A 144,179-nucleotide genomic window follows, 5' to 3' on the forward strand; every position below is an offset into this window, starting at 1 on the left:
ATATATATATGACCATCGTGACAGGGAGGCAAGAACTACGGTAGAGTGAGTATACTTTCGCACGAACGAATGGCTGGCTGTGGACATATTGCACAATAAAAGAAACCGCAGTAATTCGAGTGCACGGCCCATTGATACAGATTAGAGTCTCAGCTTTTCTTCCGTTACCACGGTGAGTTCTCAATAACAGGCCTTGCTTTTTCTTAACAGTTGCGCCGAGCACGGAACAACCCGGCGGTGAGTGCCTACTTCCCAATGCTACATGCCCTACCCCAAACGCTTCGCTTTACGAGCGCAACAGGGTGGTTGGTAATTTAAATGTTCTCAATGTGTCTGCTTCGATTCAATTGAACATGTCTTATTTGCTAGAACAACGGCGTTTCCAAATTTTTCTTCTTTTGTTATAAGGTAACGAAGTTCGAAAAAAGCTATGCCGTGTTTCTTTTCCACCGCATAACCTATAATAAGTCAGGAAGGGTGACGGAGCGTCTTTATAAGCGCACAAAAAAAAGAAAAAAAAAACATGAGGTGTTCGACTAAACAAACTGATACATTACTGTACTTTTTGCCGTGAAATCCCCTTCTCGAATTACACCCGGCTACTGATTCGTTTGTTTCGTGTCTTATTTGGATTTGGGCCATTTCCACTGGATAAGGAACCCCTTCACTTTTTTTCTCCTGAATAATGATTCAGCATTTGGGGTTGCCAATTTCAATAATAATAAAGGCGGGCTGCTGCGTCATCCAATAAAAAAGGGGTGACAAGGAATGCCATAGGAACAGAATCAAATCTTTGATTATCGTAACCTTGGACACTCTCCACAAGTTGGTCCTAATATTTCAGCAATTAACGTTCACAGTACAGTCATCGGAAAGAATTGATTCCCTGGTTATAACAAATAGGTGTCCGCATGCTCAAATTTAATGCTGTCAATCAAAGACGTACGAAATGCTCATTCCTTGTTCAGCGTTTTTCTACTGGTGTGCGACAAATTCAGATCACAGTCATTCCAACAGCATGGGTGACTCCAGATGTAGGAGATAACGATCCAGCCAGGGAAAACATTAAATCTGAAGCTGCGAATTGCTGCTTGTCCAAGCTGAAAGCAAGTTTTATTGATAGATGCTTTCTATCATAGGGCTAACATTGGTCGTATATAATTGCATATGTGTTTACTACCTTCGGTTGCGCCCAAAGCGCAATTATGTTTTTGCGCGCAATGGTAGAACAAACGTAAGTACACATATACGCAATAAATATATTACCACAAAGCGCGACATTATCTCGCCCTGAACGTGGAAAGATGCGGAAGTATACTGATGCGTGCAGGGTAGTGGTCGTAGTTTGCCACTTATTCTATGAAATGTACATTTTCTAAACATGTTCATACGTAAACCTGCAACGCCAGACTATGAGTTGAGTTGAATAGTAGGAAACGCAAGCTAGTGGATAAAATAGAAAAAAAGATAGTGCAGTAGTCAATGGCCATTATTTTCTCTCTGTGCACTGAAGAAACTTTTTTTTTTTTCGGAATTTATACAGCTGGCGAAAGTACGTAAGTATGCACCACATTTCCTTGCCACTTTGTCACTTCTGCTGGATCTTCTGCGCTGTTTAGAACGGCAAGAAAGCGCGAATAGCAGATTTGACAGACGACTGCAATAGGTCACGGTACGTGCTTAGCTCTTTCCAACAATTACGGAAATCACCGTACCGCATGAACAATGGTGCAACACATATTGCTTTTATTGATATGAACTTGGTGAGAAACTGAGGCATTCGCTACAAACTCCAGTGCGTGTGGACTAGGAATATTCAATTATTATCCTTTTCAACAAATCAGTTATGTGTAACTCTGTAGAACATTTCTGAAAAACGGCCCGTACCGTGCTCGCCACAGTGCTGGTTTGTGACGTCTATAGTCCAGCATCTGTGCCCTTAAATACCCGAACCCTTACAATCTTATGAAATGTGCCGTTCTTGCATGCCTCCCTATACAGTGCATTTTGCACATGGCGCAACGAAAACCAGTAAACGTTGTTTAAGTATGAGTCAAAGCTGGTAATTATTTGGCCAGTCGGACATCATTTGCATGAAAGGGTAATGCAAGAAAAGAGCCAGTAGTGGCAACGACCTTTCAAAATGTAATAGGAGACATCAGCTGTAGTATTTAGGTAAAGCTTAGATTTAGGGCCTTTCATAAACACAGTTAGTATAATATTACAATACAAAACTCTAGAAAAGCGCCGCTGTTTAAGAGGAATAAATTGAAGTAAGCTATCCGGGGCTAAACTACATGTTCGAGTAGTTTTTAGCATTATGATACGGATCAGCTGTAACAGAAACCTATACTTGAAGGACATTTTATATAGGTTGGAATAACCCAACCAATGTTCCCATGTTCCGACTGCAGTCCTGATGACACATACTGCTGAAATATGACACAGAGCCACGCTAACAAGAACGTTTAATTTCTTAGTAATTTCTAACTCAATTTTCCGATGATTCTCCGTCATATTTTCTTACAACTTTGTGACGTCATTTTTTTTACGTGAAGTAAACTGAGCCACCTCAAGGCGCCAATATCTCCTACTGCATCAGAATAAAAAAGTAACAATGTAACTGAAACAATTATTTCTTTTATCATATTGTAAGAACAGGACTTGACACCGGATACGGTTCCAAAATCGTAACATATAAATTAAAAGGTTCGTCTCCTTGTTTGGAATAACGAAAAATGAAGTGCACAGACAATTACTACGACAGTCTTGTGATCCTGAATGGAATTATATCTGTGTTGTATCAGGGCTAAGTTTTCTTGAGTCGTTTGAAGAATAATATATTCCAGAATCTGTAATGTTATTAGTTCCCGGTTTCGACAGAAAAGGGGGGTGTTTATATGGGTTGCCAGGCTATTGTACAACTTTTCGGCATTGTGACACTTTTACCAAACTCATTCGGTGTTAGAATCTTCAGCTTCATGAATATGCATTTTACTTCTATTCTTTGCCTCTAATTATTGCGTCTAACCAAAGAGAATATTGTTGAAATTATTGTGCTCGTAGGCATCTAGGCTGTCAAGTGAAGCAGTCTTCGTTTTAGAAAACTCAGTGATCTTGAAATGCAACGGTAGATCCAAAGCAAGGTTTTCTCTTCTATGTCTAACAATCCTCTTCCAACGGCAGAATGAGTGCGTGAATTGTTTGTTCCAATGGTATATTGGTAGCAGTCACCGATTCCGGGTTGCTCTGCGGACCAAAAATATTGCTCCGCCGAAATCGGCATATTTGATTGGAAGTGCACGTCACGTATATCCTTCACCCGCTTCTGCTTCCGGTCACGGTCGCCTGTTTCCGGTCGCGAGAAGCTACAGACGACAGGGAAAACATGAACGTTACGTTGCGCCATCCGTTTTGTTCCTGCTGCTGGATAGTGACAGCTCAGACTCGGCCACTATAAGTTTTCATGCATGATCATGATTATTCCGACACGGAAGAAAAACAAACTCAGGGAATGTGGGGATTATCTAGATGATGGTGGTAATGGTGATGCGATCTACCCGATCCAGCTCTCCCGTAGCGCACTCTCAATTGATTTCTTGTACTAAATGCCCACGCGGGAGCGCACGCATTCCATTCGCAGATTTGGCGAGAGCAATCTCAGTGGGATCGACGCGCTCTGTTTGTGATTCGGCCGAGCGCTCGCGATCTGTCATTGGAATTCAACATTAGTTTTGTAATGGGTGCACTGAACAGTTCCGAAGGTAACGTCTCTTCGTAACCGAGGAGGCAGGTGACGCAGAGCAGGAACAGCTGGTTGCCCGAACGGCTCACACTCGTGCTAAGCACTGGCGATCCCGCTGGCCCACTGGTTGCACAGCAGGCATGGACGAGATGCTCTGGCTGGCCTTGTTCTTGTGCTCTTCGTCTTCAATACAATTACCCCCGGTGCAAAAGCGGAGCCATCCTGGCGACTTACGGCGTGGCGACGAGCGAGTCATAGATTTTTTTCAGGCGGCGAACGTGAACAACATCCCGGCCATGGCGGCGCTTGTCGGATGTCGATGTAAGCGGCTCTATTGTATAGTTGACCGGTGAGGTGCGTTCCACGATGCGGTATGGTCCATCATACTGCGAGAGAAGTTTTGTCGAAAGTCCAGGCGTGGTAGAAGGCACGGACAACAAGACAAGGGTGCCAGGAGTGAAGTTCGGATTCGTAGCGTCACCATCACAATAGGCTTTTTGTCGTTGTTGGTCAGCGAAGGTGAACTTTCGGGCTAATTGACGGCATTCCTCGGCGTATAGGGTGACAGCTGTAACGGGAGCACATTCTGACGTGTCTGGTGTATAAGGAAAAACCGTATCGATGGTATGTGAAGGATCGCTACGGTACAGAAGAAAGTAAGGAGAAAATCCTGTGGTATTTTGTGTAGCCGTATTATATGCGTACGTGACAAATCGGAGGATGATGTCAGTGTGCTTGCGACCTGAGCGGTATATGACGTGCATGTCGTAAAAGACCCGTCTGGACGCCTTGCCCAGCGGGCAAGGCGTCCAGACGGCTTTTTAGAGAGGATAACCAACAGAGGGCGTGATGGTTAGTAACCACATTGAAAGTCCTGCAGTATAAATGGGGGCGAGACTTCCCGAGTGCCCAAAATATGACCAGGCATTCTTTTTCTGTGACGCTGTAATTGCGTTCCGCTTTGGTCAATGCACGACTGGCGTAAGCAACGACGTACTCGGAGTAGCACGACTTGCACTGCGCAAGGACAGCACCAAGGCCAATACCACTGGCATCGGTGTGCACTTCTGTTAGGGCGGTGGGGTCGTAGTGTCGTAGTATAGGCGGAGACGTCAGGAGATGCCGTAAGGTCGCGAACGCGGTGTCGCATGCAGGAGCCGAGGTGGATAGGTCGTTGGCGCCACTTAAGAGTTGTGTCAGAGGTGAGATTATCGAGGCAAAATTGCGAACAAAGCGTCTGAAGTAAGAACGGAGGCCGATGAAGGCGCCGAGTTCTTTGAGTGTCTTAGGTTACGGAAATTCTGCCACGGCGCGAAGTTTTGATGGGTCGGGGCAAACGCCGTCTTGTGATACGACGTGACCTAGGATCATGAGCTTGCGCGCGGCAAAGGGGCACTTTTTCAGGTTCAGTTGCAGGCCGGCGTTGGTCAAGGACGTGAGCACTTGCCTAACTCGAAGAAGATGCGTGCTGAAATCAGGAGCGAACACAACGATGTCGTCGTGGTAGCACAAACACGTGCTCCATTTTAGGCCGCGCAAGATATTGTCCATCATTCGTTCAAACGTAGCAGGCGCATTGCATAGGGCAAATGGCATAACATTAAATTCGTATAAACCATCTGCCGTAATGAATGCAGTTTTAGGGTGATAAACTGCTGACATCCGGACGTGCCAGTAGCCCGAGCGTAAATCCAACGAAGAGAAGAATTTAGCGCATTGCAAGCTGTCCAGAGCGTCGTCAATGCGCGGTAGAGGGTAGACGTTATTGCGCATTATCTTATTAAGACGGCGATAATCGACGAAGGAACCGAATAGAACCGTCTTTTCTTTTTGACGAGAACCACCGGTGATGGCCACGGGCTATTGGAAGGTCGAATGACGCCGCACTGAAGGAGCTCGTCCCCGTGCTCACTGATCACCTGACGCTCCTTGGCGGATACGCGGTACGGGCTCTGCCGCAATGGTGCGTTGGAGCCAGTGTCGATGTGGTGGCTGACGGTTGACGAGCGACCCAGAAAAGGCTGAGCGACATCAAAAGAAGAGCGGAACTGGGCAAGCTTGTGAAGAAGCTGGCAGCGCTGCTCGGAAGTAAGGTCATCGGCAATGAAAGGTGTGAATAAGTCAGGTGATGGCGGAGCAGAAGTGGAAAGTGCACGTAAGTCAGTGAGCTCTGCATACGAAGCATCCGGCACGTCGGTTATATCAACAGATCATAAAGAGCAGGGTGAGAGAGCAGCTGAAAATTCTCAAAAGTTCAAGTTTTTCTCTACATATATCTTATATATGTAAATCCTCAGATAAAACGTAACTCCTGCAAACCCATCAAATACTAGAAGTCACCACCTAAACATCCCCGCTTATTTTGCCCGTACGGACAGCTTTAAATGCAGTTCATTTTCGTGTGTAATAGAACGCTGGAATTCTTCGCCTTGCCCTGTTTATTACCTTCCTTTCAACTTATCCTTTGCGGCCATTGAATAGTTTTGGCTTTTATTGTTTTGTATTGTTCGTATTGCCTGTATTATTTATTATTTGTTATTGCTCTGCCTTTCACACCCACTCCTGTAATAACCCGATCGGGCCGCACTATGTGCAAATAAAGTAAAATAAATATCTGGCCTTTGTCGCAACGTGTATTAATTTGTTCATAATACGCTTCCCACAATAACATTGCAATGAAACGATGCGTTAAACACTCACTGATTCCTCAAACGAGGCTAATATGTGAGCGAAGAAAACTAATCGGGACAAGAAGCGTGACGTGTGATACGTTAGGTGGTTACGTGGTTAGGTGATGCGTTAGGTACTTTGCTCAGGAGCGAAACTACGCAGCATTCTTAGACTGTGTAAAAGGAGAAGGATTATTTGTGGCAGCTTAGCGAAATTATTTAGACTAGGTAATTTTGAACACGTAATGCGGCGAATCTTGTTGCAGTGGGTAGAAGAGTAAGTATCGTATGCCGTAGTCTTTAAGTAAATATTCAATTGGCCACTTGAGGATGGTAAATTTTTATCAGCGATTGATTATGTCGGCATGCACCCTGGGTGCACCCAAATTACGACACACATATGCGGGATTGCGTCCGCCTTCCCAGGATATTGTGTAACACTTTCTTAACATTCTATACGCAGCGACTCTCGGAAGTTGTGGGGTGGCCTGTGCTGCGTTCTTCTGGCCATAGTGGTGATTGCCATGCTGGCCTCTTCGATGGGCGGCTCAGAAAGTGAGCATATATATGTTGCTACAGAGCAATTCTGTGGAACGTGTCTTGGCGCATTGTGCAAAACTATAAGGGATTCATTATATTTCTTCAACTAAAATTTAAGGAGACAACCTTTAATTTAAACTAGAATTTACGCAAGCGTATCTATAGTCCGAGCATGCTTGTGAAGATTCGCTGATTTTCCCCGCTGAGAGGAACAAATAAAATATTCAACTTCTTTATTTCCTCCATTAACACCGCTAGTTGTCCATTTAGGATCTGTCGAATTGCAAACGACGGTCACGCAAATCCAGCACAGGCAATGCGTTCTGCCACTGCAGCCCTTTCCCTGGTCCCAGATTTGATTTATTTGCTAGGATGTCGCGAACTATAAAATAGGGTGCCGGCAATATCTAATACAGCTGGGACGTCTTGATTTTCATAAATACTTGCGCCGTGTATTCGTGCTCGCGGAAGTTATCGCTGAGACAACGTCTTGTATGCCCAGAATATGTTGTACTTGACGATGGCGAAGATGTACAAGTCTGTTCGTGCTAACCAACGAGGTATTGGAGGTTGAATGTAATATTACATGATACGAAGCCATTTAAATCATGAAGTGTGAATGCTGGATGTACGCGCTGCATGCGAATCAATCATATATTGTCGCTTTCGTCTGGTCAGTATTCTCATATCTTGCGTAGCTAAATTTTACGAAACCAAGGTGTCGACAAAGGGCATATAACGTTTTGGTTAATAACTGATTCCTGAAGAAGCACTATTATAGCTACCCTTGCAAAACATTGCTGATAATTATCGATGTGCCACTCCAAATCACGTTCCGCTGAGATGCAACATTAAATTCGCATCTCCTAAAAAACATTCGCGACTAAATCTAATTAAAAGGCATGTTCTAAACATTTCTCAAGGTCATAGATCTTCGCTTGTGTTGAAGAAGTGTAGCGTTCAGTTATTGACTTTTCATATAAATCGGTTGGGAATGTTTACACTTTACTAGATAAGGTACCTTATAGTATGTTGCTTTAGCGCTAAAAAAATGCATGCAGCGGAGACAGGACAATGGTATCGGAGAGCAATGCACTCCGCCTTCCATATGCCTGTAGTGGTTCAAACAGGTGCAAGTTTGACCAGCAGGGAGTGCGATTGTAGTCGCGTTGAGAAAATTCTGCTTTCATAATTAAAAGACCTAAATGCTATAACCACATATTTACAGAGAAACAAGAAAATACGTCTTGTTTCGCATGACTACTAATTTCTACGTGCTCTGACAAAAAATAGGTTTATATTTCGGTAAACGAGACTTCAGTACTTTACCCCATTTCCAAGTCTGTGTTTGATTGGCTGTTTAGCCTGAACGTTGTTCTCTTTTTGCTAGCTAATAGCACTTAGTTTACATTCTAGCAGACATTGCCATCTTCCTTCCCCGCCTTTTGCATAAGGTGTGCTTTGTTACGTGTGTCTAATGCCTCTTGCGGCGAGCTGTGACATGAAAATTGAAGAAGTATAAAAGGGGTTCTTCGGCTTCGGTTTCTTTGTCATCGGTCTGAACAGTTCTCAGATCTTTCGTCTGCTGATTTTGTTGTAGTGGACGTCACCACCTTTTATATCACGTGGTGACGCGGACGTGATCGTACGGCGAGCAAGACGTCATGAAGGAGGCCACGAACGAGAGACCACCGACAAGCGTAAAGGGTCTCACCACGGTGCAGATTCACCTGACGTCCATTTGGCCCGAAATCGTGTAACCTGGTTTACTCAATGGAAGCGATCATCAACATTCGCAGGATTAACTCTTTGAACGCGAAGCTCCGCCACGCTGTCTCGGCACTGTCTACAGAGGTTGTTGAGTACTTCCAAAACGTTGTGGACACACCCCACGGCGACACATCTTATGACTACTTCAAATCGACGATGCTGCATTGCAAGTTCCCGTCTGTGCGCAAGCGCTTCCAGCAGCTTCTCAATGAAGAAGTGCTCGGCCACCTTCCACCGTCGTAACTTCGACGCCGAATTTGGCGGCTTCTCAGAGACTATACGCAGAACGCACACAGTCAGCTGCTGCATGAACTCTTTCGTCTCGCCTGCCGGCAAGATCTGCTGGTGGCCTCGGCTACCACGCCACAAGACGTGTCGTTCTGCAACCTTGCAGAGCTTGCAGATCTCTTCGCTGACTGATCAGCAAGATGTACTGTAGCAACAACGCCCGCTACTTTGTCGCACCTCGAACATCGGCAGTTTTGCCTTGAGCGAATTTGTTCACGAATTTGTTGAGAGCATTACTGCACTACGGTCTTAACCCCACCATCGTCAGCGCGACGGCTATTGCTGTTTCAGATTGCCTTCTCGGTCCAGCTCACTTTCCGGCCCTTGTCGTGGCACATACTGCTAGCATCCCAACAAATTCGCTGGCCGCCCATATCAAAGCCGTTCCCCTCGCATCTGGCCAGGAAATACGCGGCAGAGCCACAGAGGGTAGCCGGTGACTCTTGCCGTACGTGTCGCCTTTCTGCGTGACTTACAGGATTGTCGCACAACATTTTCACGTGGTTACTGACGCAGAGGTCAGCGTTGTTCCTGCCACGCGGCTAGAGTGGCAGGGTGCCAGAAAACTGCGCCCCTTCAAGTAGCCAACAGCTCTTGTATCAACACATATGACCAGCGCTTTCTTACTCCCGACTTAGGTCACCGACGTACCTTACAATGGCCGTTCATTGTGGCAGACGTACGTAGGGCCATTTTGGCGGCGGATTTTCTGGCCTACTTCCCATTTAGTGATGACCTTCATGCTTGTCACCTCGTGGACACGACGACTACGATGTCAATACAAGGCGCCTATGACAACATCCGCTAGAATGGTACAAAAGATAATCATCTGCGTTCGACTCAACTGTGTCAAACTTCCCAGCCATCCTGAAGCCCTGCAAATTTGAAATGTCAGCACATTACAGCGTCACACATCGTATTGTCACAACAGGCCCCAATTTTTCTGTCTCACCAGACCTCGCACTGGCGGCCATCTTGTCATCGCAAGAAGAGAAATCGACCACATGCTGCAACTTGGTGTCATCCATCCTTCTTTGAGCAGTTGGGCTTCAGCTCTACACATGGTACCAAAGCGTAACCCAGGGGATTGGCATCAATGCAGCAAATACCATGACCTCAACGAGTGCACCATCCTTATCGCTGTCGACTCCGTCAATGCCATGACTTCGCGCCTCTCTAGCTCAACCGTAATATTCGGAAACTTAGATTTAGCGAAGGCCTTCCATCAAGTTCCCGTCGAGCCAGCTGACGTCCTGAAACTGCAATTGCGATATAATTTGAGCTTTTTGGGTACGTCCGCATGCCGTTCTTACTGAGAACGGCTGCTCAGATGTTCCAGAGGTTTACCAAAAAAGTCACTCGAGGACTCCCCTTCGTCTTTCCATCGCTCGATGATCTCCTGGTGACTATCGTATTAACGTTGGGCAGCATAGCGAACATTTGCGCCTGCTTTTTTCTCAGCCCGAGGAGCGCGGCCTTCTCATGAACCCCGCAAAGTGTATGTTTGGCATCCACGGCGTTTAGTTCTTCGGACACCGCCTGAGTCCCATAGGAACCAGACCAGTGGAAAAGAAAGCTCAAACCTTGTTCGAGTTACCTCGCCCAAAGTGACTGCGAAAGCTCCGTGAGTAACTTGGGCTGCATAAGTTCCACCACCGTTTTCTTCCCAAGATCGCCCCAATTAGTATACCAATAGCAGAGTTGCGTGACCTCATGCTACAGGACGTCGAACTTCGGGCCGTCAAGATTCGGGAGCTCCGGTCCTCTGCTACGTCATTAACGCTGGCCGATGTGCCCCTTCCATCTTATTCAGTCACTATCACTTGTGGCGTGCCAAGTGGTCGAACAGGCCCATTCATTCTATTCCTACTCTGCCATCAAGTATTCGACAAGCTCCATGGCACAAGTCATCCCGTACTTTGTGCCGCCCAACGTTTAATAGCTTCTCGCTTTGTGCGGGGTCAAGTGTGAACTTTGGTGTGCGCCAATGGGCTCGCGAACGCCTTCACGGTCAATGCTCCAAGATAACATTACACATGAAGTTGCTAATTCACTTCTTTTGTCCCCATGACGCCCGATTCGATCGCTTTCACGTCGACATCGTTGGCCCGCTGCCACCAGTCCGAGGCGCTTGTTACAAACTCAGTTGTGTAACCCTTTATGCTCGCGGGCATAAAGCACTTCCTGTGACTGACATAATGGTACTTATCGTGGCTTCTCCATTCGCCAGTGACTGGATCTCAGGCTTTGGATTCTCCAACGTTCTTAGGGCCGATCGCAGCCGACAGTTCGAATGTGATTTCTTAGGCGAACTGACGGGCCTGCTTAGAGTCCGCCATATCGATACTACCAGGTATCTGCCAGCAGCAGATGGACTGGCTGAACGCCTTCACCGTCAACTTAAAGCCACCTTAATAGCCCTCCGGACTCGCTCTTCATTGGCCGAAGACATTCCTCTGGTCCTGCTAGGCGAGTGGTCCTCTTTCAAGAAATACCTAGGCTGCACAGCTACTGAACTGGCCTACCCAACAACGTTGCGTTTGACCGGAGAAATTTTCGCGCTAGCTACTGTGGCGAAGCCCGATCCAGGCAGCTGTGTTCAGGGTTTCGGCTTCCTGTTTCGACACTGGCGAGCTTGACCAAGCAAGATTGTTCCTTAAGTAATGTTTTTCTCAGAAAAGACCTGTCTACAGTGAGCCACGTTTTCTTATGGCGTGAAGGCATCCGATCAACTCTTACGCCTCCCCATGATTGCCCTTTCAAGGTACTAAAGCGGACAGTAAAAACTCTTATCGTCGACCTTAAGGCACGTGATGAAGTCGTGCCGATAGACAGGGTCAAACCAGCCTACCTAGCCACCTCGCCATTATTATCCGCTCTCTGCGACTTTATACAACCACTCAAACGACAGACCTGCCCGATGGCCCAGCATCAGAGGGTTGTGTGTTGGCTACCACTACACTGCTGCTCTTCTGCGAAAAACTGGGGGCCCTCCTAGCAGTCATCGTCATCCTCTCAGGCCGCCTTTTATATATGGCGTGCTCCGGCCCATGTGTCTCGTGTCTCGTGCTGCCAGCTGCGAGATGAAATTGGAATAAGTTCAGCTGTCTCAATTCTCCTGGTATCGGTCCGTAATGTTTTCAGGAATTTCGCTCGCTCACACATTGTTGTAGTAGACCTAATCTCCGTGCCTCTAAGGTTGTGCCCAGGAGTTCTAAATATCACTCAAGACCCGGGGCTGGGTCTCGACTTTTATGTAGGCTATTGGCTTTTAATAAAATTTGAAAAAAAAAGGTCTCGACCTTTATATCACGTCTATTGTCACCATGTTTGGTGCAGCTTAAGGAAGTGCACTAAGGCGAACAACTTGTTTAGATATGCAGTCTTTCTTACAAAGGCTACCCACTGCTTTGTATAAGGTTTCTTGCCAGCCGTGCAACCGAGACAGGCTTTTGCGTTTCCTGTTAATCAGTACAATATTAGGCATATATTGAAAATAAGGAAGGTCTTCTTAATCTAGAGAAATCTAATATTTCGTAGTAGTTTTCGTGCTTTCTTTTTGTCAGAATTTGCTGTGACTCCTATGCTCTGTTTTTGTTTTTATCGTAGTGTTTACCCTTTCGCCGTATATTCTATAACAATGTTTACTTCACATTTATATGAATATAGAGAAATTGGTCACTTTTTATTGAACAGTTTTTTTCACCTGTTTTTTTAATTTAAGTTACGGATGGCAACGGCGGGGAATCTACTGATAACGGTGGCGGTGGCGATGGTGGCACTGGTGGCACTGGTGGCTCTGGTGGCCCTAGTGGCCCTAGTGGCACTAGCGAGTACTCTCACTCTAAAGGTCCTTCTCCACCAAGGAGCACCCAGTCCAAGAAAACTGTGAGTGGCTATCAGCCCTGCTTGATAACCGGAATTTCCATTGAACAACCTGTAGTTAGCATGGCGATCGCTACCAGCGTAATACGTATCTTTTGTGCAAAACCTGGTTGTACTCATAGCGACAAGCACTTTTAGGAAGTTCTGTAGCAGCGAACAAAAGTAAGCTGCTTTGGGTGGCAGCACTTTACAGTGCAATTTTGGTGATTATCTTAACTTTTGAGATCTCTGGCTTGGGAGATGTGCATGTTTAGTCCTCGTAGCACTGCTACATATCTTTTTTTGTTTCAGCATTCTATATCGTGAGGCGGCAAGAACAAAATAAAACGCGTAAATCCAGCGAACATTCGAAATTTATGTAAATGAAATCTTTCTTCAAGCAGTTATTCATGTCCTGTTAATTTGCCTGTTTCATTCCTGTTTGTTGCGGAAAAGGAAAATTGGCGTTGGAGCTGGTGCGATAGAGTTTACATGCGACTGGGGTGTACTGGTTAAGTTAGGTTAGGTTAGGTTTGGTTAAGTACCAATCGAGCCACTTTGAGGAGGGGGGGGGAAATCGAGGTTCAGTCACACCACTGGGAGCCTAATTCATTTATTCCTAATTGTCAGCTATTCGGCAACACACCAGCAGCATCGAGCAACACCCAAAAGCCACATAATCATGGCTGTTATGTTGCAACGATGCTGTTCCACTCTTATAATATTCCGTTCAAAGCTCGTAGATATCGTTCGCCCAGTGTTGCTCTGGCAAACTGCGAAAAAGCGCAAGAAGGCAAGACAACAACAAAAAAAAAACATCGCTGCAATATCGCTTCCCGTGAGACACAGCAGTGCGTCAGCAGAAGTTTACATTCTGGCGTTTTGCGCATCAGAACCCTGATTTTATTATGAGGCAAGCTGTAGTGCGGAATTTCGGATTATTTTTTCATGACCTAGCCTTCGTTCAAATGCACACCATGCACAGTACATAGGCGTATTTGCATTCAGCCCCAATTGAAGCGCGGCTGCACGGCCAAGAGTTTGGTGCCGGGACCTCGTGCTAAACCCCACACCGCCATTGCCACGAGGCCCCAGTTGCGGATCATGTGCGTAACGACGCGTACCGACAAGAGAAGCATTTTTGTAATCCTCCTGCTGTTGTCATGTGCTGGTCATGTACTCGACATGTATCTTTGCGGAAAACTTTCGCTTATGCTTCGATAAATGCGCAGCCGCAAAGCGTGGTTACAGTATATTTTTGTGAACTACTTTTTTCAATGCGTAAGGACTTCTCAGCTTACCCAACGAGAAACACCATCCATCCGTTCTTCTATCCCATAAGACGATCGCTTTCATAAAAGAGATCGCAGCAGCGATCGTACTCACCTTCGTGCTGCCTTTCGCTTCAACACGTACTAAGCCACGAGAACACAGTACTCCTGAAGCTATCAGGAGTCGGTGTACTCTCTGCCGCCGTCACAGATCGCTTTCAAGATAAGGGGCCTTGCGTCTCGCTTCAACGCAGACTAAGGAACGAGAATTGAGCAGCACGAAACTATCAACCCTGGCCACACTGTGTCCCCGTGGCACCTTTCTTTCAAGACAGGTGCCCTCGCGACCGATCCATATGCAGCCGCCACCGGAATACGGTTGGTCACGGGTCCTAATGGTTTGTCGGGGATGGATAAGGTGGTAAGGAGCGATACCGGCTTATAATGATCGGAACGTCATCAGCACACTTGGCGTCACCCCCTCCAATAGTTTGCTTGCGTCATTAATTAGCCTTTCTCCGCCATCCGCCGCAGCGCTGTCGTTTATACTGTTAGGGTGGTCTTGAGTGCAATACTTCCCAAGGGAAGCTAAATGTTATGCTTGAGATTAATGCGCACTTTCCGGAGCTTCCGTAATACAAAAAAATCCTCGGACCGAAGGACAACTTCGTAGGTAAAGCAACCTCGGCATGACTAAGACATTCTTAGCGTACATTCCCACTACGTAAAGTGACATAAGGTTCCTATAAGTAAAGATAAGGTGAGGTACCTTGCGAAGCTATGGCACATAAAATTGCTGGCATAATTATTCTCAAGAAGGCTGCAGACGGTAATTTTGTTAGCACTCAAGCAAAATAGCCACAAATCATATTGCCACCCTCGAAACCCGTCCTGTATGGGTGGTGTGCGTGGTTATGGGGAAGTTACTACTCGTTGTCACCCCGTGCCATTTGTCAAGTGATCTATAGATATTGAGTAAGGCACCGAATGCGCCTGTGGGAGACTCAAGATTGGCAGCTGCTGCGGCCACTTTGCGGCTTGAAGATGGTTTAAAACAACACCGTCTTTCTTTAGTAAAGCGCAAAATTATTACCCTCGCCCCGGCAACATATTGTGCACTGGCTAATTCGCACAACGTACACTAAACTTCGTTACGCGCATCTGCTATCAGAGCCCAAGGGTACAAGCAAGCATTCGATAGTGTGCGTCCACTAATATTCTCCTGCTACATTTAAATAGCCCGGTAACTTCTTGGTACAGTGCACTCTTGCGCGTATTGGGGACATGCGCGCTGATGACTTCGTTAGTAACTTCTGAAAACAAAGCTTTCTTTCATTTCCTCTGCCACATGTTGTGAAACAAGGCGCCTCAGTAGTAGCGTTAGGTGACTTACTGATACGCGTTTAGCCTAGTTGATTTGAGCTCTATTCCGAATAATATATTTGAAAATTGTGGTATAAAGATCACAGTATACAGGCCTCAGATAGGCTGGCCAACGTTTCGATAGTCGGACCTATCTCCGTGATTTTGTAGTTTACGTCACTTTATGAAAATAAGGCAGCGCATCTAGAAATGTTTTGTGAATGTAAATAAGGTGTTTACCTTGTTTCCGTTTTAAAACTTTGTCATGCACGAGAAACGTGCTAGCTCGCCATTAGCATCACAAAAGATTGGTGAAAACCCTGACTTCTAAGTGCTAGAAAAATACACTCACAACATGGTAGCTTCCTTTTTTCTGTTTGATAGAAACCCCTTCTTACCATAAGCGAATAACTTGGACAGTGACATCCAAAATGTCACACGCACCGTGTATAATTTCTGTAACGCGTATGCTCTGTTTATGAAGACTGCGAAAAGAACAAAAATAAGTTTGAAAACCACCAAGAAAGTTTTGAGGGGATAATCAACATCACTATTCGAAGATAGCGAATTCATTGAGATAGACATATATGTGGGACGCCTTTCTATGGAAATACGTGAGCCCAATATTCTTACTCAGTGCTACAGTCCCTACGATATTGCCGCAATAATGGGAAAACATCTGCTTTTTATGGTTATGAAGCGCCTTCAGTGTTTCCTTTGCGAATACAGTAACCGCAATCACACATAGAAGTGATTATCTTGTGCGCGCACTCGACTTTTTCACTCCCAAACGCTCAGCTAAGCACTTCGTCACAGCGTGCTGGCTACGGACGCTTTTCGCAGCCTCCTTCCGTAGATATCGCCAAATGTTAGGCTCGAAACACCAACGCACGAAGCCATTAAAACGAGTACAGCTGCAGTGCTCCTCTAACGTACCACGATGATGTTATTGATTGGCATCCCCTTTTTAACCGGACGCTGACCAATAGTCATCTTGCATGTTTGGTTTATTCAGGTATGCGTTACAGGTCTTACATTCAAACATTTTCGTGTTTACATTTTGCATTCTAGAATTTTCAGAACTTCTCCGCCTACCTTGCACCACTACTTATGCCTGTAACCGATCTGGTGTGATCAAGTTCATCCCAGTTTTTTTTTCCACCAGTATGCTAAACGTTTCTTGCTTATCTAGACTGTGGACTGGTTCGTACGTAAGTACAATTTAAATCCAAGTGCTTTTGGAAGGTCTACGTCACTATCGAGTCTGACTGGGTGAATTCCTTTCGCATTTCATTAAGATGTGCCCATTGATCACCGAATCTTTACTGTAGCCTTTAGATGAATCATCTTGTAGCGAATGTTTGCTCCGGTGTGTCATTTGCTTAGGCAACCAGCTAGAGCCTCAAATAGCAAGGCACTGCCCTGTGCATTAGCGTACCGATTCTTCTCTTTCTTTCCTTTCCTTTTAATTTCCATGGTCTTTCTTATTTCCGATATTTGCAACCAATTCGCTATCTCTATTTCTTTTTCTTTTTGATGACTTCTAGTAGTCTATCTGCACTTCCAATCACCCTGTACTTGGTTGCCAAGAGCATAATATGCCAACGGTCATAACATAGCCTGTTTCCCAAGTTGGTCTGATGGTTGGCTTCGCGCCTCGTTGTCTTTGGCGTGCGGCATGATGCTAAACCAATTGGACACTATGCTCTTCAGCGATCCAAGTTGGCGTGAAGGATGTTAGTAGCTACAAAGAAGACCTATAGACAAACACGCATGAAATTGTGCGACGCATGCGAAGAATTCTAATCGGAATTATAAGAAACAACTACAATATATTTATTCTAGATACATGAGGATAACTAGCGTAGTTATGGAGCCAAAGTCGTAACTTCTATGAGGAAACTATTTTCGGCAATATTGCCACACCGAAAACAAACCCGCAAGAGTAGTCTTGCCCATTTCTGCAGTCTAATATCAAGCAATTTTGGCAAAACACAATGGGAATCTCAGAAATCATTTGTTTTTACAGACGACTGCTCCCACTACGGCGAAAATGACTAGCAGCATGCCAGCAGAAACCACTAGTACCCAAACTGGGACAACTACGACAACAAGTAAGTCACGCTTTTGAGCCACAACCGTATCTGCTTTCAAGATATCGCTTCTTATCAACCATAGCAGGCCAATTTTTATCCCGTTGAGAGTGGCGTCGGGATGGTTGCCCAAGCGGTTACTAGCAAAATGTATAGAAAACCTCGTTACTTTGTGCGCCTGTGTAACAAAAACGACATTGGTGTATTTCATTGTACCGGCTTTGTCTGTGCAACCTGCAAGGTGGTGTTCGAGCCCGTTCAAAGCCGAGATATTCTACACGCTGAGAATAGCATATTACGCTTCAGTTTTTTCCCTGCAGGCTGAACAACAAACGGAACTATTGATCAGAGGAAGATATTCATTAGTAAATGTGTATATCTGTGGGTGCTAATTCTATTTTTCGTAAAACCTGTAGCTCAATGAAATTGACTACGAGAACGTGGGTAGCCTGAATGATCACGCATTTTATAAACTCTGTTAGCTGATGCATAACGCCTTGGGCAAATACGAGGGGAAACTGTCTAAATAAAGAATAAAAGGGTGATCAGTGCCAATGAACCACTCTCATTTGTTCGGCTTAAAATGGTCTCGATGAAGACGGAGCACGCCACGGTCAGAAAAGGGAGTAAATACGTTTCACATGGTTTTTGCTTCATAAAGTCACGGGACGCTAATGTTATTCATTTTTGACAGAACCTATTATGGAAGGTTTGTTATTTCTCTTCGAAAATTATATGACATCTAGAAACGTAACTTCGGCAGAACCCATGTTCCGATGACTGTCGACAGTAATTCATTTTAGATCGAATCAATATCGCGACACAACGTATTGCTATAGCTTAAACCAGTAAAGTATGAGGCCTGCACTGCAGCGGGACTCCTTTTCAGTGCCTTGATAATGATCGTAATGACGATTTATCCGCCTTAACTATAAAACAGGGCGATCAAATATGGTCAGCTAACCTGCTTGAAATAATTAGGTATGCTATGCATGCTTTTAATTCCAGCATATTTTATACATGGCCTTAGCATTTTTTTCTAGTCAGTATTCTCTATCTACATTGTACCTGTGGGTTAGCAAAAACCAGACAGCCGCTAGTGCCTGGGGCCCACAAATTATATCTTAGCCGAGCGCGCTCAGTCAGGCATAAGCTTGTTTCCGCCGATTCCACTGCTTGCGCAGCGTCAGCGTGTTGGACGTGTCGTCACGTAGTAGTCCGCTAGCGAGGAAGCTGTGAGCTGGACGAATGGCGAAGCGCGGATGGTGGTGGCGCGAAACGCACGCGGCTAGTACGACTCGCCTGGTCGGGAGGGAATGTGACAGCAGAAGACGCGTCAGGATCCAACTAGGCTGGCTTGAGACGGTCTGCGGAGACCCTATCTTTGTACCGATGGTGAGAAACAGAAATTTTTTAGGGGCGCGCTTAAGTAGTTTGAACGGACCCTTCTACGGGGGCCGTAAGGGAGGACACACAGTGTCCCCGCGCACAATGACATGGGTGCAGTTCCAAGTTCAGGCTTGACGTATAATGCCGGGACGAACAATATTTTCGGGGAGGGGGGGTAGGCAGCACGCATAGCGCTGCGAAGACTGTAGGTGTAGTCGGAAACTGCAGGAACTGCGGCGGGCGAGTCGTCGAAGACTTCACCAGGGACCCGTAAAGTGGCACTAAGCTTAAGCAGGGCGGCGCTTGTGAAAGAGTCACTCCAAACAGCGGTGCAGGTGCCAACCATAACGGAAGTAACGCGCTCGATGCATCATAAAGAAAAAGCCGAAGTCATGAGTCAAACTTTCAGTTGGCGGTGAAAACTTTCGATGAAACCATTGGACATCAGGTGGTAAGATATAGTCTTGATGTGGTCGACACTGAGTAGCCAAGATAGATCCATTTGCGTACAAGGCTGAGTCGAATTGACGACCACGGTCAGTCGTAATGGTGGAAGGGGCACCACAGCAGCTAATCCAGAGTGTGATGATTCCTTGAGCTATTTACTCCACCGTTATGTCAAGGAGGGGCATCACTTCAGGCCATCTGGTGAACCTGTTAATGCAGGTTAACAGGGAGCTATGGTTACCGCAGGCAGGAAGTGGGTCAACAATATCGACGTGCTGATGTCTTAAGCGAGCGTCCGGGGACGGGAATGTGCCACGAGGAGTAGCAGCGTGGTGATGCGCTTTAGACTGCTGGCAGATGAGGCACGTGCGTGACCACCCACGAACGTGGATATTGATACTGGGCCACACATAACGAAAAGTGACGAGTCATTGTATTGCGCGAATGCCAGGATGAGCGATACAATATAGTTATCAAAGACGCTCCAGCGCTGTGGCCGAGGCACGTAAGGACGAGTACATGCAGTGAAAGTATCACAAACGAAGGGCACGTCACAGGGAAGGAGGAAGATATCTTCAAACACCAGAGAGGTACCGCTCGTGCGAAGCAGCTAAAGCTCGGCATCGACACTCTGCGCGGTAGCCATGACCGTGAAGTGGATCACTGGTCGGCCATGGCCCGTTGCATGAATGGCGGCGCCAGGAAGAGCGTCGGCAACGGCGTTGGATTTTCCGCTCATGCTGGTGAATTTAGAAATGTAGGCGAGCTGTGTTATTTTGCGAGGATCATAGAAGGTGCTGCAGGACGCTAGCGCGGAAGACAGCGGTTTATGGCAGGGAAGGACATGAAAGGAGCAACCCTCGAGAAAATGTCGAAAGTCCTTCACAGCCAAATAGCTGGCGAGAAGCTCTCGTCCGAATGTGTTGTAGCGGCACTGAGGTGGCGCAATCTTCTTGGAAAAGAAGGCGATGAGGTGGCAAGCACCAACAACAAACTGCTGCATGACTGCACTGACAACAACACTCGATGCGCCAACGATAACAGATGTTGAGCCGTCGCACTTGAAGTGAATGAGGAGCCTCGCGCCGGGAAAAGCTTCTTTGACGCCTCTAAACACGTGGTCAGCGGTGTCGTTCCAGGGTACGGGAGTATTCGGTGTCTTGAAGCCTGAGAGAAGGTCGTGTAGAGGCTGCATTGTACATTGGTGCAACGAAGCAAGAAGCGATGGTAATAGTTGGCGATGCCAAGAAATTTGCGCAGTTGTCTGGTGGTATGTATCTGAGGAAACTCACGGATGGCTGTCACGTGAGCCGGGAGTGGACGAATGCCATGTGCGTTGACGCAATTGCCGGGGAAATCCAACTCCGTAACACCAAAATCGCTCTTCTGACCGTTAACGACAAGCCCAACTTAGCTAAGCCTTGCGAGTACTTGACGTAGATGGAGATTGTAAGCTTCGGCGGTGGTGCTGTGGAGGAGGATCCCGTCAAGATAGGGAAAGCCGCACGCCAAGCAACTTAATACCTGGTCGATGACACACTCAATCGTCTGCGCCGCATTGCGAAGACTGAAATGCATGTGCAGTTATTCAAGCAGGCCGAAGAGCGTTAAAATGGTGTTCTTAAGAATATGTGTGGGTTCCATGGGTATCTGGTGGTAGGCTTTCACCAGGTCAACCTTGCTAAAAGTGGAGCAGCTATGCAGTGCCGACGTAAACTCCTGAATGTGACGTATTGGGTTGCGGCCCAGGGCAGTGGCCTTTTTGAGAGCATGGTAATCACACAGGGGCGCCAGTAACCGGCGTTCTTCGCCATCATATGGAGTGGCGAGGCACAATGACTGGAGGAGGGATGAATGAAGCCAAGGCCAAGCATAGGTTCAAACTCCCCTTGTGGCGACAGCTTGACGATCCGGTGCGAGGCGACGAGCCCGAGCAAAGACGGGGACCACGGAATCGCGGAGTAGTAGCGTTGACGGCAGTACTTGACCGGAAGAATACGGGGCCATGGCTGACTAGGGGCGGAGTGCGGAGAAAGCGGCGCTCGAGCTCCTTGTGGCGGCAGGCCCAGTGAAGCGGCTGAGGCACCCGGAGCTGCGAGCGATGACGCGAAATCTGGGTCACCAAATTGTGGGTGAAGAAAAAGCAGACAGCTGCTGGCGCCCACAAATATTTTGGCCGAGCCCGCTCAATCAGGCAGAAGCCTGGTTCCACCGATTGCACTACTCGCGCACCGTCAGCGTGCTGGGCGTGTCGTCGTCATCATTTGCGACCGGACGGTTGTGGCACATAGTATTGCGCTACATACCCCTACATATGCTGTGACGGATCCAATCACATCAATAACTTCCATGCTTTTTTTAGTAATTCAATAAAGGTCCTTTGGTTATCTCGACTGCTGACCGGTACATGCTTCCGTCCCCTTCTGGAAGGTGTGCGTTAGCTACGGGTCTCACTGGACGAATCCCTTCACGTTTCATTGTAATGTGGTCCGGGTTTTCGCTGCAGCGCAACAATACATCATGAAAGTATTTGCTCCAGTATGCGGTTGCCGCAATCCGCGCTTCTCAGCTCTGAGCACGTACTGGCACGCCACGCATTTATCTCGCGCTTCTTTGTGGACACTCTGCGCCATCTAGTGGCGCTGCCGAGAAGTGTGCGCGTTGCGTCTTAGATGAGAAGCGTAGCGCGCCATTGCCAGCGAACACTGAGAATAGTTCCCTCGCTTGCCGCACGCCCAATAGAATATACGGACTGGCCCAAGTTAACGAGACGTTTATTAAAGGGCGCGACATAAACAGAAGAGCGCCATTAATAGCGCAGCTCGCTAAAGCGTTGTTTTGAACGAGGTTAACTAAGGAAGAGCACATACCCATTGTTCCTGTTGAAGATTGGAGTCGGGACAGCATCGCAGAAATTAAACGATCTTTTCCGTCATTTGGCCAGCCTTCTCGGCAACCCCTGCAGGTAGCGCAGTGAGTGCATAAAGGCGCATGCGATAGGGAGCTAGAGGGACAAAACATTTATTCCAACCAAGGAGGTTGTTGCTTTTGAGCTTTAGTGGGTGGTGTCCTCATTCCAATACTACACTGGCCATGGCTGTTCGACAAATTGCTGTATAATCGCTTTTCGGCCAGCCAGGATAGCGCCTGTCTGCTGGCCCTCCCACCCCTCAAATGACGGGCTGCGTGTCTTTAAGTATTGAGGTTTTCCCCTAAGCCCTACGAGATGACGAGGAGTGTAGGACGTGTTTCGCCACGCCAGAGGCAGATGCCACGATATACAGTATTAGTGGGTACATTTTCCTGTACCTTTGTAGATTTGGGAATGTATTTATTTGGATAAGAGCTACTGTTCATCAGTGCTGAGCTTTTTGTGACGAGGAGCATAAATCCTGCAGCTGAGCCGCTGCATCTTGAGGCGTTGACCGTAATTGCATGGCAGGGGAACAAAGCTTAACGGAGGGGATTGAGCGGGCGATTGGTTTGGCCCCGCTGAATCGGTTAGCGCACGAGCTAAGGCGTTCTCTCTTTCGTTCCCCTCCAGTCGCGCGTAGCCTGGCGTCCACGTGATTCCATGGGATCCTTAAAGCCACGTGCCTAGGGTCATAGCCACCAGCAGCTGTGCTCGTCCGTCGGTAAAGTTGGGACAGGCATGTTACGAGTCGATAAGGACGTGAACTTCCCTGCCCTGCCTGTATTGGTACTTTGTTACTAGAGCCGCGGCTATGGTCTCAGCAGCAGCTGGGGTCTCTGTCCTCAAGGAGGCCGCAAGGTTCAAGAAATTATCTCTCCCGTTCACGGCAGCTACCGCGAAGACGCCGTGGCACATCGGCGGTGGATCCCGGTCACTGCATGATGCGTTTATCAGCATTTCTCTGCACCGGGGCATCATGTACGTATTTCGGATGCCACGCGCAGGCTTCGCAAGAGGGACGCTTGACGGCAGCGAGCTTTCTTAGGGAAGTGCGAGAGAAGAGTACCAGTGTAGTGCACAATTGATACGAAACTCCTTTCGACAGGGGAAAGAAGTCGCAGTTTCGCCTGAACGTGGAAGCACCGATTGCGACAGGAAATTATCAGACAGCTATGCGAAGTAAGGATATTAGTTTCATCGGCCGCATCAACTTGGAAACATTCGCTTAATAACTGAATTAACAAGCGTGGTGTCAGCGCGCACAAGCAAACATGGACAGATCACACTCGATGGGCGCGGTCTTTTGTTGTAAAAACGCTGGTGTGAGCAAGCGCGGCAGCAGCAGTGACCGAACTGACCCTCGTTCGGTCTATCGCTTCAACGGAAGAGTGGCGAGAACACAGCGTGGTAGAAAGGTATGAGCCGTCTGCAGATCGCTTTCAAGATAAACGCGCGCGACCACGCGCGGCCATGCAAAGTACGCACCTGTGACGCAGTCGAACGCTGCCCTTCCGCGCTGCCTCCCCGCTTTTCTCCATTTGTGGCGGGCGAGATTGAGCCACGTTCGTCAGCTACCCTTGCGACCAGCCGCGAAATGCGCTGTTCCTGCCGACGCACAACGACGTCCCCGTTCCCTGCCTGCCATCCGCCCACGGCCATTCGCGCGACGGAAGGTGGCCGCTTTTGCTCTCCGCTTTCTTCCTTCGCGTGCTTTCCCTCTGACATACAGCGTACCACACACAGCGGCAGTGTTATCGCCCTTGGACTTTATGCGGGAAATCACGGCCACGCCGACGGCAAGAATATGGCTCTTGTGTCCATGTAATAGCTATCGCAATAAAACGTCTTGCCGATGTACTGATTCGATGCAAAAGTGAGCGGCGACTGTCGTTGTAAGGTCTTGCCGATTTTGTTTCTAAATCTTTAATGAGCCCCTCACCAGACCCCATAGCAAATTTTGATAATACGCTGGAAGTTGTTACGTGTCCTGCAGGGGGGTGTTCTGCCAGAAAATTTTTCATGTCGGCTCATTAATAGCCTTGCCACGAACCCATGTTTTCAACAGGCGGGCTCCACTGTATAGCGAGATTCCCTCTCCACTCGCTCCGTCTGTCCTTCGCGAGCGAAATTCCTACCCTGCGTTCTCCCATGCGGGACCTCGAGGATAGCGTGACACATATCACGGCCTCGCCTTCACTTCTTTTTTTTTTTCTCCTCGCTTTTTTTTAGGCGATGCCCATTCCCGTTGGCGGCGTTGCGCGCGAGCTGTGGTCCCGTTCGTGCAGCGCACGATCTTGCGCGCTATGCCCAAGGACACATGACTAGCGGTATAATTCACTGCTACACGAATACTTAGGCAGAACACGCGGATCGCAGACATGATCACGCGCTGGAACACGGTAGAAAAGTGCATAGTATCGGTGCCTGAGCACATGACCGCACGACCGTGGGAACAAGCAGACCAAGCGGAAGTACATCTCTCTTCCTTAAGTGTGAACTAAAGCAAAAACCACGTAAACATTCTGTATGTGTGCTTTATTATTTCTCTAAACTTCAATTCGTCAATTCAAGCAACAGGTCACATAAATAATGGATGGTGCCTTGAATAATTGTCGAAGTGACATGTCACCAAGAGGACGTCACAATGCGGACTTGAGTACGTAGGCGCAAGGACACGAGTACCTCATTTTCCGGCTTGGAGCGCGGCGGCCGCGTGGAGATGGAAAAACGGCGTTCGGTTTGAAATTTCAGATCATTCCGCGGCGCATTGCGATGCAATACTTTGCAAACGCGATCATTATCACGCAATGTATGCTCGGCGCGTGTCAGCTCAAAATGGCCAGAGCGGGTGAGGGGCCCTTTAAGCATGTTGCCTAATACTTAGCGTGGCGCTAAAGTGGCTGTGAAATAATCTGGTAGTGTTTATTTTACACCATAACAAATGTCGAATGAGAAGTCTGGAGAATCAAAAGCTGGTCCTGACACATTTATTAGTTGTTCTACAATTTCATTCAATTGCCGTAATCGCCTGAGGGAATAGGTTCTTACTTTTAGGTATTTTGTTGCTCAGGGGCACATAAAATAAAGTTTTCACTGATTGAGAAACAATCAAACCAAAAAGAAGCTTACACTAGTATCAATTGACCAAAATACCCACTCTCGCGCTACGATTTGTTATCGACGTTGTATACCTTCTAGTTAAATTATTTTCACGAACTTAAAACAGAACCCTTTTCTACAAATGACGTCACACTTAAACATTCTGACGTCAACGCAGCGCCGCCCCCGCCCCTGATGTGCTCGGTCAGCGAAACGGCGACGCAGCCGTTTACGTACCCGGATGACGGCATCTGTGACATCCTCATCTTCTCTCACTTGGTAATACTAAACGGCACATTGACGTCTCTTGTTTATCCAGAGAGTTACATCACGTTCCACAACCTCTGTCAAAACCGGTACTCGAAGACGAGTGGTGGGATATCGTTCGACGCACGGTGAGTGTATCCAAGCTGACGTCATAGAACTAAACTTGCGCAACACAGAACTAGATTACCGCGTTGTCCTGTTTCGTGGCAAATAAACTTCTAAAGCAAATAAGCAGCCCAATCGATAGAAGCGTGCTGGTTAGAAGAAAAAAGGGATATGCATATGTTATTCAGTAAAGTGGAAAGTTGGGCTAGTTGGTGAGGGATCATCATACCTTGCTGGTGAAGCAGCGCACAGACACGGACACAGTGAAGACAAACAGGAAAAGACGACACTCGCTGTACTCGCAACTATTTTATTTCAGAACACATACTTCCTATTTATATACCTGCGCACCCTCAGGCGTCAAAGAAAATCAAGGAAAAGATTAAAGGCATTTTTTAAAAATGAGGAAAAGACCCGCGCATACTCGGGCGTCAAAGATATGGCACCTCTCTATCATGGTGTGCAATCCTATCGTAACTTGTTGCAACCCTAACAACCATTTTTTAAAAACTATTTTTTTTTTCTTCTTTTTAGTGTACTTCCAAAAAGGCTACCTCACCATGACAAAAGTCCGGTATATGTATAGGCTCAAAAGTAGCCCCGGTACTTGGTACAATTTTTTTAGGTAGCATAGACAAAGCGATAGATGCAAACCTTAAAGACCTAGCGGTAAAAGTGTTCCGCTTTGTGGACCATTTTTTGGTTATAGTCGAACATGGTGTTCTGGATGTAAGAGTGAATGAAGTCTTAAAAGTGTTCAAGGACAACAGTTAAGGACTGGCTTTCACTATTGAGTTGCCGAAGAATGGCAAGCTACAATTTTTAGAGTTGGCGTTAACTTCCACACCGGACCACGTGTGCTGGTCATACAATCCACGATCGGAAAAACCCTTGCTTAGCTATAATTCGGGACACTCTAAAATTGTAAGAAGTGGCATAGCTTTCTCGTGCCTGAGGGCGGCCTTAACTAAGTGTTGCCTGGAAAAAATAAAAGAAACTTTCAGCCAACAGGTTATCAGACTAAAGAATGCAGGATATGACAAATATGTACTCTGTACATCAGCTTATAAGTTGATTCGTTATGTGGGCAATAGCTATCAGAAAGAGCGCAACAGAAAAGAGATTGACAGCAAGAAAATTGTGTCACTTCCATATGCACACAAAATTGTGCATAACTTAAAAAAAGTAGGTGGCAGATATGGTCTACGAGTAGTTTTTTTCAGCGCCTAACAAACTCGAAAAAATATGTGCCGGACTGGATCGTAGAGTTTCAACAAAAGTAAAAGTAAATGGTCGTAAGTGCAAAGTCAAGCATAAAGAAAAACTTGTCGAGTGCAGGTCATCTGTAGTCTACTGTTTGCCCATATCGTGTGGAAAAGTATACATCGGCCAAACGGGTCGGTGTGTAAACACGAGACTTTTGGAGCACAAAAGGTCACTGGGGGGAAACATTCATTCCCACATTTAGGGGCACTGCTCACAACATGGGTGCTGGCCGCTTTACAATGATACCACAGTTTTATCACACCATAAGGATCAGCTAACCAGGGAAGTAATCGAAGCCTTTCATATTCACAAGAGGGGAGAGGGTTGTATCAGTCAGCCATCTGTACATCTAAGCCATGGTGAGGTTGCCTTTTTGGAAGTACACTAGAAAGAACAAAAAAAAATAGTTTAAAAAAAATGGTTGCTAGGGTTGCAACAAATTACGATAGGATTGCACACCATGATAGATAGGGGCCATCTTTGACGCCCGAGTATGCGCGGGTCATTACCTGATTTTTAAAAAATTCCTTTAATCTTGTCCTTGATTTTCTTTGACGCCTGAGGGTGCGCAGGTATATAAATAGGAAGTATGTGTTCAGAAATAAAATAGTTGCGAGTGCAGCGAGTGTCGTCTTTTCCTGTTTGTCTTCACTGTGTCCGTGTCTGTGCGCTGCTTCGCCAGCAAGGTATGATGAGCATCTGTCATGCATATGTTAAAATCTATCTGCCGCGGAAATTTCGGGAAACATTTTAGGTGCTGAATAATTGTCGATCTACATATCATGTTTTCAAGCATACAAAATATGCACCTGTCCTGAAAGACCGCGAGATGCGTCGATTCCTGTGACCGCGGATCAAGCTGCGTTCAAGACGCAGCCCCCCTTACGTTGTCCAGCAATATATAAAGTACGTGCTCTAACTCCCCAACACAAAGCATAGAGATTTTCGGCTTGACGGACAAACTGCGTGCTTGTTAGGGACTCATATTTGTGGCACAGAGGATAAATAAATATAAGTCACCTTTTATTTCCCAACTGCGTATAAGTAATAAGCTGGCCACCATTTGTGGGAGCAGTAGAGAGGGCAACAAACGAGCGAATTCGTTTTGCGAGGTCTGTCGTGCGTCTTGGTTGCGTGGCGTGACAGCACCCACAGCTCCTTTGAGCAACAGCAATGGTCACTTCAGTCTACGGTCTTCGAATAGAACGTTCCCGTTTCGTAGTGGTGATGCGCGCTGCTCCAGCTGAGTGTTATTAATACATTGAATTGTCCCCTACGGATTACCAAGCGGCATTGTAACAATAGATAGGGCGAAGAAAGACTGTCTGCATATTGCCGCTTTACCTCTATTGGCGGAACGAATCTCACAGTACATGCCGACACTTAAATGCTGTCGTGACAGAACCAGTCAAATGACACACGTACCGTTTTCCTACCCCGGAAACACGTCATATATGAGGCGAGCATGCAGTCAACGCCCTCTGTCGCTATCTCTGTACAAACAGCGCCATGTAGCAACGGTACTGAGAAGTCCATGCCTGGCGCATGCGTCGGTATAACGACAAGATTGTTTGCATAAACATAACGTGGGTTTCATATCTTCCAGTTCAATAGAAATTTCCAAGCAAGTTTTTTTTTTGTCATCCAAAAGCAGTGTATACCCAGTGGCGCACACGCACTGATTTCAGTTTACGAAAAAAAAAAATTGTTCACTCATGATGGGCGCACGCCCATAACCCACGTTTGCTTGCAGCAGGAGTTTCCTCGAAGAGCGGTGCATATCCGGTGTCACACACCCGGTGACCGACGCTTTTCTAACCTATGGCTTTGAGCCCATCTACACAGTGACGCAAGCTTGCGCGAAAATGGGTAAAGCACTGAGGCAAGGACAGAAACCGGAAAATACGCCACGTATCCTAGAGCTAGTCGCACTAAGAAAGGTCGTGGAAACAAGGCTTGTGCCCGTAAAATCCTCACCGAAAATGGCGCAGGAGGCACCCCGAGAAATGAAAATCATGCGCTTGTTCAAAAAAAAAAAAAAGCCGTATAACAGTATCAAAGGTACTTATTGGCCTAGTCAGTTTACACGGTTTGGACAAGTTAGTTTACTAATTTGCGCGCTACTCTCCCAAAAGATTTTTAGCGTTCAAACTGTTTCTCAAAGCTAAATTCAACCCTCTATTCTACGCATAACAAACCAGAAGCGCCTTTATTCTACAAAATCGGCCTGAAAGGATTGCTAGCACGTGTGTGTCGTAATAAAGAGATCAAATGAACTATTGCTGTTGCAATCATAGCGTTACCAATGAGCATAAAAAAATAAACAGCTAGCCTTCATGCCAGGATTTTCAAGACATAAGATCTGGTATTATTCAGAAGTGCAGGGCGGAATCTTTCATTCTTGTTTTCTTGGTGTCGATAATTGTGGCTGCTGTTCGTTGCAACAACTTAATTTTTACGCGAAAGCTGCCAGATGTTAATATCGGCTTCAACTATAAAAATAAGAATGTATGCAATCTTTTTAAAAAATAAATCAAACCCGTTCCACCCTGTGAAAGAGGATGGTGAGCGGACCCGTATAATTTGGTGACAAAAATGCTGATGATGATGTGTTGATTGAAAATAACAGATACATTTGGCAACGAATTTAGATTTACCAGATTTTTTGTTGTTTGATTAAATTGCATCCTGAACGTTTTTCTTTTATTTTACCTTTCTTTTGTTTGCTTTCTTGGATTTCATTTTTGGTCACTAAGGTGACTATCGCTTATGATCACCGGGATGTACAGCCAGTGGCCATGTGGTAATGTGGTGGAAAGGTTCACTGTGGAAGGTTCTTGGCTAATATGAAGGCTATACACGACCCATGACGAGTCGTAGGCACACTGACGTTTGTGTAGCATTAAATGCCGTTCCTCTCCAAGAGAAACGCCACGAACTCCTTTCCGCTTGGCCGAGACACGTCTATGTTGAAATCACCCACAATTACAATGGAAGTGGAGTGTGTAGGGTTAATGCAAGCAAAGTTGCATAAGCTTGGCGTTTTCGGCACGATCATTATCCGTATTACGCGCCGCCTGCCGTTCCCGCTTCTGTTCCTGACAGTATTCTTCGTAGGCGTGCTGTTCTTCGACAGTTATCACCCCATGCGGTCTAGCCATTGGACGGGTGCAATAGAACTGAGATAACGTTACGTGGTTTGCCTATAGAGTTTTGGCGTCAAATCATAATCGGTACTAAAGAGTATCTACTCCGGTTTTACTTTTTGCTTACGATATTATTATCACAATGCGTTTTGACACTTCCCGCGATTCTTCGCAGCTGGAGCATACCGGGTGATGGGCGTTTGTTTTATACCCTAGCTATATTAGCTCTGGGGTGGCCGCCATTTTTTTCGCTTAAGCACACAAACCGCCAGAGCTTAGCGCGTAAAATCTCCGCTGTAAAATCCGAATGCATGTGCTCTGAGCACGCGATATTCTCTGAGTAAAGCGCCCCTTATGAGAGCTGAAAGTAGCTGATGGAGCAGCGTTCACCACAAGCTTTCTTAATTAACTTTATAAGGCAGCAGAAGCCTGCGATATATCCACACACTTGGGCGCCGACGCCCAATAGATCGCTAGAGATGAGGGCGGATTGTGGTGCATGATCACTGGCGCTGTTGTAAATATCGGAACGTTCCAGCGGTAAACGTAGACTTGAATAGACAAATGCTTTGGGTGTTCTTGCAGGTACATCAAGCACGACCAGTTGACGGACAATGTAATGCAAAGCCTCCAGGAGATTCGAGCACATAATATCAAGCATTATGGCATTCTGAACATCTACGGCAATGTCCGCGAGGTCACGGAGTATTCAGCGGATTTGGGGGCTATAACCAAGGTAAAGTGGTGCACATCATATGGTTTCAGGGCGCTTCCATGGTGCAAGAATAGGCGTTAAGTTGTTTTTTCGCTGCTGGAAGCTGTGATGCAATTTTGAGTTTGCTTCGTAAAAATTTCCTACTGACTCATTTTATCTTTAGTAGGTTTCAAGAAATGTACAATCGAAACAGTGTTATAAGGAAGGTGCCTATGCACTAAACATACTTTGATATGTGAGGCAATTTATTCTACTCAAATTTCTTTATAAGTAACCCAACCGAACACTTGTCGGATGTTCTAAACAGCTGCTTCTTTTCAAAGCAGTTAGCTGCCAAGAATAAGTGGGTCTTTCTTTCTTTTTCTTTTGAAAGAACTAGCTACGCAGCATTTTTGAACTGTACATTAACAATGTTCTCTATCAGCCAAACGGTGTACTCTGCTCCAGTCCATTTCCACAAATATCAGCCCAGTACAGGCGCAGCGCATCTAATGGGAAAGAATGCGTCGTGGAGCATCGTGGAATGTGGTAGCTCGTCTGGCAGCTGGCGCTTCTAGTTTGATTTATTCAATGTCCAAGTCGTTATGAGAGACCTATACTACACCAGTATGGGAAAGTAAACTTCAAGTGCTTGCTGAACTTGAACAATACAGCCGGCAAGCTGTATTGTGTGATCGATGATAGGCAGCGCGCAGTTGAAACCACGCACAAAAAAAAAAAACGATATGGTACGAATTGTTCACTTCCATCAAAGCTTACTAGCAGGTGTCGCATATATACATACGCAAAGAGGTATGGGCCCATCGAGAAAACTCAAGACTATGGGTGACCAATAAAACGGGCGATCATGTCATAAAAAAATTCTTTTAAAATATTTCAGGGCTACCGCTAATATATTCGCAGGAGCTTTTTTTACCTGGATTTGACCATGTTACTTCTGTACTTTGTCTTGTCACAGGACCTCATGTTCGTTTGATTTCTTTGTGTAGCCCTTCTGCACCTGCGCATGCCCTATGGTGTATGCGTAATACATGTTTCGCCTATATTTAAGTTTGCTTGGCCGTCAGCGCTTTGTGTATTCCTGTTTTTCATGGGTCTTTTCTCAAACGTGCTTTATACAATATATCTATTTCCCATGTATAATATGCAATCTATAATATGCATCTCATAGTGACCTGGTGATTACGGCAAGTAAAACTACAGAAATAAAGTTTCAAAAAGAATATCTGCTCCAGGATTTTCAGTACCACTCATATAGCTGCTTGAACAGGTTTCACGTCTCTGATAGATCTTTCACATTCCGGGTTTGTTTTATTTCGACTGAAAATTCTGCCCTGCTCATGCTACAATGCGGGCGCACTTACAAATGATCAGCCATGTTGTTGGAAGTTATGGTCAGGCAACATTTCCCACCTCCATCTTTCCCAGTTCCCAAATCCTCAAAAGTAGGCGCAGAAGATTGTTCCTGAAACATATGCCGGAGCGTCAGTAAAAGTTTATTTTATTACATACGATGGTTTCTATCGTTGTATTCTATTAACACTTTAGTAAGATGCGCACTTGCACTTCTTTCTTTTGCATTTGCAGACACATGGCATGTCAACTGTTAGTTTGAACGACGTCCGCCTATTGTCAGCTACAGGCGTGATTTAAAGTGCGCCATACTACCAATCTCTAGAAAACATAATGTGCTGTTGCAGCCCTCCCCCCCCCCCCCCCCTATAAAGGGCTATTTTCCATAACATTCTGAATGAAGTGCACCAGTGTAAATGTATGCAGGCTGCGGGTTTTATGTACAGTGGAAAAGTACTGGGCCCCACTTAACATCAAAGGAAATGTTTTAATCATCAGGACGTACGTGCTCGTACGTCAGTATATCTGCAACAATCGCTTCATATCATAGAAATGTCTTAGCATTAGAACTGCCAAAGTACAGTAAAGTGTGTGTGGAAATCAGCTCAGGCGTGAAATATACGTGGCCATCAGTTGTACACCACTCCTCTAAAGGAGAGGACGTGTGTCGAGTGAGATCCTGGATAAATCTTTGCCGTGAAGTTAACCCGGTCTAAATCCTACGTCCGGGAGCTGGAAGAGGTGGGACGTAAGGCACATTTCTCTCGCATTTATTGCTATATTGCTACATATTTGTTAGCCTAGGGAGCCTCATCGACAAAAGAATAAATCGATACAATTGCTGCCGTAATCATCCATACAATAATTACCGAACAAAGTTTACTACCTATTCATCAGCTAGAACGCGCATAAGTCAGTGCACAATAAATAAAATGTGGCTAGAAAACGTCCTTTATAACAGCAGTTTCGTGTAATAGTTTTACAAAATGTGCTTTTCATTGCTCTTCTATTGCGGCTAGTTCTCCGGGGACTGCAGTTTACTAAATTTCAGCGATATCTTGACCCATACAACTCCCCATAGAGAGAAAGTATAGAGAATGTTTATTACTTGGACGCATTTTGTACTTCTGTTAGGGTTCTTATAAAGAAATGTGACTGTATGTGTATGTGAATGTGTATGTTAGGTATGTTAGTAATCTAAACTGTTTAAAACGTGAAATACTAAACTGGTCCTAATAGGTAGAGTGAGTCACGTAAGAGACAGGAATCAGCAGCAATAATGTATAAAACATAACCGGCTTCGTAAAGGAAATCAAAAGAAATAATAATATATAGTAATTCTTGTAGGAGATTGCCCTTAGCAGCACTTCTCTTTCACTAGGTTTCTGTAAACTTTTACACTGCGTTGCGCTTAATGTACTATTCTGTTCGAAATTTCTCCCTCAAAATAAGTGTCCAGCGAGAGATTTAATCGATGATTCGTCGACAACTAGTCTGGTCGGGAGAAGGCACGTTGAACTGTGAACAAGCAGTAAATGAGAACAATAACGAGAACTGAGGCACGAAAATTCTTAGTAAACAAGGCCTCTTTATGGAACCCAAAGCGTCGTAAATGTTTATACCATGTCCATTTTCTTGAGCGCTTTCACTGTTAATTCGTTCAACAGGCCTTACATTGAGTCGAGGTACGAACCCTTTATGCTGCAAATTTCGGTCCACTGCTCAAAGTCTGCCATTTTTTTTCTGTGACCTCCATGCCTTAATAATTACTAAATTTGCTCATATCATTATTTACGCTTTACCGAATACACACCAATCATGTGCTTTTTTTTCTTTTACAGAAATTTAAGTCGCTCATCGGAGTCTCGGACTGGGGAGTATCGTCGCACATTATCCTCGGTTTCGGATATTACCGATATAGCACCAAGAACCCTCATTTTCTTCAAGATCATGTGGAGCAGAACACCCCGTAAGCATCGTAGGGCGTTATTCTCAGTACGAATTTTCGTAATCATCTATGCCCCAAAGGATGAGGGGAAAAATTCTCTGGGCCAATTCCTGTTCGAAAAGAAAGAAAGAATGCTTTGAAGCCACTCGATTTCGAACGCAGGCATTCCATTTTACCAATCGCTTTGCGCCTTTTCGCTGGCTTTGTCAAAGTTCGGTGTATAAATACCGACACTTTCGGAGCGTTCGCTTCAATTTGAATATTAAGCACTTGGCGAAACAATCATAGTGATTCATTTTGGCGCGCCTTGCGTTCATTCCTTCAGCTGTGTGTCCAGTGCTTGCGGACAACGAGAGACGCGTGCATATCACCGTGACACTGCGTTTTTGGCAGGAAACTAAATTAGGCAGAGCTTCGAAAGAAATAAATGTAACAGAAGCGCATGACGATTACTGTTTGGGGACGAGATACGCCCCGAACGGTATAAACATTTACAGAAGTAAAGATAGCTCTTCGAGCGGTCGGCGTATTTCCGCTAATCTCTGATAGGAAGCCCTCGCGTTCTGAGTTCATCGAAGCTGTAGCGAGAAAGGTTGGTTGTGGCACATATGGCCTTCGGCACAAAGCATATACTGCTTCGAAACGGCGCTGTTTTGAAGCCGGTATTTTTGTATGACAAGCATACCGTGCGAAAAAAGGAAAACAAAATCGTTTCATGGACTGAGTCGAAAAAACAAGTCACTTAACGGCAAATGTGGGCAAAAACTACAAAATGTGTAGAGCGTTGTTCTGGCATATTTTAGGTCCCGTATGGGCTATAAATGTATTTTGAATTGCACGGAAGATGAAACCAGCGCTACGAAGTTCATGGGATGTTCTCGCCAAATTAATAGGCAGCTTCGTTGCATCTAAAATGTAATTTTCATTGTAATTTAGAAACTACAATGATGGTGTAGGCCTTAGTGGATCAGTCTTTTCTGATAGCCTTGCGAGTGCGTCGCCAGCAAATAAAAATGATGTATTTAGGCCCATATATTAATATACCAGTGACAAATGTTGTTGCGATGACAAGGGGTCCGTAATTATCCGAACATGCAATGCAACCTTATATAAGCTTGCAGTGTCGCATGAGTGCTTCGCTAAGCCGAGTTATGTCAACCTCATGATAGTCATACTTTCATTCAGGCTTCTTAGCGAAGAATTCGTCTTCTTACAGACCATAACGTAAAATACCTACCTATGCGTATCTTTACCCTAAAAACGGGAAATCTCTGGTTCGTAAAAAAGAAACTAAGTACGCGGACGATTTCGGGGCAAACGCCAACATAAAATGAAACCATTTATGGTGTAGTAGCAAATCGTTGCATGCAGCGTCAGGGCGCTACCCGTTAAGAGGTGTCCCTATGCACCTCTGCACACGCACACGCACACGCACACGCATACACGCACACGCATACACGCACACGCGCACACGCACACGCACATACACACGCACATACACACGCACACGCATACACGCACATGCATACACGCACACGCATACACGCACACGCATACACGCACACGCATACACGCACACGCATACACGCACACGCACACACGCATACACGCACACACGCACACACGCACACACGCACACACGCACACACGCATACACGCATACACGCATACACGCACACACGCACACGCACGCATACACGCATACACGCGCACACGCACGCATACACGCATACACGCGCACACGCACGCGCACGCATACACACATACACGCATGCACACATACACGCATACACACGCACACGCATACACGCACACGCACACGCATACACGCACACGCACACATACACGCATACACGCATACACGCATACACGCACACGCACACGCACACATACACGCATACACGCATACACGCATACACGCACACGCACACGCATACACGCACACGCACACGCACTTACACACGCACATACACACATACACACACACGCACATACATACTTACACACATACACACACACGCACATACACACATACACACATACACACACGCACATACACACATACACACATACACACACACGCACGCACAGAGAGATATGTATTACCTGTGATTCGATGGCGTGTCGTTTCGTTGTTATTACTATATGACGGTTTGCTGGGTGAAGCCTGAAATTCTCAACCATCGTTCGCGAAGCCATGTGCTTGTCCGTACGTGCAAAGGTCCAGTAAGTTGTAGTGCAGTTATTGATGAAATGCAGCAACGCACGACCGCGAACTTCTGCACGAAACTTTCCTGAACGCCAAACGAATATCGCGACACGCTGCACCAGATATGCGACAACAGCGTCTTATCCAAAAACGTATATGTAGAAGCGGTACAAGCACTAACGTAATGGTTAGGACTGCGTTGAAGATGAAATACCAGGTTTTCCGACGAAGTCACTATGGGTAATATTACTGCTTGACGGTCTGTTGGGTGAAGGGTGAAATCGTCAATCATCGTGAGCGAGCCATGTGCTTCTCCGTGCATGCAAAGACGCAATAAGAAGTAATCAGTAAGATGTAAGTAAGATGTTATTTCATCAATAACTGCATTTATTGATGAAATGGGATAACGTACGACCCCTCAACATCTGCATGACGCTTCTGAGAGCGCTGAAGGAATATCACAACATGCTGCACCAGGTATGTGAGCACAGCGTCTTATGAAAAAAGTATATGTAAAAGTGGTACAAGCGCTTGCGTAATGGTCAGGTCTGCGTTAAATACTAGAACATGCCAGGTTTGCTGATCAAGTCATGCACCGGCGAAAAAAAATTTCAATAATTTGTCAAGTAATGACAGTCGGAATATTGGTGGAGGCCACAGGACTACCGGATGGGGTGGTATACGCAATTATAGGCAAAATATGGGTTAGTATAAACTGTGCGCATAGTTGGTGGCTCGCGACTTCGCTCGTGATGAGAAGTAAGGAAGGATGGAGGAATGCGGGGGTTTTAACGACAAGGTGAATAGTGGGACCACCTTTCCTGAGCGGATCGTCGCGAGCGATGAGTCGTGTTGTGCGTAGTAAGACCCAGACTCAGAGAGGCTAAGCGTGGGCTGCCGCCGGTCCATGTAACCGCATTCTATGAGACTTTTGGTGAGAGACGTGGCGCATAAGGACGATGCTGATTACCTTTTCTGATGCTGAAAGAACTATTCATGTACAGCACCACGTAGGTGAACGTCTTGGATCATCTTCTGAACAGGATCAGATTTGTGCGCGCCCAGAATTCTGCGAATCCCCTGACCACCCATTTTTATAAGATGTGGCCTCTGCCAATTATTTTCAATGCCTTCACATAAAGCGAAATTTATAAGGACAGCAGTTCTTGAATATTACCGCCTAACTAAATGCGAACAATGAACTCAGTCGCAAAGAACACGCAGTCTTCGCCTGGTGTATGCTAGATTTGTACGTGCGCTCTCTAAATGGCATAGCCATAGGATGCGGACATGCTTGAAGGGGATTGTCTGAAATACTGAATATATGTACAGGCTTTGCTGCAAGGAAATCAGTAAACCTACCATTCACCGTACTTATGGATTCCATGTTGTATACCGCTGGTCCCAGCTAACGCTAGTTAAGTTGTTGACGAAAAATATATTTAGTAATGACGGTGCAAAATACAATTATAATGAATTTTCTGAGGGGTGACGGGCGAACAACGTAGGTCTTAAGACCGTATCTTGTACGTTGTACTTTTTATAAGTTGCTTCCTGTAGAGATAGGTGAAGGCTTGGTGGAACCCCCCATATCACAGCAGCTGTGCATCTGCACTCTGAATCAGGCATATTAGGTAGAGAAAAAAAATTTATATTATTATATATAATACCCTTATATATATATATATATATATATATATATATATATATATATATATATATATATATATATATATATATATATATATATATATATTTCTGTGAGGTTTTTCTAACAAAGGCAAATTCCTGAAGCTTAAGGGGACGCCCTAAATCCACTATTCTCTTTCTACATGTCTTAATTGGCAATTGTATTCGCATTGAACTTATGCAAGTCGGCAAAAACAGGCACTAGAAGTGCGAAAGACTGCGCTCCTGTGGAATGAAACTGCCTGAACAAAAAGAAGTATAGGAAAGTTCGTGTCGATGGTGATGTGCGCGCAGTAGGATTTGTTAACATATCACTAGTGGCCCCCACCGTGTACCACTTGCCAACGCTACCTCATGATCGGCCACAGGAATTTTATTTCGTCTATCGTAAAATGAATGCCACCGTGAAGTTTAACGGGGCGAGGTTCTGCGCGAAGTGGAAGACGCAAAGGCAATACCGAGAACACCCTGGTAGTGAGCGTACCAGCCTTCTGTGCCTTCACCCCCCTCCCTGGGGTCTAAAAAGGATGAGCGACTAGTTTTTCGCGGCTGCAGAAAGACCACCTAAGGCACGCACTCATAGCACGCTGCCATGCTTTACAGGAACGACGTGACCATCATGGTTTTCCTCACGTGCTTAGTGACAATGCCGGATCGCTTCTATTGCAAAGCCCTGCCAACTAATGCGTGGAAATCTCCGGACAATGCTACTGCAGAGTTGGTGAGTGCGTCTTGGGAGTGCTCAAGCGAATCACCACCAGCGCAGTCAAAGTTCGAGCAATCTGACACGTTTTTTTTTCCGGATAGCGTTTAGGGTTGTATACGAAGAAACGCCGTTTATGCTCAATGATTTAGCCACAGTGACAATCAGGAGATGAATAGACCTTCTTTCTTGCAGTGAAGTTGAAAACATGTAGACACTTCAGTATAAAAAAGTAGTACAATTTAAAGCGGACATTTCTCCAAATATGAAGTGTACCTCCACTGTATGATATCTGTTTTGAGATGTGTCTGATGATAAACTTCAGAAAAAAGATATATTTCGTCGCAAGGCTTGGCCCGGGAAAAATCAGCCATTTCTGAGCTCAAGTAGAAATGCTTGGATCACACTGAACGACAAATAAGACTGCGCCTCAACCTATCCTAAATAATTTCCAATGTGACGCGGAATTCTTCGCAGCACCATATTTGAACTCCGAGTTATGTTTCATCATGTATAAGCCATTCACACATTTACATACATAATATTGCAGGGACGGATTTCTTCCCTATTGCTTTTTCTTCTCCGAAAACTACTGGAGCGGAGAATTCGCCGTAGCGCTACGTTGGGTGGGCCGCATGAATGGGAACCTCGGTGGGTTTGGGAACCTCAAAAGACAGGTTTGACTTTCTGCTGTGGAAGTTGTGCCTAAGTCCGCAATTGACATGTTTGTTTGGTGGAGACGCACTAACGGTAAGGTATTGGCTTTAGCGTGTCCCGTAATCTGGTGTAGGCATATAGATTGGGCCAATCTCCAGCTTAGTGGAGATGTAAACGTCAGCGTTCGGATTGCTTGCGTCACCTAGTGCGAGAGAGTTCAGCCATACAAAAAAGGAGCTGGTATTGCAGTAAATGAAACTGTTCTACGTCACTGCTTGTGAAGAATGACGTGTTAAAAGACAGCGTGTTCATGATTCGGCCGCTGCTGAAAATTTACACCAGCAGCGAAACAAGAACCACTTGGTACCGCAGTATTAGCTGTCTTCATCTGGTGGAGCTCAGCGTCTCCAGGTGGCGCCACCAATCCATCCGCTCACATTTACGCCTCCGCTCACCTGGCCATCCATCCAACCCACGTGCGTATTCCAGATTACCGGCCGCGCAAGAGCTCTTATCATCAGTATAAAGCACGCACTTGTCATTTATTTCGTGGCTCAGTACAGGAAGTGGCAGGACAACTCTTTATTACTCCCATGTCCGTCAGCTCTTTATATCCCTGTCGACCTTGTGCTCTCTGCCGGGCTTCGGTTTTGTTTGCGTTAACGTTCACGGCACCTTCACGATTTCAACGCGTGTTCACAATCCGGTGTGCAGCAGGAAATTATTCTTCTGTCGCAGTACGAGAATGTATTGTTTTTAAAGAAAGCAACCTGGCACCTTAATAACTTTTCACATTGAATTCGTTGAAATGACCTCGTTATAAGCTTTTCAACTGTTGGTTGAAACCCCAAGCCTTATAGTGTACCACCGCATGATTGGAAAGATGTTCAATTTACGAGCATTTTGTGACTGTACCGAATAAATTTAGAGAAAGTCGTGTTGTTCCTATATAACACCATCGCCTGGAGATTAAGAAAGTAGACTAAGTTCGAAAGCTGCAGGGATGGTGAGGTCCTTTTTTTTTTCTTGTCGATTCCGTGATCCGTGAACTTCTGTGGGGAACTGCACGTACAGGGGCCAGTTTTCTCAAAGACCTATTACGCCAGGACCGTTCCTAAGGACAAATGACAACCAATCGAGAAGCTGGACATACAAATAGAGAAGGCGGCGGGTGAACGTTATATGAACGAAAGGTTTTGTGAATTTCGCCACAGATTCTAAATAGCAACGCTTTTCGTTCGCGAGTACTATTTGTAACTGACCGGCCTGGTAATATGTCCGAAATAGTGATTGGCCGATAGGACACGCTAAGAAGAGTTCTAGTGCATGAACTTTTTTAATACAAGCACAAGATCGCAGGCAGTATAGCTTCCGGGATAAAACACTGGAAACGAGTTTTCCGTCCCCTTACACCTTTTGTTATCACTTGCCGCGGAGCGCAATGCCTTTTACAGTTGAGAAGTGGGTAACAGGATGTAATGCACAGAAAATAAGAGAAAATGTGGAGCGCAGACTCTGGCAAAATCTCTGGGTAACAGCGTTTTCAAGCAAACCACAGCTAAGAACATTGCTAAATTCCACTGCCACAATAAACTTGTTTTAATCACTCATTGAAAATTTAGCCCCAGCGCGCAAAAAGCTCAAGACTACTAAAAAAGTAGGCTATGATAACATGAAAGAACGGCGCATTAAAAGTGATGCTGTTATGTGGTACCAGCTCATATACTGCGCTGCGGCTTCATGAGAGCCTGTTTTTGATCCCAAGTCAATGCTGTCCAACCCTCACTGTAAACAAAAAAACACCCAGATGGGCGTTTTTTGCTTGTCCTCTAGCGCATTCCCTTTTGTACATCTTTTTGCTCCCATTGAAAGGGCGTACGATAAAACTCCCATTGACGTGGGCATTAATTGGGCACACAACGGGGGTACCGTATACGCCCACTTCACCCCCCCCCCCCCCTATTTGACTGGGAGGTACAATGGGAGTATTGTGAAGGAATTAAAGGCATTTTAGTTTAGGTGCGGCAAGTTCGTAGCGAAATGCATGGTGGCGCGGGTCACGCGCTTACGCAGTACCAGACGGAACACCGCAGGCCGAAATGTCGAACGCCGGCGATCAAGGCTCAAGGGAACTCGGCCGTCCGTGAGCTGCCACCCGAGCAGGCGTCGCACCTGCTCGGAGCGAACGCCGGCGTCCGACACCTTGGCCTGCGCTGTTCCGTCTGCTGCTGCATAGGCGCGGCGTACCGCCACGAAGCATTTCGCCGCGGGCTCGCCACACGTGGTCCAATCGACGGCACAGGGCCACCGCTGAATCGACCAAGTCACGCGCACACGTGGTCCAATGGCGAATGAACCCGTCACCGCACGTCTTCATTTTTTTTCCCTTTCGCTGATCACAGAGCCCCTCTTTGCAAAGCTTTTATACAGTCGTCCTAGCTTATCGGCAGTGCCTCCCAGGCCAGCAAACGCCTTCGAGAGCAGTTGCTACTTGCTGAAAGGAAAAATGCACGAGACACACACTGACAGTGAAGAAAATTTATTTTACACCAAATGTAAGAAATATAATATGTTCACTTCCGGGCCCAAAAGAAAGCACATTTCTGCCCCAGTAAAACAATTGTCTGGATTTTAAAAAAGAGCACTGTACATTGTAAGCATGCCAGTTGCTAGTATTCTACATGTCCTAATACAATGAAATTAGTAAATGAAAGAAATGCTAAGAAATCTTATCTCGTTTCATACTGAACTGTAACTACAGAGCCATGTGTTTGAACTGTTACTTTGTACTGACGCTCCACACTTTTGCACAGACTATATATTGAGCTTGCTTGACTAAGAGTAAAACTTCATTTGGCCTAGTTGGCACATAATTCTGAACTTAAAACTTACAGAGCAAACACCTAAGACGAACCGCAAAAGGCAGACACGACACACGCTGGCACTAACTGACAACTTCTTTATTTCTTCGTCGTCGATGCATATATATGCCCTAGGCCACACAACTGCACAGGCACACACATTACATTACAGAGATCTCCCAAATTATCACATATGCCAACGTAGGAACTCAAATTCAGATGGGTGCAGGGACAAAGCTATGTCACTGATGCAATTATCATTTTGCCTTTTTATGTCGTAGGCCTCTAAGGCAAGCCGCGCAAGCTCATTCATGCTTTTGCCAAGAATCGACGTCCCATCAAGTCGTGCCTCACAATTTTTGCAAGAGTTTATACGCGCAACAATGTGCACTCTTCTATCTACATTTTTGTTTACTTTTTGTGCATGTTCCCTGCGCGGTCCCTTAAACACATAAGGTCATCTATCAACTCAAGAAAATTGCTTGCAGGCATAGTGTTCCTTTGGCGTTTTCTGCACCGAACAAGCTTTTAAAGCTATGCTCCCGCACCTGCGGAGAGGGCAGAGGAGGACGCCAAATTCGGCATGATGCTTCATACGTGTTGTGCGCGGTCGGCATGGTTTATACAATTCACTCTCATGTGCTAAGACATAGCTTGGCTAGATATGGCATTGCATCAATGAGCGACTCAGGGAACATGCGCAACAAGTAAACAAAAATGTAGATAGAGGAGCGCACCTTGGTGCGCATATAAACTCTTGCAACAATTGTGAGGCACAACTTGATGGGACGTCGATTCTTGGCAAAAGCAAGAATGAGCATGTGCGGCTTGCCTTAGAGGCTTACCACAAGAAAGGCAGGGCGATAATTGCATTAGTAAGATATCTTTGTCCCTGCATCCATCTGAATTTGACTTCCTACGCTTGCGTATGTGATAATTTGGCAGATCTCTGTAATGTAATCTGAGTGCCTGCGCGGTAGTGTGGCCTAGGGTTTATATTGCATCGACGACGAAGAAATAAAGAAGTTAGCACCAGTGTGTGTTGTATCTTCCTTTTGTGGTTCGTCTTAGGTGTTTGTGCTGTAAGTTTAAGTTGCTTGACTAAGCCATTCCTAATTAACAGTGGCTGGTATAATGAGGCCGATCAGTGGTATTTTGCATGGACTAGCACACAAATATGATAAATGTCAAAGTACTAAATTAAGAAATTGGGACTCATCACACAAACAAGCTACATAATTTAGTGCTGGATTTCTGAGCAAGCTATTCAAAATTATTGTATTTTATGAACCAGAACCCACCTTCTGATTATGACACATGCCATAGCGAGTAACCCGAATTAATTTGGACAACCTGGGGTTCTTTAACATGCACCTGTCTAAGTACACAGGTGCTTTTGCATTTCGCTCCCACTGAAATGCGGTTTTGTTTAAGACTACATTTACGAAAGTTCCAAACACGATCCCCCCTATATTTTTACAGTGGGTGCTCTTTAAATGGAGCCTCAAGGTGCCAGGGAAATTGGTTCCATTTACCAGGCATTATATTTACTGAGAGACATTGCAGAGAGCCAACCAATTATCAGGATGGTGTCCTATTTAAGCGGCAGTTTCGAAGCGATTTTCGTTTATCGAGATTCCACTGTAGTCCATAATAGTGGATGAGTTGTGTTCTGCATGGACACATTAGCATGGCTACCATGTTTAGTTGAATATTGTGCAAGCAGCAACATTTCACTGTACCCAGTGCAATATATAAAGCCAGCAATGTAACATGTTGCAAATGCAGCCACGAACAAGTACGTTCCCTGATCATATCCAAAAGCAGCATCTTTATACGAAATTAGTCATGCTTTCTCCCGTTTAAGTGCCTTGTTTTCAGAAATCAAATCCTCCTTATCATATTGACCTCCAATTGTGTCATTCCCCGAGCTGAGGTCATTTGAGATTGCATTTATTTGCCCTTCAAATAGCATATTGGTCTTATTTAAAAAGCACATGGCATCACAGTGACCACCTAGACATAGAATTCGAGCTGCAACACAGTAGCAAACATTCTGAGGTAGAAGCCTAACTATTCTTTTGAATTTGGATGCATGCTCAAAACACTGCTACGCAATTGCAGACAGGGCTGATAGTGTAGCAACCAGGACAGATTTAACGGACATAAAGGAGCAAAATTGTGTGAGCTTCGAATTATTATTCTCTCTGAGGAACCATGCTGTCCAATTATAAAACGGGGATCAAAATAAAGTAATTGGATAGCAAATCTGCATTTCATTAAGTAAATAAAATACTGTTCATGCTACCTTCCAGGGTGCACACTACATTCACTTTCCCTGAATGTGAATTTGCTACCTTTCCATGGGTTGCCAAATGTATAGGTGTATTGTTGGTCAAGGGTGGTGGAATGGATATAGGTCTCAGGCTAGAGGAAATATTTAGAGAAGGAGACTTGCCAGGTTGAACAACGAATGTCTCAGGCTGGAGCCATTTGGTTCTCTTGCAAAGATGTTGCCTCCAGCTTGAGACTTCCTTTGTTGGACAACTGTTGATGACTAATTTCGCCATCTTTTCATTTACCCTCGTCTTATTCAACCTATTGCTCCACGCAGCAGCTGCACTTTCTTTAAAAAATAAAGATATTAATGAGCTCAAAGGCTTTGTGCATGGCTGCATCCCCAAGTGCAAAAATTTGTTCGCAGATTGAATGACAGAGTTGGTACCTTTCTTGAGAATTCAATAGGAACCAAAAATTGAGCTAACAGACTGGTTATGACGACAAGTAAACATGAATTGATGTGGAGTGCCATTTCTTCATTTTGCACCAGGCTTGGGGCCAGCCAGACTTCTTCCTAAAATTGAGAAAATTTTTCTAATGAAATACATATTAAGAGTATTTTCTTCATAATCTGAAAATTTAAAAACATGGTTATTTGGTTATTCATATTTAGTTGGGAACAGTGCGAAGGACAGTGACGAAGTAAGGGCTTATGCAGTAATGCCACATAGTGCTGGCTGAGAACAGATTCACTTTTAGAACAGACAAACAGTTAAGTACTTTGGAATGCTTCCTAAAAGCCATAAAAAACCAAAGCAGGAAGCAGTTGTACAAAATAATGTATGTGCATGAAAAATGCATCTGATCATCGGTTCGCAGACATGTATGCCATTTGCTTGTCAGTTAACAAAACACGTGTTACACTGAAACATTTCTCCTACAATTTGGCAATTCTGTGGGCTTTCATTATTGCTCGGGTCAGTTGGTTTATGTTGTTACTGCTACTAGTGTACGGTGAAGTGTAATGTAGATGGGCAAGTACTACTGACAACTATGAACATTGGCAAATTTTGCTGCACGAGGATAACGCATGCATTGTCCCGCTGCAGCGAAACTTTCCAGTAAACATTCACAGTTGTCTGTAGCACTTTCCCATCTGTCTCGCCTCACACTGTTCCATCTATAGCGCTTCACCATACTGTAATATGCACCACCGACACAAAATTCTACCCTTCTGAAGTTCTTACTGCTACTTCACACTCGTCACATTCAGGCCGCCAGGCGTACTGAGCCCAATGTAGTATAACTGCATAGACTGGCAGCTCCTGTCATGGACTTATTCTGGTGTAATGGCACCACAGAAGCAAACGAAGACAAAGACATGCAGGACACAAGTGCCTAACCTCAACTCTCGCTTTAATAAGAAAACAGACATCATATACATCACATAGTGACAGGAAGTGATGTCATTAATTCAAAAACAAATTCTTTGTGCAATGTAGCTGAGAATGACTGATGCATTTGTTCTTTTCGTGCTAATCTGCCAAAGCTTAATTATCTTATGTACATCTGCTCATAATTTTTGGCTACAAGTTTTGATGAACACAGGAACAAACCAATCTATTTTGCAGTGCATCACTATGTGCGAATGAGAGTTATTCCACACAAACTTCATTAGCCGCAATCTCAAATTAATACAATGTGTGTATGCAATGCAAGCATGACTGGATGGGAATGGCTGACTGTACATAACCTCCGTTGCACAGTGCACCGCCTGCAAATTGTGCTGCACGCAACAAATTAATTTGTTTTCCTGGCTTGTCTTTTTTTCTCATCAGAGCAAATCTCTCATCACATGTTTCATACAGAAAAAAAATTTTTGCCCGTAGAGACCAGCTACACAATTACCCATGAAAATTACAAATGCATACGAAACAACTGCAACCACTTTTTTACTTCATCTCATTCATTATATTCCATATTCATGCCTAATTTAGTTGCGCAAATCATTGTTTTCTTAGGCCCTTGTTAGGAGAGTTTTGTGCTGTAATAAAAGGCAGAAGCCAAAAAAAGGAAAAGGTTGGTTGTGGTTGAAGCACAATATGCATCTAGTGAGCTAGGCCGCAAGCGTTGTGTAGTCTGCTGCCATCATAAGGCCGTGCCTACATTGGACAGATGGGATGCTCTATTAATGCGAAATCAGGGAAATTGACTGAGTATGAGTCATCCGGGTGAAACAATCCTCCATCACACAATGTTAAATACTGCAAAGAATGTGACTGCGGTCCTGTGTTCCACAAAACTTGCGTTGTAGCCAGGTATTACGACCTGACAACATGCAAGGTAATTGTGGCTTGCAACATTTAAAAAGTATGACGAATGTATCAGTGATCCATTAGTTGCACTGCATAAAGAATTTCTTTTAACAGATATCATCACATCATGTCTCCACCTGTTATTAAATATTGCCTGTTTCCTTATTTTAAAGCTTGAAGTGAGATCCGGTGCTTGTGTCATGTGCGTACATATCTTTGTTTACTTTTTGTGGTGTCATTACACCAGAATTTATATAACCAAATGGCCACACACTGCTTTTGTCACGTTATAGTGGTGCTTGCAAAGCCTCCCAAACAGCAGCCTATTTGGTCAAAACATGCTTTTGTACATATGCTCTTCCAAATAGAAAAGCTATCAAGAAGGTAACAAGAATCAAGAGCATTAAGTTAAATCCACTGCAATGCTTTACTTTTTTGCCTTTATTCCTTACACCTAAGTGGATAAGAAAGAGTGTGAATGTTACAGAAATGCACTAAATAAGTTGTTGAAATTATGCAAAAATGTTAACACAACTAAGCATAGATTTATGTGCAATAATAGACACCAGTCTCAATTTCTTTCCTTCTGACATAAACATAGTATATCTTATTCCTTTGGCATGAAGGAAAGCATATGTAGACCAGACAAGCTTATATTTGAATGAGAGCCTTCACGATTAAGCACCACTATAATGTGACCATAAGAGTACATACACTGTAAACAGTGCCGATGACAGCCCAAATTTCATAAGTGCAACATGTTAGCGAAAGCAGCAACCATTAACCCAGAAACTAATCAAATCCCACAATATAACAAGAAAAAAAAAGATTAATGTGTCAGCGCAGCACATGTTCTCTGAAGTTACAGAAAAGTGGTATGCTTATTAACAAACCTGAAACCACAGCACATTTGTATCTGACCACCCCCTGCCTCTTTATGTGCTTTCGTGCCTCTGACAAGGCATTACTGGATATTTATTTGCTTGTCTGTTGCAAAAACACATCAATTATTAGTCAGTGCACAGTGCACCATGCCATTTATCTATGTGGACTCACTTTGTGCCCTTAGCACTGCTCTCACCTATTCAGAACTAAGGATTGCAAAAAGACTTGTTCCACTTAAATCTACATGCCTTAATATGTGGGTTCTGCAGTTGAAATAGGGTAATTATAAGTAAAATGCATGACATGTTCTGATGAACTTTGTTTTCATAATCTAATTGTTTATTTGGGCACATAACCAGTCAGATCATTTGTACTAAAACAAGAAAACAAATTCAACACACTAGTTTATACTAGTTGGTGCTCTATTGACTTTAGTACACACATTGAACAAACGACAGGCAGTGAGAAATACCAACAACCACTAACTTCCACACGGCATTATTGGCCACATGTGCACGATATAGCTACAAAAACCCAAACGAAAGTAGACAAAGGAAAAAGTACATTTTAACAGAAAAAGAACAAGACAAAAAAACTTCTTTTGGTAGCTAAGTCACAATCAAGGTGTAAATGACAGCTATAGTTTGGTAAGCACACATGTAGTTACTTTGCTCAGTTCCTCGATATCCCAATTTCTTGTTTGACAGCAACACCAACGGGACATCTACGCATATCTATTGCACATGCCATTTTTGCTCGCTCCAAAATCCTTTCGTGGTTATTCATTTAGTACCTGCTTTGCCTGTACTGGCATTGCAGGGGGGGTATACATTCTGTGTAATGTAACTTACATTCAAATCAAGCACACAAAGCAGGGAGGGAATTATCTTTGAAAACTATGCAAACAATTGCAGGCTGAAAAACCTTGCAGTCCCTTTGGTCCAAGGAAAAAACAATGTGAGGCATCACCTATAAGTAAAGGAAATTAATAAACCTTTTTAGTGTAATCTCTTTCTTGTGAGGTATGATGATAGCCTGATATGAATTTCTCTATTCTCTACATGTTTGGAACAGTATATGCTTGAAATAATCTTAACTGAAGAGATTTCCCAGTCTTTTAAATCCTGCCATTGCAGCTTACCCTTACTCTCAGTAATACAAAGCCTTTTAGTATGACTTCCTATTACAAATCTAACTGCCATATTTTGAACATTTTCAAGCAGACCAGCTAACTCAATATTATGGGGATTCTAGCAAACATGTACTTATTTGATTAGTGAATGCACATAAGCAAAATACCGCTGTTCTTTGAGGTTTTCGGGAAGCCAACAAAATGTGTATGGGTGGACACACGACAGCTACTACACCAATAAGCATCGTGGCCAACCAAAATTAAGTTTATTCCTATATGGGCGGGCGCGGCGGAGTGTGAGCAGACAATGGTCGGCTTTTTCTGGAGTCATATACAAAGGAACCCCAACATAACGAATGCACCAAAATCAGCAATTTGGTTTGTTGTACTCAGATTCGACCGTTTAGTCAAATAAGTACATTTGCAAATGGATTGTTTTCCCACGGAAAGGGCCGCAGTCAGAAAACACAAATCTGAATGAGAAAAAAATTTTGAATTTGAGAGTCAGCGACCAAAGATACGGTTTCACGGTGTGTTAACGATACCTTCACATAGGTAGCATGAAGCAAACCCAGCCTTGCTTTCGCATCCACCCTGTCCTCTTTGATACTGCCATACACAGTGGAACGACACCATCATGAAAAGTGCTGGCAGTGGAGGTGAATGCTTTGTCTGTATCAAACTTCAATGCATCTCTGAAACTACAGATTATGCAACCCCGTGTACTAAACACAGGGGAAGACTGTGCACATAATACCACGCCATATCAGCACGTCTAGTCTTTCCACAGGCAGCAGATCACCTCTAGAACAGGGTGTGCAGGCTGCAGATGTGCTCAGCTGCGCTCACAGCCATGGCGCTAGAAAAGAAGACGCACGGACTGGGCCCTTCTGAGGGCCCCCTTAAAAGCTCAGTTTGTCATTTTTTGTTTCTGTAATAGGCTAGTGATAAAAGTGAATTTGCTTCATGCCTATTAAGAAATGTTGTACACATGGTAGAAAAATTATGAAAGTAGAACATTTTATTACTTTTCACCCCTCTCAGTTGGAATATCGTACAAATGCATAAGCAGCCATTTTTGCCTTGTTTCATCTAAGATGTTTTTTTCATGCTGAAAGAAAGGCATGTGTTTAAAAAATAAGCTTGGTTGCAACATGTAAAGGAATTATGTAATGTCACAAGGGTTCCTGAAATCAAAATATATTTGTGATTTCTTTGCGACTGGAACACTCAAAAGGAAAACGACCTTTTAAACAGACTAAAACAAAGCCACAGCACATGCACCCATACTAAGCCAGGGACTGTATCAAGCTGATATGAGAAGACTTTCAAGAAAGAATCTTTCCCGGTTTGGGAAAATTCTTAAAACAATGGTTAATACCTGGCCCCACGCCTTAAATCTAGAAGGAATAAAGTTCTTAAGCTACTCTGTGTTCTTTCTTGAACCCAACAAATGTGCCTAGAAAAATGGGTCAAGTCTACATCTTGCTGCATCTGTGGCAAGGTGTGAACAAAAAACTCGCTTTAGCTGGCTGCAGTGCTCCCTGCGATGAATATTCAGGCAGAAAATTGTTACCCTAGTGTGACTGTGCACCCAAGAAAATAAAATGTGGTAGACTACATCAATGCAAACGGAAAAATCTTTAGTCCATGCTTGCTGGCAACCTGTGTCTGTATTGGCCTCTAGGAGAATTGTGGCCCCCACGTGCTGGAATATTTCCGTGGCATAGAAAACATAGTGTGATACCAGCTATCAAGCTAACAAAAGAGCTATAGGCAATTTTGCTGCAATAACAGTACTGTTTTTATAGCATTCGTTGTGGGGAGTGCAGCTTGCCCCTTTTGCCGGAGTTCTTGCTGAACGGCGATTTATTATCAGTTTGTTATATGTGGAACTTGAACAGCTTATATTTTTGTCTCCTCAATCCACACTTCTGCTGCACTTTTGTCAGCATCTCTACACAGGGTGTCTTGACTGAGGTCATACCAAGTAAGCACGCTACAAGCCTTGTGTGCATCGTTTTCATGACTCTTTCGATGACCAAATTTCATTTTCAGTGACTTTATCAACTAAGTATCTAGCGGCAGCTTGAACATGGGTACTCATGAGAACTCGCACCAGGCTTGGTCAAATACGTCCAGCACTGCAGCACTGAGTAGTGAACCATGCTGTAAGAGTTGGCAACTAAATTGCCACCTTGTGATTGAAACTTTTCATCCTTACAATCAAGGCTTCAATTGCCCAGCCAGCGAGCTGCAGCAAAGGTGTGAACTATAGTCATCTGATGTCACATTCTATGTCATAGCGATAGCAGGTGATCCTTCCAGTGGTGGCCCTCAAGGCCAACAGGCATCCCTTTCTATGCACGTGCTTGTGTAGGACTGGGGAGATGGTGCCAGTTTGTTCTTCAGCATTAACACTGTTCACGCTGTATCAGGAACACATTTTCTTACTCAGTGCAATAGCCCTTGAACCTACATAATTGCCAATGAGTCCTTTGTCGACCAACCTTTCCTTTGCCATGTCATTTCCTTCTGCCTTGATGTCACAGCAACTTCAGCTATATGAATCAATGATGGTGTTTGAGTACCCACACAGCCTTGCAGCTTTCCAACCTGAACATTGCTTCATTAAAAGCTGACATGATTTGGTCTCAGCAGACAGATCAGAGTTTAAAAGAAGCCTTAAACTTCTTTCAAAGTCCTTCTAACCTTGTCAATAATCCCGTGCCTTTTGATGTGTTATTCAGCATTGTCCAAAGCAAGTCGGCTCTTAAAAATCAAAATAACAACTTTGTGAGGCCACCTACTAGGCTACCACTGTCTCTTCAGCCAGCCTGAAGTGTCTTGCAGCCATCAAAGCTGGAGTGCAAAAAAAACGACAAAGAAAAGTGTGGCAGACAAAATGCTCATGGAAATCCATATGTTTATGGACTGTTACACTGACTGAAAAAGATGGTGGCTTCCCAATACAGTCTTGATGTACGTAGCTGTTTCAGTCACGAATAAACAGCCAGTTGCGCAGTCCTGCACAAGCACAGTGTACAGATGCCCATGGATTAAAATTTGTAGTGTGTGCATGTGGTACAGTGTACCACATTTCATGTTCCTGAGGCTGCAGTACACTGGGAAGACTGGTTGCAACTTCAATAGTAGGCCCTTAGAGTATTGCAGCCCTTTGTTCATATTTTGCTGCAGATTGTATCAAATGCGAATGCAAATTGTTTTGCAGGACACGTCAGTTCAGTTCAAGCAATTAGACAGAGTAACCCAAGAAATAGTTTAAGCCTCGAAAAGGTCTTAATACAGTCCCTAGTTTAGTACAGGTTTTCGCCTGATGTTTTGGCTTCTTCTACGGTATAATGCTGTTGCTTGCTAGGTACTGGTGGTGTGATGTGCACACTCTCTTGTCTTGCTATAATGACAACTTGTAAAAAAGATTTTCCTTCCTAACAAACATTTGGATACAGTGCCTGTGAGCTCATCTTTTAACCTGTTTTTCATTTGATCTGTGCATTTACATTGAACGTAAACTAGAAAATATCAGTACTGAGAATCACAAAAGAACACACCTGCGTAACGATTCTGCCGAGATCGTGGGAGTGGTCCAGCCACAGGATGCAACGCAGGTAGAAAGGCCTCCTGAGTTAAAGCAAAATAACAATCGTTGTAAGATGCGAATAAAAAATTTTATTCTGTGAGGCTTTCAGCGTGTATACTAATTACCACATTTGTATGTAAAATAGTTTTGCATAATAGCTGAGCAAGGTTAACGTCTCGCCCTGTGACTGTCAGCCAATGCTACTCATTGCAATGGTGGCAAATATGGCACATCCTTTCAAATGGAGCTTTTGTGGGTTACATGAATTTAAAGGAACTTAGGTTTACATAATACATAACACCTGTGGTTAGAAGGATCTCTTGCATGCAGCACCAATGCCACAAGTGGCACTGCTTAACACTTCCAGGGCCAGACTTAGTACATAAACAATACAAATGTGCAACAATGTGAACAGGTGGTTAGCTGCTGCTATAACTCAAAGATTGCATGCATCATGTAGATGTGAATGCAGCTCCCATCAGGAGCGAGTTGCCCTTTAGTGCACTTCACTTCTCTTCCTCTTTTGTCTTCATTGCATGTTGGTGCCATATGGTAATAATGAACAAAAATTAAGCACTTCAGTTCCCATTCTTGTTTTACTATATGCTGTAAAGTCATCTAAGTGCGCTTAATACTCTTAAGAATGTACTTTAGCCATTTTGTCAATATTTTTCGCTTGGCTTCACTACACCTTAATGTAGTGCAAATTCTAGACAATGCTTACAAAAAAACCTACTCCACACAATAACACCTCCAATTAACAGTACACAGTCTATGGCTTCGAGATGTGTACATACATACTTTATACATGGTTACAATGAAAATATAAGTGGCTGTTCTAATACGCACACTTAGCATACTGCATAACAGTCACCTGGTTCCAAAATGGCTTTTTGTTATCACACATAGGACGGCCACAACTATAAATTTAATTCTGGCAGTAACTTAAGCCACGCCCAAAACCTTCATAGTGCAATCAATGAAAATTTTCGAATTTAGAGCAGTTAGACATAAACAGGGCAAGTAGTTTTAAAGTGTTAAATAATGAACTGTTATGGAATATGGCGGTAGAAGGCCATGCGCCTGAAACATAGGTACTGTTTATCATATAAGCACATTCTTATATTTTTGCTTAGTTTCCTAGGGATTGCATCAAACAGTTTGCTTGTGTAAATTTTGCTACGTGGCTGTATCGTATTAGCCCTTATCTTTTCGCATTTGGCTTACTGCAGCTTTATGCACATGCATAAAGCTACTACTGCTACCACTTTCTACACTGCTACCTACTACCTACACTACTACCTTCAGCTGAAGGCCAAGCACTATGCTGTCCAACATACATGCATTTAACAACACCGAACAGTAGACAGAGAATGAGCAACTCTTTTAAAAAGTGCAGTTCTTTGGAGACACATTGATATATATCTGGAAAACAGAGATTTTTGCTAAAATTATAACTTAATATAATTGGTACTGAGCATAATGCATCTTGCAATAAACTTGCATTTGCCGCACACCATTATACACACTGCGACCTCTGCAGCTTCTCCACAATCTGGCACAATGTGCTCAAGCTGCCTGTAAACCCTGGAAGGGGTCTATGATAGTTTAAGAAGCTTAGCAAACATGAGAAAGACCTAAAATGAAGGTCAGAGAAGCAAAACAAATTTTTAACCATTCCTCTCTATGTTGCTATGAATGTCAAGGTTCCAGCAAATGATGTGTTTGAACTGTGTTTTTAATCGTGCAATACTAGAGAGCACATTTTTGCAATAATAATGTGACAGAGAAGAATGACAGAAACTAACTTAATGAATATTTTTCTAAACTTGCATGAGGTTTTCGTCATTATGCTGATGCACACACCTGCATACCTCTACTGTGAAGTCTTGTTTCAGTTTATTTTATTGTCACATAGTAATTTACACCATACACTTGTCCTGAAATACATCACGTTGGGCTCCTTCAGTATTTTTTGCTTACTGGAAACACACATGCCTATACAGGGCAAGCACTCAATACATGCAAGACTGCCACGGGAATGGCCACTCGAGGTCGACTGTTAGTACAGCGCAAAAGACGAGGACTGAAGGAAGAACACAACACAGGCGCTGTCACACAGAAACATACTCAAGGCACTTTGCGAGATTCTCAGGCTTCTTTCATGCTCTAAAAACACATTATGTAGCACATATTGAGCCACAGATAGCTGCACTGGGAAATTTTCACGTTGCTCTACAATTTTATAATTGAGACTTTTTATCTAATTACATTTGAGAAGTTGATTAATTGATTAAGACTAATTAGGTAATTAGGCAAAATGCAGCAAATCTAAGTATTTCCAAGAGACAGGAAACAACATTACATAGGTTCTGTGCAGCTAGATGGCATATTCATATTTTTAAAAGTTTGCTAGAGTTACGTGGGATAACCTGCATACCTCCTATGGAACAGGTGTCACACCAATCACTCTAAGTAATGCCGCTAAACTAGCCATTGCGCTCAAAACATACAGGGTAAAAAAGCAAACTCTAGGTAAGAGCATACCAAGGCCTCTATTGCTGAAAAGGGAAACTGATGGGAGGCGCCCGATCTCCGGCCATGAAGCTGCTTCATCCTCACAGTTGGCAATGAAACGACCGCAGCCGCAGTCCTGAAATAAAAATGAAAAATTTGACACTACAGTGATCACACAGAACACAAAAAAGCTGGTCACAAGCTTATCTTGGAGAACATCTGCTGCTACATTAGGTTTTGTATATTCGTCAGCTTATTGTTAAACTAAGCTTGCCAATATTTTATATCTTAATGGCTTTGCTCTTTACAAACCAATACCTTTGCCCAACTCATGCACATATGCACTACTTAAGCTATGAGATGTTTACTGATCCCTTACAATGAATGGCTTCTAAGACAAATTATTTCACACAAAAGGATGCATAACTTATGAGTGTTACTGACATTGAATACCAAGGTAGTACCTTTTTTTATAGACAATCGCGAACTTGAAGCACATTTTTCTCACAGATACAGGTTACAGGTTGATCGGTCTGCCCTTTTTTTTTTTTTTTTCACCAGCAACAGAAATCTTGTTATTAATACTCGTGCAATATAGGATGACGCTGTGATGTGTGATATGATCCTGAGTTGAAAAGCGCAACTTCTTTGTGTTAATTTGGCACCTAGAATTCAATACTAAATATCTGTACCCAATAGGCAATGGCACAGCAGCAAAGTAATTAAACATTAAACAAGTTCAGGTATCCAGAGCACAGCGCCAGCTGTTGAATAACATTGCACAAGCATCGACTATATAGATATAACGTAGTAAGTGCACCGCAGGCGTAGTGGCGGCCTCAGCAAAGAACACAGGCATGGAGCGACGCGCCCGTATGACCTATCACCGGCAATGCTATCGCGTAAATTGATATATCTCGTCACGGCACGGGCACCGTTTTCTGCCGGCCGAGGTGCCGGCGCCACTGGTACTCACCTGTTCCGGCCGCCGAGGTTCAAGTGACGGCGTATCCAGTAATCTGAACCCAAGCAGGACACCTGTTACCGCCAAGCAGTACGCTAACAATAAAGAGGTTCTTATACTCTGACCGGCAGCTCATGCGGCGCTGACCCGTAGTGCCGTAGGAAGCTCACCACACGCTTTTAATACCACAAACGCGCCGCCGACATTTCACGCCCGTAGATCAAAGTCGACGGGCGCAGGCTCTACATGCTACGTGCCGCAGTCGCGCACTGCCTGCACAATCAACGACGTGGGCGCGAAGAGACACAGACGATAGAAAGGAGCGTACTGGCAAATCTGCACAATGCGCGCTAAGTGGGCGACCTACTGCACACAATCGCACGGGCTAGGGGATTGGCGCCACGTACGCGCCAGCTAGCAGATACCGCGCACAAAGAAGCGCCGCCGGTTCTCGCTCAAATGATCGCTGTACAAACACTCACACACGCGCACCGCAGTAAGCCCTTAACGAGCCGCCACATTTTCAGGCCGCGGTTAGGCGGCGAAGCTTAGCTCACCTCGCACTGCACGTAACTATTATGGTAGTGGCTTGCGCTTCGGGGATCATGTCGAATGCTCACATCCGCCCAATTAAAGACGCGGCAAAGTCCCTCATTATATAAAATCCTAATTTTTAAGTACACTCGCTTGACTCTGAGCACTCAAGTCGCCTCGATTACGACAAAGCTCGAAGAAACACAGTGATCGTGCAAAATGGTTCTGGACGGTCAACTGTCGCGCCATGTTGTATCGAGACCTTCAACAAGTCATATCAGCGCGTCTCCTCACTTAGAACACATGCACACTCATAGAACATGTAATAATCGTTCAAAGTCACTTACCGTGGAGTCTTGGGGGTTCAAAGCAGTGAGAAACATCAACCACGGTAGAAGAATGTGCCGTCGCTGGTCGAATGGCCGTCGCTGAAAGCTGCTTCAACGGGCGCGCGCGCGCTCCGAAGGCTGGTGTTCCTCCGCGCGTAGTTCCGACTTCGGCGTCCTCTGCAGCACCAAGGCGCGGCTACTCCGAACAGAAAAACAGCGCCGACACACATTGCGCGGGATATTTCGAATCTGACTGCAGAGATAATCCTACTGAAATTGTCGCTGCGGCTGACTGCCTTGTTGGTCATGGCTGAGTTATTCTTTTCTCTGTTTGGCTCGTCTCAATTTCCCCTACGCCACCGTTATTCCTTGAAAACCCCCATTTTACAACCGCAATGCCCCTTCAAATGGGGTCGGGAGTATAATAATGGTTCTAGCTTATTTTACTTCTTCTCGTGGGCGTACTCATATTAAGCTGGGGGGGAAAAATGGCATATCAACTGTTAAAACGCCCATATGGGCTCATTTGTGTTTACAGTGCTCGACTTGTATAAGATTATAAGCGCATTTCCTGTTTTTTTGCATAGCTTACATGATACATTTTAACTGTATAACAAAGATAAACAGCACAAAGGGCTCCATTGCATTGAGGAAAGTACACATCGGTTCCTCGATTCATGCGTTGTATTGCCTTCAAACATCTCACAGACACTAGAGAGAGAGTAATGCTTTTACCACCTTCATGCTGCCTCCGTAGTAATATCAAGACACATTTTTACGACAAGTTTCAGTTGCAGCTCACAACATGAAAGTTAGCCAGATTCATTGTTCGTTCGTATTTTTTCCCAAGAGTTTTCTAGGCTGTTGAAAGGAGTACATAACAATAGTACATATACGTGTGCCTCAATTTCAATGAGATCTTCGCGTATTTTTTGTTTTATTCCTCTTTTTTGTTTTTCTTTGAATGGAGACGCTCGTATTTTTTCAGAATGCATTCATCAATCCCATGCATTTTTTTTCCGCAGGTGGAGTTTCTGCATCTAAAAGGCTCTGCGTACAAAACGAATGCAAGTATAGTGGCGTTTGCATTCCAGATGGGCCTGCTGACTTACAATATGAGCACAACCTATCAAAAGCCGACTGATGCGGTCTATAACGAATGCGTCGGCTTTACCATATCAAGTGTATCACAGGTGAGAATATTTCTGATCGCAAGTGGAAAACTGCAATGGGGTTCACTCAGGCCCGCACGCAAGTTTCGGCTACACACTTTTTTTCAAAGCGCTGTGAAGGAACGTTTAACTGCTGGGAATCTTGAAACAAACAGCTTTATTTTGCTGTCTCTCACGCTTACATGGTGGTCGTAGTTTGTTTTTCTTTGGACTGATGCACAGACGCAGACAAAAACGGTACGTTCTCTGGCGCAACCTGCACAAAGCAACATGTTTATTTATTTATTCCACACTGTTACCGCCTGTGGACGGCCATCTTGCACAGCTCGCACAACCTGTTCGTCTTTACTGCTCTAAAAACAACAGCCGCGTTTACGAAGGGTGCCAGTACGGACGACAGTCGGATGCTGGTAAACAACCTGCGACCCTGTGTTGTGGGTCGTAATATAAGCTGCAAGTAAGGCACGACTCAGTTTGAGGGTTGTAGCGATCCAGCAACGTCCACAAAATAGTGGATCGATTGGGATACGCCCTCACTATTTAAAAGCGAAGCCTTTGTCTGCGAACATCGCCGGGTTTTTGTGACCGTGTGAGCTGCATGGCTGTGTAGTCGGCAAATAGGCCAACCAATCGCAACGGAGGAGTTGTGTGTCACCACCGATGGGTTCGTTGCTTTACCACCGGATGGCTCTGGTCTTCGAACACCTGCGGCCAAGTGCTGATATTAAGGGTTTCGGGAACGATGTCGAAATTGTCCTAATAGGTGACACGAATGCCAAACGTGCAGGTTATAGATGGCTATACAGACAACAACGGCAAGTCAATGACAGATCTTTGTGAGCAACACAACCTTGTTGTCGTGAATACAGGGGCTAAGTGTGACGAGCAGGCGAAGCGGAAAGTGGAAAACCAGCAGTCGTCCAGTGATTACTGCCTGATGAGAGAAGGAGTTCATGATAATTGTAGAGAAGGGGTCATTGACGAGGAAGGGTATAGCAACATAGGGAGTGACCACAAACGCATCATTTTTAAAACCTGATATGCAGTTGGCGAAGAGCGCAAGGGGTTTAAAATGGCCAATCTGAATTTGAACACTGAACAAATTTATTTGTTTATTTTTTTACTTATTTATTTAGCATACTTTCATAGCCCGAGGCATTAAGGAAAGGAGTGGTGAATAAATATATTTGCACAGTAAAAGGGAGAAAAAATACAGTTAAAGAAAGCAATTAAATGCAACGTAAGAAACGGTTTCATGAATGGCAATGTCGGTGATGGCTGCGATCGAATAACAAATATATTCTATGGAGTTGAGGAAGAACTTGGAAAATTGCGAAGAAATGAGTGAGAATATAGTGAGCTTCTAAGTGTAATAACGACAGACATACGGAATGTGAAGCGACAAGTTTCTTCGAAAAGAAAAAAAAGGAAGTGATAAGCTGGGTTACGGAGAGATACTGGAAGCAAACGCCAAAAGACAGAAAGCATCCCGAGAGCACAGGAAGGCAAAAAGCGCAGTTGGCGCAGGATGAAATAACCAGAAAATGGAAAATATACCGGGAGAAAAATCTATGGTTCAACGACTGGTGCAATCAAAGATAAAAGTGAAAGTTAACATTGGTTTCGAGAAATATGGGACAAAAAGAAGGCCGGACATAGACTATATTGGAGCCACATATAAATATTAGGCAGGAAAACTGTAACAATACAAGAACATATTCTAGACTAAGACGGAAACAAACTGGAAGGGGACGCGGCAATTACCTACATCCGAAAAATAACAGCTGAATCTTTGCAAAGCACTGATTAGGTACTTGTTGAGGAAGAAAGGCGCGTAAAAGAGCCCCAGATGGAAAAGCAGGTGGTGCTGACAAACTTTAACGTGGAAGAAAGCCAGATAGAAAAATTCCGAAGCGGACATCCACAGGGCAAAACGCCGTTTCCGTTAACCTGATTAGTGAACTAGGTGCAAAAAGTAAGGAAACTCTGTTGAAACAGTGGGAGAAAGTCTAAAAGATAGACGAATACCAGCCAGTTGAAAGCAATGTAGAATCAATGTAATCGTTGACCGTAACATCCGTTAACCGTTGACCATAACATCGGTAACATACAGATTAGGAATGAGGGCAATTAAGGTAAAGCTGCAAGCATGGGCATACAAGAATTGCAATTTGGGAGATCTTTAGAGTGGCTTCAGAATAGGTAGGTGTTTGGATGATAATTTATTTGTCCTTACTCAGTGTATTGAAATATCAAGAGTACAAAGGAGACCGTAATATGTGGCCTTTTTAGACATTACAGGAGCTTATGACAGCGTGTAACACAGCATTTTGTTGGATATTCTGGAAAGGGGAGGCCTAGGCGGCTATTGTGTGGTGCGTTTAAGAGAGATTTACTTAGAAAAGAGCGTTTGTATTGAATGGGAAGGAATGAGGAGCAAGGAGAAAGTTGATATCACGAAGCGACTCAGGCAGGGGTGCCCTTTATCTCCACTGCTGTTTGTGATGTACATGGTGAGGATGGAAAGGGCGCTAGAAATACGCAATATCATCTTTAATATCTCATACAAACAGGCGGGTACAGTAGTAGAGAAGCAGCTTGCAGGTTTGTTTTATGCGGAAGACATTGTGTTGCTAGCAAACCAGCTATGTGATATGCAAGGTCTGTGGACAGCAAGGCGATAAGTGAAGTCTATAATTTAGCGTCAAACAACCAGGTATTATAGTATTCAATGAAAACACCAAACAGACAGTGACAATACAGGGCAGGAAATACCAAACGTAATGTAATGTATTGCTATATGGACAAACGGAGGAGATAGATATAAGAAACACAGGGAAAAAGCAATAACAGTGAAGGGGAATAGAAATGCGGCCTTAGGGCTAGGGGGATACAATAGGTACGAGGTGCTCCAGGGTATGTGGAAAGGTGTAATAATTCCAGGACGCACATTTGGAAATGCGGGTGTTGGCTTGAAATCAAGAGCTGAAAGAGGACTCGATGGGAGCCTAAGGTCGGTGGGACGCATCGCATGGGCGCTCACGGCATGACTGCAAATGAAGCTCGGCAAGGTTTGAATCAAGGGAAGCTCACAGTCAAATTATTTATGAAGAACGACTGATGACTATAAAAGACAGAAACATCTGTGACATTAGATGGGTGACGGTGAGGACTTTTTGTAGTCCGACAGCACCGCAGTTATTGGCTCATGGACTGCGACAATAAGTTTTCCTCTTCTCGAGCTACAGAACGTGGTCACATCGGCGGCATTGGGTGGCGACGCGGAGAATGTGAACGACGGGTAACGGCCATCGGTCGAAGCGCTGACGGTGCCAAATATGAGTTGTAAGAGCTGCCGAATGGTCTTGGCACGTCTGTATCATGATGCGTCAATACTCAATTGAGCGCATCGACAAAAGCCGGAGATCGGAGCAGCGTAGACACAGGCAAATTATATTGACCGATCGCCGGGCGCACGGCCCGAGCTTGTGACGGCATGTCCAGTCCAGGTGACAGGACGCGTTGTACGTGGCGTCTGCTGAAACAACGGGACTGCGACTTGGTGTCGGGGCCTAGGTACCCCGTCGGTTTGATTAAGGGCCGCGCTGCAGCTGCAGAAGATGGTCGGGGCCTGGTGGCACAGGATAACTGAGAATGCCCACTTCAGTGATCAGCTGGTGGTGGAGAAGCAAGGCTTCGGCAAGTCTTGCTCAAATGCCTGGTGGAGTGAGGGCGCAAAATCTGGAGCAGGCTGTTGAATATGTTGCGGCTGAGCACTAAGGAGAGCTGGCGCGCCACTTTCTTAACCACAAACGCATTTATCGAAGCGAGAAGCGTTGTCTAGTCGTAAATGGCAGCCAATCCAGCCAGACACTGGTCTTGCCAAGAAGGTCGACGGGTCAGTGAGCGCCGCCTCCGCAACTCCTCGTACTTTGGCGCAGAGTGCTTATTTCTGCCGCAGCGTTTTAATTCTTCGCGAGCAGCATGGTAAAGAAGTCGCGCTCTATTTCATTCGTAATATTTTTGATTCGGTCTGTCTCTGACATGGTCGCGTCGACTTTCTTGCACAAATGTAAGATGCCTTCAGTGTACCTCGTGAATGATTCACGCAGTTGCTGAGCTCATTCCTGCAAACGCTGCTCTGCGCGCAGCTTGCGAACAACAGGGCGGCCAAACACATCTACGAAAGAGGTCTTAAACGCTGACCATGTCTCGAAATTCCTTTCATGGTTGTTGTACCAGAGGCTGGCCACAACCGCTAGGTAGAAAATCGCGTGGTTCTGTTTTCTGCCATCGCTTCACGTACGACGACACCACATCGTCCACTTGCTGTAATTCGTGCCGCCGAAAGCAGCATGGGCCCTTGGAGGTGCACACCGGGACACAGGACCGATTTGGCAAGAGGCGTCGGCGGAGATACGTCGTCAGGTATCGTAGACGTTAGCATGCGGGAACGTAGTTCTAGCGTGGTCGTTCTTAGAACACCGAGTATTGGCCGGGGACGGGGAGCGGCTGTCGCAGTGGTCAAGCAGAATCAAGAAACTCAGCAGGAACGGCGAACCCCGTACCCATCCCAGCGCTGATCACGTTTCCGTTTCCGGTCAACCGGTAAGGCGCTTGCAGGTACCAGACCCGCGAATTCTCTAATATCTCAGACGGCGGGAGTGTTGGCGTGGACTCTGATTACACTGTACTAGCAGTGTCATGTGAATCCCTCTCCCGTCGCCAACAGAGCAGGAGAAAATACTGTGCCTAAGAAGATGTGCTGAATAGTCAGAAACTATTTTCCCTTAAAAAAAGAGATGCCTTGTAGCTTCCTGTCAGATCACTAAATCATATAAAGTGATATCAATAAAAGTAAACTTTCAAATGAAGAGAATACTTCGTTATGTTCGCGATATTACAAGCGCAGTTTGGCTAATAAAACAAAAGGTTCTACGAATTACAACTTCTCTCTAAGCATCTGAAGATGGGTATGTGTTAGTTCAGTATTGGACAATTCCATGGATGTCGAGATGACTGCTCCCGACTCCCCGTTTATATTGGCGCCTTGGATTTCTAGTCTGCGAGAAGTGTAGACGGATTATGCCTCCATTAAAGTCGAAGTACAGAGAATAGTGGCTACAAGGAATGCAATGCTTGATGCAGACGAAGGGGTAGGCTGCATGGAAAAGAACTGGCTCAACCATGCCAGCAACAATGGCAGAGAGCGAAGACTGCTGGATTCGTAGGTCCTTCATTTACTTGAAGGTGCAAAATATAATCTATATTTTTTGTTCTAACTCGCAGACAGTGAACACTGTGCCGACGCTAATGGTGTCGTACACAAGCTGGAAAGTATTGTCCCGACCATGGGGTCCACTGTTTTGACATCTCGCGGCATTGAGATCGTAAAACTATTATACTCTACAACTGATTCGGAAAAAGTTCATATAATGGGAACACTGCAGTGAACCTTCGTGCTTCCATTTCACCTCTAGGCGTGCGAGCGACAAGACGTGGAACTGCAACAAGAAAAGACCATGGCTGGCATCGGTAGTGTTCGGGGGTCGACTTACTTCTACACCTACGAAACAGCGCGTACGTTAAAGTCCAAGGTGCGTTCTATTCCTGCTTTGCTGAGACATTCGTCTGCGAAGGCGCCACACCTTCGGTATTTCACGCGAAACATATCCATCGCTCGCTTCACTGAATGTAGCTTAATGCTGAATACGAAGTTACCCTGCAGACGAAGTGCCGCTTGATCAACTGACGAAAAACGGGAAAGAATAGCAGTGGAGCATATTGCTTAGGTTATGACAGCTCAACACGGAAGACAGTCATGGCACAATACGTGGGTAGATTTTGGGTTTTTTCTTAATTATCTTCTCGACGTGTTTCATGCATAGCATTTCGGGAAAAAAAACGAAGAACGACGTCAATATATCCACAACAGGCGCCTCGCTAGAAAGTGCAACAGCATGCGGAGTTGGGTCCACAAGCAATGCATGTTTAAAAAGTCAATATCCACGAGGCGCTGCATCACTAATTATCCAGCAAGCGCCGCAGTAAACAGTGGGAAAATATTGCGAGAAACATTAGGCAAGGATATATGAACTAGACAGTGGTCGAACCCTCCCTTGGTATACGTACGTGTTCCCTTGTTCAACTATTTGCACAATAATTTTATTGCCTCTGCAGTACTAACTGTGTGCAATTCATTTTCACTCAGGCTGAATTGACTATGAGCAGCAAGAACAGGGACCACAAGTTCAGTTGGTTCTTGCTCAACGTGCACCTAACCGACGTCACTAAGCGCTGCTTCACTGGAGGTCCTTTCGAACGCTTGAAGGAGTTCAGGAAGTTCTACTATGAGCACAGTCAAAAGTTGGTTTCAGGATAGGCTTCCACGTCACAAGCAGTCTCCGTTGACATCCTGAAGATTGTGAAGCAGTATTCACTGCTTATTTAGCAAAAACATGGTCGGCTTTTTTTTTTGCATAACAGTAAATACAAGTCATGCTATTATTTTCGCGTTTTGTGTACTTCACGATGCGCGTTTGTGATGACTTGTGTACTAAGTCTCACTTTTTCCGCACATTGTCCGCAGTAATGTGTGTACGAGTTACAGAAATCTCAACACTTTTGATTAAACGAAATTGACCACGGTGCGGTTGAACTGTGAGGTAAGCTCAAGATCAGTATCAAAAGCTTAAAAGGAAACATGTAACTTTCTATTGGAGAAGTACTAGTGTGGCACCTCGATACGCCAGACAAGAAATACGCCACAGTATTGTATTTCAAGGACGATGTTCTTGAGAACTATTCACATGCCTGACACGAGGTTCTAATACGCCCGAGACATTTCAATGCTCGACAAAAAATAGAGGCTCACCATCCCGGCCCGGCGACAGTGGAAGTCGAGCCGTGAGCTTGAAAACCGCCACTGCAACTGCTGAGGTGGCGTGGGCTTTAGGGTAATCGTACGCGTAATTTAGAGTAATGGTAGTAATGGCAGTCTAATGCCGCCACTGGTCGTACTGCCGTTACTTCCCTGGTACTCACGGTGCTCCTCGGGAGTTCTGAGTATGTGCTGCCTATCCATAAACGTGCTGTAACAACCTTAAAATCAGTGGCTATGGCGTTGCTTATGTGTGTATATATATATATATTCTGAGGAAACCCAGATCACCAATTGCATGATTCAGACGCTTGTTTATTGCGCTTGCTCGTTATTGAAATGAATGCCATTCTGTATTTTATATGAGTGAGAACGTACGCACTTTTTGCTTTCCTTCGGTGAGTGAATGAAGCCTGCTTCACTTTCGCTGCGGGTCGACCAAGTATTGCACAACTTCCGGGATTGGCCTACAATTTTTTCCACTGAGAGGGACACGAGAAGGCCGACAAGCGAGAGCCTAAGCGCTCAGCTGTGATAGTCATCCGAGTGTCGTTTCTCACTGCTTGCATTGCATATTACAAAAAAAAAGAAAAGCTTTACAGATCTTTGTTCCCACACTATCATTGTACATATTGCAACATTTACGCCCAGAAACAGAGTATTGTGAAAGCCATCACGAAGGAACAACCAAATTCATTGTTTTTTTTTTTCTACATCAGTCGCCTCCGGATGTACTCGGGAGGCTTCGCTGAAGACATGCGGCACTGAAGGAAGGTACGTACACAAATACACACACCAACGCACGCACACAAAGAATGCACTGAATAACTGCCCAAAATAGAAAATGTTACCCAAACATCGACTTGCACCGAGACTAAAATCGTTAGTTTGTGGCAGTGTAAACCACTTAAATCTGCTGCAGATGACGCGAAGATCATGAGGTACTTTCCCGAAAAACCTTTCGCTGGATTCTGCAGAGGCGCTGCTGCAGCTTCGAAAGTGACCGCGCGTGTTGGAACTGTTGTCAATACGAAAATGAACAGTAAAGGAATAACATCTGAAAAATGAATGTTATGCCGTAAGACTATTAGTACCTCGTGTGTTACATTAAGTCGTACCCTCGCACCTCAGGAACACAACGGCAAAGATGAGAAGTCACGTGTTGTGTTGAAGTTATACAGCCGAAGCAGCGTATTACCTCGGAATACTACACTGGAGAATGCTGAAAACCACTTACTGTATGGGGCGCTTGACATAACTTTTGCGGGGCCTTGACTTCAGGTCACACTCCACACAGCTCGCTAATGTTCACGGTTCTGTCGAGCAACTGAAACGTTTTCCGTGTATGGCGCTCAAACGGACCCGACACACAGAAGGGCATAAGCACACAGCGCTGACTCCCAACTAAAACGTATACTGGACATACCCGTGATGATAAAGCTGTGGAGAGTATTGAGACTTCATACTCCTAAATTTATTAAATTGGAGTCACCACTGCGTATGTGCTAATGTATATTACTCGTCGTTGAGTGCACGGTACGTAGAAAATTATGCGCTATAAGCTCGCCCACGCCTTCGCTCTATAATGTAACTCACTACGAGAAAAATTTATTATTAACAAACATATTTTTGAAACATTTGAAGTATGATGTGGAAAAGCTTTATGAGACGCTGTACATTAATTACATTGAAAATTATAAAGATAATTTGCTAGGAAGATAATTGTGCTTTTACGATTAAAATAAAGTACAGAAGCTCCACAGGAACGTGCGGCAGAACCCATCCCACGGCGACGGTCGACGTAATATGTCTAGCATTGAAGTGACATACTGACAAACTATTGCCACTGTCGAAACGAGACATGTATGAGAGGTATGCTGCAGTGGGCCTCCTCTTTCTAGCTTCCCTAACAATGCTCGCAGCGATCTAGAACTGCTGCCCCATAGTTCTCGCACGGCTTCCTAAGTTCGAGGCGCGGGTGCATTGCAAACGCTGATAAGGGCGTTCATTTATTCATTTGTTTATTTGTTTACATGTTTTGTTAATAAATACATATTTTTATTTATTTGTGCCAACGCATTGTATCGCTCAAAGGAGGCGAAACATCCGGCGTCAGCGGCGTGGTCCTAAATGCTTACGAGCTTTGGACCTTTGGAGGGAGTCGAACCTTCGGTCTCAGGGGCTATGGTGAAGGTGAATAGGGCACTGTTGAATGAATAAATTGTGGGGATTTACGTGCTAAAGCAACGATTTAGTTATGAGGAACGCTGTGGTGGGAGAGAGAGAGAAAAACATTTATTTGCAATGAGATGGGTGGCTTCCTCCTAGTGTTGAGGCCTTAGCTCAGGGCCCCGTTGGCTAGCGCCACTCTGCGTGCCCAACGCGCCAGCCGTCGCTGCCCTTGCGGGCCTAAGCTGGTCAGCGTAGTCTCCCAGGAGGAAAGCGGAGGTGAAGGAGTAGCGGACTAACCCGGAGGGTATGAGAACTACGAGGTGCAATGATATACTGTGGGGTTTGCTCCGCAGTAGGGGCAGTATGAGGGATATTCTGTGGGTTGGAAGAGGTGAAGATAAAAAAGACAGGAGAATTAGTTTTAAGCTGTCGCCGCGTAACGGCATCTTCTCGGTTAAGAGAATTATGTGGTGGGGTGTGTCTCCTGCTATCTCTGTAATGTTGTCGAGTTTCAGTGCAGTTGAATGGTTGTGTCCGTGCGTCGCCTGGGTTGGACAGTTCTTCCAATGGCACCCGGTTCGCGAGCTCTCGGTCTACCGCATTGCGCGTTCATTAGCATGTAGAGAGGTGTGTCTAGAGTAAGAATTCGATGCCTAACGATCGATCGATTGGTTCGTTGAAGTTCACCCCCCACCATCGGCGTCCGGGACGCACCGTCTGAGACGGTCTGCACAGGTTGCTCACTGGGTGACTTAGGTTCGAAGGGCAAAGACGCTGAAGTAACGAACGAACAAAAACTTGTATTTACAGATAAAATTACAAAGTTTGGTTACAAGATTGCATTGTTTCAGGAGTACATCGATTACAAATAGTTACACTGGTTTGGACCACATAGGGCGACCCTATTTCGGCAGAGCCGATGGTGCTTAGCACCGAAACCAGGTCCAGAACCCTCCATCGGAGCGTTGCGGCCGCGTTTTGTAGACGCAGCGCTCCGCCCACAATCTTTGCTGGCGAATTACCGCCGGGTTGCGTCTCAAGTGACAATTCGTTCACCAATCACTGCGTTCAGTAGAACTTGCGTGCGTGATTGGCCAGTCGAACAACCCTCAGTCTAAGAACATCTTTGTTTAGTACAGTTCACAGTGGTAGAATCCTCACCCGAAATACACAATATACAACAACAAAGGGGTGAGGGTCATGCCAGCTGTACACATCGCAAGTTCCGAGCAACGGCTCACGAGCACAGCCGGCGCAACAAGCACTGACCAACAAAATACATTCACAAAACCCAAATGCCTGGGAACGTCGGGACCATGTTTTCAGTGCTCGAACACGTGCGCGACGCGACCGGATTCCAAGCAACCGAAGGCCATGCGGCGCCATAAACAAGCAATTGTTTGCAAGCCAAACTGTCACAGAGGAGCATGGGATAATTGGCACGGGTGTTTTCGCATTTCGCCCCCATCGAAATGCGGCCGCCGTGGCCGGGATTCGATCCCGTGACCTCGTGCTCAGCAGCCCAACACCAAGAGCCACTGAGCAACCACGGCGGGTGCCACTTGCACTGGATCATTTGTTATACTAACTTGCTTGAGTGATGTGAACTATGTCATCGCCAAGGGGACGGCAAGTAGTCGGCGTTCATACGGAACGAAAGTTGTTCACCTAACCAGACTCAATCAGTACCATCACACGTCCCTTTAGCTCGCACTGCAAGCTTCGTCTGCCTGGTGAAAATGACGCAGCAGTGCGCGACTGAGGCAGAGAAAGAAGCAGAGTGTGCGCGCGTTCGCTCGGCTGTACTCCACGCCGGCTGGTCCTTCCCTGTGGCTTCCTTCTGGTTTTCGTTTCGCGCTGTAAATAAACGTCTTTTCTAACAATATTAGTGCCTGAAAACTACGTTGTCTGCAAACTTACATCACGCACGAGATCTGTGAAAATAGGCATGCACGTTCCCGTCGTGCCATCGCAGAATATGTCGCTCTGCGCAGTCGTCAACAAAGGGCTTGCGTGTTCTACACAAGTGTCTTGCACTCTGTATACGCCAAGCATAATGGGTACAGTGTACTGTTTTGTTGAAAGAGGCCTGTGATTTCATCGGGCTGCTTCATACGGAAAGCAACATTTAACTGTAACAGAGACGACAAGTGTCGCCACGCGTTTTTCTCATTAGACGATGCCGTCATGACGTGGTTCGAGAAACGAAAAACCACCTTAGCAACACGGGACCTGTTCCGCAGCAGCTTCCTTGAGAGATCCACAAGTGTCATGCGCAAAGAGCGAGCTCAAGGTCTTCTAGAAACCCGACTTCACCTGTCCAATGAGACCACCGCGACCTTCACGGAAGAGATGTATAATCTCTTCTGGCGCACCAACCCGGAAACGTCGGAGGAAAAAAAAAACGCCCACTTCATGATGTGGACTGATCCGCAACCCGCTGAAGGTCATAGCTGAATTCTTGACAGAGGCAACAACGATTGAGAAAACTCTGGAAATGCGCACCAGGCAATACAACCGCCAAGTGCTCCCGCCGGAGTTCGTCATCCAAACACTGGGCTCCGTCGACCTACAAGGCACCATCAGGGACATTGTGCTTGAAGAACTGCGCAAAAGCCTGCCTTCGTCGCAACGTCAGGTGGCCTCAGGACTGACATGGTTAAGGAAGAACTGCAGCGATTACTTGGAGTTGCTCAGGTGCAGCCACAGTTGTAATAACCCCAGCCAGAATCGGTTAACGTACGTCGCCGGTGTGGACGACGGCAGGCTGTTCTGTCTTTTCGGCGTGAACTGTCTTCGTTGTGCATGCGCAACGACATCCTCGTAAAGCAAAAATCCACCCTAGTTCGCACAAACTACTTCCTTGTTGTACCAGTAGCACTACGGTCGGACGTCTTACATGCCCTGAAGAACGATCAAGCAGCCGGGTACCTTGGGTTTTTCCGTGTGCTCCCATGAATACTAGATAAGAACTATCCACCGCGCCTAAACACCGACTTCGCCGGCTACGTGAAGACATGCCGCGACGGCCAGGGACGCAGAACACCACCGACAAGGCCAGTGGGTTCACTACAGCCGATCCGGCCTCCTTGCCGTCTCTTTCAGCCGATGGGGATAGATTTGTTGTCATTATTACGTGACTATATCTAATACGGGTGATTCAGTCTCTTACCCCGTTTCATGAACACTATCACGAATATGAAACAAAAGATGAATTCTCGGAAAAATAATTTTAACTCGTATTTAAATGGCATAGGATAAACATGATATCAGCGGTAAATGTTTCGGTACGTTTTCGTTTCGCATTGATACTCTATAGACACTTTATATGCTCATTGCGTTTGGGTATGGACCAAACTCTCTTAAAACTATAAATTTATTACAGTCACTGTGTAATCGAGGATACCTTTAATTGGCCTTATATGCATGTTGTCTATATATCTACAACTCCGGTATTCTTTAGTCAGAAAGAAAACACATTTAAACAGCTATTGCATTCGTGGGAGGAGCCAACACATTCACTGAAGATATTTACCTATTTACGGCAAAGAGTAGGTATTTAGTTGGAGCATCATTGCCAAGAAAATGTTAATAAAATGTTTCCATGAGTCTCACCAGTATAGACAATATTTGTTTGATTGTTTATCCTGTATTTCTTGAGAAAATTCATTTCTCCTTTCATGGCCTGAAATTTTACTCGCTATACTCTAGGGCTCTCAGGAATACTTATTGGAACCTATTGGCAAAATGATTTTTCCACTAGGTTGCCTTAGCTTACCGAAGCTCTTCACTGAGTGTATCTTTAACTTCTGGAAATTTCGCATACGCAGCAGGACATCTTTTTTGTAGGAATGTATCGAAAAGATTACCCTTGCAACATATTGCTTTACAGCGAAGCTGCTGACCTGACGAACCTGTAATAATGAGCCGTACGCGTGGTCTTGTAGTGGGGTGTCTGGGCTGGCTAACGTCCGTAAAGTCAACAAAAAGACAGTGAAAGATCGTACGGCGCCGAAGAAAGAAAGGAATGGGATTTCACCGCGTGCCACACCTTCGCAATAGAGCAACAGCACTGGCTGTCCTTTCTACCGGCTGTGTCGGCTGTCGTGTGGCCGAAATACAACGGTGCGGCAGTTGTGGCCACAAAACACGGGGATGTTCACCGTGGTAGCCACCGCGATGCGTAAGGAGTGGATGGCACATTCTGGGGGTAGAGCAGTGCAAGAGGTGCATGTGCAACAAAAAATGAGAAAAATGAGAACACCACGCATTGTGCGCACGACCGTAGGAGAAGCCAAGTACGAGGAGAGGCTTCGTCAGCAGAGACGTGATTGCAACGAATGACAACGTGCCAGTGCGAAGGCAGACAATGCGGCCAGGGACTCAGTGAGAAAGAACGTCAGTGAGAGCAGGTGCGAGAGTCAAAGCGTCGGCATCGTGCGCATGCTACCGTAGAAGATCGCGTAGTGGACGCCGCCTGTACGCGTCAAGCTAGGTCGTTGGAGTCAGCGCATAGCGAGGAGCAGCTTGGCTGGCTAATGCACCACCGCAACAATAGTTCAGTCTGTTATTTTTTTTCTGTTTGTTCTGTTTTTTTTTCTGTTTCTGTTCTGTGTCACGCATGGTTCGTAAGTGTTCCGATGGTGAAATTTCTTTAAAAAGGAACAGGTATCACGTGGCTGTTTCCCATTGCCCCAAGAAATTTTAGGTACGCGTCATTCGTATTTGTATCCTCATTATAGCAAAAACAAGGTTCAGGGAAAATATCAGATTTGATAGCATATAAGAAATGATAGCAAATTATCTGTACAGTTTCCCGGACGTATTAAAATTGAATAATGGTCGCTGATTCCACATGCCGTTGTACCGGCATTAGAAACTGCTGTTTGGCATTTGTAATTAACTAGTCTAGAGAGGCGGAAGCTGACACCGGCGTAAGCTTGGGCGTTGTGGCTATATTTCAGAAAACAAATGCATGTACCCTGATTTTAAGGCCACTTACCATGGTTATGACATCAAGCATGTTTATTTCGAAATCAACCCTCCAAAATGACGTAACTTTATTTGAGCGAGCTTATTCACCGTATGTGCCGATGATACCACAATAGTAGCCACTGACCATTCAATGCTCGTTCGAACCGGAAATTTTCCTTATGACCTAAACATCTCATTGGACTGGTGTCGTGAAATTTGTTTTACAATTAATTATACTAGAACAGTATTCCTGATATTCCGCATCAGTCCCAAATTTTTTTCATCCTATATTGTAAGTACCCTCGATAATCACAGTATTCACGCTGTCGACTAGTGCTTACTTCTTGGAGTAATGGAGGATTCTAACTGAAATAAAGAAATACCATTGCATGCATCCAACATAATTTAATGAATGGCATAAGAGTATTGCTGAAAGCATGTCAATATTTTATCACCTACACCTTCCTTATATTATTCTTCGTCATCGTTCATTTGCATCCTAATTACTGCATATTGTAATGGGGACGCACCTATAACACTCACCTTATGCCACTACATTGCGTAGAGACCAGTCTAATAATATACTAACCTTCTATACCTACCATTCTGTTGTGTCACGTATACTCTAAAGCTACACAATACTCCGTATACATCAATTAGTACACTTGAATCTCCTATTTAATTTCGTCCAAGGTTTTATTGGGAATTATCTCGTTGATACTAACGCAACCAGATATGTCTCTGATATTAATTTCCTGTTCGCTTCAACACTTGAACAAAGACAGGATACTCCTAATTTTAAAGCCTTATCGTGTAATATTTTAATATCATACTTAAAACATGCTTTCGCATTAGTAATTTTTATACAGCCATTGCTACCATATCTTATCACTACCCAATAATTAGAGCTTTCATATTGTATTGGTTGCGTTATACTGTAAAGAATTGATGTTTTACCGGCGTTTGTGTTTCCATATAATATTTTCAGTAGCTCTAATTTCGAATGCACTGCAGTTGTACTCCAAATTAATTGCTTATGTAACTTCATGACAGGAGGTCCCGTGTACCATTCTGCTCTGAGACCTTCTCAAAAGTTGCCGATGTATTTTTTCTACTGTTTAATCAAACACTAATTGATTGAATGATATGCCAAAAATACTTCAGATTCGTCCGTAAAAGATAATATTGCCATCAGGATGGTGATAAACAATTACTGCTAACTCGGAGCTAGTTTTAACGATTAAGAATTCGTTGTCATCAGCACTTACATAGTGTCGTCAGATAATTTTACTGTTTAGAGACAGTTCGTGCGCAGACTTGTCCCATTGATTCATCACAGGGTGAAAAAATTCAGTCTCTTGAATCCGCTCGTCCAATCAATTATCTACATTCTTGTTATAGATGTTTAATCATGTCTGGTACTTCGTACTGACATTTATTCTTTTGTTTATTTTGTGTGGGTTTGTTTTTCGTGCATTAACAGCATCGGTACTCCTTGTGACATTAAAACATCATACATTTGTTCACCATGTAAGCTCGCGATGGCTACTTTCGCGACCGCTTCTTGACCTGTAGACAAATGGTCTCACGGAGCGGCTGAACCGTACTCTCCCCGAAATGCTGTCCATGTATGTCACTTAGGTTCATTCCAACGTCTTCTGCGGTTCGTAACAAATTATAACAACACCGCCAACGAAGCCAGAACCGGATTCTCTCAATTTTTCCTTCTCTACGTCCTGCAACCTTCCTATACTGTTGACAAACTTTTTTCATATAATCCAGATGCTTTATAGGGTACTTTTGTTTCCATTACCGCTGAGCATACCGAGCGATGTCGGCAGCTCGGCGCTCGCTCACGACAGCAGACCAATCCCAACAAAAGCTTCAATGCCATGATGGCCGACATGGTCCCCCCTGAATACTCCCAATCCGTCTGCATATCACCTATGACTTCTGAACTCTCTTCCAAACTGCCACTTAAATTTGGTGGTCCGTGCCGTCATTACCCAAACCTCGCCCATGAACTACATCGTTGAACCCCTGACGACGTAAAATGAATACTGTCACCGGGGTCGTGAAATTGTTCATGCAGACAGCCTCAAGCCCTGTTATGAATACATCGTTTCGTCGTCTCTTTAGGTCGCAACGGTGCCTCCTTTTCCTACCGGAGTGTGATTCTAAGGACTGAGAAAGGCAGAAAAGGGTTCGGTCGCCATCACTTTTTCTGAGCCAGTTCGTCCGTGCAGCAGAACTATCGTAGCTGCCTGTGTTTCTGGCTGTAACTCGATGGAATACAATACACCACGTCACAATATAAATAAATAAATAAATAAATAAATAAATAAATAAATAAATAAATAAATAAGTATTTCCAGCGTCGAAACGAGTTGTGCACGCTGCCTGCACTCCAGTGGCACTGCTCGTTCGCACTTCTCTAAGAACACTCGACGCGATCTGGCGCAGTCGCCTGGAATACTGCCCGTAGCCTGCGCAATGCATGGTGCGCTGGTGCATTCGAACGCTGCGAAGCGCGTCGTGCGGCAAATGGGCTCCTTTCTCGTCTTTATGTCTGGAAACGCTGCGCCATCCTCGCGTGGTCTAACGAGACAAAAAGCAGGGCGCACCGGTACCTCTGAAAGCTGATAGTGGCTTTATCGCCAGTCGAATGTGTTTTGGAAGGTAATCAGCGACCCAAGTTTGCGAGACGTTCTTTTAAGAGTGCCGAATACTGAGCGCATTCGTGTTGGTAATGGGTCCGCTTAAAAGGCGTTCACTCAAAAGCGGCGCGTACCCAGGGCACTTGTCGCGCAGCCAGCAAATGCCATGGGCTTGTCTTCTTGAGGAACCCTTGTGACGTGGCTTTCATTCAACTCAACATCGTAGAAAAAGAAGGCTTCTTATTCCTTGTTTTAGGGTCGCAAATCTCCAGTGGAACAAAACGTATCTACCAAAGTTGACATTAAATAGTTTCATTGAAGAGCGGCACACATTTAATGGGACATAGCCAGTTACCCACGTTGATATAAAAAATGTTTACTGAATGCCAGCACAGATATAGTGGTCAAACTCAGTGGTAAAAATCGGCTTGTAACCTCCGAAAAGCACGGTGCATCAGTGAGAAACGCAAGAAACGGGTCGTCCCATATCTTGGCTTCTTTCTTGTGCTTGTTTGCGGAAAAGTCCTCACGTGGCCTCCGGGACAAGCAGCATGGCAAGCACTGTCTGCTAGCGCTCATCATAGTTCCCTCGCGTGCAGCTCAATCAGCGGCAGATACTCAACGACGCAAGCTGGCAATACGTTCATTGAAGAGCAGCAGACACCCACTTCTTCCGTGGTGCTGCTCGCTAAAGCGTTGGCGTGAAATTTGTTTGCCGAAAAGTGGCACATGCCAAGTGCATTTGTGACACAAGCTGCGAATGCGTGGAGTTGCTGTCCCTTGGTAACGCTTAAATGTGGCGAGAGTTCTATTTAGATCCACGTCGAAGAAATTTCACAGATCTTTTCCGTCTTTGAAGCCAGCACATTCTCAGTGGCACAAACCTAGTTACTGAAGTGGGTGTTAAAGAGGTTCGTTGAAGGCCAGCAACAACCCAATAGAATACGCTCAGAGGTACAAGTCGTTGTCAAAGAGTTCTTTGGAGCAGTAATGTTTACCCAGTCCTGCACATCCAGTGGCCCATGTCCGGGTGAAAGAGATTCGTTGAACAGCGGGGGTGTGTACGAATTGCCCCACCCTCATTGAGCCAAGATGGGGTTTTGCTTCCATTCGAAATGCTTTTGTAAATAACTGGACCCTCGAGAACCATGGTCACGCATTTAGAAGACTGTTCGTGGCTTGCGCTCGTCTTCGCAACTGCGCCATCTTCTCATGACTTTAGCACTACATCACTGTTATACGCAACTTGACATGGCGAACAATTCTTCTGCACCGATTGCTGGCGTGTGTATCACCTCCAACGCCGAAAACGTGAGTATTTTCGATGTGTGTCGTGCCCCATAAATGGAAATTCTTTTTACTATGGAAGGACTGGACGCTTCTCTGGCTGCTTCTCGAAGTTCATCTTCACCCGGGCCCGACGGCACCACATATGCAGCTCTTGTCCCCCTTTAACAAGATGCCAGGCAAAAACTGTTGAATTTCTACAACCGCTCATAACATGACGGCGTTGTTCCTCAGCAATCGATGATTAGTAGGCTCGTACCAATACTCGAACAAGGAAAGCCGCCTTTCAACCTGATTTCGCATTGCCCTGTTTTCGTGGCACGCTCTATTCGGAAGGTAAATAAAAAGATAGTTCTTACACGCCCAGAATTGTTATCTTGAATGCTGCGATGTGTACCCTAACTCCATGACAGGCTTTCGGTGAGGAACGTCATCAATACAGAATGTTATTGACCTCACGACGGTCATCGACAAAATTGTGTCAACCGCAGATCAATGGTACTTCTTTCCTAATGTGAAAGGGGTATACGATAATATCACGCATAAAGCGATCCTCGAGTCATTTGAGGCTGTAGGAATCGGTTTCCCAATGTTTCAGTTTATCCACGACTGTTTTAACCGAAGTTCCTTCTTTGTGCCGAGCGGAGACAGCCCGACAGCAAATACCTATACATACGGTGGCGTCCGACAAGATGACGTATTGAGCCCTGTTCTCTTCATCCTAACTATGTTTGGTCTTGGTGAAATATTACCCAACACAATTCAGCTATCAATGTAGGCATGCGACGTTTGTCTTTGCTCTTCTGCGGTGACTCGTCTTCAAGCGCGTGCAAAAATTCAGCGGGCAGCTACCCTTTTTCTGGAGTTCTTATGGTACAGCTTGTTCGGTTCAGCGAACTCATGTAAAAGAGATACTGGACCATTCACAAGTTTGCAAGGCCAGGCTCTACGGACATGTCTCGGACTACCAAGGTGCTCCTCGACTAATGCAAGAATCATGGTTGCTAGAGGGTACTTGATTCCAACATACATAACAGTTGAAACAAGACTGAAACTTTCTGGAACACCCGCAATTTCGGCAACTGCCCGTCTGCACTATCTGGATTCTTTGTCGAAGCTTCAGATTCTATCGAGCTTCTTCCACCATGATGCCAATTTACATTGCCGCCTCTGGTTAGGTGTGACCTTTAAGAATACCTACCCATTCCTCACTGGAATGTACGAAACACCGACCTGTCACTCATTCAACTGTGAATAGACGATCAAGCACGAGTTCTTTTTGTAATCTCTGACATCGAACGCGACATTCTTCGGAGGGTGTTGAATTGATTAGACAGAAGCCCATTCTCGGAGTAAAAATTCGAGGACCCTGGCACCGCGCGTCTCAGGCATACAAAGCAACGTGGGCACTGCTAATATTCATTAACTCGACTGGCCTTAGTGAATTGTAGACGTGAAGTGATATTCGACCGCTCGTGTTCACAATGAGGATACCTTCTTCCCTCCCTCTCCTTTTACTTTCGTACCTGAAGCCCCTTCATCCGTACAGGATAGCCTACTAGACGTGCGTCTGGCTGACCTCCCTCCTCACATTTTCGGCGGTCGCTTTTAGATAGTCTAAACATACGAGCATCGCCCATGAAGCGTCCCTCACTGAAGGGAAGCTAGCACGGCACAGGGCACACTCACATTGCACTTTGAGATGGCGTAGTGTGCTGGTTATTTAACCGTACAAGAACAAAGTCAAATGTGGACCATGGTGTAGATATCACGTGCCCTGCGTAGGCAAAAACAAAAATTCAACCGAACACAATACAACCGAACAAGATCATAACAATGGAACAGAAATTTTTGCTAGTGAGTTTTCAACCGAATATTGCCCTATGTTTAGAAGCATTGCTAAGTTTAAAAATGTAGTAGAAATAATAAACTCCGGATATGCCTTATCACAGCGCATCGATGCATTTATAACACAATATATACTTGAGAATGAAACGTTTCCAAAATCACAGCACCATTCAAGGCTAGATGAACGAAGTTTAGCTGAACTCTTGTACCGACCGCCCATTCCGTGACGCTAAGCTGGCTGTCTTGTAGCTGCTGTATGCAATAGGGTGATATGTCCCTCCAGTAATTTTTGCAGGAAGCTCTATCCATCGCTCCACAGCAATTCTAAGAGCACTGGTGTTCTGCATGCATTTCACAGCCTTGTCAATACTATATCGGAAGAAGATGACACATTACGAAAATTCATAGCTGCTATTTTTACTAATTTCATTATGCAATTCATTGTCGTAATTGTGATAACCAAAGCGAAGGTAGAGCAAGACAGGCGTACATGAATATTGTGAGGATGGCCTTTAAAGGCATTGCACAAACGGAGTGTAGGAATTGCAAAGAGTGAAGTTACTTGTCTAAAATTACGTTGAAGGTATCGAACACGCCACTGTCAGCATAAATGTCGCAGCGACAATGCGATTAATTTGTTTACTTTGTTGCTTGCAGTATTCAGAACGGCGAACTGTCATTTATATCAGCACTGCAAATCCACGCAAAAAATATTCCTTTTCAGCAAATACAGTTGGTGCAAGGAACTACCTTACTGAGCTACATTGTAGAAGTCGGGGAATCCGTATTGAATAAACCCCGCAGTTCTTCGTCCCAGCTCAGCGAGGCTGTTAACTGCACAATATTGCATGCTAAATTATCTGTTTTTACTAATCATATACTTTAGCTTATACACCAGAACACCGTGAATTCAAAGCGCGCCGCCATATTGACGAGCGCCGGTGGTGCCCTCTATCCCAAGCGCCGCGAAGTAGCAGTCCTGGGCTGCCACGCCGGGAGATGCGACCCGGCGCATAAGCGAAACTTGGGCTTTTTAGCTGGGCAGAAGGCGTGTTTCGCATTTTTTCTAACCTGTCATTTTCGCTGTCTCGATTCAATCAAACTTCAAAACCTCATGCAAGTCCGCAATGGCCACACTGAGTGCTGTGCAGACTGCAGAAGCGAATACGTGGGGTAAGTACGCTATTACGTTTGTACAAACCGCGCGCTATATGCTAGAACACGTGTGAGCTGTAATATCTCCGCATTTTTGGCACGTAACCTGTGAAGGAATATGCAGCACTGTGTTGGTGCCATATGTTATTAAAGCACGCAGAACATTGTCTTCTGCATTTTCAGTTTGGTCTTGTTTGTCATGGTCACTACTGGGTTGGCCGCGTTTGGCAACCAACTGGCGAGGTCGTTTGACTGGGCTTACAGCCTGCCTGATTAGCAGACGCCTGCCCTTCACCACCTGCACATTGAAAAACAAAATATATGTTATAGTAAGAAGGGACATGGGAAGGGCATGGGAAGGGACTTTCCCATGCCATCACTGTTGCGAAGATATAAAGTCCTCTCAAAATGAAATAGAAAATACACCAGGCCAAATGTATCGTGCAACCACTTAAGAGTACAACATTCAGAACAACAGCACACAGCACTCGAACAAGCAGCATATGATGCTAAACCTGCACTCATTGGAAAATGAGGAACTACAGTAGTTATAATGTACAACTACATGTGCAGTCAAAGCCCGTATAACAGGGTCAGCATGACAGATGCAGGTGCTGTACAGTTGTTGCACGAACCATGACAGGGCACATAAAATTACCATCCCTACTTAAAGCTGCATCATCAGGGACCCCTTTGGTACAAGACAACCGCACCTGCATTCCAAGAAATTAGCCCCAACAACTGCAGCTACCTGGTATGAGACCTGTTTCTCTTGTGCGAGGCCATATCGGATTGTTGGCGCTCCCTTAGAAAATAAAACAGTAAAAAAAAACTGGTGAGAACGAGCAAAATTATGTTACAAAATACTACAATAAATAACCACCTTATTTCCCTCGCTATATGAACGAAAAAAATTTGCGCTTTGCCCTGCATAACAGCCCGCACGCAGTTTAGAGCTCAGGAGGCTCAAATGAATTCGTTACGAATGACACCTGCAACACCAGCTCGTAAAGACTGGCGCGCTGCAAGAACACCTTCGGCAACGAGCAGTAGTTTACGTTTTCGTGGACGCATGCTACGTGACGAGCAGACTTCGGTTTACTTTCCTTAGCAATCACCAGCAGGGCAACATTCTAGTGCCTACAACTTGTCGTTCACGCTTAATGGTCATGCCGTGCATCAGCTGCAAGTATCGCTAACCGCAAACTCAACTGTTCCGCTTAACCGTCGGGAGCTCTGCGTGAATGAAAACACGTAAAGGCTTGCCTTTATGTTATAGACAAGGCGAACCACTGGCACGGGATTCTGCTCTGTAGGCTTGTTGTCCAGAAAGTGCTCGGAGCAAACCTGCCTGTTACACATATTACGTTCGTAGGGCGCAAAGTTGAGCGTGGCGCCAAATATACACAGATCGAATACTCACTCGTTCATTTTCACTGGTTCGTAGTTCTTTCTATTCACTGCAGCTATCCACCGGTGGCGCAGCTTGGCATTCTTCGTTGCGGATGGAAATCGGTGCAGGCTGAAAACACCGCACCGGCATGATTCCCTACGTGTATTGTGCTCTTCGCAAACAGCGCTAAGCAACCTGCTCCTTTTGCGCTGGTTCTTTTGGCATCCAAACACGACGCAATGATGCCCAGATGACTTCTTGTACTTGGGATCCGCGTGAACGGGCACATTTCCGCACTTTGGAGTCCTAGAGCTGGCGCTTGGCATGTCTACCGGTCGCCGGCGAACACACTTTGGCAGCCTAGTACAAAATGGCGCTGGTTGACCGGGCAACCCGGGAGCGAGAGTATGCGTTCGGTTAGTCTGGGTGCGAGGCTATCGTGTTCTGGTCTATATGCTAATCATCTGCAGCATATCGATGAGTACTCTATTATGGACAAACCAAGTTAGTGGGCGATATTAGGATGTCAGCATGTATTTTTTTTAACGAAGCTGCCTTATTATCAAAAATATAGTCCTTCTTCCGTACTGAATTATTATTTTTGATTATTATTCTTACAACGATCATGTCACTCTGCATAGATCTCCCCTTTAAGCCACCTCATATTGTCTTCTTCCATATTCAGCTATATTTCTCCGTAACTACTCGACGTACAAACAAGCGAACAAAATGGTGAGAACCGCAATTAAACAGCAATAATAACGCTGTAAATGAATTCTGAGTCAACGCACTAACTGAAATTGGCCGTTGCTTCGGTTTCGTATGGTGCTGCCATGCCAATTCATGAAAGCAAAATATTTCCTTGCAGTGAGCAATACGTGTAAGTAGCAATTTTTTACTTGCTACCTAACCACGTCATTGTCGTCATTCACGTTCAAATACCGATTACGTACACTCTGCACAAATGATGCACAAAAATGTGTTATGCAGCCATAGCTGTTCCTTGCTAATCCAGCACAGGAAAATTGAATGGCCAACAAAAATTCGTGATTGTTGCTAATAACGGAATCAACAACCAAACAGTAAATTTCCACACCGCAAACGTAGTACAAATGCGCATTTCTTTAGAAGGCGCTCGTGAAGATACGAAAAAAAAAACTCCTAGTGAAAAATGTGGTTCTTTTGCGGGTTGTGAAGTAAGAGGCTAACTACGCAGATTTGTCGGAGCGGCAACGCCAAAATGCAATACGTGATCTTAAGCAGTATGTATGTAAATCTTCATGCAGCAAAGCTTAGTACTGGAAGAAAAATATAGTAATTTTGAAGCGATAGAGTATAATCCAACGAAACTTCTTTACCAAAATGAGATATGTGCACGCGTTTCTGCGTAGCGTCGCATCTTGGTTGTCCGAGACCTATAGTCGACTTTATGTCCCTCCTCGCTCCCTGTGGGTAACAGAAGCGCCAATCGCACATCAACTTCTTTTGAAGCGACGGTAGTTTCTTGCGTGCCGTGTTAGCCCAGCGACTGCACTGTTGGCTGCTGAGCTTGCGGTCACGGATTCGTTAGCGGACACCCCATTCATTGCAATAGCCCTCGTGTGCGGTCCATTATGCTCGCGTTAAATAACCCACGGGATCAAAAACAATCCAAAACCTCGCACCGCGCCGTATGTCACATTCAAACTGTAATTTTGGCATGTCAAACGCACAAATGTACTGCAGTACGGTTTGAAGTTGGCGATCGCTTCACTCTGTAAACATGGGCCTATGTGGGAAAATATTCGCTAGCATTCAATAATGCTAGCGAGAACAAATCAGCAAACATTTTGTGACCCTCGCTATCCATTCCTGGTATGTATTGTGTAAAACGCATAGTGTAATTTCTAAGGTGTTCGGAATCACCTAGAACACCATTAGGATTTTTGTATTATCGAACAGAAGAGGGCTATATTATCATTTGGTTGACTCTTTTGACAGTAGTGTGATGAATGAAATAAACAGGACAAATAATTGCGGCACTATTTCGAACACAGAAAAATAAAAATTACCTTGTGGAATCTCTTTTTAATCACCTTTTGTAAGTATATAGGGAATTGTATGCGCGACCAAATCTGTTATCGTCATTCGAATGTTCTTTTAACATATTACTGTGTTTTCAAGTTTTGGAAGTGCCGGAGCTCTGATGGCCTATCACCAATAAATGTCTTAGTTGTCATTCTTTGAAAATACTGACATTTTGAAGGTTCAAAATGTTGTCATCACATGGTAACCTCTTCACTAACACAACCACACCACTTCATCAGAGGGCGTCGCTATACTGAGATAATGCAGGAAAAAAGTTACTCTCCATCGCGGCCCTGCGAAAGCGGTTGTCCAGCTAAGCTGTTGAAAAGCATCACTACCTTTTTTGAGGGGTGCATGAAATGCCTAATAATAATAATAATATTAATAATATTAATAGGTTTTTTAACCATCACTTCATACATGATGATGCAGGGGGACCGAAGTAAAAGCTGTCTTCCAACATCTGCTTCATTGCTCAATTCCTTCTGTGGCGCATTATCCAGCCAGAGGAAAATGTGAAAGTGCGGATTTCCCTCTTGCTGGAATTCCGCGGCAATAGTACCAGCGGCAGTGCTCCACCTGTGGTCGTGTGGTGTTTCTTTTCCCTTTGCCGCTTCTTGAATTCCTGCCACTCCGGGAGTCCTTACTATGCGCTGCCTAACCACAGCTGTGCTGCAACAGCGTCTAAATCTGTTGCTAAGCTGGCTATTTTGTATGTGAAAGGCTAGTGATGTCGCCCTCCGCATTACGAGGCGCCGTAGCCGCGGTAGCTTGCGCAAGTAATGTTTACCGGGAAACGTATGCGGGAAGTGCTAGGTGCTAGGCAATATTACTAGGAGCGCCTTATCAAATATGTGGCTTTGATGCTTGTTTCGCTCTTAGTTTTAATTGAAAAGAATGCTGCGCTTTGTGTTGTATGCGTGATAGAAAAGAATGCAGGCATTTCTTGGTTCGGTCGACGCCGCGGAGAAGGCCCATCAACTGTAGGATAGAAGCTTCACTATAAAATTATTATTGGGGGGAAATGCCGCTTGTTCTAAATTCTGTTCCAGATTCTACAATTTAACTCCCATTGAAGCCTAATGAAACAAACGACATTGTCATGTTCAGTCCCCTGTGGGCATGCTCGATGCCATGCTCTAAAAAATATCCTATTCGCGCCGTTAAAGTAACGTGGAAAACAGAGTAATAGTGAGCAATACTAAAAGGACCTAAAGAAAAGTGGTATACCTTGAACCTAATACGATAAGAGATAGAAAATATCTACTCCAAATTTACAACCTGTCTCCGAAATGCGTATGCTCATCTTGGCACTTTCTTACGCAATAAATCCTATATTAAATCTGCGAATACGCGCACGAAAGACGTTCTTAGTTTAATGGTAGTTCGAAGGTTCAAGCAGATTGTTTGTTCACCTTTTGCGAATGGTCACAAATTCAAAACAAGCAACAACAAAAAAACACACAATTGCACGCCTAAACCTTTAGATAGGAGTATTCAAAAAAATGAAGTGAGCATAAACAACAAATACGGCGGAAAAATAATGAATCACATGGCTTCCATGGAGTTCAAAGATCGTTTCTTAGAATTATGAAATTTATGCGCTTGCAGTGACGCACGAAAAAGACTATAAATACGCTGTTTAAAGCTAGGCAATAACGCACTGTAAGGCTATAGAGTTCAGTCATGGTTCATTATATCAAGGCTTTAGCTTTCGCCCTGAGCCTCATTGGTCTGTCTATGGGAGGCGGTAATCATCCGCAGCCGGCAACTACGACAACGGTAAGGCCATCATGATCTTAGGGACTCTCGAATGCGTGGAAGGGATCAGCAAGAATCTTTAAATCGTTGCATTTTTATTATACCAAAAGCTAGCGTGCATATTTTGGTAGCAATTACTACCGGTTACCATAGACCTTCTATTTATTTTGTCACGACATGGCCGATCATTGTGGCTGTTTTTCTAACCCTGTCAGCGAAGGATCGAATATGTTTATCTACATTGTATACTGGGTGCTGAATGCCTTCATTAATGCTTAACACACAATTATTTTCATGATTTTGGGAGGTGCTCAAAATGCTCATTCCCTCATTTTTGTTTCAATCTTCACTGCCTAATTGTTACATGATGTAATAGGTGACGATAAACCAGCAAATTGTAAGAGTGCTCAGAAGAATGCAACCTGCAAAAGCAACGTTTGCTTTTACGTGAGCCAATTATTCCTGAGTACAAGCTGCGCGCAATAAACGTACGCAAATAATCTCGCTACCAATCCTTTGTAATACCTTTAAGCGACAAATTCACGATGCATTTTGTTTATTTCGCGAGTAGCCAATGGTTATTAAGAACATATTATTACCTATGTGGCTCTGTTATGGAGGCAAACATTTGTAAAACTAGTAAATTGTGCAGTTAATGTCTTCTAAAACACCTATTTGTTATTTTGAAATGCTTGGGGCAAGCGCAAATGCAGTGATATGTCTCACATGTACTAGCCGATCTGCACATTCATTAGGGCGAAATAGATCTCTGTGTATATTTATTGAATAAATTTAGACGGCTACTCAACTATACACATGTAAATTTTTCTACAGCTGCAAGCTTGACAATTTAAAACCGCCTACACCGTTGCGGCGTGATGGGCGTTGTCATCATAGTCATACTCACGAAATCGGGACTTGCGAATGTATTTTGTCTTGGCACCCATTGCGCCTGATGTCGATGGCGCAAAGAAAATGGAAATGCAGTTTCTGCTCTGAAGGTACATCACCGCAGAGCATAAGAAAAGCTAATTGTCTGAGCTGACGCCTGCAAACCTGTGACCAAATTACGACTCTTCCTGAACAGTAAGTTCGCTTACAATATGTGATGTTTTGTATTATATTTATTTATCATGAAAATTTTGATTAACAGCTTAATAAAAACCTCTGGTACTGCCAAGCGTAAAACCGCTGGGTAAAAAAAAGGCTAAAGCGAGTTGTTAATCCACTCTGTATTTTCCGAAGTCTGTCCACGCTAGCAACAAAGTGACTAAGAGCAAAAAGTTGTAATTTGTTACTGCAGTGAAATTGTGCCAGCAATTGCTCAATATGGCAGTCTAGACAGTTTTAAAGCAATTTGACGCGATAACATCGCATATGCTTGTTTCAAGTTGTTTGCATAGCAAATACAAATTCATCGTTCTACTGGAAGATTCTTAGATCTAACGTACTGCTTCCTGGAATTAAGGTATGAATGATAATTATTTAGTGGCACCCCTGCAACTTATTACCAGTAGACTAGAAGTCAGCGCTTGCCGTAACTTCACATCAGAAAGAGTACCGCCCAACTGGCGTGCGTTCACCGTCAAAGGATTGTTTTGCTCATGTAAATGCAAGGGTAATTACAAAATGAATAATTAATCGTCCTGGCTAAAATACTATATTCATCAAAGAATTGCTATATTGCGTTAGAAATCTTAGTCATCCACCAATACAATTTTAACCATTCCAGAAAACGTGTACACACTTGCCGCTCTTCAACGAACCTCATTCACGCCGACATTGGTCACCGTTGATGCGAGACCCGATAGAAGCAGCTTTTCAAAGCAAATCTTTCAAACCTACTTGAGGACTGGTTACATGCACCGCATGGTCTACGGTAGTCTTCAATGAACAACTCTGGCGCAACATAAGTCCCCGGGTTTGCGTCAGATATTGCGTCCATCTTTCAGTGAACGTCTCGCTATCAATTTGGATAGCTAGCTATACGCCACTTGGAATGTTCCGCTTTACAATGGCAAAAAATATTCATTCAATTTCTCCGATACTGAATGAATCAATCCCACGTCAAGCATATCAACATGGAACTTCAGCAGCCTGTGCCAGCAATGCACTAGGCATGTGCCGCATCTCAAGGAACGTCTTTCCCGATAGAAGCAAATGAAAGGGCAGACAGCTTGTCTCGCGAGATCACGTACCGAGTCGAGCGGCCACACGCCCTGGGACAGCACTTAACCGTGGAGATCGGCTATTCAGATTTACTGAATTACCACAGAGGCAATAGAATTAGATACTCCCCGCCACACAAAGCCTTAACACAGCAAGAAGCAGCGAGTTGGTGGAGGCTGCAAACGGGAACCTTCTCTAACTTACATATACTAAGCAAGATGTATTCTACACAATTTAGGAACACTTGCCCGTGGTGCGGGGCAACCCCCACGCTTTACCATATAAGCTGGGAGTGTAAACGTAACTACACATTCCACCTGCACAACACCCCGAGTGCAGAGCCGTGGGAGAGCCGGCTCACCAGCTGCGTGCTCGCCGCCCAAAGGGCAATGGTGCAGCACGCAAGCGAAGCAGCGCGGCTCCGTGAAGCCCTGGACTGGGGGCCCAACCCTGCTAAGAAGGTCAAGCGTCTGCAGCAATGAAGACGGAGACCGAACGCTAAACCCTTAATGGACCAAATAGTTTTCTCTCTCTCTCTCTCCCGTCAACGCGTTAATGAGTAGGGCCATGAATGCAGAGTGTGTTCCTGTTCAATGAACCTCTCGCCAACTGCGGTCATGGAGCATGTGCTACACAGTGTGCGGCAAGTGAAGGCACAATGCTCAGCGTTTGCACGCGCCTACCCAAGCGCTTTTTGTTTCGGAGCTCATGCACGAGTTTCCCAGCAGCGCTGCTAGATGGCGCAGCGTATGCGAACAGAAGTGCGAGAGAGGACCCCGGTTGCAACATGACGCGTTTCTCAGCGTTCGTGTGCACCGACGTGCCGCACATTCCGGAGGCCACGTGCATGCTTCGCGGCGAGAGCGCTAGATGGCCGCGATAGCTTTGACGGAATCTCGAAAGCGGAAGGCTGCTGCAGTGCACGCCTTATCCGAAGATCGTTTGGACCACTGCAATGCTTTCTATGGCTATACTGATCAAATGCTAAACGCGTCACCGTCGATAATCTTCATGAGATTGGTTCTGCCCCCCGAAGGTTCTTTTTTCTCGCAATATAGCGACAACATTAAGCTTTTCTTGTTGACCCACTTACACTTACGTAGAGTTCGATAAGGATTTTAAGCGTTAATTGCGCAATTTGGGCAAGAATGAAGTGATAAAAAGCACATGCTATTCTCCTTCCTTCCCTGATGTCTTTTCGTGCCCTGTATAGAACAGTGGCAGCATCGTCGTTTAACGTTCGGTACATGACTTCCACTCGGGAAGGTTTTTTTTTTCGAAACCCGCTTCAGTGTTATAAACAAAGTGCAGTTGCGGACACATAGGCAATATTACGCATAGAAAAATTACGTGCTTTTTATTACCGGCCAGGTTCTGTTGCATGAACATCTGAGAGGCAATTATGCGCCACGTGGTCTGTATAACTTTGTTTAGCCTTCCGTAAAAGGTACAGCGCCTCCCCGCATGGTACGAACCACTCCGGCAGAAAAGAATCGTAGAGTTACGCCCGCTGCTGCAGCCAGGCAACACAGGGCTCAGCAGACCGCTGTGCAGAGCGCAGGACAAGTTGCAGCACTAGCCGCAGCATGCCGTCAACGCAGGGCGGACACGTTGAGATTGTTGTCTCGAAGACGACGCGAAGAGACTTCGAAGCGAAGACCGTGATGTGCGTGGTGCCGAAAATGGAACTCCGATGGAGCTGCTCCTTCCGCTTACGCTGCGCCTGTGCTGCATGTGCCGTGCAGACCTGTGATCTTTTTTTTTTTATCAACCACAAATGCCTTTACGAGGCAACCATTATGACGTATGGTTAAAAAAGCTGGTGCTTCGAAAACCCTGGGAAATATTCTAAAACCTTTCCGAATGTCGTCGGAAACCGCAATAGTTATTTTTCGCCGACTTTGTATACAACGGTGAATATACGTTGAATGCGCGTAGAATATAGCCTTGAATATACCTTACCTTAATGGAAGGGGTGACGAGAAGCAACAGCGAACATTTTATGTGTGGTACTGCAATCACACGACACAATCATCTATTGAGCAGAGATTATATCGCCTAAATTAAAAAAAAGCAAGTTAGAAGCAACTTCACTGCACTGTTGCAATCACATATTTGGCTCTATTTTCATTGGAGGAATTAGCACCCTTGGTGAAAGGCAACACTATCATGATGTGATAGTACAAACAACTGGACGTTAATTTTAAAACATCCAAGGTGCTTTGTTTATTAGACACAATAGCAGCTATGATAAGCAAGCAAGATCAATATTCTAATGAGAAACTTATTGTACTCATACAAAAAATAAACACTTGCTTAACCCATCTAATGGTGCGCTTTGGTGTTATTTCAAATAATATCCCAAAAATGTAGCGACCGTCCATTGCAAAATACACCTTTGCTTAAAATCTGTAGTGGTTAATGAGAGTGTGAGGGATATTCAGAGATTATTTATTGTTATTATTATATATGTAGATTATTATTACTCTTTATTTGAGATCATTGGTACAGTAAGTGGAGACCCTCAGTCCAAACCGTCACTGGTATGATTGTTCAACCCCGTGTGGACGAGCTCTTCCAGGTGCACCTCAGCGGGGAATTGTGACTCACAGCTTCTGAGAGTCACATAGGCTGTTGTGTTTGCCAGGTAACTGGTTATTCTGAGACGTTTGGGTGTACGGGATTTACATTTCCCGCGCGATCGCCCCACTTTTCTGTAACGTCAACTAGCAAGGGGTGACCACGAGAAAAGACTGACTTCAATGTAATAACAAAGGCACTCGGACAACGACAGTTATCTGACTTACAGGCTAACAAGACAGTGTCGCTATGGAAGACGTCGAATGAGTCTCTGCAGTCTCAATCATAAAAAAATATTGCAATTCCATGTTACTGCTTTGACGCTTGGTTCACGTTGTCGGTCCCTCCGGCTATTATCTTGCGCTATTCACTAGGAGCGTTGCCCTTAATGACTTGAATTGTTTCTTATATACAGATTCATCATCGCCATAGCACAAATAAAACTTCCTCCACGATGACCAGTACTGGCACACAAACCAATATCACCGCAGCAATGGTCACTTCAGTATCGGACACGCTACCCATTGGGCTTTACCCCATTACCTAAATGCATGGAAAGCAAATCTGAATATATAATACATAGAGTACCTCGTGACAAACTGAAAACTAATGTAAATACATATATGCGTCCAATAGGTGCATCAAGTGTGACGAAACATTCTGCATAAACTCCTTTTCTGCAGATATAATATCTCAAATTTTGGGCTTTCGGCACGGTGGTCAAACTCTTTAGACCTGCAGAGACTGCCAGGCGTACACGCTACAAGAAATTCGTTATAGAGAGGACAGACAGTGTCTCTAGATGATAGAAATCTAATCTAGCACACTCTAAGAAAAAAGAGAGCAAAAAGGGAGTCATGGCAACTTGACTCTCTTTTTTCTTCCGAAAACCCATTTTTGTGCGAGTAGAGTCACAAAAAAAGAGTCAACATTTGTGCATGGGTCGTTTGACTCTCAATAGCACGCGAAGAGTCGTCGGGGAAGATCGCGACTCCTCTGATATTTGAGATGAGTATGGTGAGAGAAAGATTATAATGCAGCAGAAAAAATACCAGATAACGACTTCTGTTGGAGGCAGGCCCTCGGGTTCCTGTCCTAGTTGTAATGCGGTGTATCATTCTTTCGTCCTTGTCATGTCCTGCAATTACATCGAACTCTAAATATCGATTTTCCTTAACCACGTTTGTTTATATCTGACACGCTTAAGCGATAGCTGGTTTCCTATGCTAAGGAAGACCCGGATTTGCCACACAGGATTCTGATCATAAGTAAATCTAAAAAAAAAGTATTGGCTACTAAAGAGAGCACATCAACGCGATACCAAGTTCAGTAGGCCCACTCAAAAGTGTCTATTGTAAATGTAATTCCGTTACCTAAAATTAAATTTTGAAGATTTAAGTTCCAAAATCAAGATCTTGTTATGAGGCGCACGGTAATGGAAAACTGCAAATTTATTTTCAGGTCGAGTTATTTAACGTGCAAGGAATGCACAGTATACGCGCATTTTCGCATTCTGCTCCAATTGGAATGCGACTGCCGCGGTTGTGTTTGCACCCGGGACCTCGAGCTCAGCAGCGCAACACTAAAGCCACTGGGCTACCACAGTACTTTGCGTTCCGCGACCAGAAACAAACATCAGCGTACGCAGCACAACTTTTAGACCCCCCTAGAAATATAAAAACCGATATGTAGCAGTTTCCCCCCAATGCTGCATGAATCACTGCCCGAACAACTGCACGAACCAACGTTCGTAGTTTCATCGGCTGAATAAACTGCAAGCACGAGGTCACGCGCGCACGTGCAAACATGAACAGATCTCACTCAATGACCGCGCACATTCGCTGTCACAGCGTCGTCGTGATGAAGGGCGCAAACAGAGTGGACAGGACGCTTCTGCTGTCTCTTCCTTCAAAGCGTCTCCGAAACTTGAAATAGCACTACCTGAGCGCCCCCAGCTTTGCACCCATCAGAAATTATCTCCTAGACAGAGCGAGAGTGGCGCCAGACCGGGCTACAGCAACGGCCAGAGGAGAAACGTGCTAAACCAGCGCCTCCCTTCCCCGGCTGGCGCGCGTTTTATCACGAGACCACCTATATATACTTGGGGCACCCATCCAGGCACTATACATCTCAGCACACCCTCGAACACTTCCTTTAACGCACACAGGCAACGACGCAGGATGGGATCTCATCGCACTTGACTTTATACGTAAGATAACGGCAACACCGACAGATATATTTCGACGGTTGTGTCCTTATAATTGCTATCCCAAAATTCGCACAAAATAGAACATTTTGCTAAGGACCAACCACGCTGCGTTTCCATGTCGTGATAGAGAGGTGAACGATACATCTAGAAAAGGTGTTGCTAAATCTCTGCGAAATGACTACGCTCGCATTTGGTGACAGCGGCACACAGTTGAAAGAACTTGTGGAGGAAATACCGAAGTTCTGGCAGCTTCAGTTGCACGAGATTATTCAGTAACGTGGGCGGCTTTGTAGTTCTACCTTAGATCAGAGCAAACTGCACTCGGCAGAAATCAAGGGCAGCCGCACCGTTATAGCTAAGCGAATTAAGGACAATTACGCCGCGTTTTGCCACTTCGACCACGCTCCGACATCCCAACGATGGATATTTCAAACAAAACCACACTCGGATGAGCAAATGTTGCTTCTGCGAAGTGAACGTAGCGGGTATTTCAAGACGCATGTTAAATTCATGGCTGTTTCGTTCGTGAACATTACTTACGTGACGCAAAATTATCAGTGAGCAAATCAGTTTTTACTTATACGCAAGGAAAGAAAACCGAAACTAGGGTTTTGCGCAGTTGTGCGCGTACAAAATTATCCAAAGCCGAAGCCGTCAATAGCATCACGCTATTTTGCAGTTGCGCTTCATCTTGCGCGGGTATGCTGTTGTTGAGTGGTTCTGAAAGCGCTGCGTTAGGCGCGACTGCAACCAGGCGTTGCGGCAAGTTACAGTGGCAACTTCTTTCCGTGCTGTGTGGTTGCGACGAGAGGGACCGCCGTCAGCAGCAGCGTGTCGCCGATTTCGTCTTTTCCGACATCCAGCAAGGGCAGCTCGCCAAACCGTCACAAGCAGCGGAAGTGCTGCGGTTTTCACTGCATCTTTCATTGTGATACGGTAGATCGCAACGGACAGAGACGACCAGACGCGTACGAACGACTGCCAGCGGGGAGTGACCTGTGCCATATTTCTCTTAACGTCTCAGGTAAGCATATCAGCTTTTCTTCCGAGTTTACAAACGACGTGTACTCGGCCCTTCCGGTGTGTCTATATCTTGCGCCACGTTTCTCTTGGCAGTTCACAGACGTTTCTTAGGCATCCGTGCGCGTACGTATGGGAACATACTACTGGCAGACGGAAGCTTCAGGAGAGCATCTGAAATTATTGCAAAGCTTTACTGCCAGGAGAAACACCGTTCTTAACAACTCTAGTGACGAGTGGCCTGTCGCATCGAAAAATTCGTAGAATATCAAGTACTGCGTAACTTGAAGTGTAGATACAATACTAGCGTCAGTGTGACTTTCGCTGGCGAAGACATATCGTCGGAAAGACAGCTTGTGCATTTTTATTTATTTATTTATTGCGTATACCTACATCGCCTGTACGGCATTATCGTAGGGGGGTTAAAATGCATGTGGTCACAATGGAAACATATTACCAACCCAAAGAATACATCTGCAAATACAACATTGTTTAAGCACTGAAATTCGCAAAAGCAGAAGACAAACTAACAAAGTACCAAACAAAGTAAGAAAGTAACTAACAAAAACAAGCTGCGTGGGTGCAGAGATGAATAACAGGACCATCAAACAATATGGCTCTCAATAGCATTTTCAAAACTAGACGCTGCCATCACTTCATTAGGGAGCTCATTCCAATCGTTAATCGTGTTAGGAAAAAATGAATACAAACACATTGGTACGGCACTGATAAGCTCTAATTTTGTTAGCGTGGTCTCTCGTAGATGAAACGTAATGCGGCTCCTTGATCGATGTCTAGCTCTTTATCTATATTACCGCGAATGATAAAAAACGCTACAACGTTGTATGGCAGTGTCAGGCGATGTGGCTGTGGCAGCACAGATAATTTCGTAGCGGTAAAGCGGCTGCATGCGCAAGCGAACAGACGCAGTGCTGTAAAAGCGCTGAAAGAGTTAAAATTTGATGTGCATTTGGCTGTGAGTAGCAAACACATTAGCTGACAATCTAAGCCTATATAAAACGTATCATTTTTACGTAATCCTTATTTTTAAGGTTGTAAATTGTTAAAAGCATGAATTTTCTGCAACATTTATATAGTAAATCCTACTAGGCTTACAAAACCTGGGTGTGTTATGTGGTGAATTCGTACTATTGCTACTGGAATTTTTATTTTGAGTCTGGTTATTTATGAAAAAAGGGTCTTTTTATTTGTAGTCTTATGTTAGTGTATATATTTGGCAAGCAGAAATTAGTTGTTTGCAAATTTGAACCTGCCAGTGAGCTGCATATGAATCCAAGTTCATCCTGTCGTGGCTATTGTAATGTGCATATAAAAATTATAAGTATATACGGCTGTAGTTGGCTTAGTCGCTGTAGCGTATTTTGTAAAAGTAGAATGCTATGATTATTTTACTGTTTTCATGCAGAAATACCTTTTTTCTTGTACCAAGAAACGCTGACAGCATTGGATGAAATGAAGTGTGGTGTATTTTCTACTAATTTAAAAAAGAAAATGTCTGCCGTGTATCAAAGATTAGTTTACTTTCTTGTACTAAACAGTGTACGTGTTATGTCCTCCGCTACTGCTATTGTCTTGTGTATTTTTATAATGTTGAAATGTACTTTATTTTAGGTATTGAAGATATGGGCAACAGCCAGAAGTCGCCATCTTATCCAGCACGTTATGGGTGAGACAAATCGTAGCAGGCACTTTCGCATATCTCATTAGCATATGATGCTATTTGTTGTAATTTTTGTGTCCACTTTCCTGTATTTATTCATTTTATTATTATTGTGCAAAGCGTAATAGCTTTACATTGAGACAGAGTAATCGCCCAATAGGGAGACATGGCTGCAGGAGACAACACACACAAGTCTCCCTTGTCCGTATCTCAATGTTGCGCCGTTACTCTGCCGTTATCTACCAACAAGCCCAAGCTCCTCATCAGCTACGTTTACTAATTATCCGTTATTAGAATTGCATTGACAAACATTGAAAGTACAGAGGTACACAGGAAGACAGATTCTTGAAATGATGAAGAGCCGTACAACAAGGTGCATTGGTCGAGCCAATGTTTCGACCAAGAGAAGGAGATTTTTCTTTTCATGACGTTGGCTCCGGTGACTTTTCTTCTTTTATCACTATTTACAGTTAAAAGAACGCACTATTGCTCTTGCTGAAGTATTATGCATTACGGAATGGAAATTAGCAGGGTGAAATATCAGGAATGTCAAAATTCTTGTATATTCCAATGTTAGAGCGAAAGCCAGAAAAACAAGATGTAGAGAACCACATTGTTATTTTTCACTGCCTAGTTTGGCCAGCTTCATTCCGAGCTTGCACTTTGTTGAATTACCGACCACTTGAATTCGTTAATTGAATTATCTTGGTGATTTACTTATGTTAGGAGATGTTGAACTTGTATTAATGCAGCTTAAAATAATGCATGTAAAAAATATACAGTGACATTTTAAGGTGGCAGGCTTGCAATTGACTAGCAGATCAATTGATGGTATGAGTTCAGGTTTCAACCAAGCTTCCATGCACAAATCGGTTGCACATGACTTTTTTTTCATTGCTTGGATTTTCATTAACAAAAGTACCATTTCTTTTTTGTCGGCGTTCTAGTCGTTTCGTAGAACCTAACTGTTTGCCTTTATTTGTATTGGTAGCCATGTTACACAGACAGCTCAATTTTTATTGTAAATCGTGACATGGTAGGACTAAGAACATTTGTGCAAATTTGTTGCAGGTACATTCTGGCGGCTCCTACCCGTGCGTCCTACTACCACCCTGTCCTGCCTACGTCCACTAGGGAATTGGGAGCCTTTGGCGGCTTCTGCCACTGCGTCCTGCCACCACCATGTCCCGACTACGTCCACTAGGTAGTTGTCAGCCTTAGTGATGATGCCAAGCAGGCTGACAGCCGACAGAAATATTCAGGTAAATACCTGTAATTAAGCGGTGTCTTTTTGAGTGAAGTGACTTGTGGTCACTAAGCAATGAAAGAATTAACTTGGAAGTAGTTTAGACTCCCTCCTATCTGTGCGGGGATGCCCAAGTCCATACATTTTGTCTTAACCGCCAAGAGGCTATGTGTATTAGACGAAACGCGATGCAGATTTTGAAACTACAAGAGACCACTAGTACAATTTTTTTGTTGCTTAACACAAAAACTACTTTGATAAAGCATTACCAATTTAAAAACAATACAATGTAGTCTCATACATGGTATTTGGCATAAATTTTCTAGGGCTGCCTCAATGGTAAGTAGGCCAATAAACGTACGCCAAATCTGACTTCTTTTCCAAGTTCATCCTCATCTCTGTGCACTGCTGCATAATGTATCTTTCTGAAATCAGTTCTTGCACACAGCACAAGTCCTAAACACATGGATTACATAAATTTGCAGCTGTTGCTGTAGGCCAGTTCTGTGAAAATAAAGTTAATAAGCCATTTTGTCCATTTTTGATGAGCCATAATAAACTGAGCAGTGGCTAATAAGCAGTTCAGTTTGTAGTGTAAGACTTGTCTCCATTGTCCTTCAAAATTTGGCCCTCCTAATGAAGGAACCAATTTTTTGGCTACGCCATTTATGATGCATAGTTAGGGGCTTTACACAAAATTTGACATAGTGTTTACACCAGTAAAATTTTTTTTTGCTTTAAGTATTGCGTGAAATTGCGTTTGTTCTATATTGAAGGGCCTCCAGTTTTCAAAAGGAAATTCCAAGTGGTCATGTGCCAGGTTGGGACAGCTGGCATGGAGTAGCCTACTTACACAAATAGGGAGGGCCATGTACACTTGACTTTATGTTAAGATAGTATTATTGATCCACAAATGACAAAATGAAGGATTGCTTCCTATAAGCACCTCTTCACATTAATTTAAACTTTTGCACATTTATGTACCTTGAATCTGGTGACTTGTGTCTGTTTTCATTATCTGCTATGTGCAGATGGTAAACTTCAGATTTGCCCTATGGTGCAGAATATTTTGGTGCCTTTATATATGGACCTGCGTTTTTCAGGTTGCTTCGAAATTTTACCCAAGCCTCTTGCGAACGACGTATAACCAGGCTCAACGCATCAGTGTCGAGTGAGTCCGGAGATAAAGGCAACCTGCTGTGCAACCAGCGTGCAACACTTGGTGACCCCTCTAGATGTTCCATCTATTTCACAGTTGTACCTCAGCTCATATCTGTCCAAACAGCATCACCAGCTGTGCTCACTTATAGAACCATGGATGAATGTTGGGGCGGAGTTACTTGAACAGACATTCTATTTGTCTCTTCAAATTCTTTGGAAATACTTCTGCTGTTACAATTCATATGTGTCTTCAGTACCCAGTTTTTAATCGTTCCTTTCTCTTAGAATCCTCACCATGAACTATGGCTATTATAATGTATACCTGTCTTTATGGTCCGTTTCTCTTAGTTCCTTTGTACTTGTGGATGTAATTGGTGCTTGTGGATGACCGGGGTAGTTGGAGAAGTATGGGAGAGGCCTTTGCCCTGCAGTGGGCATAAGCAGGCTGATGATGATGATGGTGATGATGAATTCTTGTTGTACAGAAGGCTAAAATGCAAACTTCCGGCATTTTTGTTCATTTGATAATCTGCAGCACTGCAATGTGTTCAAGAAATGTAACATGAGACGGGCTCTGGTGCAGGATATATTTAAGAGCAATATAGAGTACTTATTTCAAGCGGCCATTATTTTTGAAAAACTCAAGGATATACGAGCACAAGAAAGAAAATACTAAGCTAGAGAAACATGAATTCCCCTCATCAGCCTGGTAATAATGTGACTTCCTTTCACTGCAATGATACCAGTGGTACTCACATACAAGGTTTGAGCCTTGAAATATGGTGCCCTTGGCATTTCTCAGTGCTTATTTGCCACACTGACGAATGTCAAAAGCGACGTGGGTTTCATGGGCACAGTGGTTCTATTACACCTTTTGAGTATTGCATTTCTCGAACACAGGTTTACAGCAGTGGTTTAAAAAGGAGATGGATTTCCTAATTTGCAGAATTTGTTGGTGCAAGAGTAACGGCACAGATCATGTAAAAATAATTTTACAGACTATATTTCCATGGATGCATGCTTCTTCTGATGACGTAGCAGTGCCATGTGGTCGGGGGATGATCGAATGTCTTTATTTCAGATTTAAATATTAGCTTCCAGGTCTGGGTTAGTCTCCTACACTGAGTATTCTAGGTCAGAGCCCATTTACTAGAGGAAACTGAATTAAACTAGGAATTATAAACATCAAAAGATCTTGTTCGGGACACTAATGTGACAATCAGCAAAGTTCTTTGTGCATTCATTTGCAAATTTGTGAGGATATATTTTGACTGGTTTCATTAATGCGACAACAAATATTTCTTTATTCTCACACTAGAATTGGCTGCCCCCATTGGCATACAACCCCTTTACAGGCTAAAAATTCACTGTATTAATAGGCTGTTTTGGGTTTGTGCACTCAGTGTTAAGGAATGCAAATGGTGACATACAACAGAATGCAAAAAAAGAGAAAATTACTAAGGAATGCAAGCAAGGCGTGGGGTTTTTTAGACAGATGTGTGCATGGCATTTTCTAACCCTTTGGTAGAAACACTCACACCCACTTATTAAGGGGAAATGCTCCTCGAAACAACTTTTTTTATATTATTTGTACTAGAGATTTGTATATACTGCCATTCTTAGGGAGTTTTATGTAGATTTGAATTGTCATTGGTTTTTATGTAGCTGGTGTTTTAGTTATGTCCCACATAGTGGCAAAATATTTTTATGGGCACTTTGTTGTGTATAAAATTTTCGCAAATAGTTTCATGCTGTATCTTATTTAGCTAGCTGTATACCGCAAAGTGGCAATACCTATCCAAACAGCTTGTACAATTACTGGAACTATGCAAAAAATATTAGGCCACTTTAAATAATTTTTACATATTGCAATTTCAATTAGATATCAGTATTGTGCATTTCTTGAAGAGCATGTATGCCAAATTTCATTTGTATAGGACAATTATAAGTGCACAAGGTTAATTCTCATGCCATTGTGAGAAAAAGTTATCGAAGTATTCTCAATAATTTTTTTTCGCAATACATGAGAAGTAGGCAAGATTAGTAGGCAGGCCTGCCGGCCTGCCTACTAATCTTGCATACTTGTAGTAACTTTACATGCTGTTCCAGTAGGTATCGGCACTTTGCAGTCTACAAAGAACTGAGTTACTTACAGCTCACTGCTTTTTGTGAAAATTTAATACACAAGAAAGTGCCTGCAAATATCACTATGCATTTTGCCGTTGTGTAGGACATAACTCATGAAACAACTAAACAAAAACTAATAGAATATGCGAAATCTGCATGAAGAACTCTACAATCGGCTCTCTTTTCAAACCTCTAGTACAAATAATAAAATATTTTGAGTAATATTCAATCAGCAAAACATTCCACCTTGCTACAGTGGCCTACAACATAAGTTTAAGGCAAGTCCTCTTGTCGAAGTGAATCTGGGCTGTCTTCCCAAGGGCTTCTGTTAAACACTGTGAATTTTCCTGCATTTGCCAGAAGTGCAATACTAAAATGTTTGTGAATGTGCACTTGGTATTGGCACGCAAACAGAAAAAAGACAGTTCTGTGAAATGTAGAATCGACTATAACTTTGTTCGACATTTACATTGCAGCGGGCGACTCAGTGGGAATAGCTCGCGTGGAACAGCGCTGCTAAAAACGCCCTTCGCCATCTTGCAGATCGACGCGGTGATTACCTGGAGAGCCTGGATGACGCCCCCTCAACTCTACTGACAAGAAGCCATCATTGCGCCTGCGCACCGCCGGTCCTGCAGCTACAAAAGCAAGGCGGTGGAACCCTGTCGGCAGAGAGCAGCGGGCGACTCAGCGGGAATAGCTCGCGTGGAACAGCGCTGCTAAAAACGCCGTTCGCCATCTTCAGGTGCGTGACTTTAACGCTTTCTTTTATTACCTACTCTAAGTCGCTCGCTGCTCTGGCTCTATGATGGGAGAAACAGCACCTACCACCATCAAATAATTGGCGAAAATTGTTCAGGACATGTCACTGAAGCTTGACAAAATTGATGCAATCAGAACAGACCTTGACGAAATCAAGGAAGCGACTCAGTATATTAGTAATTCCTTTGATTATTTTAAGGCCAAGCTTGAGAGTGCCTGCGCAGATCTCAAGACTCTGAAAGACGACAATGAGCAGCTTAAAAAAGAGAACCTGCACCTTAAGCAGGAACTTGCCGCCACAAAGAAGGACGTGATTGATTTGAAGCAATACAGCAGAGCAACAAATTTGGAAATTAAGGATCTTCCTTTCACTGTTGATGAGAACCTTGAAAATATCGTGAAGGAACTTGGTGCTAAACTTGGTACGGAATTCTCCGCATCGGACGTTGATGTAGTTCATCGCGTATCAACTAAAGATAAAACAAAATCCAACATTGTTGTCCGATTTACATCTCGCAAAGTCAGAGACAACTTTCTCCAACTCGCAAAAAGGAAGAACCTTTCCACATTAAACTTGCAATTCGAAGATGACAATCCTATTTACATCAATGAACATTTATGTCCGGAATTGAAGATCTTGCTCGGCAAGACCACTCAGAAAAGGAAAGAAAAACAGTGGAAATTTTCCTGGGTTTCCAATGGAAAAATAATTGTCCGAAAAACTGGAACCTCGTCAGTCATTCACATCACTTGTGAGGAAGACTTGAATTTAATTGCATGATTTTGTGGCCTCTGCAGTAGGTAAGCCATTTCCAGAAATGTGTAATGTGTCGCATCTGACCGCGGCTTTTTCAGCTGCGCATAATCTAAAGATACTACACTGCAATATTAGAAGCTTAACTAAATATATTGACTCTTTGCTGCTCTTATTAAAGTACGATTCCTTTGAGTATGATATTATCGCGTTGTCAGAAACGTGTTTGAAACCTGATGAATTCTTTAATATTCCAAATTTTAATTCAGTTTATCTCTCGCGACCAACAAAGACGCGTGGCGGAGGAGTTGCTTTATATGTACACAAGAATATTCCTTTCAGGCATTGTCCCAAACTGACATGTCAGGTTCCCGAAGCATATGATTTCTCATTCCTTGAACTGAGTTCCAAGTTAACTCTAGGTGTTTTATACCGTTCCCCAAGTTCGCACATTAGTCTTTTTCTATATGCCTTCGAAGCTGCTCTAGAACATCGTGCTTCTATGAATAACCCTACAATAATGTGTGGAGACATTAATATTGACACTCTTAATGACAATGCAGCACCATACGTGAACCTGATTGAGTCTGACGGGTTCCTTAATCAAATAACACAACCAACTCGAGTCACCCTCTCCACAGCGACGCTCATAGACCATATCCTATGCAGTTTGAAAACCTCACCGTCTTTCTCTGGAGTTATTGATGCTGATATTTCTGACCATTTCCCAGTGTTTTTTCTAGCATCGTGTTCTCCTATCAGAAAAGAAATTAAGAAACGTGTGAGAACAACTATTGATCACAGCCTGTTAAGTTCCCGTATACGCACTCTAGAGATCAATGTTGAAAACAGTAAGAATATTAACAAAGAATTCGGCCACCTTATAAATGTTATCTCATCTTGCTTTAAAGAAACAATTAATAATGCAAAATATTATTATGACCCAATATGTCCTTGGGTAACGACTGAGGTCTTAGCTGCTATACAAACTAAAGATAAGTGGTATAGAAAGCCCAATCAGTTCAAAGCTAATGAATATTATCGTGTACAATATAAAATACATAGAAATAAAGCTCTGGCCTTACTTATAAAATGCAAAAAGAAGTATCATACAACTGTTATAGAAAGCAACCAACATGCTCCGCGTAAAATGTGGAAAATAGTTAACTCGATCATTACACTTCGAGAGAAGGATCAGATATTGCCAGAAATTATCCCACCTACTAGAACCACAGAAAGCCTTGCGGAAGACTTCAATCAATACTTTTGTAATATAGGTCCAACTCTTGCGAAACAACTAACTATGCACGAAGCCCCCGAGCTCCCAGCTCCTGTACCTAATTATTTTGTTTTTGATGGCATTACTCATGATGAAATCATTTCTACCGTTAAAACAATGACTGGAGGAAGAACACCAGGTAAAGATAAGATCCCCATACTCGTCATTAAGCAGCACATCGAGGAACTCAGTGGGCATTTAGAAAAAATATTTATTGCATCCTTCTACATGACCACATATCCAGACGCGTTTAAAATAGCGCAAGTCACACCAATATACAAGTCCGGTAGTAAGGATGACATCCAGAACTACCGACCAATATCAATACATAGTGCTCTTAACACAGTATTTGAGAAGTTATTGATGAAACGTTTTACCCATTTTCTAGATAAATATAACGTACTAGTAGACAGCCAGCACGGTTTTAGGAAAAACAGATCTACTTCCACGGCTGTACAGTGTTTAAGTGAATTTATTAACAAAGCAATAAATAACAAAGGGTGTGTAGTTGGCATTTTTGTTGATAATAAAAAAGCGTTTGACACTGTGAACCATGATATACTACTATCAAAACTACATCGGTATGGATTCAGAGGTCAAGCGAAGCAGTTTTTCGAAAGCTATCTTTCTGGTCGCAAGCAATGTGTTAAAATCGACAAATCCGTATCAAGCGTTCATTCCATCCTTTGTGGCGTGCCTCAGGGCTCGGTATTGAGACCATTACTCTTTTCCTTGTACATAAATGATTTGCCAGATGCTTTGAATTATGCCTAAACTATTATGTATGCTGATGACACAGCCCTTCTCTTCTCTAGTCATGACCCTAATATGCTCGAAAGGCACGCTAATAATGATATTTCTCAGATGTGCCAGTGGTTTTTACAAAATAAATTAGCAATACATACCTCAAAGACTAAATACATTGTGTTCTCTAGTCCATAGAAAAATTCATATACCTTAAATGAGTTACGAATAGGCGCAAACCCCCTCGAACGAGTCGATCAACAGGTATATCTTGGTATAACTCTAGATACACGTTTCAATTTTAATCCTCACAGAATTCGAGTAAGCAGCAAATTGAGACGGGCTTGCTTTGTCCTAATTAAAGCTAGAAAGTTCTCGCTTCGCACATTAAAAATTTTGTATTATTGCCTTTTTCAAAACAATATGACTTACTGTGTGGAGTCTTGGGGACTTACGTATAACACGTACTTAAATCAAATAATAATTTTACAAAAAAAGAGCACTTCAAATAATAACACATAGTAAACACACAGATCCGCACCGCTCTTTCGTCACTTAGACATTACACCTTTCTTTGCTATGCGGGATTTAAAACTAGCTTGTGTGGTTATACATATACTAAACCATAACTTCCCAGTATCATCATCTGTTTTTGTATATCCACCTCGTTCAACTAGAATTTTTTTCAGTTGTCGTTTTAACCTTCCAGCTGTTAATAATGTGTACGGTAAAACAACTATCGCCCATGCCACTGCTAAAATTTAGAACCAACTGCCTGCTAACTTAAAAGTAGGCCAATTCTCAATCGCCGATATGAAAAAATTTTTCCGGAGCCAGCAATATTCGACTCCATTATAAGTGTGTGTTTTTCCTTGATGCATTCTTCCTTTTATTTTGCCTCCGAACTATTGTATAATTTCTTGAGCATTTCGCCTTCCTTTGTGTATAACTGTCGCACAACTGCTGTTACATGAATCCTGTGTAAAATATTGAGTTGTCTCGCTATAATTATTTTTTCGCACTTCGTGCATGGGCCCAAGTCTAGCCGAGAAGGCTAAGGGCCCAGATGATTCACATGTACTTCTTATTAGTCGTTTGAATAAACTGATTTTGAATTGAATTGAATTGTGACTCCATATATTTATTTTGTGTTTTGTACTGAGTGTTTCAGCGGTGACTGCCGCTAATTATTGAACATAACTGCTTCATGACAGTGCGAAAATTTTCACTAACAGAAACTTATAGCAGTGGCAGGCATTAGAACTACAGTACTCAATAACGCCTACTTTGTAAGAACTCAGACTAGCACCTGTTCTGAGATATACATACCCATAAAGACATGATCAAATAAATTTCTCTTCCACAGATAATTGTCCCACAAGGCTTACAGAAGGCTTTTTGGCAAAGTAATATCTGAAAAAGCAAAGCATGTTCCACCAAGTATGGTGAGAAATATTTCAGAGCTGCCAGTCTGAGGACTCCTACAAACTAACAATACCATCAGCACTGACTAGCTTCAATAATTGGATGTAGGCATTTTGCTGAAATTATTGAAACTTCAATTATTGTGTTGTTGTTTAAGAAGATATTTGGAATTATCATTCAGTTCTAATGTCTGTCACTTTTGTAAATATCTTCCAATTATTTCTTCAGGCTACAATTTTTGGTGATGATGGTATTCATTGCAGAAAGAGCTAGTACATGACATTTATTATTAAAGGTACTGGTCATTGTAGATTTTCTGTCTTCAGCATTTGTTCTGTTCCATAGCTGTTTCTTGAAATCTGAAATGATGTAAACATCTCTTTGTTAGCGATAAACAGGAAAATCTGTCAGTATGTGTTGTTTAAAATACAGCTGATGAACCCATTAGTTAGGCTATTTGTTTATTATAGATTACAACGATAATAGTGCAGGACCATAAAATATATTGATGCTGACTAACAGCTGTGCCCAGCTACATCCATGCAGCTGTGCCATACAATGTGCATGTGTTCAGAAGAGCCAAATGCCCCAGATAGAAAGCAACAGTAACTCATTGTTCGTCATTTTGTACGCGCAGATTATGCGCCAGATGTAATTTACGCTCAGTACATACATAACTCAGTCATGTGAGGTGTCTCACTTTAGGTTGCAAGTTCGAAGTTCTTGTAATCTTGCTTATTTTTATTTTGTTTCCTTTGTGAGCATGAGTGACTTGGTTGCCTTGGAACAGTCTCAAAATTGTTTCTTCATCACTGGGAATCGCGAAAGTTCTTTTACACATAAAATTCCCAGTTACTGATATGTTAGGCTTCTAGCTTAATTCTCTTATGTTTCATATGTTTATTTACCAAGTTGTTTTATTATTCGTTGGAACACATCCACGCAATGCACAGTGGGAACCCAAATTATAAATATCTGTTCTTGCTTTCTACCCTGCTCTGGTGTTTTCGTAACCTAGCATTAGTGCAATGGCATGTCAGCGCCTGCAGAAAAGTAGTGAAGTGGCTAAAGTTAAAGTTACACACCATAATGAATATACAAAGCAAAACTACAAGTTTGCAATTGTCCCTCATAACCAGAGTTTCGCTTACAAGTTGAAAAAAAATTATTATCCTGGTATGGTGTGAGCGTTGCTTTCGGCACCAAGTGAACTGCATAGCACCTGTGCTAGAGTACACAACAAAGTAGAAAATGACGCCAGATTGAAGTGGTAAGTTAAGCACAGAAGTTTTATTTCACGCACCATTAATTTGGTTAATCATCTGCTCCGGTTTTGTTTTGTGGGAACGCATGCATTGAGAAGACAATTTTTTGCGCCAGTGTTACCTTAGCGGGCCACCAGAGAAAGGTAGAAATCAAGAACAGGTATTCACACTTGGTTGCCCACAGTGTATTATCTGGATGTGTCTCACTATACAAATGACTACTCTGGTAGATAATCATAAAGGTAAAGACAAAAGAATTAAAAGAGGTATGTGTCAGTCATCCTTACATGACCTCCAGTGTTTATAGAAACACTTCTTTCTGTATATGTGCCAAGCCCTAGGGAGGCTTTACGTAACTCAGTCATGCTTTCCAAGTTAAAAATCAGAATAAGGACAATCACAAGAACATTGTATGAGTGATTTGTAAATGTGGCACCTAATGTAACTTATTCATGTATGTGCTGAGTGTAGATTACATCCAGTGCATAATCTGCTCTTACAGGATGACTTGTGATGAGTAAAAGAAGCCTTCCTCCCATCTTCCTCTTTGTTTCTTTTGGGTCTTGGTACACCATGTGTATTGTTACAACTGCGTGCATGCAGCTGGGTATACTTTATTTATGTGTTCTGCTTCCTCCCTTGTCCTCATCATTCATGTGCTATCTTTGCCGTAACAAAATACAGCTACCTGTGCTACATATTTTGCGTGCTTGCATTATGGCAAGTTTTGTATTAGTGGTTATTGCAATCTGTGAAATAGTCTGTGTCAGCTATTATACTTCGTCTTGGAAAAGTATGTTTGTCAACATAAATAAACGATTAGTACAAATGTTGCTGTATTTTTTTAATATTGTCAGTTATGAACATTTTATGCACTTTTGCGTGTTGTATGACCGAATAAAAATGATGCACAACTTTTTAATGTGGGATTTTTCAGATCCATTTGCAACTGCCGCTAACACGCACAAATTGTGTGGGAAATGTGTCAACAAGAGTACCATAAGGTAAGACAGCTGTTTTTACTGTTAGATTGGATTATCAATTGCCAACCTGTTGTTTTCAGCAAGCATAGTATAGCGCATAGATTATGTAATCTAAGTTTGAATATCGTTTTATTGCACTTCTCATTTGTACATAAGTGCAGCCTTTTTTATTTGTTATGTGTACCTTACTTGCTTATGATGTTAAATCGTAGGTTCTAAATAAAACCACGTCTCGAAGAACAGTGAAATAGGTTTAACTTATATATCTTTTGACATATTATAAGAGACTTGTGCAGTGGTGAATTGAACTTCTACTTGAGTTACATAATATTTTGGGGTCTCATTATGGTTCTGAGTGGCAGTGCAGTGTCATACATATGCACCTGCAGGCTACATATTGGATGTTTATTCAAGACTGTTTTGCTTGGTTCGCTATTGATTCCAGTTTAATAGTAATGAGAACTGTCTTGCTTTCATGGTAATTCTGTGCTGACTGATACACTTGAATTTTCCACAAGAGTATAAGAAAGGGTGATGAAATATGAACTTTTTGTTGCTAACTTGCCATGTCCTTTTTGGCAAGCTTGCTATGGATTATTTCTTATCATATGTTGTCTTTTGACAGTAGTCATGTTGAGAACTAGCCGTAGTCGTGGGTACTTACAGCAAAAGTTGGTGACACATTTTGAAAAACGGTTCGACACTGTCATCCGAGAGTCAAACGACTTGCATGGATTAGTTATTTTACTGTATGTGCAAGAGTCCCGCACCACGCACTAAGGGCAACTTGACACACACTGCTGCAGTCATCAGACTCATCAATAATAGTTACCCGAATTCTTCAGCAGTGGTCATGCGACCCTTTATCTTGAGTAGTCTGACTCACGTAGAATAGTTAACGGACTCCCTCTGCAGTAGTCTTGTAACCCTTTAAGAGGGTTAGGAGACTACTACAACAGAGTGTGCATGACTATTGTGTGTGGAATCACGTAACCACCTTGCATCGAGCACAGATAGTCTCCGGACTCTCTCCCGAAAGAGTGTTCGGTTGTCTCCCACAAAGTTTGTCGTATACGTAGCGAGGCCAGACTCTCCGAAAAGAGCAAGAGATACTCTTTTTTTTTCTTAGTATGCACCTTTCAAAAGGCATCGTCGCGATGCTAGAAACATAACAGGAGGTGAAACCAAAAAACACTTTTAAACAAAGTAACAAAACAACAAAGAAACAAAGTCTATGGTGATACAGTCCAAAACAAAAATCTAAAGTTCAGCTATGCGACGCCCGTAAAGTTCATTAGCGCTGGTGGAATGGCTGAAGTCTCACAACATGAACTAAAGGTCGTCAGTGGCGCCGTTGTGATAACGAAATGCCATATCTGGCACGACCTCATAGTCGAGTGCGCCAATGCGTCAGATGATCTTGTATGGTCCGAAATAGCGGCGTAAAAGCTTCTTGCTCAGTCCCAGTTGGAGTATAGGGGTCCAAACAAAAACACGGTCGCCGGGCTGGTACTCGACGTAGCTTCGTCGAAGGTTGTAGTGTTGGCTGTCGGTCCTCTGCTGGTTCTTCCTCCGCACGCGAGCGAGCTGTCGGGCTTTTTCACGCACTGGAGAAAGGTGGCGACGTCAAGATTCTCTTTGTTGCAGACGTGAGGCAGCATGGCGTCGAGAGTAGTTGTCGGATTTGTGCCGTAAAGAAGCTTGAACTGCGTGATCTGTGTTGTTTCTTGCACCGCCGTGTTGTAAGCGAATGTTACGTATGGCAGGATGGCATGCCAGGTCTTGTGTTCGACGTCAACGTACATTGCTAGCATGTCGGCGAGGATCTTTTTCAGGCGCTCCGTGAGACCATTCGTCTGCGGGGGGTAGGCAGTCGTCCTCCTGTGGCTTGTCTGGCTGTATTGCAGGATGGCTTCGGTCAGCCCTGCTGTAAAGGCCGTTCCTCTGTCGGTGATGAGGCTTTCTGGGACACCATGTCGCAGCAGGATGTTCTCGACGAAAAATTTCGCTACTTCGGCTGCACTGCCTTTCGGTAGAGCTTTAGTTTCAGCGAAGCGGGTGAGATAGTCTGTCGCCACGACGATCCACTTATTTCCGGATGTGGACGTCGGAAACAGTTCAAACAAAACCATCCCGATCGGCTGAAATGGTCCGTAATGAGGTTCGATCGGCTGTAGTAATCCTGCTGGCCTTATCGGTGGTGTCTGGCGTCGCTGACAGTCTCGACCTGCCTTGACGTAACGGGCGACGGCGGCGGTAAGATACGGCCAGTAATAGCTTTCCTATATCCTCGACAGCGTCCGGGAGAATCCGAGGCGCCCGGCGGTTGGATCGTCGTGTATTGCGTGGAGTACTTTTGCACGCAGCGCCGACGGAACAAGAAGAAGATAGTTCTGGCGCTCTCTGACGAGTTCTTCACGAGCAGGTTGTTTTGTAGCGTGAACGAAGACAGTCCGCGCTTAAATGCCCTAGGGACAACGTCGGTGTTCCCTTTCAAATACTCGACGAGGCCTTGTAGCTTCAGGTCTGCTCGTTGCTGTTTAGTAAAGGCTTCCGCGCTTATTATTCCTAGAAAGGCGTCGTCGTCCTCGTCGTCTTGCAGCGGGGGATCGATGGGGGCGCGTGATAGGCAGTCGGCGTCACAGTGTTTTCGCCCGGACTTGTAGATTACCGTGACGTGATATTCTTGCAGTCTTAGGCTCCACCGCGCCAGCCATCCTGAAGGGTCCTTTAAGTTAGCTAGCCAACAAAACGCGTGATGGTCGCTGACGACTTTGAATGGCCTTCCATATAGCTAAGGGCGGAATCTTGCTGTAGCGCAAATGACGGCGAGGGATTCCTTTTCAGTCGTAGAATAATTGCCTTCCGCTTTTGACAGCGACCGGCTAGCATAAGATATCACCCGTTCAAGTCCCTCTTTCCTCTGGACTAAAACAACAGCGAGGCCTAGGCTACTGGCGTCAGTGTGGATTTCGGTATCGGCGTCTTCGTCGAAGTGTGCAAGTAGCGGCGGCAACCGCGTGCGTCGTTTGAGTTATTGAAATATGTCGGCCTGTGGCGTTTCCCACTTCAACTCGACATCACATTTGGTTAGATGTGTTAGCGGCTCAGCGATGCGGGAAAGTCTTTGAGAAAGCGCCTGTAGTAAGTGCACATGCCAAGGAATCCACGCACTGCCTTCTTGTCGGTGGGCTGTGGGAACTTTGCGATGGCAGCTGTCTTCTGCGGGTTGTGGCGTACTCCAGATTTGCTGAAGACGTGGCCTAGAAAGAGAAGCTCACCGTAAGCGAAGCGGCACTCCTCCGGCTTCAGAGTGAGCCCTGATGACTTGATGGCCTCTAATACTGCCGCAAGCCGCCTAAGGTGATCGTCAAAATTTCCGGCGAGAATAACGACGTCATCCAAGTAAACGAGAGACGTCTGCCACTTCATTCCTGCTAACACCATGCCCATGACGCGCTGAAACGTTGCAGGCGCCAAGCATAGTCCGAATGGCATGACCTTGAACTGGTAGAGGCCGTCTGGCGTGATGAAGGCGGCCTTTTCGCGATCTCTCTCATCGACTTCTATTTGCCAGAAGCCAGACTTGAGGTCCATCGACGAGAAGTATTTAGCGTTGCAGAGCCGATCCAATGCGTCGTCTATCCGTGGAAGGGGGTAAACGTCGTTCTACGTGACCTTGTTCAGTCGACGATAATCGACTCAGAAACGTAGGGTTCCGTCCTTTTTCTTCACCAGGACTACAGGAGACGCACACGTACTCTTCGACGGCTGGATGATGTCGTTGCGCAGCATTTCGTCGACTTGATGCCTAATAGCTTCACGTTCTCGCGTCGAAACTCGTTAAGGGCTCTGGTGCAGTGGTCGAGTGCACTCTTAGGTTATTAGGCGATGCTTTGCTATTGGTGTCTGTCGAATCCTCGATGACGTCGAAAAGCAGTCTTTGTATCGTCGGAGAAGACTTCTGAGCGTTTGTTGCTTACTCATGGTGAGACCTGGATTTCCGTCGAAGTGTGGGTCGGGAACTATGGTTGTCGGGGTAGATGCGGCAGAATCCGAGATTACGACTGCATTGCTGGTTTCCAGAAGTTCTTCGATGTACGCGATCGTCGTGCCCTTGTTGATGTACTTTAACTCCTAGCTGAAGTTTGTCAGCAACACTTTCGTTTTTCCTACGTGCAGTCGAGCGATCCCTCTTGCGACGCAAATTTCATGGTCTAGCAGTACTCGTTGGTCCTCCTCGATGACGCCTTCTACGTCGGCAGGTGTTTTGGCGCCTACGGAAATGAGAATACTGGAACTAGGCGGGATGCTGACTTGACATTCGAGCACGCTCAAGGCATGGTGGCTATGAGAGCTCTCTGGTGGAATCGCTTGATCTTAAGACAGGGTTGTCTACTTGGCCTTCAGGTCGATGACTGTGCCGTGTTAGTTTAGGAAGTCCATGCCGAGAGTGACGTCGCACGAAAATTGTTGGAGGATAACGAAGGTGGCAGGTTAAGTCCGGTCATGAACGGTAATTCTTGCCGTGCGGATTCCAGTCGGAGTAATGAGGTGTCGTCCAGCGGTCCGTATTTGAGGGCCTTCCCATGCATTGTTAACTTTCTTCAGCTGGGTGGCGATGGGTCCACTCATGACGGAGTAATCGGCTCCTGTGTCTACTAAGACGGTGGCTGCGTGACCGTCGAGAAGCGCGTCGAGGTCGGTGGTTCTTTGTCTTGCCTTAGAGTTAGGTCTTGGCTTCTGATTACGGCTGCGTCGCGTTGACCTGTGGCTGGTACGTGGTGTGGTGAGGTTGCCTTTTGTCGGCGTATTCTTTGCTTCCGGACTTCGTCGGGACGGTGGATTGTCGTTGTTATGTCGTCGAGGTAGTCTCTTCAGCGTCTTCGTTGGCGGCGGAGGATCTTCGTCAGTTTGACGAATAGCAACCGCACCTCCATCGGTTAGTGCGTTTAGTTTTCCGGATATGGGCTCGCTGAGAGCCCCGGGCTGGGCCAGTATATGGTTGACGCTGCGGGGACAGGTAGCGGCCTGGTGATGGCGAACGGGACGGTCGTCGAGGCCTCCGCTGAGTGGCGGCGAGGCAGTCGGCGATATCGCGAGGTCGTTCGCCAAGCTGTGGTGTCGGCGCGTTAACGGCGAACCCTCGCAGTCCCATCTCCTGGTATGGGCATCGACGGTAGATGTGCCCGGCTTCTCCACTGTGACAGCAAAGCGGACGGCGGTCGGGGGGGGCGCCAAATGTCGGTCTTCCTTGGAATGCTGCCTGGGGTGACGGGTTGGCACGTTGGCAGCGGGGGTGGTGGTGGACGACGGAACTGTTTCGTCACTGGGCCCTGCAGTGGGTGCGGAGGGGGAACGTGACGGCGGGCTACACCGGCGTATGCCATCCCTTGCTGCTGTGGCTGTGGCGATTGAGGGGCAACTCCGAGTTGTAGTCGGAGCTCCTCATGGACGGCGTCGGCCATCGAAGCCACTTGAGGCTTCAATGGCCGCCTTCGCCCAGTCAACCATTGGGGTTGACTGGGCGACGATCTTCCTGGTCGTCCCAGGGAAAAATCTGTGCTCCGTGGGCAGTCATTGCAGCTCCTCCCGCACGACTGCTAGGATAGTCTCGCGCTGATCGTCAGTGGCAAGTGACTGAACTCCGGCGTAGTTTGTCGAGTTCGTGCAACGGTTGAATTGCGGGTTGCGCATTTCCAGTGTCTTCTCAATGCTGGTGGCCTCGCAAAGAAACTCGTCGACGGTCTTTGGTGGGCTCCGTACCCTTCCGGCGAAAAGTTCCTCCTTTATACCAGGCATCAGTAGGCGAACTTTCTTCTCGTCAGACATTTCCGGGTCGGCGTGGTGGAATAGGCAGTTCATTTCTGCTGTAAAAATGGCGGTGGTCTCATTAGGCAGCTACACTCAGGTTTCTAGTAGTGATTGGGCTCGTTCTCGGCGTAAGACGGTTGTGAATGTCTGCAGGAAGCCGCTTCGGAACACGTCCCAGGTCGTTAACGTGGCTTCTCGGTTCTCGAACCACGTTCTGGCGGCGTCTTCCAATTCGAAAAAAACATGTCGAAGTTTGTCGTCGCTGATCCAGCTGTTAAATGCAGCGACCCTCTCATACGTCTCAAGCCAGGTTTCCGGGTCCTCGAATGTTGAACCGTGGAATGCCGGAGGCTCCCTGGGCTGCTCCAGCACGATGGGGGACGCTGGGGCTGCCATTGGGGTTGACTGGGCGACGATCTTCCTGATCGTCTCAGGGAAAAATCCGTGCTACGGGGGCAGTCATTGCAGCCTGCGGCTACCTCGCTGGTTCTTGGCGACGTTGGTGTTGTCTTGCGCGTTTGGGCTTGGGTCATGGCTTTGTGGGGGCGTCCAGTAGATGAACGCAAAGCACCTCCACCAGATGTCACGCGGTAGTGGCGGTTGAGAACACAGCAAGGAAACTGTGAATGGCGAAACTATATTGGCCGAACCTGTGCCCATAAAAACAGGCTACACTCAACGCTCAACAAGAACGGCGAACACAGTCGGCGATCGTCGAAAATCTGATCAGCGAATCAAGCTCGTCGGCTTTTGTAGATCAGTCGTCGAACGTTCCAGAGTAATTGCTGGCTGGGACCCGCGTGCCTTCCTCAAAGGTGTGCGCCATTCATGTCGCGTATGCATGCAATCAGATTACACAAGTTTCGGCGACAACAGACAGCAGATAGAAGCATCGATAACATTCTAGAAACTTCCGATACATGTAGACGCGTCCTGCACTGAGCGATAACATTTCTTAGACGGTGAAAGCGCTCATCCGCAAAAGAAAAAGGAGTTCACGTGTCGAACGTTCCGGGTAAAGGACAAGTAGATGGCCGTAAAGGATGGCATGACAGAGGACACACTCCACCCTTTTATTACAGAAATGTCCGGAAAAGTCTGTAAGCTTGGACACAGTTGCATCCACCACCTGGCTAATAAGTCACTAATAATAAGTCACTCTGGCAACAAAAGAACACCAGATGCGCAGCCTTTTTATATCTTGCAACAAATCATGACACTATCAATGAAAACAGCAAAAATGAAAAAAAAAATGAGAACAACCACAAGGACATCAGTGGACGCAAGAAATCCGCCATAATTATAAGCGCATGAAATGGGGATTCAAATAGTGCCAGAATGAAAAAAAAAAGATGCAGCAATGATTACAATACTCCCTGATCCAAAATTTGAGTGCTGCTCTATACGTGTTCTATTTAAGCGATATATTTAAGCAAATAGTTTCAGAGAAGCATTCGAAAATCTGATGTGTGGGTGAAGCGCGTCAGCTTTCATGCTTGTCTCATTGAAGGTTCGTATGTAATCGCTGATGTCGCTTGGCTTTCAGGAAGTGCTACACAAGTGGCGTCGCTCGAACAGTCAAATTACCAAACAATCGGAAACCATGGCGATCGAAACAAGCGTCGGCGAGACTAAACCAAGCATATCAAACAAGCGCGAGCGAGAGCTGGCGCGGCCAGGCGATAGTACGAAGGCAGCGGTCCGGCTGAGACCTGACACGAGTGTCCAGCGAGCGGTGGGGCGGGCCCGCATGAAATCAGTTTTCCGCGTGCACGTCACTGCTGGTGTTTCTCTCACTGGTCTCCGCCGTTGGCGGCTTGCGTCCTTCATCTGCTGTTAGGCTTTCGCTGTTTCCTCTTTCACTCTTGTACTTGTTCGCTCGGTTACGCCGCTGCCACCAACGCTCGTCACAGGAACGGCGTTAAGAGCTGCGCTCTGAAAAGCAAAGCAAGGAAGCCGGGAAAACAAACTTGTCTGTATGATAATAAGACTGAAGGTTCATTTGTATTTTGGTGCTTGTTCTCGTAATCAAGAAAGGTTTCATTTTTTTTCTTTGTGCCCTTAGAGCAGCTGTTCGAATGGCTGCGGCTTTATCCAATTGCCGCAGGACCTTAAAGGAAAGCGCCTAATGCTCAAATTTTTCGCTTGTTAAAGCCGCACCGTGCTATCGTGGGGGAATATTATTACAGCAAATTTACTGGCTCATGTGCGTTCTTATACACGATAAAGCAAAATGGCACGCCCCCCCCCCCCCCCCCCCCCCCCCGAGTGACGGTCTGTGAAAAAGTTTGCCTGCTGCTTTGGACATTCTCTCCTGTTATTTGGTCGCTCGTTCTGTACCAGATATCTGTGAAATTGCAATTTCTTCGCACCCATGCATTACTGCAAGACCATGCTGTCAGCACCACTCCGTTTTGGCCCGTTGGATTCACACTGCCTTGTAATAAACATCCCTAGGTGACATCATGCGCAGCTGGATAATTATGACATGCCAGCAAACGTGAAGTATTCCTGGCTAAAAACTGCGCAAATAGATACTATTTTTGATTGACGCATGCATAAGACGTTCATACTAGAAAAATTTATTGAGCAGCTTCAAAGAAAAAATTAGGAATATGAAAATGTTTACTACTCTTTGTCGTATAAAATTTTCTCATAAAATATAAACATTGAAAACGCGACAATTGCTTGCAAACTTAGATGAAAATGACTCATTTGGAAAGATATTTCTCATTTGAAAAGTTATTATCTCTCCTGCGATCTCAGTTTGTCGGGATTTGACGCGGCGAATGAAGTGAAAAGGGCATACAATTTTTGGTATTACTCATACAAGGTACAGCACAGCACTTATTTCACAAAATAATAAGCGCAAGACAAGTATCCAAACCACATCACTGATGAAAAGGTGTTGCCGAGGACAATGGTAACCACGTTGTGCTCTCCGAGTAAGCTTCTCAGTAACCAGTACTGTTAAACAAGGTGCCGCAGTGACGGCAGTTTGTGGCCTGGAGAGCGACGTCACTAGTCTTTCGTGTATAAAAGTATCAGCGTATTAACTTACTTCATTGTTGTTGCAACACCGCTATAGGTAGGCGACGTATAGTTAGAATTCTCGCTGCGCCGCGTGAATAAGTGCTGCGACATGGGAAAAGAAACGGTAATACTGCCAGAGGCTGCGTGCAGCCGCTGGTCGTATTGCCCTGAAATTCCAGCACCGGGGAATTCTGCACGTACACATTCTCCTGTGGTTGAATAATGTGCCGAAGTAGTAACTTAACGATTAAGTATTGCATAATTTTCTCAGCAGTTGGCTATAGTGGTGATTTTCAACACCTTCGCTGGGCATCATCTTTGGCAGGGCAGGGATGGAGAGACCATTTCTTTTTCGTGTGCTCAGCCTTGGAATATCAGGTGTTGACGACATAGGACGCAATAATATGCGACGCAAAAAAAAAAAAAAATTATGGGGTTTTACGTGCCAAAACCACTTTATGATTATGAGGCACGTCGTAGTGGAGGACTCCGGAAATTTGCACCACCTGGGGTTCTTTAACGTGCACCTAAATCTAAGTACACTGGTGTTTTCGCATTTCACCCCCATCGATATGCGGCCGCCGTGGACGGGTTTCGATCCCGCTACCTCGTGCTCAGCAGCCCAACAGCATAGCCACTGAGCAACCACGGCGGGTAATATGCGACGCAGGCATGCGACTAATATTGCTGTGAAGATAAACTTTTATCAAAAATTTACAATTGGTAATACAAAATAATAAGAGTGAAGCTATTTTTCAATGTATGACTTCGTGTGTACACCGTCACGTTCACAAAGAACGCTCATGTTTACATTTCTGTAGAAGCGTTGAAGGAGATTGGCGAAAAGGAGTATTGAAGCTGCTGAACACTGCTTAAAAGCAAAATGGACACCGAAAAAGTAATAACGTGCCATGTCTTGAAACTTTGACGGTGAAGCTTTTTAGTGCCAGTAGAGACGCTTTAAAAAGCGTGTCTTCTCATTTTCGCTAAGACAAAAACAAAAGAAATCTCTCGATTTTAACAAAGCAGCTTCTCACACTAACCCGTTTCAGTTCCGCCTGTGGCCTGGTGCGAGCCATCTAGTAGGTTGCTATCAACCTACCCTGCAACCACAACCCCAATCAATGACCACTGCTCCTGGCTGCTTCAAGTAAGGACTTGCGCATAATATTACAAAGCGGCTGCATGTACATGCTCATTATTTGCGGTAGCCTTCTCAAATATTATATACTTATAGCTGACATTAAAACGATATGTTTGTTTTGAAATGTACGTCATTAGAAAAGCATTTTTAGCATGCGACACTCTGTTCAATACATTTGTTTTGAAATTTACGTCACTAGAAAAGCATCTTTAGCATGCGACACTCTGTTCAATACATTTGTTTTGAAATTTACGTCACTACAAATTCCTTCTTCGCGCTTATCATGCGGGTCACCGCCCGGTACAAACACTAGTTTGACGTCACTGTAGTGAATAACAACACATTCCTATATGTTTAGTTCATGGAACCGCAGTTCAAGGAATTGCATTTTACACTGCCAACTGTTATCAAAGGGGAAACGAACATAGATATGCCAGTATTCTTTTGTGATTATAATGCCCAGTGTCTAAAAGCCATTGGCGAGCGGAGTAGACAGAGATGATTATACAGAAGTAAAGAACAGATTGTAGAGGGAAGTAGGGCACAGGCTGAAGAATACTTTCGTTACCCGCTGTCATATTACAAAAAAGCACACAATAGAAGGGCTACATCAGACAATGCTATCGAGATTCACGCAGGGAACCACGAATGGCTATTGAAAGTAGGCAAATATATCATCCTTCAAGCGAAATTAAAAACATGATCAAATATTTCACAAAGCAGGCAGAGTCGGTAATGAAAACAACGTTATTGAGAAAGTCGTTCCAACCAGCAGAAGTTTGTGAAATTGTGCGACAGAAAGGCGGTTCTACTTGTATGATGCAGACAAAAGAGCAAGAAGAAGGTGCAGCGATAAGGCCCTTTCGAAAGCGTTGTTGATCATATATTTAGTAATAAGGGCAACGCCTAAACATATTCCTCTGGAGTGGCTGCACTGGCAAAGGTAAACAAGACCTAATTAGTGCTGTAGTGTCTGAAATGTAGTCGTTTCAGAGGATAAAGAAAGTGGCAATAGTTTGAAATTATCCATGGTGGTGATAAGCAGTAGCGTGGTATGGGTCCCAAATAGACGTAATGGGCCCTTTGTTTGGGGACGTACGAGGACTTTATACGGAAAACCTTTTAGGGTAGTTGGAGCATCGATAAATTACGGCAGCAATATCATACTACGCGGTTAGTATTACGCGTTATAAAGTGAAGATGACTACTCGACGCTGGCTTTGAAGGTATTAGTAGAAATACGTACTTGTGTATATCAATTATTGTGCTTCAAAATTGCAGTAGACGCCAACTACGTAGGCAATTCAATGATGACGAACTTCGTGTCCTTTATGGGAACTAGCTACACAACCATCCCTGGTACACTAATGCATGAATTATGCAATGTGGGATGGAAGAACAACATTTGAAGGGCAAGGGAAAACAATTTAGACACTTCCTGTTCCTTTTAAAAACAAGGTTTGTTTCCTATTACCGGGCATTCCAGCACCTACATTGATGACTTCTTGCGAGCGGTACATCTCCATGGTGTCGGTCTTTACAATACGGATGTGGATTTGATGACGCATCAATTAGAAAACACCATTCACAATTAAAACACTTAAACTACATGACACTGGTCCCGTAAGGGCGAGACCTGTTGCACAGAGCCACTTTGGTGCCGGTCGGAAGTAGCCCACCCTAGCGTCACCACGCACACCAAATACCTTCGACACGGGTGGCGCTTTGTCTGATGAAATTAGCGCAGTGACACTTTATTTTCGACCGATGGCTGTACGAGGTCTAGTCTAGTCCGTAAGCGGCGTTCGAGGAGCAACGTGGAAGAGGCTTCCCCTGTCGTAGCATGAGGAGTATAACGATACGTCACAATTAGGTGTGGTAGTTTAGCACTCCCTATCCACTGATTGCTCTCGCGAAGTGCTGCCTTCAAGGTTTGGACACAACGCTTCGCCAATGTGCAGCTTCTTGGATGATACTATCCGGTCCGTACGTGCCTTATATCTCTTTTCTTGAGTCACACTTGGAATTGTTTAGAGAACAACTGGCGTCCGTTGTGGGAAACCATTGTTTCCCGAAGACCAATTATGCAGAAACGTTTATGAATGTAAGTGATGGTTGCTTCTGAAGCAGTTGTGGTCATGGACACACTTCCGGCCACTTTGAATGAGCGTGGGTTAACACTAAGTATGAAACCCATTTTATGGGACCTGCAAAATCCCAGTGCAGGCGCTGCCATGGACGCGTCGGCTAGGGCCATGGATGAAGAATTGCTTTTATGGGCAAACTGCGTGTCTCAACTTAGGTTTAGCAAGCCGCAACACACCTCTCTACGTCTATTAATAAAGGGAAAATTAGACATCCACCGAAACGTAGCAAGTTTCCACAAAGGAAACCCATACGTGTTCCTCGAAAGGAAAAAGGCTCGCAGTTGAAGAAAAATTCGTCCTGGTCCGGGACTAGAACCCGGGACCACCGCATTTTCGGGGAAGCCGCTCTACCGTCTGACCAGGCGGAAAGCCGATAGTAGGGGGAAGTCGAATTCATCAACAACTCGGAGCAAAGGCAATTGTTGGACGTAATAGTTCTGCGGAAACCTGCAAGGTGCAGAGAAGTAATTAATAAAGGGAAAGTGAGACATCCACGCAAACGTAGCAAGGTGGATGCAAGGTGGAAACCCTACGGCAAGTGCGCCTACCGTGGGCCTACGATCCTGTATTATGGATAGCGCGTATTGATATGGTCTTTTTGTTAGAAGTTCCGAGTATACTACCAGCGTGAGACACAGGACAACAAAGTGGACGAGAAGCGTGTCTTTCAGAATGCTGTGTTACAACGTGCAGGTTTCTACAAAAGTGACGGTAACTGCTCAAAACATTTGATGCGTCGGCTTTCGCGCCTTTAGAAATATTTAGAGAGGACTCCCATCTATATATTCACAGCACAAGCACGGAGATGGATTAACCAGGCTAGCGCTAAGGTTGAATTTTAGAACACAATTTTCCTTCCACGTTCAGTAATCACACAGATGATTTGCGACTTTGTTCAGGGGCACACGTGGGTTTCGGGTTGGTGCTTGTTGTTGTGTTTGACGCATGAATATGGCTAGGAGCAGGCACCGCATATGCGCAATCATGAGCAATATACACACATCATTGATCCAGAAGCTGACGCCGAGCACGGGTAGCACGAGGATCTTGTTGGGCTGACACGACGACTTCGTGGCAGCCGAATTCTGAATACTGCATATGCGGTGAGGGTAGCTATATTACATTGTGGGTAGGTCATCTTGTAGATTGTTGTGGCGCAGGCAGAACGATACGGTCATAGCAGGCAGATGAGACAACACACAGCCACACAGCGCCGAACTACATGCGAAAAGCTGTTTACGTGCGCCATGTCGCACTGAACTTCAGAATCCGCCGTTGCGCACTCTTAAACAAATCCTAACATGTTTTCAAATTACTAAACGTGCATATTATTTGTACCTAATCAAGAAAGTCAATGTTATTATAATATATACGCTTCATGCATAGCAATAAAAGAATTATGCAGCGTGTGCCAGGCAGCCTGGCAGTAAGCAACCCTGGGCATTGCACCAGTCGAATTATTGAAATCGCAATCATGTGACATGGGCCCTCTAAACATCGCATTGCGACGCGTGCGACTGCACCGATTTTCGTCCTTCCAGTCGCAGCATGTGAAACAGCCTTTAGGTATAGTGCTGGAAGATTCGGTCCTCATACCCCTATTGTGCTAAGTGTCAATCAAAGTTTCCCCTTTTCGTACTTTCACATGAATACGACTCTGCGCCGTTGACTGCGTGTTGTGTTCGCGCAAAACCTCAAGCAACGATCAGTTTCTCCTACAGTGCCATTTGATGATCATTGAAACGCGGTGCTCATAGTTGCTATACAGCTTAGTCTAGCAAAATATAATTGTTTATGAGTGTTGTGTCGAGAAGCCGCACTGTCATCTCATTTCCCTATTTCTTGCATCTTTTTGCACTCATGCTCACTGATAAATGTAGCCTGGCGTTACCATCACTAGCAAGCTAACATAGCCAGAACATATCTAAAATCTGAATGAGGAAAGAGAGAAATCACGTGGATTTAACGGAAGTTCCCTGTCATTTTCACGCTCTTTAATTTAAAGAACTGGAGTACAATAAGTTTATCCATAGAAAACTGTAACTCGCGTCAGCTACCTCATCATAAAAATCTTCTTGAGCTGCTTAAAGCTGTCGATCATAGCGCAGGCCATTTCATTGCTTACAATTATGACTATCCATTAGCTGTTAGTAACATCAAGTCCTCCCTATATATTCACCCATAAGAGTATCGTGGAAAGTTTTCATCTGTTCCCTTACAATACTTTGGTACAAATAACCCCAGCTGCTCGCCGCGCCTCTGCTGCCACTATTTCGTACTTGCCTGCATCGGTTCATTTCCTTCACTCCGCAGAAATGCCATGGTCAAACAAACGTTTTCAACAAACATTTTTTTTTACCGATAACAAAAGCAATCAAATGGTTTAACTCGCCACATATATCTTAATGAAGGGTAACCTATATTGGTCAGTAATTTCTAACGAAGACTTTTGTTCTTGCCGATTCACTTTTATAGTTTGATTAACGTGCTAACTGTTCCTTCCATTGCTTGCGTTAAATGTAGTTGCAGTCTTGGTGGTTGTATTCACCTCTATTATTGAAGTTGCGTCATAGAATCCTTGAATGTTTTTCAGTTACATCGCGTTAGTATGTTTCTAGGTTTATCAAATATATGCTCTTGCCTCGCCTTTTATAATACCACATCATGGTCCTTGAAGGGTTAAGAAATGCTGATGATAATGCTGACGCTAAAAGCGGTAAGGTCGTCATTCCTCCCCGCTTCATGCAAACGTGTGCACGTAAAATCTCTAACAAACTTTAGGTCTTGTGAAGAAAACCAAATGCAACTAACGTAAAACGCCAAAACCCTTTTTGACTACTTTAAATTCGAGTTAGAGTTAGCTGTCCAACATAGAGCTCCTATTACGGCGAACCTTGAATGTTGATGTTACAAAAAATACATATGATAGTCTGAATATAAGTAGTCTTGAAGGTTCAAGGCACGATGATAGGACTGCCCGGAAACTGTTGTTTCTGATGCACAGTTTACCGCAACGTTCCGATGATATGTGAATTATAATTTCTTATCCTCCCGAATGCTTGCTCTTCAGTATTCACAACGTAATGAGTGAGTGCGGATTCTTCCTCAACGCGAACAAATTGCGCTCTCCATTTCTTGTTCTGATATCCTGCGTAAAGGCACTTTCTATGAAAATTTGGCATTAACGATATCGGGTAATAATCTGAACGAGAAGCGGGAGCGGTTAGAGACAAGTATTGCAGTCGAACACATGCAAGCTCACTATGATACAATTTATTGTTCGCACACACACCACAACATTTTTTTTTACAGCTGTAAACCCTGCGAAAATCGACTGAACCAGTGAAATGCATAGACTATCATTATGGGTCGCATGACACTTAACGTTTGCGCTTCCGTTTGCAATGCCGTTGTTTCGTGCACATGTACCGCGCGATAAATGTACATATCTGATAATGACGTGGCTTAGCGGCGCTGAGGAATGCAGAGACTGCACAGGCCATTCCAGACGTATAGCTGTGCAGATTGGCGAGTCGGCGGGCCCAGAGTGTGAGCAGAGACGCCACTGCGCATGTGCGGGAGTTTAGGGCGGCGAGCGTCTTACGTTGCGGGCGGTTGCTGGCTTGTCTCCTTTCGGCCGTGGAGCAGGCGTAGAGGACCAGCGTTTTTGTGAAACAAACATGGCGACCACCCTCACGACGAGCAGTTGCATGTCTTGAAACGAGGCGCTGGCTCGCCTATAGTCGAAAAAAAAACCGACAAGGTATTTCTCGGTTGAACTGTAGCTCTGCACCCTGTGAGTGGTTTCAGCAACGGGGCCTTGGGGCTAAGACTTCAAATAGATGACCGCGATGTAGAACCAGAAGAGACAGCTCGGTAGAGAGCTGGCGATTTCTAATATTATCTCCAACCTTGTTGAACAGGTTAAATTAAATTAAGGGGTTTTACGTGCCAAAACCACTTTCTTATTATGAGGCACGCCGTAGTGGAGGACTCCGGAAATTTTGACCACCTGGGATCTTTAACGTGCACCTAAATCTAAGCACACGGGTGTTTTCGCATTTTCGCCGCCATCGAAATGCGGCCGCCGTGGCCGGGATTCGATTCCGCGACCCCGTGCTCAGCAGCCCAACACCATAGCCACTGAGGAACAACGGCGGGCCTTGTTGAACAGGTGACGCAGCAAAGCGCTACGTTCGATCCCTCGCTTGGTCACTCTTTCTCTCGCGTGGTGCTTAGCTACCGTCTCTGCTCGCCTGCTAGTGCAACTTGCCGGTAAATTCGCTCAGCTGTAGCGATGCATGGACAGGTTTTCTCATCACACTGGCGGCACTTCGAATCTACAATTTCATGGGCTCTGCTGCAATACCATAATTAGTGTGCATAAACATGTCATGGTCGAGGACTGTGTTTTCTTTTGAGCACGGGAGCACGGATTAGAGAAACGTTCTAAGTAATCGCACCTTGTCTAGCTCGGGTTATATGAGGAAGCACGATGTTTTGCTTTATCATGTCGGCTCAGGACACATCTTCAGCGGGAAAGCGATCGTGATAAAATGAGCCTCAGGGACATAGTTGGCATGTGCTACATATATGCACGGAAACTTTAAAACACGATGCACTAATAGTTTACACGACCACCCAGCACGAGAAAAGCGATAAATGCAGTCACTCCGAATAGCTTGTATGACTTTGTAGCATGATTTTCTAGCTTCTACATTGTAGCCTGCACGATTCATAGCGGTCAAGTGTCCTTTAGATGGGCGCTGCAAATGCACATAAACAAAACTTTTCACTGCAGTAATCAACCTTATGCGTGGACCTACATTACTTGAATGCCTCGCACAAGTCAGCGTATCCCCATTAGGTAAACCACGCAGTTCTTCGTACCAGCTCAGTGAGGCTTTAAAATGCGTCTTATTACACGCATAATTATCTCTCGTGTTATAATCATACATATCATTCTACAAACTAGTGTCAGATTTAGTTAACTGCTGAATGCTCCTTCAAGCAGAAGCGAACGTGGTAGCGCGTTATAAAAAAACGACTGCATGTATGTATTAAAGCAAATATCTTGGTGCCGAAATTATAGGCTTTTGCAATACTGAGTGGAATGTTATATTTTTAATATTTTTACCTGCTACGATCATGCAGCTCTTCATTGATCACCTCGTATTTGAACCACCTCATAGCCGTTGTCTTCTTCGTAGTTGAATTATATTTGTCAGTAACCATTCGATGTATAAACAAGGAAACACATTTTTTGACGACGGGAATTAAATAATGGTAATAATGCAGTCGTATACATGTGATCTAAAAGAAAAGCTGAAATCGGCCGTTTCTTTTAATTTTCTTCGTGTGATGCTTTGAAGTGTCTTCATCTACGTGAACCTTTTTATAACGGGAACGTATATTTGTAGACAGTAATATTTATTACTTTCTGCTCAAGCTTAGCACTCTCATCATTCACTACATCCCCTGTGAAAAGGTAATGCGCAAAGAAACGTTTGTACAACAGTTATTTTTTCGCGCTCATGAAACGCACTAAAATTGAATACGTAAGCAATCAATTAGGGATAGGAACGAATAATTGGATGCAGAACCAGACAGCTAATTCTTCAGAAGGTTCTCTTAATTCAGGAGAGCACGTTGTTGGGCGAGTCGGTCGTGCATACTTAAGGAAGGGAACTGCGCTAAAAAAGACACGGACGAGTAATGACATGGACGGGCGCAAACTCGCGACTGATTTTATTCAGAAAGAACATAAATATATATATACCTAGATTCTTATTCACTCATTGCCTAAGCGCACATGACAAGAACGTTTTCTCTTTCTTATACAAATTGATACTAGAATCGCTTACGCATTCATCACCTGACTTATCAATGTAAAAAGCCTCTGCGAGTTCACGTGCTACCTGGTTACGACTGCGCCTTAAGATTTTGGTTCTAGCCAGCAAAGGCTGGCATGCTTTATCAGGCGTAGCCAAAGGACATGCGCCGCAATGTAAGGCCAAATTTGACCCTTTTTCGTTAACCATAGAAAGCTTATGTTCCCTTAGTCGTTCATTTATACAACGGCCCGTCTGGCCAATGTAAACTTTTCCACATGTCAGGGGAATTTCATACACAGCCCCGACCGAACACCTGACAAACTTGGTGGCGTGACGGATGCGTGTCTCGCACGCATTCCTCGCCGGAGACAATCCGGGGGCACAAAGAGGCCAACTTGCGCGGGGCAGAAAATACCACCGGCACACCGTAGCGATTGGCTACATTCTTTAGGTTGTGGGAGACCCTATGAATATAGGGGAGAACCGCCGGTCTGGTTTTCGGTTGACCGCCACCTTCTTGAGGTGTTCTAGGTTTCAAGCTTTGCAGAAGCGTCTCTGCCACAGCAGCCACGACGGAAACGGGAAAACGTAAGTAAGTAAGTAAGTCTAAGTCGACTAAGAGAACATAAGCTTTCTATGGTCAACGAAAAAGGGTCAAATTTGGCCTTACATTGCGGCGCATGCCATTTGGCTACGCCTGATAAAGCATGCCAGCCTTTGCTGGCTAGAACCAAAATCTTAAGGCGCAGTCGTAACCAGGTGGTAGCACGTGAACTCGCAGAGGCTTTTTATATTGATAAGTCAGGTGATGAATGCGTAAGCGATTCTAGTATCAATTTGTATAAGAAAGAGAAAACGTTCTTGGCATGTGCGCTTAGGCAATGATTGAATAAGAATCTAGGTATATATATATATTTATGTTCTTTCTGAATAAAATCAGTCGTAAGTTTGCGCCCGTCCATGTCATTACTCGTCCGTGTCTTTTTTAGCGCAGTTCCCTTCCTTAAGTATGTACGACCGACTCGCCCAACACCGTGCTCTCCTGAATTACGTTTCTTCTGCAGTGGGCCCTTTCTTTTGTGTTTCCCCGTCAAACTGTAATGTACCTATTTTGATAAGCTCCATTGTGTCTGCGACCTGCCGTGCCCGTTTTTTCGGCTATTGCCTCAAAAAGAATTTAGTGCCGATAGAATTCACAGCTCTTTTTGGCCACGTGTTACCGTCTGTTGGTCATTTAAAGCGCATCTGCAAAATATTGAAATCGGAGCTATGGCGCCAAATCAGGCTTTTAAATCACTGGCTGCGTGTGCACGCCTTTAGCACAGACTCCGAGTGGATAGGTGAAGCCAGGTTACAGTCCTATCAGCGACAGACTTCCCAAGTGGTCGAATTTTGGTGGGAGTTCCTTTTGCTGCGGCTTCCAAAAGGCAGGCCTAGAGAAAAAAGTCTTGGCTGTGCGATTTCTCTGCTGGCCGACACGGTACTACCATCCAAGATAGCCGATGTGCTAAAGGAAGGACCTAAGTTCAGCATGGAGCCTAATGTGCCAGCGCACGAGTTGCTGTCGTTGAATCGACAAGTGGCGCGCAAAACTGGTGAAGAGGACCGTGAAAGGTGTCTTCTTGATGGGGTCGAGTGCCTGCTGCGTACGGTCACCAAGCCTCAAGTGTCTGCGTGCCTAAGACAGTCAACTGTGGAAAGGGACGCCGAAGAAGTCGTCTCTTTCTTCAAAGAACATCCGCTGGTGCTTCTTCAGGCGGACAAGGAGGGAGGATTTGCCGTGCTACCAAAGGGGATGTTTCACGACAAAGCCGTTGAGGCCGTCGGAAGGAACTTTGTCACCAAAAACGTGAAGACTTCCAAGGTAAAGGCTCAAGCCATAGAACTGTGCAAGGACTTGGCTTTAGATAGACTTTCAAGAGCTGTTAACAACTGTAAGAGCAATAGCCTAGAACTGTTTTTTACCGTGAAGACGCACAAAGATGACAAGCCGTTCCGGTGTATTGTGAGTGAAAGGGATACGTGGCAACGAGAGATTAGCTCTTTTCTCCAAAAGTGTTTAAGGAATTTAGTTATACAAGACCCTTTTGTTGTGAAGAATTCAGGTGATGTGGTTTCTTTCCTACAGGGTTCCTTATCTTTAGGTTACGCTGTCTCTTTTGACATAGAAAACCTGTTCTTTTCTATACCGCATGATGACCTATTTTGTGCAGTTATGTCTTGCATCGACGAAAATGGTGTAGTAGATTTTCAGAATACTAGCGGCCTAACCGTGGACAATTTCGTGAAGCTACTCAAATTTTATCTTGAGTCCAGTTTTGTAACTTTTGATAACCATTTTTATGTTCAACGTCAGGGCATTTGCATCGGGTCCTGTGTGGCACCGGTACTGGCTAACATTTTCCTGGCCAGCATTGATCGTGATCTGGTGTGTTACTTGGACGACAAGATAGTTCTGAGAGTTTTTAGATACGTGGACGATTATTTGGTGATTTTTAAGAAGCAAGCCGGTTTGACGCACACGGTTACCGTGCAAGAGACCTTATCTGTCTTTAAACGACACGGGAGGGGTCTAACCTTCACCCCTGAATTACCTGAACAAGATAGATTGCAGTTTTTAGATATTAACATCACTTTAACATCAGATCACACGTGTTGGAAGTACTCACCACGAGCCCGGAAAGACCTGTTGCCTTTTGAGTCCGCTCATTCTAAGACGGTAAAACGCGCTATTGTTATGCTGTGCCTGATGGAAGCCCTGCAGAAATCATGTGTTCACCTGGTAAAGGACAGCCTCAACAATCAGATTGGCAGGTTACAGAAGGCTGGTTTTTCCGTTTTCGTCGTGGCTGCTGTGGCAGAGAAGCTTCTGCAAAGCTTGAAACCTAGAACACCTCAAGAAGGTGGCGGTCAACCGAAAACCAGACCGGCGGTTCTCCCCTATATTCATAGGGTCTCCCACAACCTAAAGTATGTAGCCAATCGCTACGGTGTGCCGGTGGTATTTTCTGCCCCGCGCAAGTTGGCCTCTTTGTGCCCCCGGATTGTCTCCGGCGAGGAATGCGTGCGAGACTGCACGAAACGTCACGCCAACAAGTTTGTCAGGTGTTCGGTCGGGGCTGTGTATGAAATTCCCCTGACATGTGGAAAAGTTTACATTGGCCAGACGGGCCGTTGTATAGATGAACGACTAAGGGAAGATAAGCTTTCTATGGTTAACGAAAAAGGGTCAAATTTGGCCTTACATTGCGGCGCATGCCCTTTGGCTACGCCTGATAAAGCATGCCAGCCTTTGCTGGCTAGAACCAAAATCTTAAGGCGCAGTCGTAACCAGGTAGCACGTGAACTCGCAGAGGCTTTTTGCATTGATAAGTCAGGTGATGAATGCGTAAGCGATTCTAGTATCAATTTGTATAAGAAAGAGAAAACGTTCTTGGCATGTGCGCTTAGGCAATGATTGAATAAGAATCTAGGTATATATATATATTTATTTTCTTTCTGAATAAAATCAGTCGCGAGTTTGCGCCCGTCCATGTCATTACTCGTCCGTGTCTTTTTTAGCGCAGTTCCCTTCCTTAAGCATGTACGACCGACTCGCCCAACAACGTGCTCTCCTGAATTAGGAGAACCTTCTGAAGAATTAGCTGTCTGGTTCTGCATCCAATTATTCGTTCCTATCCCCAATTGATTGCTTACGTATTCAATTTTACTGCGTTTCATGAGCGCGAAAAAATAACTGTTGTAAAAACGTTTCTTTGCGCATTACCTTTTCACAGGGGATGTAGTGAATGATGACAGTGCTAAGCTTGAGCAGAATGTAACAAATATTACTGTCTACAAATATGCGTTCCCGTTATAAAAAGGTTCACGTAGATGAAGAGACTTCAAAGCATCATACGAAGAAAATTAAAAGAAACGGCCGATTTCAGCTTTTCGTTTAGATCACATGTATACGACTGCATTATCACCATTATTTAATTCCCGTCGTCAAAAACGTGTTTCCTTGTTTATACCTCGAATGGTTACTGACAAATATAATTCATCTACGAAGAAGACAACGGCTATGAGGTGGTTCAAATACGAGGTGATCAATGAAGAGCTGCATGATCGTAGGAGGTAAAAATATTAAAAATATAACATTCCACTCAGTATTGCAAAAGCCTATAATTTCGGCACCAAGATATTTGCTTTAATACATACATGCAGTCGTTTTTTTATAACGCGCTACCAGGTTCGCTTCTGCTTGAAGGAGCATTCAGCAGTTAACTAAATCTGACACTATTTTGTAGAATGATATGTATGATTATAACACGAGAGATAATTATGCGTGTAATAAGACGCATTTTAAAGCCTCACTGAGCTGGTACGAAGAACTGCGTGGTTTACCTAATGGGGATACGCTGACTTGTGCGAGGCATTCAAGTAATGTAGGTCCACGCATAAGGTTGATTACTGCAGTGAAAAGTTTTGTTTATGTGCATTTGCAGCGCCCATCTAAAGGACACTTGACTGCAATGAATCGTGCAGGCTACAATGTAGAAGCTAGAAAATCAAGCTACAAAGTCATACAAGCTATTCGGAGTGACTGCATTTATCGCTTTTCTCGTGCTGGGTGGTCGTGTAAACTATTAGTGCATCGTGTTTTAAAGTTTCCGTGCATATATGTAGCAAATGCCAACTATCTTGGCATGTGCTACAACACAGGGCGATACACCCAACGCAAAGGGCGATACAACCTAAAAACATCGGCACCAGACGAATTTTTCGCTCCTTTCTAGATTTCTCGCTCCTTGCTAGATGATTGGAAATTATTGGCGGAAGGACAAGAACTGGCCAAAAAGCGCCAAGACTATGAGAATAGACTGCCATTGGCAAATTATTAATGATCATCGAGAAGTTAACCAAACACGGCGGCATAGAGCCGTAAGAATATCCTTTGAAAAGTGCGTAAATATATTCGTAATAAATCTACACAATGAGAAATGACTTGTGCTACGCTGAAAGGATCTATTACGAAGCGCTGATGCACTAAAATATGTCGCTACAAGTAGCAATACTGCCTCACCAAGGCCCTTAAGCGGAAGGAGCCGAAGGCATGCGCCATAGAGGTCGCTACTGATTCAAAATCAGCCTTTCGTGAGAGGATGAGCTCCTAAAATAATTGACTCACAAAGCTCAATAAAGAAACACCTTGAAAAAAATTTAACACTAATCTGCGATCAACAATTGGTTCTGCTCCAAGAAACAGCACCGGATGAAGGAGAATGCGGCATCGGTATGCTACAGGGAAATTCCTTTTTTCCTTCAACTTGTTTCCCAGCCCCCTACCAAGACGTGGTGACCGTGCAGCCTCTAGACACACGTACAACATTTCTACATTAAAGTTCTAAATTTAACATTTGGATATGTGTATTGCAACAATGCAATCATTCTAATGCAAATATTGCGAATAATTTATTACCTGTTGAATTTTTGCAGGATAATTTTAGTACAAATTTATTTATTGCCGGAAGTGGCAGGTCTACACTTTTGTTATCCTGCTGCTTGTACACTAATATGCGCAATTTATTACTGTTCCAACGGTATTTCTTGTGATTGCTCATTCTCATGGACGGTGTGTTCGCCAGTCAATATTGTGACTTTGTTTTCCTAGGTATATTATGTGTGTATATATATATATATATATATACATATACATGTATATACATATATAGATATATATACATATACATGTATATACATATATATATATATATATATACACATATACATGTATACATATATATATTACAGACACATAATTACATGTGTATCGTTCCTATATATCACCATATCTAGCTTGAGTTCTGTGCCGACTTGTGTTTAGTGCGCTTGAAATGTTAAGTGTCATGGTCCATGCGCTTCCTTCACCGAGGAAAAGCAACTCGATCAGTTTACAGAATTTCAAATCGGCCTTTCATCGATGACGTTTCGTCGATTCCAGTTCTCAACAGCGTTGTGACGTACTTGTTGTGACGCAGTTGTTGTGACGTACTTCTTCGGTTGCTTTATTTCGACATGGGAAAAATAAGCTACTGACGTTCAAAATCGACAATATGCTATTCCAACGGGAAATGGCGCTCGAGAAGCAACGTTGTCATGGCGAATGGTCGGTAGCCCTGCGTGCAGGCGTCAGCTTTTCACGCGTTGAGGCATTAACCATGGAGCCAAATTTTTGAGAGAATTATTTGATACTTTTAAGCTTCTCATATAATTTCGCGCTTTTGTTCATTAGTCCTTCCTGTGCAATTTTGCTGCTGTCTCGCCCTCGGTATAATCAACTACTTTTTGGTAGCAAATCAGTGCAATGTATTCATGCCATGGCTAACGCCTAGGATGAAAGAAAAAAAGAAACATGCTGAAATACTTGCTTTTGTTGCAAACCCACAGTTCCCAATCTTTCGCTTACAAGGTTTCTTTTCTTTGCTGCTGTTCCTCAGTTTCGCTGCAAAGATGATATTGGGGTACTTTTCTAAGATTCTATGCATTCGTTTACTTATATCAGAACCCCTTTCGATCCTGGTATAGCACTAGTTTTTTTAATTACTTGCTACTTAGTGGTTATGTCTACTTGTGGCTGCAAACATTTTGTCTCTTTAAGCCTAGTACCTATCCTCGTACAACAACGCAGCACCAAAAAATAATTTATTGCTTTAGACACAATGCATGTTAAATACAGCCATCTTGTGTAACATACCATGCCGCATGCACAATTGAACTCCCTGAATTCAGAACAAAGCTATATTTGCACAAGGACGAAGGTATGCACAAACGTAAGCCGCAAAGAACGAGAAATATGAAGTTGTTTTAGTTACACTAATTGATTGGATCCGTACAAATTAATTTAAGGCCATCAATCACAGAAGTCGGCAGACAAATTTCATTTTGTGCTCCTGAAAATGCTAAAAGAAGACTCTACAGTCTTTGGGTCCTTTTGGATCCTGGTATAGCACAAGGTACTTTATTTATTTGCTTTTCAGTGGTTCTGTCCAGTTGTGGCTTCATATATTTTGTCTTTTAGGCCTAGCACCTCACCTATTCACGTACAGTATAGCAGCACCAAAAAGTGATTTGATGCTTTCAAAAAATTCACGTTAACCACAGCCATCTCGTGTAACATAGCATGCCTCATGCACAATTGAACTCCCAGCATCCAGATCAAAGCTATAGATGCGCAAGAACGAAGATATACACAAATAATGCCGCAAAGCTCTATACCCCAACGAAATGTCTACCCTAACAAAACGTGCTCAACTGTAAGGACAGATAACATCACCATGTCGAAGGGCCACGAATTGATCGGAATCAAACTAAATAATTCAAAGCGAGGGATCGCGCGAGTCGGGACACACGTTCCAGTCCCTGCTCCTAAATCTTCTCAAGTAAGACTCCACATATTTCGACTGCCTTAATGAGCCAATAATGATTGATAAAACCTGAACACATAAGCACAAGACGGATTTTGCTATCCTTGCTGGACTTAGCGCGCCCAAGGATGATGATTGGAGTTTAAAGGGGCTGAGACACCAAAGTTTGAGGCTCTAAAAAGCCTGTTGTAGGCTGCTTCTGTATGGCAGGACACCCACATCGAGGTGTTGGATGCGGCAACCACTTCAAGCTAATTCTATTTCAGGTCCAAAAAGTCATTAAACGCTCCTTCTCGTGGTCGAGGCCCATTGCTAGTGCGGCTCTTATGACGCGACAGCTGAGGAACGAAAATATTGACGTCATAGCACACTAGCACATAAACCTGACATATGATGAGCAACGATGAAATGCCGCTTACGCAGCCTCTTGAACCGAGCGACCGAGCATAGCCTCCACTATGATCGAGCTACAGGCATATAAAAATCTTTTCTTAATGCAAAGAAGGGGTAAGGCGTGCAGATAGGGACACAAGAGAAGTGGAAAATGCCAACGCCGCACAGCTGCCCGCGTACGGAAAAAGGCGTGCGGCGAGTTGCCGTGCGGGTAATGTGGTCGGGCCTTTACGCGTTGAGTGTAACACTAGCCGGCCGACTCCGAAAGGGATCAGGATATGCAGCGTTCATGTTGTTCGCTTCTCTCCTCTTGTGTCCGTGTCTGAACGCAATTGCCCCTTAATTTGAATTATGAATCCTAACCAACTAGCTCAGCTTTCTGTCATTCCAAAAATCCTTTCTCTATGCTACAAGCTTGCAGAACACTGTAACCGAGCTAACCCTGGCCCCTGGCTAACCGAGACATGCACAGCGCTGTAGCACAGAGCAGTTGACGTAGAATCTGCGAGTTGCATTGTTCGGCAGCTCGGAGCGGTCTCTGGTGCGCTTGGCGTTTCTCAACGTGTAAAGGCCCGTCCACGTTACCGGCACAACAACTCGCCGCACGCCGTTTGCAGTTCGCGGGCCGCCGTGCGACGGCGGTCTTGTTCGCGAACGGCGAGATTTCCTTGCCATAGAGAGGATGGGTCGGGATCTATATGTGCGGTAGATGTACGGCGAAGCGGCCAATCAGCGACCGAGGAGTGGCTACTCTGCCACCGATGGCAGCCTCACCGCCGCTGATCGTTCGGCAGTGCCGATATCGTCACTAGGCCTTTTAAGGTTCACTTCAAAGCTAAAGCTGACGGCACTTCGGAATGAATCACCGATTCTCACAATCTGCAATATTTTCTTACCGTTGTTGTAGCGGTTAGTTGTAATTATAATAATCGGGACGTGCCATTCGAGTAGCCAGTTGTTTACATCTGCTGGCAGAGCACGCGTATGCACGCGCGAGCAGACGACGCAGCATAGTTTTAAATCACATTTTTTGACCCACGTGACCAAGCCGTGTTGCGTTTCCTCTCCTACGACGTCATAGCGTCACCCGGAGCCCAGAAACCGAAACCGAAATCTCTCGCTATAAAAATGCTGTTAATAAATTATTAATCGGGTATATATGAATCCCGTGGTGTGTATCGTGCTAACAAAAGCAGTACGCAACGCTTGAATCGAACACGCATGAACGAAAATTTTAATGTCTCCACCCCATTAATGGTGGAAGGACCAGAAGTGGCCAAAGAGCGCCAAGACAATGAGAATAGTCTGCCATGGGCAAATTATTCATGATCGGGGAGATGCAGATAAAGCGCGGCTGTATAGAGGCATAAGAATATTCTTTGACAAGTCTGTAAATGTGTTCGTAATAAAACTAGACAATGACACACGACATATGCTACGAAGAAACGATGTACTACGAAGAGGGGATGTAATAAATATGTGGCTAAGCGTACCACTACTGCCTCACCAAGGCCCTTAAGCAGAAGGGCCTTGAAGCATGTGCCGTGCAGGTCGCCACTGTCACAGCATCAGCCTCTCGCGAGACGATGACCTTTAAATATCGTGGCCTTTTAGCGCGCAATAAATGAAATCTCGGAAAAAAATATACCACTTATTTGAGATCAAAAATTGGTTCAGCTCCAAGAAACAATACCGGGTGAAGAGGAATGAGGCATCGCTATGCTAGAAGAAGGTGCTTTTTTCGTTCAGCTATCACCACATCTACATTTCTACATTAAAGTTGCAAATTTCTAGATATGTATATCTGCGTTGCAACAGTGTAAATTTGGTAATGCGAATAAGTGAATAGATTCTTGCCTGCTGAATTTCATTCACGAACATTTTATTATAGGTTTATTTACTGCTGCAAATATCAGCAATATAATTTTGTTAATCAGCTGCTTCTACATTAGGCCAGGCCATTTACAAATAATGCAACTGTAGTGCTTCCGATTGTTCACTTTATTAATTTGACTGTGTATTCGCCATCCTGCAGTGTGCTTTTGTTTGTTTACGCATATTGTATATATATATATATATATATATATATATATATATATATATATATATATATATATATACATATAATACAAGTTTATGTAAATTTTTATATTTCATATATTGTCAAAATTTTTCGCTTGAGGGTTATGCTGCTTTGTGCATTGTGTTCTTGAATGGTCTGGTGTCAGCGGCCACGCAATTTACTCAGCGATTAAAATGAACTCGATATATTTACAGACTTACAAATCGACCTTTCATCAATGTTGTTGTAAGGCTGTGGCTGTTATGTTATTGGTGGAATGTGAGAGCTACTTTATAGTATGATTTGTTCAATGTATTCCCACAGTACTCAGAGAAGTCGGGATACCTTAATTAGAAACAGCACGGAACAGCTTACAAAAACTACTCCTACAACTAGCGACGAGGTCAGAAGGGCCCTGCAGGACATGAAACGAGGAAGAGTGGCAGGAGAAGAAGGAATAGCAGTCGATTTATTCAAAGATGGGGGAAACATAATGCTCAGAAAACTGGCGGCACTGTCTGCTATAATTAGTTGTGATACGCACCAAGCAGTATATGCAAAAAAGTCACCCCACCCAGGTGAAAAGAATCGTTGAACAAAGACACAGAAATCCACAAACTTATCCCGCAAAGCTGTATGTCGGAACGCAATGTCTACCCACACAAAACATCATAAGCTATACAGGCTGAAAATACGATTCGGTCGATCGTATGACTCACTGATCGAAACCAAACTAATTAATTGAAGGCGAAGGACCACACAAGTCGGCAGACAGAATTCATTTTCGGCTCCTGAAAATACTGAAAAAAGACTCCGCATACTACAACGAAGCTGTATACCTCTACCGTCCAAGAATATTTTGGGTCGTCGTTAAAGTGGTAAGCGAAAAAATCCCCATACGTGTGCCAATCCCATGGACAGTACAATGCCAGGCGGACGCGCAGCGGAGGACAACCAGGCGTTAAGCACTTCCCTACGTGGGTCGTTCCCGAAGATGGTGCTATGCCGGGCTGACCCACGGCGGAGGTAAAGCAAGCGTTAAGCGCTCCTCATACGTGGGCCGATCCCGAAGATGCTGCAATACCGGCCCGACCAGCGACGAAGGTGAAGCAGACGTTAAGTACTCCACATACCTTGGCCGATCACGTAGTTAGTGCAATGCCGGGCTGACCCGCGACGAAGATGGAGCAGGCGTTAAGTACTCCCCATACCTGGGCCGATCCCGAAGACTGTGCAGTGCCGGGCCGACCAGCGGCGGAGCGCAAGCAGGCGTTAAAAACAACCCGTACGTGGACCGATCCCGAAGCTAGTGCAATGCCCGGCCGACCGGCGCCGGAGGTGAAGCAGGCGTTAAGCACTCGCCCTACGTAGACTGATCCCGAATATAGTGCAATACCGGCCGACCCAAGGCGGAGGGGAAGTGAGAGTTATGTCCTCCCCTTACGTGGGCTGATCCGGAAGATAGAACAATACAAGGCGGACTCGAGACGGAGGTACAGTTCTCCATTATGGGGCCCACATACACAGCTTAGCTGGTAATCCTTCTTCACATTGTGCAAGGGCACTGAGATTTTTTTAGTTGCCTTAGTGACACAACAAAGGGCGATACAACCTAAAAACTTCGGCACCAGACGAATTTTTTGCCCCTTTCTAGATTTGTCGCTCCTTGCTAGATGCAGGGAATTTATTAGCGGTAGGACCAGAACTGGCCAAAAAGCGCCAACACTGTGAGAATAGACTGCCATTGTCAAATTATTAATGGTCATCGAGAAGTGGTATGAAGCTCGGCTGTATAAATCGTAAGAATATTCTTCGTAAAGTTAGTAAGTGTATTCGTAGTAAAACTACAGATGGACAAATGACTTGCGCTACGCAGGAACGATGTATTACCAAGAGGTGATGCGCTAAAATATGTCGCTACAAGTAGCTTTACTGCCTCACCAAGGCCCTTAAGCACAAGGGGCCGAAAGCATGCGCCATACAGGTCGCTACAGATTCAACATCAGCCTTACGTGAGAGGATGAGCTCCTAAAATAATTCACTCACAAAGCTCAATAAAGACCCTTGAAAAAAATTTAACGCTAATTTACGATCAACAATTGGTTCTGCTCCAAGATACAGCACCGGATAAAAGAGAATGCGGCATCGGTATGCTACAGGGAAATTCCTTTTTTTCCTTCAACTTCTGCTTCCAAGCTCCGTACAAAGACGTGGTGACCGTGCAGCCTCAGAACACACGTACAACATTTCCACATTAAAGTTCTAAATTTAACATTTGTATATGTGTATTGCAACAATGCAATCATTCTAATGCAAATATTGCGAATAATTTATTCCCTGTTGAATTTTTGCACGATAATTTTAGTACAAATTTATTTATTGCCGTAATTTCCAGCTGTACCCTTTTGTTATTCTGCTGCTTATACACTAATATGCGCAATTTATTACTGTTCCAACGCTATTTCTTGTGATTGCTCATTCTTAAGGACGGTGTGTTCGCCAGTCAATATTGTGATTTTGTTTGCCTAGGTATATATATATATATATATATATATATATATATATATATATATATATATATATATATATATATATATATATATATATATTATAGACATATATTTACATGTTTTGTGTTCCTATATATCACCATTTTTAGCTTGAGTTCTGTGCCGACTTGTGTTTAGTGCGCTTCAAATGTTAAGTGTCATGGTCCATGCGCTACCATCACCGAGGAAAAGCAACTCGATCAGTTTACAGAATTTCAAGTCGGCCTTTCATCGATGACGTTTCATCGATTCCAATTCTCAACAGCGTTGTGACGTACTTGTTGTGAGGTACTTGTTCGGTTCCTTTATTTAGACGTAGGAAAAATAAGCTACTGACGTTCACAATCGAGAATATGCTGTTCCAACGGGAAATGACGCTCGAGAAGCAACGTTGTCATGGCGAATGGTCGGTAGCCCTGCGTGCAGGCGTCGTATTTTTACGCATTGAGGACTAAACACTGGATACAAATTTCTGATAAAATTATTTGATACTTCTTGGCTTCTAATATAATCTCGCACTTTTGTTCATTAGTCCTTCCTGTGCAATTTTGCTGCTGTCTCGCCCTCGGCATAATCAACTACTTTTTGGCAGAAAATCAGTGCAATATATTCATCTCATGGCTAACGCCTAGGATGAAACAGAAAAAAAATACGCTGACATACTTGTTTTTACAGCAAAGCCACAATTCCCGATCTTTCGCTTACAAGTTTTTATTTCTTTGCTGATGTTCCTCTGTTTCGCGTGAACGATGGTATTGGGGTACTTGTCTAAGATTCTATGCATTCGTTTGCTTATATCAGAATCGCTTTGGATCCTGGTATAGCAGTAGTTACTTTATTTATTTGCTTCTTAGTGGTTCTGTCAAATTAAGGCTCCATATCAGGCACGTAGCCAAGGGGGGGCCCGGGGGGGTCCGGGCCCCCCCTCCCCCCGAAATGCAGACGCATACCCCCCCCGCCCCCGCCCCCTCCCCCCTCCCCCCCACTCCCCGCCCACGCCACCATTTCTCACACACATTCCTAAGGCGCCGCCAAATCAATGTTGAGACTTGACAGTTATTCGGCGGTCAACATTTGGCGGCCTTTTTCACTCCTTTTGGATGACGGTAGTTATCGGCGTCTCCTGGGATGTGATGGCCAGTTTCCCCATCAATTCGGTGCCTGCGCGATTAACTCGAGATGCATTCATTTGTTACCGTCTATTCAACGGTCACGCCCATCGTTGTTGCTTCGTAATTTCAACCTTCTTCGTGTAGACTGATCCAGGAACCAGGAAAGGGATTCAGTTCGTGGTCAGCTGGTCTGTATGCACGTGGAATGAGTTGCAGCCAGAGAAAACGCCAATTTCGTTTAACTTTTCTTTTTGCTTCAATATTTACTCGAGTGACGGCTCGCCGCGACGCTGACAGATTCTCAGAACCATATACCCGTGATATGGGTTAAATAAGGTGGAAAATAAAATAATGCGAGATAGCAACCATCATCAATCTCTGTAATAATCTTGAAACTTATAGGCGAATTAATATGACTGTCACCTGTTAACTCCTCTGGTTTTTCCCTAATTGTACAGCTATTTTCGTGCAAAATTGCCAACTGGAAACAAGAGTCGCAAGGACTTGAGAAGTTAAGTGATGTACTAAGGGAGAGAGCCAAGGCAACAGCCAAACATGAAGGAAAAGCGAAAATTAACAAATGTAACCGCTGTTTATGAAAACATTCATGGATAAACGTCTTTTTATTTAAAAAGGAAACAGAGAAAACGCCGCCGGAAGTGGAGGACAATTCCGTGTGTTCTGAATGACGCTTCTACAGTTATCATTCGAGCCGTTTAACGTTGCCACTTCTCTGCTGTGCTTATGTAGATGTTTTTCTAACCTTCCGCGGTGGGCGCAATACGTGCAGAGTCGCAGCTTCCTGTACCATACGCGGTTGTACGCGACTGGCGGCCACGCATCGTTACGTAACTTCCCCAATAACAATACGAGTCGGTTGTGGTTCTTAACTTATCAGAGCAGTAAACGAGGGATCCAAAAGAACTGTGAATGTTCTGCAAATATATATTTCTGTATATTTCTTCCAGAGATAATTCAAAAACCGCTACTATGGTGGGATACAATTTAAGAGGAAGCTTTAGCTCAGGCCCAACTCTGTGGCGGCCTATTCAAATACACGTAAAACGCAAAAACGTTTTTCTGAGATAACCCCTGGACCGATTTTAATATAATTTGTTGCATTTGAGAGAGACAGTTAAATTCTAGTGACTGCTTGAAGCGGTATTTCGAATTAGTGCCTGAATTTTGTTAAAAATATTTTCATATATTCGACAGTTTGAAAAAAATATAAGCACGAAGTTTACAATCCGTAGCTGTGCATCACGAACAGATGTCGCGGTCCTGTAAACGGCATAGATTAGACCATTCAAAGCGTACAAATTCGATACATCGTTTTACATCTTATGTGAATTTGTTACGTTGTTTACAAGGGTTCTGCAAAAGGTGTATTTCCATATTGCTAAATCTTTTGAGATTCATATGTAACATATCACTCTTGTGCGCTTTAAAAGTACTACTAGTTGCAATTCACAGAATTGTGATATCGTTTTTCGTTGCCGAAAGACAGAGTTGTAAACTTGAGTCTCGTTTTCTAAAAATTTTCGATTTTGATAATTCTTAATAAAAATAAACAATATAAAGCAAAAATTCGTAACGAAGAGTCACTAGAGTTTAGGTTTTTCTTTTAAATGCAACAAACGTCGTCAAACTTGTTGCAGTTGTTGCTGAGATAAACGAATTCTCCTTTTACATGTATTTAGATAGGAGCACTCAAGCTAAAGATTCCTCTTAAGTCTGCAATGAAGCCCTGCCCGTGCCCTCACAATCGCCGGCCACTGTTCCTCCGCGAGGCCGCAAATAATTCGTACTTCAAACCTCTTCTGTTACCCAAATAAGGCGGTAACTACAAAAATAAAATTATTAGCGCGTAATTTTATACCTTTCTCCTCGCCTATTGTAGTGGAATGGCGAATGCCTAATTCATTATTGAACTGAAATAACATGCTTGCTTCGCTACAACTATTTGTTGTGAAACTTCACTTCAGTTGGCAGTGACGTTTCATGAGTAAAACGGGTTCAGCAGTGAAATGAACTGCACAGCAGACTTTTGAAGAGTGAAATGCTCAGACTCGATACATTTTGTCCATGTCTCTTGCACATCTCATTATTTTCGCCGATGAAAAGACTTTTGAAGAACAGCAGACGCTCGGGAGGTATCAAATACGACGTCATGTTGAAAAGGTCGCATGACGACGATTTTTTTTTTTTTTCCTTCTGTCATTGGCTGGTGGAGTAACACAACTCCACGCGGTCCGTGTGCCTTTGTTTCCAACTACTGTTCTTAAAGTCCTATTCTACTAAAGTAATCTTTATTTTACAGTTTCTCTTCTTTACTTGTTCTTGGCAGTGTTGTTCCTGCGCTTCGTTCCTGCGCAAGTCCATTTGGCGTGGTTCTTTGTTTGCCAAGTAAAAGAGAGGCGTATCGCACAGGCGTACCTGTAAAATACACCTTATTATATTTCGTTCTTGTGGGTTTACGCGCTTTTATGGCGAATGGTGGGCGTTATTCACATTTGTACTAGTAAAGGTACCCCCCCTCATTTGCATAGAAAAGTTACCTTGGGTTGCCCCCCCCCCCCCCCCCCGAAAAAAAATCCTGGGTACGTGCCTGCTCCATATATCTTGTGTTTTAGGCCTAGCACCTCACCTGTTCTCGTACAACATAACAGCACCAAAAAGTGATTTGCTGCTTTCAACAAAATGCACGTTAACCACAGCCATCTCGTGTAACACACCATGCCGCATGCCAATTGAACTCCCTGCATCCAGATCAAAGCTATGGATGCGCAAGAACGAAGTTATACATAAACTATGCCGCAAAGCTCTATGCCCTAATGATATGTCTATCCTAACAAAACATACTCAACTCCAATGACAGATAAGATCACCATGTCGAAGGGTCACTAATTGATCGGAATCAAACAAAATAATTTCAAGTGAGGGATCGCGCAAGTCGGAAGACACGTTCCAGACCCTGCTCCTGAAACTGCTCAAGTAAGACCAAGTAAGACTTCGTATATTTCGACTGTCTTACCGAACCAACAAAGATCGATACAACCTGAAAACATCAGCAGAAGACGGATATTGCTCTCCTTGCTAGACTTACCGTGCCGTATGATGATGATATGAGTTTAAAGGGGTTGAGACACGAAATTTTGAGGCTCTAAAAAGCATGTGGCAGGCTGCTTCTGTATGCGAGGACACCCACAACGAAGTATTGGACACGGCAAACATTTCAAAATAATTTTATTTCTGCTCACAAGAGTAACTGAAAGCTCCTTCTCATGGTCGAGACCCATCGCTGGCGCGGCTGTTATCACGTGAGAGCAGAGGAACGAAAATATTGACGACATAGCACACTAGCACAAAAACCTGACGTATGATGAGCAGCAATAAAATGTCGATTACGGAGCCTCCTGAACCGAGCGACTGAGCACAGCGTCCACTATGACTGAACTACAGGCGTATATAAATGCGTTCTTAATGCAAAGAAGGGGTAAGGCGTGCAGACACGGACACCAGAGGAGAGAAGTGGATAATACGAAAGCTGCACGGCGGCCCGCGTACGGCAAACGGTTTGCGGCGAGTTGCCGTGCCGGTAATGTGGACGGGCCTTCACACGTTGAGTGCAACACAAGGCATCCGGCTCCGAAAGGGACCAGGATGTTCGGCGTTCGTGTTGTCCACTTCTCTCCTCTTGTGTCAGTGTCTGAACGCCTTACCCCTTCTTTGCATTATTAAACCTGACCAACTAGCTCAGCTTTCTATCATTCTAAAAATCCTTTCTCTATGCTATGAGCTTGTAGAACGCTGCAACCTAGCTAACCCTGGCCATTGGCGAACCTAGACATGCACAGTGCTGTAGCAGAGAGCAGTTGACGTAGGATCTGCGAGTCGCATAGTTCGGCAGCTCGGAGCGGTCCCTCCGAGCGTGCTTCCTTTGGTGTATCGTGCTTCCTGAAGCAGTCGCAACGCTTGAATCGAAGAACGCATGAACGAAAATCTTAATGTTTCCACCCCATTAATGGCGGAAGGATCAGAAGTGGCCAAAGAGCGCCAAGGCTATGAGAATAGTCTGCAATGAGCAAATTATTCATGATCGGTGAGATGTAGATAGAACGCGGCTGTTTAGAGGCCTGAGAATATTCTCTGACAAGAGTGTAAATGTGTTCGTAATAAAACTAGACAATGAAAAACGACATATGCTACGCAGGAACGATGTGCTCCGAAGAGTTGATGTAATAATGTATCACTACGAGTACCACTACTATGCCATACTGGTCGCCACTGTCACAGCATCAGCCTCTCGCGCGAGGATGGGCGTAAAATATTGTAGCCTTATAGCGTGCAATAAATGATATCTCGGAAAAAATATAGCACTGATTTGAGATCAAAAATTGGTTCTACTCCAAGAAACAATACCGGGTGAAGGGGAATGAGGCATCGCTTTGCTAAAAGAAAGTGCTTTTTTCGTTCAGCTATCACCACATCTACAGTTCTACATTAAAGTTGTAAATTTTTAGATATGTATAGCTGCGTTGCAACAGCGTAAATTTGTAATGCGAATATGGGAATAGATTCTATTTTCTTATATTTGCTATATATCGCCACTGTTAGCGTATGCTGTCTTGTATTTAGTGCTCTTGAAATGTCAAGCGTCATTTGCCATGCACTCCCTTCACCGAGGAAAAGCAAATTGATCAGTTAGCAGAATTCCACATCGGCCTTTCGTCGATGACGTTTGCAGGGCTGTGGATCTTGCATTATTGATGGGAAGATACAGTGCATTCACGGATAACCTTTGTTGAAGATATTCCAATTCTGAACGGTGTTGTGACGTACTTTTTCTTCATGCGTCTGTATATGTTGTTTTGTTTCCATATGGCAAAAAAAGGTTACTCCCGTTCAATATCGAAAATATGCTGTTCCAACAGGAAATGACGGTCGACAAGAAATTTTGTCATGGCGAATCGTCAGTAGTTCTGCTTGCAGGCGTCGGCTTTTTACGCATTGAAGCATTTAGCTATGGAGACAAATCTTTATAGAATTAGTTGATGCTTCTAAATTTCTCATATAATTTCGTACTTTTTTTCATTAGTCATTCGAGTGCAATGTTGCTCTCTGTCACATTCGGTGTAATCAACTACCTTGTTGGTAGCAAATCAGTTCAGGGTATTTATTCATCCCATGGCTAGCAGTTTGGATAAAAAGACAAAAAACAATCAGAAATACTTGCTTTAACAGAAAACGCACAATTTCCAAGCACTTCGTTTTGAAAGTTTCTTTTGTTCGCAGTTGTTCTTCTGTTTTTCTGGAACGTGATAATGGGGTACTTTTCTAAGATTCTATGCACTCGTTTACTTAGGTCAGGATTCCTTTGAATCCTGGTATAACACCAGCTTTTTTAATTATATCCTATTCAGTGGTTCTGTCTACTTGTATCTCCATATATTTTTCTCTTTTAGCCTAGAAACTCACCGTTCGTGGTAGAACACAGCAGCATCGAAAAGGAATTTGTTGCTTTAGACACAATGGATGTTAACCACAGCGACATCTTGTAACATGCCATGCCGCATATCCAATGGAACAACCTGCATCCAGACCAAGGCTATACTTGCACAAGGATGAGGATATGCACAAACTTATCCCGCGAAACTCTATGTCCCAACGCATTGTTATCCACACAAAACATCCGCAACTGTGAAGACAGAAAATATTATTTGTCGACCAACCACTGGCTGGGCTTCGACGATCTACAAGGCATCATCAGGGAAAAAAAAAAAAATTATGGGGTTTTACGTGCCAAAATCACTTTCTGATTATGAGGCACACCGTTGTGGAGGACTCCGGAAATTTTGATCACCTGGGGTTCTTTACCGTGCACCTAAATCTAAGTACAGGGGTGTTTTCGCATTTCGCCCCCATCGAAATGCTCCCGCCGTGGCCGGGATTCGATCCCACGACCTTGTGCTCAGGGGCCCAACACCATAGCCACTGAGCAACAACGGCGGGTCATCATCAGGGGCACTGTGCGTGAAGAAATGCGCAAGATCTTGCCTTCGTCACAATGTCAGATGGCTTCACCTCTGAAGTGGACAAGGAAGAACTGCAGCGATCCCTTGGAGTTCTGCAGGAGCCGTCGCCATCGTCGCAACCTTAGGTAGAAGTGATGACATACGCCACCGCAGGAGTGGACGGCGGCAGAGTGCCTTTTCGGCGTGGACTGTCTTTGTTTTGATTGCGTAACGACGTTCTCGTAAAGCAGAACTTCTCATCAGTTCGCACAAACTACCTTCTCGTTGTTCCAGGAGCACTCCAGCCAGATGTGTTGGACGCTTTGCACAACGATCAGGCAGCCAGACGCCTTCGTTTTTCCCGTATGCTCGCAAGAATACAAAGTGACTACTGTTGACCCCGCCTCACCACCGATGTCGATGGGTACGTCAAGACATTCCGCGACTGCCAGCGACGCATTACGCCACCGATAATGCCAGTGAGTTCACAGCAGCCCCTCCGTTTCAGCAGATGGCGATGGATTTCTTGTCACTACCACGTGACAATAACTATATCACTGAAGGTATCAAACGCTTACCCTTGCTGTTTTTCCAAATTACGTTCCTCGTTGGCCATCTCCGTGGGTTCTCGAACCTTGGCCGCACTGTGCTATTCAAGCATTTCTGTCCTACTTCCAAAAGGGAAAGGATGGCCAAGTAAGGTCCCTTCGGCTACTGGTGGTTTGCAACGTGGTTCATTCACTGACGCCCCGCAATACATGAAGCGGGATATACAGGCTAGCTTCCTCATTTCCGACCTACTGTTACGCTCTGATTAGGTCTATCGTCAAAATATGTTTTCCACCTGCAACTCCGGGAAAAAGCTCGTCCGCTTTGTGTAAGGAATACGTTTCGATGTCGAGTATTGGGCTTAGTATACCTTGTAGTAACCGCAGTCTGACTGAAACTTCGCGTCTGACCAACGGCATGAAAG

General features: G+C 44.4%; 1 protein-coding gene and 1 long non-coding RNA gene across 2 annotated transcripts; both read left to right on the top strand.

Moving 5' to 3' along the window:
- The first annotated feature begins 6,429 nt into the window (after positions 1-6,429).
- Positions 6,430-17,617, top strand: LOC140219321 (uncharacterized). The gene is made up of 3 exons (XR_011895511.1): positions 6,430-6,969; positions 12,737-12,900; positions 17,539-17,617. It is a non-coding gene; the product is annotated as an uncharacterized lncRNA (long non-coding RNA).
- Positions 17,618-20,662: 3,045 nt separating this feature from the next.
- Positions 20,663-64,875, top strand: LOC129385649 (uncharacterized). Its single transcript, XM_055072513.2, has 8 exons — positions 20,663-20,708; positions 25,630-25,846; positions 30,821-30,971; positions 34,145-34,272; positions 38,753-38,870; positions 57,953-58,120; positions 63,580-63,696; positions 64,311-64,875. Exons 1-8 carry the CDS (start codon positions 20,663-20,665, stop codon positions 64,479-64,481), a joined length of 1,116 nt encoding a protein of 371 aa, XP_054928488.2. The 3' UTR covers positions 64,482-64,875.
- The last annotated feature ends 79,304 nt before the right edge of the window (positions 64,876-144,179 follow it).

The sequence above is a fragment of the Dermacentor andersoni genome, chromosome 7 (genome assembly GCF_023375885.2).
Source record: "Dermacentor andersoni chromosome 7, qqDerAnde1_hic_scaffold, whole genome shotgun sequence".
NCBI lineage: Eukaryota > Metazoa > Arthropoda > Arachnida > Ixodida > Ixodidae > Dermacentor > Dermacentor andersoni.

Coding starts and splice junctions, on each gene's coding strand:
- LOC129385649 (XM_055072513.2), top strand. CDS start 20,663: ATGGTAATAGTTGGCGATGCCAAGAAATTTGCGCAGTTGTCTGGTG. Junction 30,972..34,144: donor ATTTGGGGGCTATAACCAAG/GTAAAGTGGTGC, acceptor TTTCTTTTACAG/AAATTTAAGTCGCTCATCGG. Junction 38,871..57,952: donor ACAATGCTACTGCAGAGTTG/GTGAGTGCGTCT, acceptor TTTTTTCCGCAG/GTGGAGTTTCTGCATCTAAA.